We start from the raw sequence: 144,179 nt of genomic DNA, 5'->3' as shown, positions 1-144,179 counted from the left end.
AAGATATTAGTTATTCCTTGGTATTTAACAAAAAAATACGCAAAATTATTTTATTTCTCGAAAACAGCTAGAGATAAGTATAAGCATTAAAAAATATTTAAAACTCTTGAGTTTATGACAATAAAAATGTATTTTCACATTATAAATTTATTTTAATGTGAGGTTTCTAGTATCCATACTATTAGATTTTTCAAAATCCACAAGTTCGAGTAAATACTTCATAAAAAATTAATTTTATATTGGTTTACGGTTAATTGATTTTTTATTTTGTCGCAAAATACTTCATTTTTTAAAATTATTTATTTTTTACACCGAACGGTGCCCAAACCCAAAACAGCAATCCGCTCTATGCGGTAAAAGCATTCGTGGTTTTGATTAATTTCTTCATTTTCTTTCCTTCTTTAGGAGTGACGTTTCTGACACTAAATGGACATTTCATTCCCACTTTTTCTCCAATAAGGCACCTGATGTCAAATATGGAAAGCTTTAATTAATATACAGACTACAAGGTGATTTTACCGATAATTTTTTACAGCAAGCTTCTTGGTATCTCCATTACTCCTAGTTCTAAATTTTGTGCAACTTATTTTAAAATTAGATGCAGTAAAGCGCTTCCGGCGTTCTAGAAACCATAAATCCGAGTTATGTTGTTGCCTGGTATATTTTTCTAATATTTTAATTTCTGCTCAATTTTAAGTCCCTTTAAAAATTTTTCACTTTCTCTTTTAAGCTCACCCGGTGACAAATCAGGGTTTTGACATTGATCGCCACAGCTTGAGTCAAGTGCTATATTTTCTTTTCCGTTATGAAGTTCTATAGATCTTTTTCACCTACTTTTGTCTGACTACGCATTTCCTCTGACATCATTTATAATTGACAACATGATGCAACAGTAGTAGACAATACTCCTTAAGAGTTCCTTAAGCTCTGTGAAGTCATCTTATACTCAAAAAAATACACAAATCATGCCACCTTCGTATCAACGTTCAATATAAATCTAAAACCGAAATGAAGATAATATCCGACATTAATCTAAAATGCCTTGTGAAATAATTGGACCCCCGCCTAAACCTCGGTGAGCCCATACGGATCCCATCAATGTTAGAAATCACAAGGGGCATTTTTTTATAGAAGTTTTTTTATTCATGCAACATGAGGAAATGACTTGACTGTATATGATAAGTTGGGTGCACCGCGGTGTAATTGTTAAGGAAAATAATCGAAACTGTATAGAAGAACATTTTTGAATACAAGCAATAATTGTTGTCGAAGAAAAACTTGACGTTGCCAACTTGCTAACAATTGCTAAGTAGTCCAAGAATTTGTTCTAGTGGAACACAAGGGAGCGCTGTTTCTTGTGTGATTATAATTTCATATTTATTCATCAAACAAAGAAACTAAAATGTTTTTTTCGTTTTTTGGCCTTTTGCTTGGAACATTTAGCCACTTGTTTCAATATAGGAACTCATTCATAACAGAACAGGTTGCTAATATATTATTTAAACATATATAGTATATTTGACATAACATATATAACATAAAATAGTATTTTTGACATGAGAATCAGAAAATGAACCGTAATTATTGTGATTCAACCAAAGTTTTTGTTTTTCGAGGAAGTAGTTGAATACGGTCCTCATTTTTATGTCATCGGCGTTTGACAGACCGATATTGACAGATAAGCAAAGAATAAAACGTCAGTGGGACCCTTGACAAGTGGCATTAGAATCAGGACAGTACTCAGGATTCAATAATTAAATTAAATAAAATTTTGAAATGCCTGGAATATTTTTTAAATATATTCCAGAAATTGTAAGTTCATATTTATTTATATTTTTTTGGTAGTCGCAATATAATTTTCCATGCAAGCAATTTTATTCCTAAATCACTATACATTTTCTAATAAAGATGGCGGAGTTTTTGAATGCTTGGGATGTTCTCTGAAACCTGGTCCAGATAGTTGAAAGTTCTTTCATCACGATGACGTAATTTGTGTTTGCCTGAAAATATGGATATTCAAACGCCTGGAAGATTTTTTTAATTCCAGGCAGTTGACGTATTGATAATATTCCATCAATACAAAATATCAAATTGGTCTTGAAATATTTTTCAAATTTATGCCAGGCAATTGGAATATCATTTTTCCATGCCTGCAAGCGGTTTTATTCCAAAAAATACAAGTTTCCTATTAAAAATTCAATCTTTAAAAGTTTATTCCAGATCATAGTTGAAAGTATTTCCAGGATTTGATACGACGTCATAATCGTTTTCCTTTGAGAACTTAAAATATATTTCTGCCTTTAGTACCAGCTTTTGCCAGAAAATAGAAGATTCCTGGAAAAAATATTAAGTACTTCCAGGCTTTTGATGACGTCCTTATTCACACTATGTTCTAAATATCAAAAAAAAATCGCACCTGAAATTCCTGTAAGGATAATTTTATTTCTTTATTCCAGGCGGTTGAAACATCAATTTTTTAACGTTCTTGGTTGGTTAAAACCACAGTCAAGTGTTTTAGAAGTATCACATCCCTGGTTAAAATTATTTTTACATTCAAACAAAATATGGTTCAAATCATCAGTTGACTCGTTGTCACAATAACATATATATGAGTCATTTATTCCTAATTTATGTAAATATTTATTAAAATTACCATGACTCACTAGAAATCTGAAGAAAGATGTTGTCAAATATCTTGGAAACCATACTATAACTGCTAGGGGACGTTTTTATCAAGGTGCATGTATTTGCTAAATATTTAAGATATTTTCCTTTTTGGATAATTGGAATTATATTACTAAATGTCTTAATTACTTCCTTGGCCTCTTTATCTGCCAATTCATTTCCTAACAATCCTGTGTGTCTCTCTTTAACTAAATGAATGCTACCTTAGTATTATGTTTATCAAGATGTAATCGTTTTTAAGTGATTGGAAAATTGATTGTGAATCAGAAAGTATTAAAAAGTTTGAAATTAAATTAGCGTCACTAATAAATTCCAGGGCTTCCATTATTGCTAATGCCTCTGCACTAAAAATAGACGCATAGTCCTCACACTTGTATGTACTTTCTTTTAATATTAATTTTTGGAATAATAAAGGCACAACTAAGTAATTTTGAAATTTATTTAAATTATCCTTAAGAATAGCAGTTAGTAAATTATTGTGAGATCAAAAATTCACCCCAAAAGGTAATTCGTGCAACCACAGTATATTTGTTTCATTAATGAATCGATGAAGATTTTTTGTTTCAGTATAAGCTTCAGTCAATGGAGGACTGTTTTTACTCAATCAATATTTATTAGTTTATGAATTTGATCTATTAATGGGCATAGATCCGATATAGCACATTTTTAATTAAAAGTTTCTCTGTTAAAGTTTTTCGTCGTATCTCTAATTATGGCTCATTAAACCAAAATTTAAAAAAACAATCCAACCTAGTTTCCAGCATTAGTTTCGGTGGACGATCATCGTCGTCGTCTTCGTCAGCATTCCGAGGCAATTAGGTTAAAGCGAATTTACCGCTGACAAATTTATTATAATAATACGAAATCCGCGCCGCAGACAATCGAATTTTCCAGTTATAATAAAAATATTTATAATAAACAAATTGTCTGTGTTTTTTTTCGTCGATATATACGCATTTTTTTCTGACATAACTGATTGTAGTCGAAGACGTCAATGGGAAGTAGGTCGATTCGTAAAAATAGGCAAATTGCATTAGATTCGCCATCATGGCCAATTAATTTATACCGAAAGGTGTTAATTCAAATGAATTTTTCGCATTTTTTATTCTTATTCAGGCCATTTCGCCTAAAATTTTCTGACCCTACCTTTTACGATCGAATTCTTGTAAGATAACAGTATTTTTAATATTCCCGTAATATTACAGAATCATAACGAATCATCTTCTGCTAACGCTTTAATAGTTCCATCATGCTGATATTCGATAAGATGATGATATTCAGGTCGTCAAAGTAAAGTCGCTTCTCATCCTAATTTCCGTGGCCGAGCCGCTACGAATTGTCAATTTAAATAATAAACTTAATTTACGTGTTGTCGTTGTTTTTTTTTTCGGGGTAATCGTCATAAAGAAAGCAACGGATATAATCGACTAATAATCCTTCTTCTACATTTTCTAATGCTGTTACCGATTTAGTAGAGTACAAATGGCTTTCGGTGATGTTTACGGTTTACTGTTACATATACTTTACTGAATAACACCGCATTAAAGCTAATTGTTATCGATTTTAAGGCATATTTACCATTTACAGTAAGGAATGGTACCTGTTCATAATTTTTAGTTTCATCGGTATAAGAAGAGTGAAGGCGAGTGGGTGAAAATAAGCGTAATTGCAGGGATGGGTTTGGTATATTTTTGCTTTAAGAAGCTTTGGTTTTTTGGCATTTCATTTAAGAAGTGAATGACCCAGGGTTAAAAAGAAAAATAATTAGTTAGAAAAAATCTAATTTCACCATTAGATTAGACAAGCAAAAGTAGCTGAAAAAGAGTGATGGTGATTTCGATGGGTGTATTTTGATTTTTAACGAAAATTCGTAATTTTGAGACAACTATTTTAGATAGGATTTAATCGGAAAACTGTACTTGAAAAGTATTTTGATTTTTACTAAAAATCTGTGATTTTGAGAAACTTATTAATAGTACTCTCCACTATTGAGAGGGTCAACACCTATAATCACCGTTCTGTCTTTATCCCATATTTTTGTTAAGTTAAAGTGCATTTTAATCGGTCATAATAAATAATAAATTTGGTCAAAATGTGTACAATTCATTATAATTTAATTTTCATAGGTACTTAATGAAATACAGTTAATTTCTTTTTTAAATAAAATCTCTTAGACACAATATACACGAAAATCCGATCGTTAAGAATAATTTTAATGAAAATGTTCGAAGAAATTGGTGCAACATTCTTTTTAGTGATGAGACGAAGATCAACTTATTCGGATCAGATGGAAGATTATTCGTTAGAAGGAGGAAGAACGAAGAATAAGATCCTAGGAACACAATAGGCACAGTTAAGCACGAAGGTTGAAATATCAAACTATGGGGCTGTTTTTCCTACAATGGAGTAGGTCCTTTATTTTGGATTAAAGAGACCATGACAAAACAAATTTATTTGGATATCTTGCATGATAACATATGCCGAAGAAAACGTGCCTATAAGGTGGCTGTATCAATAACAAAACGGTCCTGAACATACGGCATGGATTGTTAAATGTTGGTTGGTTGGTTTACACAAAATAGGGTTTCGGTTCTGGAATGGCCATCACAATCGCCTGACCTTAACCCTATTGAAAACCTTTGGAAGGAGCTGAAAAATCGAGTAGCTTGTAAAAAAACAACAAATAAGCAAAATTCATGGAAGGAAGTTCAGGAAGCTTGGTATTCCATCTCAGTTAAAACATGCCAAAAGTTGATCGATTAGATGCCACGAAGATGCGCAGCCGCCCGCAAGAATAAAGTTATTCTACCAAGTACTGACTCGCTTATTTAATGCTGTCGTTTGTTTTGCGGTATGATAGCACATGTACAAATATAAAATCGTTATTGTTTTTTTTCTCTATGTAGCACAATATATTATTAGGAATATTCAAATAAAACCAGGCACTTATTTTTTTGGCCACCACTGTATATGTATATCGTAGAAGTGATATGTTAGTATAGAAAAAAGTTATTGTCTATTATGTCAAAGTCAAAAGTCAAAAAAAGTTTATTACCAAAAAAAAATAGTTATAAATATAATTACATGAGAAAATAAAATTTGACAATTTTTGGTAAAAGGAACTGCTTCGCGATTATATAAAACCGATAGCGCAATTGCGTGAAACAGGCCTTAACAAGAAAATTACTTTACAAACCATCATATTGAAACTGAAAAGATTATAAATAAACACAAAAAAAAATTCCTAATTAACCTAAAAAAGAACAAAACTAAAACTAAAATGGCAAAGCAATTTAGCTGGCATGCGACGGAAGGCAACAAGAATAGACAAAAGAGAACTACAAAAGAAAGATTAAACAGGCCAGCTTATCTTTAGTCTTAGTTGATTTTGCAGTTTATGTTAAACAAACTACTAGGCATCTCGTTGGGAGTCGAGAAGAATTTGCTTAACCTTGGTGTAAAATTTATTAAGTGGCAAATCTTTAATATTATTTGGCAAGTTATTCCACATTGTAACTCCGACAATCGAAAATGATTTGTGGAAGTTACTTGTTCTATGTTGAGGTATCCTAAGATTTCCAGCATTACTTATTTAAATAAGGGGGTTGACCCGACTTTATTATTTTATATATAAAGGCATATATGTATAATTTCCTTCTCCTTTCCATATTTAAAATAGAATTTATGTTTAAATAAGGTGTGATATGCTCCCGATAGGCAGCGCCATAAGAAAATCTTACACAGCTATTTTGCAATTTTTGTATGGATCTAGAAAGCTCAGATGTTATAGAATTAGAATATACGATATCACCGTAGTCGAGTAAGGAAAGAATAAGGCTATTGCAGAAATAATATTTGGTTTTACTCTTTAAAACGTTATTAAATCTGTACAGATTTCTGAGACGCATATAGCCTATGTTTAATTTGTTCTTTATGTGTGTCTCAAAACAAAGGTTAGAATCTAAAGTCAATCCTAATATTTTTACTTCATTGACAACTGGAATTTTTTCTCCATTAATCTCAATATTTATACTTTCATATAAGGGTCTCAGAATTTCTGAATTACAGCCATATAAAATGATGTTAGATTTAGCAGGGTTAATTTTTAAGTTATGCTCATTAGAATAATTAACTATGTTTAGTATATCGGATTTAATTTTTTGCTCAGAAATATTAAAATTTAAAAAATACATATACGATAATTCTCAGATATACGCACGTATATCTGAGAATCATCAGCATATTGTTGTAATTTACAATTTTCAATACAAATTTTCAATACAGTTATGCATATCCGCAACATAAATCGAAAATAAAAGAGGTCCCAATATGGAGCCCTGAGGAATACCAATTTCCAAGTCAAGATACTTTGAGTGCTCCAAACTTCCATTGTTGGTTTTTAACAACACCGAATGTGATCTATTTTTAAGATATGAATTAAAAAAAGAAACCGTGGATTCGAAACAAAAAATAAATCCTAACTTTGCAAGGAGCATTGAGTGATTTATTGTATCTAACGCTTTGCTAAAATCAAGCACCGCCATGCAAGTACTTTGTTTATGTTCTGACGTTAAGTCTTATATTATCTAACATTCCCACCAGACTAGTAGTTGTACTATAATTCCTCCTAAATCCCGATTGCATATCTGGAAGTATACCAAATGAGTTAACAAAATTATAAAGTTGTTTGTAAATATGCTTTTCTAGTAGAATTAGAAACTACTGATAAAATACTTATAGGCCTTATGTCTTTTAGTTCTTTTGGATTAGAGATTTTTGAAATTGGTCTTATAAGTGCTTTTTTCCAGATATCGGGATATACATTTGTAAGAATGCAAGTATTTAAAATGTTTAGAAGTGGTTTTTAACAAAAAGGCAGGCAAAGCTTGATATCATTTATATAAGTCCGTCCGCTCCTATAGCATTTGATTCTAAGGTTTTAATTCGGGTGTCAACAATTTTTGACAGCTATTTTGGCAAATAAAATAATTAAATGTACATCATCGTAAAGGTACATTTAAACTATTTTTGTTTTAAAAACAGTTTAACCAAATATAACGTGTGATACGTCAAACTTCTTTAATTTTTGCGTAGAACCTAAAAATCTAATAATATACAGGGTGTTCTATTAAAAAAAACTTTGCACTTTGAAACACCCTGTATATCAAGAAACTAATTTTAAAAGATTGTCCTGGAACTGCCTCTTATATTGCTATTTTTTTTTACCCTGTAGTGTAGCCTTAATATTCCGTGTCGTATGTCGTGAATAACCCTGGATATGTATATGTCTTAATTCACCCTGTATTAAATTTAATTATATGCAATAATAATATTTTATTAAATCTTTAAGGTTACACTTCAATCAAAAATTCCTCTCCCTTTTTTTTTGAAAAATTAATTAAAAAAAAAAGGGGGAGGGGTGGTTAGAGGGTGACTTTTTTATATACAGAGGTCGGCATAAGTCAGTTAACCAATTTGCATACCAAACAAAAAGAAAAAAAAAACGATACAGAAAAATAGTTTATTGCTTTGATTCTTTCTATACAAAAGTAATTATGATTTAAAAATTACATTTTGTATTCAAATTGCAGACCGCCTTCCTCAATGCAGATATGACACCGCTTATTTACGCTTTTGCAGGTTTTATCAAAGAATTCTGGGTTGTTGCGAAGTGCATCAAATTCCTCTTGAATTCTCATTTTCAATGTGTTCAATGTCACGTAATGGGGTGGCGAACACTTTGTTTTTGAGTACTTCCCACAGAGAAAAATCACATGGCGTTAGGTCGGGTGACCGTGCTGGCCACTCAATTCTTCCTCTTCTTCCTATCCACATACCAATCTCGGCATTCAGGTATTCGCGAACTTAAGTCCGAAGTGCGGCGGAGCGCCGTCTTGTTGAAAATAGCGAAATACGGTGACCCACAATCGTAAACTAAGTAGTGACAAGTACCACACTCCCCACCTCTAATCGCACAAATTCGGTAAGGCAAGCACCGTTGCCGCGTTTGCGCTATTTTTGAATAGCGCAGGACAGCGTTAACTGACTTATGCCGACCCCTGTATGTAAGGCATAAATTCTTCAAAATATAGTCACTTTTATTATTTTCATTGGATTGGGTGAAAAGTAGGCCAAGCTTTTTTTGCTAGCTACCATAATAATAAACCAAAAAAAATTACCAAAAAAATAACACCATTTATTTAAATAAATCTATTTGCAATTAATAAAGTTTTTGGAAAAATACAAAAAAAAAACCGCAAATTTCCACAAAATGCGATATATACCTTTCGATTGTAAACATTTTAAAGAGTTTATAAGAAAAAAATTACAAAACAGATTTTCACAGTTTTTTTTGTCCTTAGATAAAAAGAATTTAAAAAAAATTCCAGTTTTTATAATTTTTTTTCCATACTGCCGCTAATTAATTTTTTATTTATATTTTAAAATGTTGTTTATAGTTCCACTAATAACTAAGAAAAAAATCAGACTTAAAAGAACAATTACTTGTAATTAAAAAAATAATTCAAAACTAAAAGCCTTAATATAAAAAAAATATTTTTCTTTTCTTTTTGCATTCTTTTCTTGTGGAATATTTAAATAAAAAAAAATAAAAATACTTTTATCGCCCTTTATAGGTATTTCCCTAAACCTAACACTATAAAACTTAAAAAAAATCTGTACTGTAAATTTTGAATTTTGTCCATTGTACAAAACACTGTGCGTCAGCACCTTTTCAAAAAAGGAAGTTTTTAATTTCTTGGTCCTAAACCTGCAAACTCCATCTACAACAAAAATAAATCAGTTCGAGATCATCCAAAATAAAGCAATGAGAGTTATCCTTAAATGTAATCATTATAATACTCCTGTTGTATCCATATTAAGTGTTTTATGTATGTTATCTGTAAACCAATTAGTTAAATTTAATGTGTATGTGTTTGTTTTTAAATTAAAAAAGAGTTTGTGGCCAGCCTATATCTGTGATAAAATAAGAGTGTTTGGAGAAGTCCCCAATTATAGAACTAGAAATCGAACAGATTTTAGACTTAATAGATGTAACACTAGTCAAATGCTGAACCTAATAGTTTACAGGAGATTATTAAATAATATTAAAATCTGTGATAATCTGAACCCTTAGAACATTGAAAGGCTGATATTCTAAGTCTGAACCAGTTTAGGAGGCTCTTAAGAATTTTTACTTTATTCAGTCAGTTCTTAGCCCATTTTATGATTATATACTATTATATGACAGACTTAACGTAAAATTTGACACGCAATTAAAGAACTTAGTTCCAGAAGTCTATAGTTAGAACTATAATAGTAAAAATTGGCATTAAAATACAAAAGACCGACATGCATATTTATCATCTTTTGCTATTTACACGCTTATTTAATTTCTGCTTATCCAACTTATAAAGAAACTTATAAATACGTGTGTGAATAATGTGACCTGAAACCATGTTGTAATAAGATTTTTAGGGTCTGATTACTCTCTTAGGGCCTTTTTGGCAATTAAGCCATTGATAAACTCAGATTTTTTCCATCATAACCCCATAAACATAAAACTTTTAGCAACAAGATGGCAATACAATTTTCTTTATATTTTACTGCTCTTCCAAGAGAAGAAGAGACAAAATTATATGATTCTAATGAGAAAACATACGATACAAATTTTATTTCTTACATGCCCGCACCAAGGCAAAAAAAAACATAACATGCGATGAATTATTTCGGTTTTGTCTGATGAAACGGCGGATACCGCCTAAAGATCGCCAGATAAAGCCGCAGAAGACCCAGAAAAGTATGTTAAGGTTCGCAAGGTGGCGAAAGAGGAAGTATTATTACTTCCACTTTTAAGCGTGTTTACCACCGGCCACCGTGAAATCTTTTCGCGTTTTGAAATCTTACACTTGTTTAATTAAGAAAATTACTCATTATTTTCGTCTTGAAATTTCAACGAACGCACACTCATTTGGTCAAGGGTACGAGGGGGTATTTAAACTGGTTTTTTTTAAATAACGCGCAAGGGTCAATCGATTCATTAATTAAATAACAAAAAAACTTGATAATGATGAAATTAATGAATAAAAATGAAGAGAAATAAGTTCAACAAACGCATCTTTAGATCATTTTCCTTTTTTAGATTTGGTAAGGTTTGGTTGAGTTGGTAAGGTTAATTATGGAGCAGAGATTTTCATGATGAAATTCTTGATCGTTATATATCATCGTTATATCTCTTCCAATTAATTTGAGTCCATAAAAGAAAAATTTTGAGTAAATTCATTTTACGTCTTTGAGTTGATAAAATCCTTAAAAAAATAATTAGGAGTTAACTCCAAGTACTAGGAAATATTAAATTTTCATAGGCATTTAAATGTATAAAACAACATTTATTTCAGGTTTTTAAGTTAATAGTACGCACTTGATTTTTTTCATTAAGTTCATTAAAGTCACTTCGTTATTATTAAAAAACTCATTATAGGCACTAAAATGAATTAGAGGTTTGGTCCAGGCTTTTGGATTAGTCATTAATTAATTAACTAAGTGCCTATAAGTAAGCCAAAATGTAGGAATAAACTTTTAATTAATTCAAGAGCCTGGAATAAATGTCTTAACTCAAATGCCTTAAGTAGACAATTATTAAATCGCCTGAAGAAATTTTCTGATTAATTTAGCTGTCTAGTATTTAATTTTCCCTATAATTTGTGCCTATAAATAACTCAAAATCCTGAAAAAATCATGTCTCTAATTTTTATCGAATTTATGCGGAACTTTAGGCGGTTACTGTATATATTTCAATGAACGCAAAATTTAGTTAGTCCAAATGTTTTTTTTTCTGTGTGAAAAATGAAAAATCATAATTAAAAACAAAAAAACGTACAATTAAAATAGGAATTAATTCAATAAGTCCTAATTAAAACAAACATAAAAACTGATAATAGAAGGGCTCGGGTGTAATAACCCCGTACATTCATTCTTTGCCGTAACACTTCCCAGGGCTGTGATCGAATATTTTATTGTACAATTGCTTAAGGATACATTTGGCGCCATTTTTAAATATTTATATAATTTAAAGCCGTGCTAATAACGGTTATGCCGGTTTCTTAAATTTCCGTCAAAACAGTGCATATCGTTTTTTTTCATCATCAGGTCGTCTCATCACCGCACAAAGACAAGGAAGAAAACACTTTCGGGTCGATTTATTCTTCGAAACGGTCTCTGGCAGTTCAATATAATGGATTATTTTCGATGGATTAGAGAATTAATAGGCTGCAAACGATCGGGTCTATAAGCGTGAGAAAACCTGAGAATAAATTAGTTACTTGAAATGATAATAACGAGACAGCAGCAACAGCAGCAACAAAGAGAAAAATATCAAAAGAAGATCTAACCGATAAATTTACCTCAGATGGGAGTTCTTAACAATTAACGACTTAAGTGACGGATAACTCATTAACTATTAAGTTGATCCGGTCCTGACCTTGACGCCTTTAATGACTGACACCGGTAAAATCGGACGTTGCTGTTCTTCCGGCTGTTGTTGCTCATTGTTCTCCTCCATTTAGACACGAACTTCATGATGCACCGGCCTTAATCAAATCGCATCTATTTTCTCCCGTTTTTTTGCCTGTTTAAGTCGGTTGCATGCGATCATCGTATAGTATAGTAGGTGGTACCCCCTGCGATAACGGTGAAGTCATTCCACAACAAATGAAGCAAAGCACCACGGATGTTGTTCACGAAATGGTCATCTTTGTCCAATTTCCCGGTACCAGTAGGATGGGCGATTTAATTGCCGCATAAGGCTAAGCGCGCACTGGCGATTTATTGTCGTGCGACTTCTAGTCGCAATCGCAAATATTTTCGAGTACAAAAAATTTGGGCGCGCACAGCGAGTAATAAATCGCAATATTAGTGTATTTTCGAAATGGATTTTGTTGAAACAACTTGTGTAGTAGTTCTGCTATTGCGTAATAACGCAAGAAAACAACGTAAAAAAAGTACTGGGTGCATCCTATTGTTAGTCAAAGGTTAATTAAAGGACAATTTTACAAAATACATTCCAGTTTGGTAGAGCATCCCAAAAATGTTTTTCAATATTATCGGCTAAGTGTGAACAGTTTTAGTACACTGCTTCAATTAATAGGGCCAAATATAACGTATAAAAATACTATATGGAGGCAGGCAATACCACCTGAAGAGCGACTAGCAGTAACATTAAGGTAAATAAGAACAATCGCAATGTAATTTATTCCTTTTAGTTTATTAATACATTATGATTACAAGTCATATAATTCGCTATCATAATCTCTTGATGACTCAAAATTATTCGAAAATTCCGAATAGTAGGTCTGGAGGGAAGAGTTTTTATCAGACTGATTGGAAAACTGAGGCGAACTAGCTGGCAAACTTACAGATGTTATATTGGAAAATTGAGGCGAAGCTGCTGGCAAACGTACAGAGGTTTGATGCTGCATATTATGTGGGCCTGGATGGAAATACTGATGGAAGTTAGTTTGTGCTGATGGCCCAGGCTGTGTATAGAATTTTGCATTTCTCATCACATTTAGTATTTCAATTTTGGCAAAATGTTGTTGCTCGTCGTTTAGTTTGGCCAACATAGGAATTAACATAAGAGCAAAGTTTTTATCCTCTGAAACTTCCTACGTTTGTTTGTATTTTATAATCTCTAATAACGAACCATATGTGAATATTTGATGAGAAGATTTGCTGGAAAGACTGCGTGGTGCCTATGTGCAGGTTTTGCAGAGGGTAAAGAACGTGGAGTCTCCTCGTTGTTGCTCTCCATCATCGTTTCTGGTTCCTTTATTATGGTCTAACAGTTCTTCCTTATCGCTTGGAGGCCCTACATTGCCACTTGTTGTCCTGGGTTGTTGGTGAGGAAGTAAAAATAGCAATGCGTCGAAGACGTTTTTTTTGCAGGCTCACCAGATTTGACTTTTTTTTGAGCAGCAAGCTCTCTCGCGAAACAGTCTTTCAGATTTTTCCACTTTTTTTGAATTTCTTTCCCTGTAACAAAAAAAAAATGTAACTAATTATATACGTTTTATTTTAGGTATCTGGCAACCGGAAATAGCTTTAACTCTTTGCATTTCGAATTCCTGTTAGGAGCTACAACAGTTCGAGAAATTGTTAAAGATACCTTTCATCAATTATGGGAAGTTTTGCAACCTTTTTACATGTCCGAAAAATCTGAAGAGGACTGGATAGCTATTTACAAGGAGTTTTATTACCGTACTAATTTTCCGAAGTGTATCGGGGCCGTTGACGGTAAACATATAAGAATGAAGCAACCAGAGACAACAGGCTCAGAATTTTACAATTATAAGAATTTTTTCTCAACAGTACTTCTTGTCGTGGTTGATGCCGATTATTGTTTCATTTCAATAGATGTCGGATCCTATGGTGGACACAGTGATTCCAATATATTTAAAAATTCGAATTTTGGCCGAAGACTAACAAGTAACCAATTAAACATTCCTAACCCACAAACATTACCTCACGATGAAAAAGGAAAGTGTATGCCTTTTGTCATTGTGGGGGATGAGGCATTCGCTTTAACACAACAGATTTCCAAACCATATCCTCGAAGAAACCTCACACCAAAACAACGAGTTTATAACTATCGATTAACCCGTGCTCGGCGGATGGTAGAATGTACATTTGGAATTATGAGCAATAAGTGGCGAATTTTCCATCGTCCCTTAGATGTCGGAATAGAATTTTCTGACGAAATCATTAAGGCGTGCTGCGTTTTACATAATTTTGTAAGAAAACACGATGGTATAAAATTTCACAAGGAATCCTACGAATGCCTTTTACAGTCCATTCGACCTGCTGGAACAAGAGCTAATACATTGGGCATGCAAGTACGAGACTATTTTGCAAATTATTTTACCTCTCCGCAAGGTTCAGTTGCTTGGCAATATGACAAAATTTAATGCACATTTTCTAAAATTTGTATTATTTAAAGTAATAAAAATATAATCTACCTACCTCTGTCTTTTCTTTCTGCACCTGATAGTTCATGCCATTTTGGTATTACATTTGCGCATACTTCTGTCCATAATTTCTCTTTCGCATTTCTATCGCTGTATTCTTTCAGTTCTTTATTATACAGCTCTGGTCTTTTTTCCACTTCCACAATAATTCTCTCAGTATCAAGAACGATGTGGGTCGTTTCTTCACTGTCACTCACTGTTCACAGAAAACACTGTACACTTCACTGTTCACTGAAAACAGGGAAAACGTTGGACGGTTCCAATCCAACGAAAATCGTACTGCTAAATAATCGCAATGCGTGCACGTCCCTACGAGTTGGTATGCTTCATTCAAAACAGCGATAGTCGCGTCGCTGCTAAAATAGGACTGGTTCTATTATTTAGTCGCAGCGATTATTTTGTCGCAGAATGCGTGCATGTTCATTAAACTGTTAATGCTTCATTTTAGCGACTAAAAGTCGCACGATAATAAATCGCTAGTGCGCGCTTAGCCTTATAGGAGAATGCGATTTTCATTGACCACTCGTGACAATTTAAATTAGCTGCGGTAATTTAAAAGTAATTGATAAACAAAATGGCGGCAATTTTGGCTATTTTGTGTTTCGGTTCGAGTAAGGGCGGAGGTTCACGATTACACTCGACTATTAACAAGGGCGTCCCCAGAGAGGGGCAGGGGGGAGGCAGCTGCCCCCCTGTAGCTAACGCTAGAGGTCTAGCGTTAACCTCTAGACCTCTAGCGTTAACCTCGTTAGAGGCCTAAAGGTTAACACTAAACCAGTCACCCGGCTAATTGAAACTTTACTTTTGAAAACGTACATTTCGTAACTTATCACTTATTAATTTCTAATTTCACTTAATAATTAGGCTATTAGGTAACTTCAATCTAAGTTAAGGCTTTACTATACCTATACATATTTACATTTCGGGGGCTCGAAGCGCTCGCAAGTGAAAAGCGAATTGAAACGATTACGCTCACTTTGAGCCAAGAACCTACGGATACTACGGAAGACTTTGCCAAAGACATCCAGTATCTGAAAAGAAAATTCAATCATTCCTGGTTGGAAATGTACTCACCATGGTTAGGATACTCCCGCCAACAAAAAGGAGCCTTCTGTAAATTCTGTACACTATTTCCACCCAATCTGAGCTCCGTTAGAGGTGTTTTAGGTCCGTTCATTATAAGGCCGTTTTGTAAGTTCAAAGATGTTCATGAATACTGCAGAAAACACGCAGATACTCACTTTCATAAGACGGCATTGGAAGCAGCTAAATCTTTTCTTGATAATGTGCCAGTAGATGTGCAAATTAACAAATACTCTCAGGAAAGTCTCGAAAAAAACAAGAAAATTATAAGATCGATTATTCCCTGCATTGCGTTTTGCGGATCCCACGACCTATAGCATTAAGGGGGCAAGCTATGGTGATGGAATTCTGGAAGGGCTGTAAAAGATGCGAATTGACGCGGGAGACACTATTTTAAAAAACCATCTTGAGCATGGAAAGAAAAATGCTTAAGTTATCGATCCGGAATGAGATTATCAGTATTTGTGGAGATGTTATTAAGGCCGATTGCATCAAAAATGTGAAGATATCGCAAACATATAGCATTTTAGCAGACGAAACAGCGGATATCTCTGGAAAGGAACAGCTCTCAGTTGGCATAAGATATTTTGATGAGGAAACCAGCAACATTGAAGAAGTATTCCTCGGATTTGCTGAGCTTACAGCCTTGGACGCTAAATCGATTGCCACGGCAATAAACGAATTCCTGACGAAAGAGGATCTCGATCCAGATAAATGCGTTGGTTTGGGATTTGATGGTTATTCCACGATGTCTGGAAAAGAAAGTGGCTTTCAGGCTATTTTGCGTAAAAAATACAAGAAAGCACTATTTTTTCATTGCTCGTCACATAAACTCAACCTGGTAATCAATGATCTGAATACTCTGCTGGAGATCCGAAATACAGTTGGGGCCATCAAAGATATAATTACATTTTTTCGTGAATCGGTTCTAAGAAGAAAATTAATACCCAATATTCCCAAGCTGTGCGAAACAAGGTGGAGCGAGAAATACAAGAGCATCAGAGTTTTTAAAGAGAACTTTTGTGATATAATGGGGAGGCACTAGAAACCCTGTCTCGAGATGGCAATATTGCGACAAGGAAACATGCATATCAGCTCTATGCTGCAGCTTCCAAAGTTTCGTTTATTTTTAGCCTTGGATTGATAGCCAAATATTCCGCTCTTTCAGAACCAACAGTAAACGTGCTCCAATCAGTCTCCTTGGATGCAGTTCAGGCATCACAGCATATTGGTCGTATTTTAAAACTGATCAAAAACCACCGTGAGAATCCCGAAAAAATAACAGAAGAAATTTTCAAAGATGCTTCTGTTATATTGCGGAAAAAATTGGATTGGATATGAAATCAATACCGCGTACTGCTGAAAGACAACAACACCGTAGCAACCACCCATCAAAAAGCCCCTCAGAATTTTGGCGCAGGTCCATAACAATTCCTTATTTGGACTCAATTATAAATTCCCTAGAAATAATCTAATCTGTCTAATCTATATTGTCAAAACTACATCCTGCGCAAATGAAAAACATTTCTTTGGAAGAACTTGAAGAGGCTTGCGAGGAATTTAAAAATTTTTACGGTGTTACAAATATCCAAAATGAGATAGAGCTTTGGAAAAAATATGGGAGGAAAAACCAGAATCGGTCAAAATGAGTGTTGTGGACATCCTCAAGGAAACTGATGATTTCTTTCCTGAAATTAAGAAGGCTTTACAGATCCTTGTTGCATTACCTTGTACGACTTGTACAGTTGAAAGGTCATTTAGTAGCCTTAGGAGAATCAAAACCTGGTTGAGGAGCACTATGTCTGAAACTCGCTATGATGAGTGTACACAGGCAACACATTTTTAAAAACTTGGACGATTTTGTTAACAAAGTGACTAACGAATTCGCAAAGAACCCTAGAAGATTATGTTTTAATTGATTTTCATGTAAATATTTTGTTCGTATTTTATTTTTTTTAATTAAAATTTTTGTTTTTTGTCTTTAGTTCTTTCATGCTGCCCCTCCCTAGCTTACCGGCTGGCGACGCCCTTGACTATTAAGGTTAATTTAAATATTAATCATTCGTGGCTTTCTGTCTCGTTACTCTTAAGTCCGGCCCGAATTTCCTATTTAACCATAATGCTCGTGAACGATTTTATTAGTTAATTTCTTCGGTTATCAGGCAAACAATCATTTTTCGTTAAAATTTAATTAATTTTCCCACGTTAAGTCGTGTAACAGCTACTGTGACTTCTTCGAATTAACTTCTAACCAATTTATTTGGGTACATATAACGGACTATTCCATTAAGACATAAGGAAGGTAAAAAGAGGTAAACCTACCAATAAAAAGTTAAATTTATTCACTTTTTGTACACTTAACACAGTTTTTACATCATCATCGTATGTGACTGTCAATAGTGACAAATGACAACTGTCAATAAGAACCCAGTGTGCAACATGCCCTACAAAACTGTCCAGTATTGCAACATATAATAATTGTATACATCCATGACTTAATTTTGACACATTATCGTACGTTATACCGCTTATAGATGATTCGATGAAACGCTAATATCCCCTCGGAGCATTTTTTTCCTGTTCGCTCCAAGTACCGCGGCCGTTTTCCACTTTAATAACGTACGTCTTAGAGCAATAATTAAGGTGTGAAATTTACGTTCGTTAGAGCGCAAAATACAACTATGCCCTCTAATGTAAAGTGCTTAGGTGCCATTTATTATTGCCCATACTTTATGGGAATTGTTATCGGCGTATTATTATTATGAAGTGCTGCTTTTAACCTCTTTATATTGCCATTTCTATCTTGTAGATCGTTTCAATAAAAAATTCGTTGAGAATGCGCTAAAATTATGGACATTAAGGGGTGATGTAAAGTTAGGTTAGGAGGAATTTAAAAGGATGTCAAGAGGGTGTATATGGCAATGGCAATTAAAAAAGCAATGTTGCCAATAAGCAACCACGCTTTAACGGATATACAGTGGTAAATTCAATTATTCGCCAAAACTTATCGAAAACATTCGGCAAGGCCGCGGTATCATCCGCTTGATAGAATTCCTAATTCTACTTACGACGTAATATTAATTAATTAAGTGGGATTTAAAAAATAATGAATAGGGACTATATTAATTATAATAAATTGGAAATATTTATGAGAATAGGTTTAATTAAAATTCTTTTGATAAGCATTAAATTTGGCAAGGTTGGAACACAACATTCGAGACTAATGACAGATAAAAGAATTATGGACTAGTTACCAGTTTGTTTTAATGTCATTTTAGCGAGTTTTAAACCGATTCCAAGGGGTCTATCGGTAATTACCGTTCCTAAATGGTATTAACCAAACACGTCCAAGCGGTTATAATTATAACCGCTTGAGATACGTGACGTCACCAATTAGCCCTTTATACGTCATCAATTTGGAACAGTAATTACCCACGTCCGGAGCTGTTTTCTAAACGTCAAATGTCAAAGATATTGAAATAAGTGCGGGAAAAAATAAAAATAAACAACAAATTATTTCCCTTTTTAAAAATGACACAAAATTTATTATGGCTAATAAGTTTTCTTTTCTGATATTTATGTTTAAGAACTAATTACATATAATATTACTGGCGTCTGGGGTATTATTTAAAAACAAACAAAATTATGACAGTGACAGCTGACAAATTACGAAGTTACTTCAACCAAACACGTCCAAGCGGACACGATTGGTTATGTTATAAAGGGACTGTTTAAGGTGAACCAAGGGCTTAACCGCGGTTAAAACCGATAGATCGCTTGGAATCGGTTTTAATGTTTTTTCCTGTTAAAGTTGTCCTTAACTAAACTTATTTTAACTTAGGAAGGTACAGCAGGCATACGACACTTATCAGTATGTTTTAGGAACGTTTGATATGCAATAATACTACGGGAACATACCTGGAATGCTTCCAATAATTTTCTATATTTTTTTCTGGTAAATTCTCCTCGATATTTACCTATTACATAGGTACACGCACTGCACCTGTAAACATTAATAAAACAAAATGGCATTCTGACGCCTCTCCACTGCGACAACCGTAATAAACCCTTCGTGCAATTTATTGTTATGATATTTATTTTATTATTATTAACCAACACAAAACAAATTAAAAGGTACAATTTTTTTACCGAAGACAAAAGTTGAGTTATATTCCTAGTAGGGATGCACTAAGGATGGGCATAAAACTAGCTTATATAAAAATAATAACTACTTATATATAGCTTGTATCATAAATATAATATGATAATAACAAATCATTAAATAGTCTTTTGGTGTCTAATAAATAAATGGGACGACTGGTGACGTCACTACGGTGTCGAATTGTCATTGGTCCTCCTAGCGCGGACGTACCATCTTGGCGGACAATTTAAACTCATTTTTTTAAAGTCCTCGTATACAATTGGCTTTTTGAGTCCTTGTAGAATGACATATATAAAAACGAAGTATTTTTATACCATTTATCAATGACACAGTTATAGTTAACAACAATTTATTAAATAATCTGTTACTTTCTAATGTCATTTAAAACGTCATTTCTGCGTCGAATTGTCATTGGCACCTGCGACGTCATCGGTGCATTTGACGGGTAATTAAAATTTAAAAAAATCCTTGTATATAATTGCCTTTTTGATTACTTGTGGAGTGACTCATGTAAGGTTAAGAACGAAATATTTTTATACCGTTGATCAGTAACAAACCTGAGAGAAATTTATTATGGGAATTTGTGACATCGTTCTACACGAACTGTGCGAATTTATGGTAGAAAAGGTGGCATAGGGCAAGTTCGAGGCACTTGTCTTACTGAACTTAACGACATTTTACATAACGGCCGCGCGCCATTATTATTATTATTGTTGTTGTCTTAACCCGAATTAAATTTATAGTTTCGGTGAGTTACTGAATTGTCCACTTTTGACCTTTTATAACGGATTGATGACACAATAATTCGAATTGCGTCCTTGGTGTAGAAAAAGGCATCGTCCGCCACCTACGGAGGGCTCTATTTGTTCAACCGGGTGTCTGATTTACCACCAGAGCTCATCATAGCAAATCTGTAACGGTCCACCAGGTTTCGGTTGATCCTGCCTGCATCGTTTAGTGGTACCTCGAAGGTACTATACGCTCTCCGACACGTGATTTACCATTCTCACGCGTTCGCCTCCTCGGGCGCCGGTTCGTGGGAAGAAATTAATGTTTTTTTTTCCTTTATTATCGGTCTATCGGGTATCTCGCTCCTAATGCCTTTAATCAATATTGTAATATAGGATCGCTTTTTTTATGTTAAGCATTAATTTGTGTATGCCTTTCAATTCTAGATTTCAGCAAGCCAAGTATGTGACAGCGACAAAATTGCCCTACAGTTTATCTTTATTTTCGATGCGGTTTTGATAAGCAATATAGTTTATAGTATTTATTCTTAAAATGTCTACAAAAGTGTGCTTGTTTTAATACAACATAGATTTTGTATAATTGCAAAAAAAACCGTAGCCTAAGCAATGTATAATCTTAAACCTTGTAAGTTTAAGACTGTTTATAGGATCTGGTTGTCCAATTTTCGACATCACTCATAAGTATAAATTTAGGCTTTGCGCCACAAAACAATACACCTACTATATGTATATTTGTTGCATGTTATAAAGGTGCCTTAATAGAGACTATACATGATATTAAACTTAGTGAGCAATAATTAGATTCATTCAACTGCTTGGAAGTAGGTAATTAAAATATTCGTCCAGGCAGTCGAGTCAAGTACTTGCTATAAGATGGTTGAATTTATTCAACTGCCTGGAATTAATGAAAATATTCGTCCAGGCAGTCGAGTCAAGTACTTGCTATAAGATGGTTGCATTCATTCAACTGTCTGGAAGTAATCAAAATATTCGTCCAGCTCAGTCAGTTACTGGTTGTGAGATGATTGAATTCAGTCAACTGCCTAGAAGTAATCAAAATATTTGTCCAGGAAGTCGATTCAGTTACTCCCTATGAGATGATTGAATTTATTCAACTGCCTGGAAGTAATCAAAATATTCTTCCAGGCAGTCCAGTCAGTTACTCCCTATGAGATGAATGAATTCATTTAACTGCCTGCAAGTAATCAAAATATTTGTCCAGGCAGTCGAGTCAGTTACTCGCTGTGAGATGATTTAATTTATTCCACTGCCTGGAAGTAATCAAAATATTCTTCCAGGCAGTCCAGTCAGTTACTCCCTATGAGATGAATGAATTCATTTAACTGCCTGCAAGTAATCAAAATATTTGTCCAGGCAGTCGAGTCAGTTACTCGCTGTGAGATGATTTAATTTATTCCACTGCCTGGAAGTAATCAAAATATTCATCCAGGCAGTCGAGTCAAGTACTCGCTATGAGATGATTGAATATATTCAACTGCCTGGAAGTAATCAAAATATTCGTCCAGGCAGTCAAGTATTCGCTATGATATGATTTAATTTATTCAACTGCCTGGAAGTAATCAAAATATTTGTCCAGGCAGTTAAGTCAATTACTCGCTGTGAGATGATTGAATTGATTCAACTGCCTGGAAGTAATCAAAATATTCCTCCAGGCAGTCGACTCAATTAGAAACGTATTATCCATTTTTCACTAAGAGACCAAACGAAAACAAAACAAAGGTAAAAACACAAAATCACGGTCTCATCAAATCCATATAATTTTTTAAAGCTACACGTGTTTCGCTCCTATCGGAGCAACAACAAATCAGTTGTAATGTGATCTGTGTAGGTCTAGGCCTGATGATGCTCCGGTAGGAGCGAAACACGTGTAGTTTTAAAACATTATATGGATTTGATGAGACCGTGACTTTGTGTTTTTACCTTTGTTTTGTAGTTGACTCAATTACTTCCTATGAGATGATTGAATTCTTTTAACTGCCTGAAAGTAATCAAAATATTCGTCCAGGCAGTCGACTCAATTACTTCCTATGAGATGATTGAATTCTTTTAACTGCCTGAAAGTAATCAAAATATTCGTCCAGGCAGTCGACTCAATTACTTCCTATGAGATGATTGAATTCTTTTAACTGCCTGAAAGTAATCAAAATATTCGTCCAGGCAGTCGACTCAATTACTTCCTATGAGATGATTGAATTCTTTTAACTGCCTGAAAGTAATCAAAATATTCGTCCAGGCAATCGACTCAGTTACTCCCTATGAGATTATTGAATTCTTTTAACTGCCTGAAAGTAATCAAAATATTCGTCCAGGCAGTCGACTCAATTACTTCCTATGAGATGATTGAATTCTTTTAACTGCCTGAAAGTAATCAAAATATTCGTCCAGGCAGTCGACTCAATTACTTCCTATGAGATGATTGAATTCTTTTAACTGCCTGAAAGTAATTAAAATATTCGTCCAGGCAGTCGACTCAATTACTTCCTATGAGATGATTGAATTCTTTTAACTGCCTGAAAGTAATTAAAATATTCGTCCAGGCAGTCGACTCAATTACTTCCTATGAGATGATTGAATTCTTTTAACTGCCTAAAAGTAATCAAAATATTCATCCAGGCAGTCAAGTCATTTATTCGCTGTGAGATGATTGAATTTATTCAACTGCCTGGAACTAATCAAAATATTCTTTTTTTGAAAAGGGGTTTAAAAAAAATAGATATTCATTTTTTGACCATTTTCAGAAGCATAAAATAAGGTATAATTTTTACCTACGGATTGAATTATTTCGAATATTTTTTCAAATAAACAATTTTATTGAAAATTTTTCAAAAGTCACTTGAAATAAAGAGACATTAAGTAAAATGTCGAAAAAATCATCTGTGATAGATAGTGATTTTTTGGGTCATTTTACACGTAAATTGCCAAGTTCGCACCTACCAGTTATAATAATCGTGATAACCGTAATACAGATATACCCGTGATAAAGATAACCTTGTTGAATATAGTACTGGAACCAAAATTTTTTAAATTTAACGGACGATTCTTCAGACAGTTGCTGGATTGGCTATGGGGTTTCTTCTATCTTTAGGACATTCTACTATCATACATGAAAATGTCAAAGTATTGCATGAATGTCCTGAAGGTGGTATAGGCGAAACATGTGTAATTTTTTGACCTTATATTTCAATATATTGGAGACCTGTAACTTGAGTTTAATTTATTACTATTTAACAAATTTTAAATGCTAATCTAAGTGTTTATTGAAGAGTTTTACACGGTTAAAGAAATGGCATTGACATTTTTTATTATTTCGTCAAACATAATACAAAATTCATTGAACCTATTTAAAGTTTAAAAAGTACAGCTAAAAGTTTGATTTAACGCTTTTTTGTCTCAGTGAACAGATGTTAAATAAAATAATTAGCTTGTTATGCTTTGTCCACAAAATTCATAGTACTTTTTTAAACTAAATTAAAATTAGGTGATGAACATGTTTTTTTTTATGTGTGCAAGCCGCCCCTGGACCGCCCCATTATAAAACGACGAATGTCTTCGATATAACTTCTTCTCGGTGATTTTTTCACGCCGCCCCTTTTCATTATCGCGAGCGGCAGACTATATACGAGCCCCAAGTTTACGATCGAAAAATGGAAATAAGCCATTTTCAATAATATTCCCTACTCTAATGGGAACATTGTTGGAGCGGTCGCGGTTATCAGAAAATCTAATCGTAATTACCCTCCTCGCGCAACATCCAGGGATTTAATGGCAAAAGTCCATTTCCTAGGATGATTTATTACGGGTGATTTAATTATTATGCAAAGCCCGTGAAAAAAAAATAGAGAAAAAAATCATCATGACAGGGATTAAATAATTATTTATCGGAGCGTTAAAATTCTCAGTTGTACTTTACCGGTGGGTTCATCTTAAACCAAAAAGGAAGGATGCGGCGGTGGTGGTGCTTATCGACCGAAAATAAACAGGTGTCCTTAGTAAGTACCCATAAAGTTCTGTAAAAATGTCGTTTTTTTTTCTTTTGTTTTTTTTATGGGAAAATTGCGGATTTAGTACAATCACCCTTTTGGCCTTGTGCGTCATTGAAGGCGGCCATGCAACATAAATCGCCTTGGAGTTTGAAAAAAGTTTTAGGGAGAAAATGCTTGTATCTGTAAAACTAATCGAGTTAGAGGTTTGAAAGTTGAAACATAGTTTCTTCTGATAAAATTATTGGATACCTATTTTAGCGTTACTTCGAAAATAGTAATAGTATATTGTATACCTAGTAGGAAAAGCTTAACATTCCCGGGCGATCGTAAAAATTGCAATACGGAGTCCGGGAATGTGGCTTTTCCTACGAGGTCTACATACTATTTTTCCGAAAATCGGGAATCATTAAAATTACGGTAAATTATTACTAATCAAAAATTTCGAATCAACATTATTATTTTTCCCTTAAATAAAAGAAGCCATGAAACATTGTTTCGTAACTACGGAAACGAACAAAGTACATAATTTTAAATTGTCAAACTTGACAAGTGAAAAGTTTATTTGTGGCGTCTTTCCAAAGTGTTGATTTTTTAACGTTTTAAAAAGCCAAAGTAACGTGTAAAATGATGAGTGATGATGACTGTTCCATTTCTGGAACCCCCCTAGAACTCACGGAGGCAGTGAATGCTGCATCATTGGAACTGTTAACAGTAAAATCTAGAAATAAGTATAACTATGCATACAACCGCTTCATGGACTACCGTACGAATAAAAATGTAACTTCTTTCTCGGAAAATGTTGTAATGGCATACTTCTTGGAGCTTGGTTCCAAGATGAAATCTTCAACTTTATGGGCCAATTACTCCATGCGGAAGGCAACCCTTGCAATTAGACATGATGTGGATATATCTAAATATTCAAAACTTCGGGCATTCCTGAAACGGCAAGCACATGCCTATAAGCCAAAAAAATCCAAGATTTTAACTAAAGAAGAAATAAACAAATTTATTCAGGAAGCTCCAGATAAGGAATATTTAATGATTAAGGTAACTTACAAAACTTCAAATTATATTTGAATTCTTTACATGCTTATTTATTGTTGTAGGTAGCTGTAATATTTGGAACTTCGATAATAATTTGTTCTTACGCAACCTAATACAAAAATGTGTTTATTTCGAAAACGGTCTACTTTTTGGAGATCAAAGAAGTATACCTTTTTTGACTAGAAATAAATGCTGTTTTATTATTTTCACTCGCAAATGTACGTACAGGGAGGTCAAAAAAGTTATGACCTTTTTAATCACTCAATGTTGTTGAATGTGGCGCCATCTAGTGGCAATGGCAAAATAGATATCATATTCGTGTTCCTCATCCCAAATAATAAGAGTACGCCAAATTTTAGGTTAATCTGTTTAGTGGATTCCAAAATATTTCAATAAATGTTTGGTAAAAAATTAGTTTTAACACCCTGTGGAACGAAAACCAATAACGTTTTGCTAAGCGATATTGAGCTCAAACGGTTTATTTTCTTGTCAGGTATCCTACATTAACCTATGTCCAATTAATTACGGGACACCCTGTATACTACTACATGTTATTGAATAATCTCTTAATAGATATTAAAAATATGTTGAAACAGAATTAAACAAAATATATAAAAGAGCTCTTGCTTGAATGACAATAAAACGCAAAAGTTTGCGCAAACGCAAACCTTTTGCGAACCATATACGTGATTTTTCATTTTGTTTTTTTCTAATTACAATTTTTTTCTCAAATATTTTTTAAGCTTCTAAGTGTATTAAACGTTAAGTATTAGTAGTAGTAGTAGTAGGGTTGTATCACTCATGACATACTTAATGACGGTTTTAAAAATCGCGATACCATCCTTCTTGTCTAAGAAAATTAGGCAATTCTTCTTGCAATTAGTTTTAAGTTAGAATTGTTTTTTTATAGCCAAATAAAGTATTTTGAATTTGAATATAATGTTGAGTGTGCTACTTACCATATGGTTCGATATATTTTCCTGCAACGCTTAACAACCTAAGTGCCAGGTTTTACAGTTGTAGTTTCTCCAATCTTTGGCAAAAATATCACCCTCCAGTGAAGCTTTTTTCGAAGGAGTCTCGCTAACTGGTTTTAACTTATCTTGCTCAGATATTCCTCGTCTTTCTAAGCCACCAAGCTAAAAAAACAAAATTTTCAACATTAAGTTAAAGTGTAAGGTATTCAATTTTGGACTCACCACTCTCTCTTTTTCCTGAAGATAGGAAGTAATTAAGTCATGCAAAAATAAGAAGGATTCTGCGTCCACTGTTACGAATATGTGATCCTCAAACTCGGTTATAAAACTGCATTCGACTATAGGTTTATCATCTTAAAAATACATTTCGATAAAATAAAATAAAAACATTAAGGGATTTTTTTACCGTTCAAATCAGGAACTGATGCATTTTGCAAATGTTCAGTTTTCAAGTGAATTTGCAACCCTGGTAAAGCAAAAATTACTTCTCTAGTATGGTTAAGATCAGCTAGCCTGGCAGTATTTCTATTCGCTCTTTCTATAGAGCTAGAGCCTTCAGATTTTTTCCGTTCCAAAGAAGGAAACTTATCGACTTCTACAATAAAAACAATGCATCACTTAAACAAAATATTTTATTATTGCAATAATAACTTACCGTCAATTTGGCTATTGGCAAACGCATAGTGAAACCATTCTTGCAAAGATTTGAATTGTGGTGGGAAAATTACAGTACCCGTAACTTTACAGACAGTAGCCATAGACAGATGTCTCAAGGAATGAAGTCCCAAACTACATATAAGAGTTTGAACTACGTGAACATCTTGTGCAGGCGATGGGTCTAAAATATTCATATTTAATCATAACCTTTATAAAACTGGTAAATTTAACTACTCACCGCTAGTAGATGGTATTTCTTGGCTCTCTGTATTAAAGTTAATGCAAGGTTCCCTTAAGCTAAACAGTGCCCATGATTTGCTTTTAAAGTTATTACCGTGGAGCTGGTTAAAATGACTGTACAAGATATACAAGACCTACTATCTAAACTTTTAGTTACCATACCGGATTCAAAAACCAATACATCAAGATCATTTATAGTAAACGAAATGGACTTAAATCTATACCGCAAGTATGTCTCTTTAAGACCAAGAGACATGAATACCACTCGTTTTTTTTTTAAGTACCAAATTGAAAAAGGTTGTAGGCAAGTAGTAAGAATTCACCAATTTAGAAACATGCCTAAAATAGTGGCCAGTTATTTGAATTTGCCAAACTGGAAAGAATATACCGACCACTGTTTTCGTCGGTCTTCTGCCACAATGCTTGTTGATTCTGGTGCAGATATTACTAGTTTAAAGAGACTGGGTGGATGGAAATCCACAAACGTCGCTGAAGGATATATAGAACAGTCTCTTACTAATAAGGAAGAAGTGGCAAATAAAATTTTCACAGCAGAAAAAAATCAAGAAAGTATATCTAATATTTCTAATACTGCAGTAACGCCCAGTATTAGTTATTGTCATACAAATAAAATTATTAGTTTAAAAAATATTCAACAAAATAATGCTATTAGTTCCCAAGTTCTTCCAGTTTTCAATACTTGTACTAATTGTCAAATAACAGTAAATATAACAAATAATAAGTAATAATTTTAAAATATAATGTTAACCTTGTTTGTGCTGAAAGTTTTAAAAATAAAATTGTTTAGGAAAAAACCTGTTCACATTTATGTTCTAAAGTTACTGTATGGAAATAACATTTCCTTACAGTACAGAAATGAATATTTCCTTACTGTTATTTTCGGTTGCCAGCAACAATCAAGTTGGAGGAAATATTGACTTTTTCTTTCAAATATGTTGTCCAAAAAGGTTATTATTTCTTATCGATTCTCGGAAAATATAATTAAAATGAAAAAATTAGTCATAGAGACAAAATGCTCATATCTCTGAAACCAAAAAAGTTAGAGATGATAATTTAAATAGAACACAGCTACTAATAAAATCATTGAACACCTATTGCACCTATTTCAAATAAATATTCAAATTGAAAAATTAGCCATGGAAGTTGGAAAAATAAATTAAATCATATTTCTGAAACCAAGAAAGTTAGAAATGTGAAATTTGGAACACAGCTTGTTTTAATAAAATTATTGGTAACATATTTAAGAATGTTTTTCGTTAAAAAAAATTATAATGGAAAAATTAGTCATAGAACTTAAAAAAAATTATCATATCTACAGACAAAATGTCCACATCTCTGAAACCAAGACAGGATGTAAAATTTGGAACACTGCTTCTTCTAATAAAATTATTGAATACCTATTTCAGCGTTTTTTCGAAAAAATGAACTTAAAATGGAAAAATTAGTCATTGAAAAAATAAATGAAAAATAATTACCACTATAGAGACAAAATGCTCTTTTAATAAAATTATTTAGACACCTATTTAAGCGATTTATTGTTAAAAAAAGTGTAAAAATTTGTCATGGAACTTGGAGAAAAAATCATTAAAAAAAATTATCATATCTATAGACAAAATGCTCGCATCTCTAAAACCAAGACAATGAGGGATGTAAAATTTGGAGCACAGCTTCTTCTAATAAAATTATTGAATACCTATTTCAGCGTTTTTTCAAAAAAATGAATTAAAATGGAAAAATTAGTCATCGAAGTTAAAAAAATACATGAAAAATAATGACCACTATAGAGACAAAATGCTCATATCTCTGAAACCAAGACAGTTAGAGATGTGGAATTTGGAACAGAGCCTTTCTTAATAAAATTATTAGACACCTATTTAGGCGATTTTTTGTTAAAAAAAAATGGAAAAATTAATCATTGGAGAAAAATAATTAAAAAAAAATTATCATATCTATAGACAAAATGCTCACATCTCTGAAAACAAGACAGTTAGGGATGTAAAATCTGAAACACAGCTTCTTTTAATAAAATTATTCGATACTTATTTCAGATTTTTTTTTAAAAAAGAAATTAAAATAAAAAAATTAGTCATCGAAATTGGAAAAAAAATCTTAAAAAAAAAATACCGTTTGTATAGACAAAATGCTAATATCTCTGAAGCCAAGACGGTTAAATATGTGAAATTTGGAACACAGCTTCTTCTAACAAAATCAAAGCATATCTATTTCAGCGTTTACTCGAAAAAAAAATTAAAGTGAAAAAAATTAGTCACGAAAGTTGGAAAAAAAAATCTTTAAAAAAAATTACGACTTCGAGACAAAATGCTCATAACGTGATATGAAATTTGGGACACAGCGTTTTTTAATAAAACCATTCTCAACATGTTTCGACATTTTTTTCAAATGAAGAAAAGCCCTTAAAAATTTAAAAAAAATCCTGGTCGAAACCTGTTAAGTCATCAACATTTTAAACTAACAAACAGAAAATAATAATAATCTTTCTTTATTTAGCAAAGAGTGCTACATACAAAAAAAAATAAAAATATACAAAGATGTTTGATTAATAATTAATAACTAAAAAAATCAATCTACGTACTTACAATTGTCGAATCGAAAAGGAGGCCTAGCTAACGTGGACACAGATCAAAATTAAAATAAATGTTATACGATAAAGGTGCATTGTATAAACAGTACATAAACCTTAGACCTAAACTTAAATAAATAAAAGATTGTAAAAATAAAACCTAAAAAATTAAATAAAATACCCTTAACATTAAACATAGAAATAAGATAAAAATTTAATTCTAAAATAAAATTTTAATAAAAATCAGAAAAAAATAGTCATATCAATAAATAAAATGTAAAAAATAACAATAACAATCACTATGATAAAAAATATAAAACCTAAAACTAAAAAATAAAGCTAAATTCATGAATGCCCTAAAGGTAAGAAGCTTGACCTTCTTAAGAAAATGGAAATTACAAAAGCTAAAAAGAGTCCTATTCTCGTGTGTGTGAATGACGTGTTTACTTTTGAACCTAATTTAATTTTTAACAATTTAATTTAGCTAAGTATCGTTTTCCTTGTAGTCACTTTCTTCAATTTACATTGCCCTAAAGGTAAGAAGCTTGACCTTCTTAAGAAAATGGAAATTACAAAAGCTAAAAAGAGTCCTGTTCTCGTGTGTGTGAATGACGTGTTTACTTTTGAACCTAATTTAATTTTTAACAATTTAATTTAGCTAAGTATCGTTTTCCTTGTAGTCACTTTCTTCAATTTACATTGCCCTAAAGGTAAGAAGCTTGACCTTCTTAAGAAAATGGAAATTACAAAAGCTAAAAAGAGTCCTGTTCTCGTGTGTGTGAATGACGTGTTTACTTTTGAACCTAATTTAATTTTTAACAATTTAATTTAGCTAAGTATCGTTTTCCTTGTAGTCACTTTCTTTAATTTACATTGGCTAACGTGTTAAGTTGTTTTAGCATTAGGTCCGTATAGCCGATAGGTTTTACACTTATACTTATAACCTTGTTGTACCGGGTTCGATTCTCGTTGAGTCTATGTTAAGTCTACTTTTTAATTTTTTATTTTTTGCTTGGTACAATTATAACCTTAAAATTATTGTTTATTTATGTACTGTGAAAGTGTGTGGATGGCTTCTAAAGGTTTTTATTGTTTCATGTAAGTTTTTAGTTTTATTTAAGTAGTATTTTTATTTTAGGCCTGATGATGCTCTAACTAGAGCGAAACACGTGTAGCCCGTTTAATTACATGTTGTGACTTTGTGTTTTTCTTCGTTTTTCGTCAATTCTAAAAAATAAAGCTAAAAAAGAAATACAAACAGTTAACAGTTATTTTAAACATTTTTCCTTAAGAGCCGTTTGAACTGGTTTAAGTTATCACGGTTTTTAATATTTACTGGTAACTTGTTAAATTCAATAATACCCTTACGAAAATCTTGAATAATAAAAATCTGAAACTAAGACAGTTAGAGATGTGAATTTGGAACACTTCTATTAATAAAATCAGCATTTTTTCCAAAAAAAAAATTGAGAAATTACGCTAAAAATTAAAAAAAATTATATATTCGTGGACGAAATCAAGGTACTATACAAGCTATATACAAAAACTGGTATTAAAGAAGATTATAAAATACACAAATTATAAAATATATAATGCATTAGTAAGACCACACTTAAAAGAAAAAAATTAAAAAAAAAAATATTTAAGAATCGATATTTAGAATAAAACTTCCTTTAATAAAACCATTGAACATCTATTTAAACATTTTTTTAATAAAGAAATTGCCTTTCAAAATTATAAAAAAATACTGGACGAAACCTTTTAAGTCATCAATTATTTTATTTTTTAATCTAATATATTTAATCTAACCTATATAATATTTTTAATCTAATCTTTTTTTCTATTTTAATCTAACATATATAATATCCTAAATATTAAAAATCTGAAACCAAGACAGTTAGAGATGTGAATTTGAAACGCAGCTTCTTCTAATAAAATCAATAAACACGTATTTTAGCTCTCTCTTCTAATTTTTTTTTAAATGAAGAAATACCTTTTAAAATAAAAAATAAATTATTCCCGGACAAAACCTTTCATCAAAGTGATCAAAGTTTCAATCGAATATTAAAAATCATACACGCCTCTCTTGAAGGACGTATGGTAAAAAGAAGGCCGCGTCCTTGTCGCACTCGCACACCATCCCACCCAAAAACTCCCTGAAACTAGATGAGATAACAGAAAAATCAAAGATCAAGCTCAAAAGTGGTGGGGCGTCCATATCTACTCTCCCATTGCAATTTTGATGTACATTATTACATCCGAAGCCCCCCTGCAAGAAACACGCTCCTGCTCCTCATCATCAACATCATCATCACCACCACAACAACAACAACAATCATCATCATCATCATCATCGTCGTCGTAGTTCTTCGCGCTCCCTGCTTCACTTAATTCTTCCGTTTGGTCTTTGGCGCGGCGAAACCACCGTTCTTTCAAACGAATTATTTTCCGATCCGAGGTGGAAACTGTGACAAAACAATAGAAGAAGAACGTTCTTCGGGTTTCTTTTTTTCGAAAAAAAAAACCTAATATTTCGTGCAATTATTGCCTTTTTTTTTAAGCGGGATTTAAAAAAATGATTGCGCGTTTCTTTTATCGATGATTGCGTTTTGTGTGTAGTGCAGCGTGAATATTAGGACTATTTTGTAACTTTTTGCATGTGGGTTTTGTGAGTTTCTACGAATATGGGGCCAAGTGGTGTTTTAAGGTAATTATTAGAAAATGTTTTTTTTTTGTAAATGTAACCTAAATTTCCATTTATTGCATTATGTGGTGGACTGAGGGTGCATTGTTATAGTTCGAAACATTTGGAATATAAAGTTTTTCCGACCATAATTGCCATTTTGGCCATCAGTCAATATTTATTTATGAAATGTCGAGATTCGCCTTGGAAGGTTCGCTATAAAAAAAATGGAAATTTCTAGGGTTAAAATGCTTATATTTTTAAAACTAAGCGAGAGTTTAAAATTAGACCTGAAGTTCTTCTAATAAAATCATTGAATACTTATTTCAGCATTTTTTCCATACTATTTTTAAAATAAACAAATTAGCCTTGGCAGTTGAAAACAATTTGCTTTAAAAAAAATTAAATTTCTGGGGTCAAAATGGTCATATCTCTAAAACTAAGTAAGATAGAGACTTGAAAAGTGGACCTTAGATTCTCCTAATAATATTATTGGATACCTATTTCAGCATTTTTTCCATACTATCTTTAAAATAAATAAATTAGCCTTGGAAGTTGGAAATAATTTGCTTTAAAAAAAACTTACATTTCTGGGGACAAAATGCTCATATCTCTTAAACCAAGAAAGATAGAAAGTTAAATATTCGACCTTAGATTCTCCTAATGAAATCATTAGACATCTATTTTAGATTTTTTTCCAAAAACAAAATCAAAATTCAGAAATTACCCTTGGAAGCTGGGAAAAAATGTGCCTTAAAAAACTGAAATTTCTAGGGAGAAAATGGTCATATCTCTAGAAATAAGAGAGATAGAGGGTTGAAAATTGCAGTTACCACAGTTTACAGTTTTTATCCATTTTTCGAGTTCTGAAGATGAATTACTGAAATTCGAAACTTTCCCTTGAAGAAAAATTCTTTGTGACCATAATCTCTATAATCCATTTTAGAAATTAAATCTCGTGTCTCGTGTCTTACTCCTTATACACGTCACTAATAAAATGTTATATATATTTTTCGATTTCTGTGTTCAGTAACATTTATCAAAGATACTGAGGATGCTCTGACAGAGATCGAAACGTTATTATAATGCATACACCGAAGTAGATCTTTTATCCATTTGAATCCAAGTTTAATGCACTAAATTATTTTCATTCAAATTTTTTAATATTTCGCAGTTAAAAAGGGCGGTAATCATTCCGCGGTAATCATAACTGTCACCTTCAAGACATCAAGCGGCGCTTTTTGTAGTCGAATTCTCGGTTCAAAAAAAACTTTTTTTTTCCGAACTCAATAAATCTCTCCCGGAACCCACATAAATCCTGGAATGTTATTTTTTGAAAAATAGATTTTTAATTAAATTATTTTGGTATATTAGCCTTTTCCTTCTCATTTTTTTTTATATTATTGAGTTTAAAAGCGCACATCGCGGTAGTCATAACGTCATAACTGTCACTCGTCACCTTAAAGACATCAAGCGGCGCTTTTTGTCGTCGATTGCTTGGTTCTAAAAAAAAAACCTTTTTCTTTTAAATCCAATAAACGTTACTGATATAATCCCTATTTCAAAAAAAATTAAAATTTAATATGCTGCATTTAATTTTTTAATATGTAAGAGTTTAAAAGCGCTGGCAAGCTGTCAACGTCACAATTGTCAATTTAATGACACCACAAACGGTGTTTTTTGTCGTCGAATGCTCGGTTCTGAAAAACTTTTTTTGTATGCTTAAATTGGATGCACGTCACTAACAAAATCCCTGTCATGTTATTTTTTTAAATAAATTGATGATATTTTGATATAATGAGAGTCTTTTTCTTGTCCTTTTTGTTATTTTAAGGTTTAAAAGCGCTGGCGGGCTAACAACGTCACATCTGTCAGTTGTCAACTTAATTATAAAAAAGGGCCCTTTTGATTTCGAATACTCGATTCTAAAACCCCTTTTTTAAGCAAATTGCATTTTTTCCTTTATCAATTGCGAAAACCCTATATATTTTCTTAGTTGTAAAATCCCATTATCATTCATCAAAAAACCTGAAGATGCTTTGATACATCGAAACGTGCATATGATATATACACTGAATTAATAACTGTTTTTATTTAAATGATTGCGACAAATGTTACTGATATTGTATTCCCGGAATAATTTACTTAATTGTTTTCATATAATAATAACTAAGCATTTTTTAGAAGTTTAAAAGCACACATGACGTGACAACTGTCAGTTGTCACTTTAATAAGACCAAACGGCATATGTGTTATCAAATACTGGATTCTAAAAACCCTTATTTTTAAGAATTGATATTTTTTCCTCTTCTAGTAGGTTGAGTGAGTGAGTGATTTATTTTCACACAATGGAATCTTCTCATTTTTTAATATTTTCGATATAAAAAGCGCAAACAAGTAAAACTGTCATTTGTCACCATAGTGACATAAATGCCGCTTTTTGTTGTGTACTACTGGATTATAAAAAAACATTTTTTCTTATTTCAATTAGTAAATAATATAATGATATTTTTTTTCCTAAAGAACGTTCCGGTAATAAGCAAAATTGCCGGGTACATACTCACCAAAAAAAAAATTAAGAGACAGCAAACAGTTAACTCTCGTTACGTAATTATCAAAATATCAATGCGTTCACCGTAACCAAGTTCACTACGGACAATGTGCAAACTAATGACAGGTCGTTACATCACTATAGAAAAAAAGTTAACTGTACGTCGAGTCATTATATGGCACGACCTATTAATTATTTGATTAAAAAGGGTGACAACTGTGTTTGATTTTGGTGGTATGTATTAATGTTGGAAAATATGGCAGTGACGTAAACGTGCAGAACCGCAAACATGTACATCCTTTTCTTGTAAAAAGGTCCAAGACGGAGATGGAGCTGCCCTTTTGGAAATTTGATGATGATATTCAACGGGTCAGTGGCGTCTCACTTAGCAAGACTTTCCAGTATAGGGTGCGCTTAAAATTGTGAGCGCCTTTTTCTCAAACGTTCCTTTATAGTCCATTTCTTAATCCGTAGGAGCACACGAAAGGGTCGATAGATGTTTTTGAAGATTATTTTTCCGAAATGATCAAGTCAATTCCCGAAAATTCAATTATTGTTATGGACAATGCCAGCTACCATTCAAGATTAATAGAAAAATTACCATCATCCTGCTGGCGAAAAGGGGAAATAAAAAACTGGCTTACCGAAAAAGTAATACCTTTTGGAGATGACGCGGTAAAATCAGAGCTTCTGACAATAGTTACAGAAAATAAATCAAAATATAAAAGACACGTTGTTGACCAAATGGCAAAACAACACAATATAACTGTACTTCGTTTGCCACCTTACCATTGTGAATTAAATCCTATAGAGTTAATTTGGGCTCAAGTAAAAGGATTTGTGGCTAGAAATAATAAAACCTTTAATATGAAAGATGTGAGAGAACTTCTGAAAGCAGCAGTGGATAACGTTACCCAAGAAAACTGGAGCAATGCTGTGAGTCATGCTATAAAAGAAGAAGAAAAGATGTGGACCCTCGATAATCTTCTAGAAGAAACTGTCGAACCCTTAGTTATAACAGTGAGAATGTCTGATTCGGATGAAAGCGATGAGAGTAATGAAATGTGTGATTTATAAATTGATTTTTTTTGTATATTTCGTAAATATTTTTATTGTAATATATGTAAATATGGTTAATAAATTAAAAGATCCTTATATTTATGTACCTTTCTTATAAATGACAAGATATGTTTGGCGAGTTGCATTTTTTATTGGTTGATATTAAAAAAATGAAATTTTACAACAATATTTTAAACATTTAAAAAACAATCAAATTGCGGTATTAATCAAATTTTTATATTTCATTTTATTTGCCATAGTTTTATAATGAGGCTTTTCCGCTTTTAAGACCAACCATACTTTTTCTAAAAATCTTTATCTAATAGATAATAGTTAAAATCCAACATTATCAACTGGTAGCTGTAACTGATAACTGTATCGACACTGGCAACCCGTTTGTCATAAAAATGAACTCGAAACCATTGTTCCGAATTTTACGACCTATGGCATTTGAGACCATACAGGACTTGTCCACTTAAAATTGGTAAAAACAGCCTGGTTTATCATTTTGTTACATGTAGAAAAATGGAAGACTCACCCTATATTTATGCTACTTCTGCATAAATAATGAGGCACTGTGCTCTCACCAAAAAGGAAATAGAGTATAGTATCTAAAGCAATTTAAATTAAATTTAATAGTTGTAGTTACATACCTATGATATATAAAGCAAAGAAAAAATAATAAATTCACTTAATACAATTTAAGTCTAACACTGGTCATGGCGTCAGATAACCAGCTGATTAATATACGCGCCACTGGCATTGGGAGAGTAGTGCCGCAGATGGCCGACTTTATATTAAAATTCTTGAGGATAACGTAACCTTACCTCACTACTTAGCCTCAACTGATGTTTTTGGCATGTAATTGTCCAAAAATGGGCCAAACAAATAAAATTTCCAGAGGAACTATACCGTGATACGAGGAATGATGATATAGAAGTAACAACGAACAGTTCCAATATCAACTGTATGAACAAAGGGTGTGTCAGTCTTAAGCAAGAGTGGAAGTATGGGTCAGATCTTAAGCAAGAAATCTGATCTCACTCTAACTACCTTTGTATGGTTCCTAAGAGGTATGGGTAAGAGTGACGAAAAGTTAAACTGTCTTCATTATACAGGGTTATTCTAATGATTAATCACGTCCCATAGTTGAGTGATTTAGTGCGTGATAACACCCTTGTCATGATAAAATTTGGCTTTCTGCCTCCCTCAGAGAAGGATTATTAATATCCAAATCTACCCATTGTGCAAAAAGTCCCATCATTTTTCGTTAGTTTAGACAAAAACCGCTAAACTGCAGAATTACCAAATTTATAGTATCTCAGCTTATTGAGGAGAATAGCATGAGTGGCACAGTCATGTTTGCCTAAATCACAAAACAAGAGTAATAAATAGGAACTTTGGTAATCCGAATCCAAGAAAGAGGAAATGAGATGACGTGTTCTGTGTATAATTGTGCAAACTATTCCACAAGAATATGATTTCCAGAAGAGAATTTAGGAATGTAATGATGATATAGACAGGGAGAAAAGATCAGTTTTCATGCTTATCACACCATCACAGTCTGAGGTAACAAAGAACGATTATATCAATGTGTTTATTACTATTTAGTTTCAAATCAAGATATATCCTTAAAACCCTGACTTACTCAATACTGTTTAATTCATGAAAAATACAATATTTGTTCACATATGTCAATCATATCCTGGTTTGGCTGTGAGCTGTGATCTAAAAATGATGCACTACAGATAGTTCTAATTATTATTCTTAGGATAATTTTGGATGACAAATTTCCTTTGCATTGTTTCTGCAAGGAAGCCATAGAATATTACACCATAAGCTATGCAGGAATGGACATAAGCAAACGAAAACCTTACAGTGCTTCTTATGTTGTAGATGGCATAGTTTATCAGTGATATTTTCTTGCAAACCTCATTTTCATGAGTTGTTGAAAGAAGTGGAGATAACTGAGATTCTTGGGGAGTTCTGCATTTCCTGGCCAAATAAAGCAGTTTCTATACATCTACTATTAAGGAAACCATGCTGTGTGTCACTAAAGAAAGAACTCTGATTCATGTACCTTAACAGCCTGTCATAGAATGCTAGTGCTAATTTTATTAAAAAGGTAGATGATTCCTTTTTTTTATGTAGGAGCATTGTCCTGGATTTTTTAAGTATTGAGAAAAGCATATTTCATGAGAACCTCATTAATTCCTGCAGGCTGTTTAGTGTAGGTTTCTTAAATAATACCCAATAACTTTACATACAGGGTGTTCATTTGAAAATTTTCCTGAAGGGCATACCCAGTACCCTCAAAAAATTAATGTATGGGCATGCATTTTAGGAGATAAAGTGATTGGGTCATTATTTATTAACGGAAATTTAAATGGGGACATTTATTTGAATATGTTGGAAAATACCATTAATCCGCTTATCACTGAATCCATTGAAAACCAAATCGATGATGATGGAAACCCTATACTTGATGAGGCTGAAATATATTTCCAGCAAGACGGCGCTCCTCCTCACTATGTTCTTCCCGTTCGGCAATGGCTAGACGACCAGTTTCCAGATAAATGGATAAGGCGAAGGGGGCCTATAGAATGGCCTGCTAGATCTCCTGATATAAGCCGTTAGACTTTTTTCTATGGGGTCATTTGAAATCTATTGTGTTTACTCCCCAACCTGAAAGTTTGGATGAACTTCGTCAACGCATCATCGACAGCTGCCATGATATCCCACAACATGTTTTTAAAAATGTCCGTCAGGAATTTGAACATCGCCTATATCATTATTTGGCCAAAAACGGGCAACATTTTGAACACTTATCGAAATAAAAACTGATATTTTCATGTTTTTGTTTTCCATCTGAACAAATTAAGATAAACAAAAATGTTTCTAATTTTCTCGAAAACGAATCGACCGATTTAAAATAATCAAACGTCAAAATAAAAGACTTCGAAAGACCTTTTAAACAAGCTATTACTCGATACCCCTTACCATTTAAAATTTTTAAGGGGATGACCCTGGGGGGCAGAGGGTGAAAGGGGGTGAAGTAATTTTAGGTTAGAAAGTTGTCCCCCTTGACAAACCTTTTGACGTATTTCGGCGTTTTTTTTTTAAACAGTGGTTTTCGATAAATCTGTGGGGGGAAGTTTTCAAATGAACACTCTGTATAGCAGCTGACTTGAGTATAAATAATCGTCTCTTAGCAAGCTCAGGATTACACTGTATATAGGTATTTTAGTTTCTGTGAACATCATGAAGTTCATAGAAGCGAATTATATCATTTATATAGTTTAAGAAGAATATAGGACCAAGCACTTTGGGACTTGTATAATGCTCTCTCTGCAGAAGACTTTCTTGATATTCTCACAACAGTTTGACTTTTAAAATTGCCGGAAATTAAAGAATATTTCTTGCAGAAAGTCAAAGCGATTTTTACCTTCTTTCCGGATACTTCTGATCGTTCTTTGCAAACCCCGTATATATATATATATATATATATCTAAACGAGCCATCTCACGTCAAATCCGTATTACCGAACGTCTCATTATTATAGAAATTCGCGTTAACGAATCCCGATTGATCGCCTTGAAAGGTTCGGAAGTCAATCGAAAAAGGTGCGCAAAAAATTGCGCCGATTGAGTTTCGTTCGCAATTACCGCGGTCAGAGGTCGAAGAAGATCCAGGAAGACATTGAATTACGAACAAATTATGCGGCGTAACCTGTACATAACGGCACGGAATTGGCCACGTTAGCTTGTCGACAATAGCCCCAATTTGTTTGGGAAAAATCTAAATTATTTTTGTATTTTGTATAAATCCGGATATTTTAAACATTTTTTTAGAAGAGATTCATGTTTTATAGTTTAATATGATGTGGAAAATAATTAGAAATGACATTGAATGTGATGATTCTTAAGAGTTTTAACCAAAATTGCCGTTAAACAAATTGTCATTATTTCCTGTAAATTTCATTCATTCTAAGAATATCTCCTTAAGGTCTGAAATATTAAAACATTAATGGTACATTACCTGAACGAATGTACATGACATGAAATATGATGATTCCTAAGAGTTTTATCCAAAGCTGCCTTTAAACCGATTGCCCATTATTTCCAATAAATTTCATTCATTCTAAGAACATCTCCTTAAGGTTTGAAATATTAAAGCCTTGATGAAACATATGAACGAATATATTTTTTATAAACGTGAATACACACACACGGATCCGGTGATTATCTTGGTGTCTCGATCAGTTACGTTATAACGTGCGTATGGTGTTGAAAACGGATGCTGGCCGCCACTGTACGTATATCCACCATTCGTCGTTTTGTAATTCCGCTACTGTATAATTTTGACTTTTTTTTTTGTTTGTTGTTCTGATGCCCGAATGTAGTTCACTAGGTGAACCCGATTTTACTAGTTTTCGTCGTGTTTTCTTCATTTTTCCCTCCGTTCGAATAAGACGAGCGCATATGTATAATAACACCGACAACCTGTCATTTCGGATTAGTTACGGACGATCGAAATCCATTATTACGACTCTAATTAGATTTTGATTGTATATTATGTTTTTCAACTTACGTGTAGTAGTATCTGCTTTAGTTTTTTTCCTACTTATCCGTTTTGCGGGCTATAGAGAGGCTTGTTACATGCTCGAGTGACACATTTTGCTTTTATTCTGCGATAGTTAATGTTACATTAGAAAAGCGATTTGTCTGCTTAAGACGGTTGGGTTTTTTTTTTACAAAAATGTGGTATATACATGCGAATAACTATTTAAGATTCTTTTTATTCGTAATAAACATTTTTTTGTGGTGCTCGATTCCCCTTAGAGGACACCATCCGGATATTCTGGAAATTGTGTTTTACTACATTAATACCGCACAGAAAGAGAGAAGATTTGAGTTAACTAAATTTTACGTTCACTGAAATAGTTATCTTCTTGATATTCCCAAACATGTATTTAAATGACTCTTATAAAGGTATTGGTAAAAAAGGCTACTTTCCTTGGGTGAAAATTGATAATTCATCATTGCTATATAATTAAATCATTAATATATTCATTTAATAGTGATATATAAAAAGTATAACCTACTTAAGTATTATATTAAAGATAAATTATTAAGACTAAGATATAATCTATAACCTTAATTTTTCTGTAAACAAAATGTTTGATGAGGGATAAATAACGAGACAATAATAACAAAACCTAAAAATATATAATTTAAAAAACGTAAATAAAAATATAAGAAAAAAATAAAAAATGCCATTAAATTTATATTTATAGGTATATTAAAAGTGAAATCTTATATGAAAATTAACATTAATTAAATTACCTGATATCAGACTTTACTAGTAGTACCACAATTTTTCCATTACACCTACACTATGATGTATAGTGTACATTATAAGGATACGAATTCTAATCTAACTAAATTCCGAGAATTGTAACAAAAAAAGGTGTTGATTGTTTTGACAAATACTAATTTCACAACGACATGTATGACTTAAATATCTAATAACGCTATATCTATATTTTGTCAACAACAAGGGACAGATTTAATTATTGGACAGAACAAAAAGCTTACCACAGTATTTTCAAACCGTTCCAACAAAATTTTAATTTCACTAACTTCGGTTAATGATTGATGCAACCTCACTTGATCTCCTACTTTACCCACTTATAGAATATAATCATTAACAGCTTTGAAATATCCAAGACTACCTGATGTTATTGTTAATATTTAGATGTTTTGTTACATATTTGTCTATATAAGTTTAATTTAACTCCGACCAAAACCAATATCAAAATTATTAAATTAAATAACACCCTCTTTCTTATTTTTTTTTGAAGCAATTTTAAATAAATTAAATTATTTTTTTAAGGATTTTATCAACTCAGGGACGTAAAATCATTTTTTTCTTACTACATTGATATTTCCCTATTACAGGCACTTGCATAAATAATACACTTCTTCCAAGGTTATTCTAGGATTTCGGGTTATTTATAGGCACTTAAAATGAAATTCTATTAGGCACTTAAATTAATCAGGAAATTTCTGCAGAGACTTAATGATTGTCTTTTATCGAGGTATTTAAGTTAAGACGCTTATTCCAGGCTCTTGAATTAATTAAAAGTGTATTCCTGGATCTTGAGAAACTTATAGGCATCTAATTAATTAATTAATGGAATAAGCTCCTAATAAACTCAAGTGCCCGCAATAAGTTTTTAATAAAAATTGAATGGACTTTTTAAAAACTCAGGTACGAGTGACTCTAAATCTTGAAATAAATATTTTATTTATTTAGATGCCTATAAAAATTTAATATTTTCTGGTACTTAATTATTAATTATTTTTTTAAGGATTTTATCAACTCAGGGACGTAAAATCATTTTTTTTCTTACTACATTGATATTTCCCTATTACAGGCATTTAAGTAAATAATACACTTATTCCAAGGTTATTCCAGGATTTCGGGTTATTTATAGGCACTTAAAATTAAATTCTATTAGGCACTTAAATTAATCAGGAAATTTCTGCAGAGACTTAATGATTGTCTTTTATCGAGGTATTTAAGTTAAGACGCTTATTCCAGGCTCTTGAATTAATTAAAAGTTTATTCCTGGATTTTGAGAAACTTATAGGCATCTAATTAATTAATGGACTAAGCTCCTAATAAATTGAAAGGCCTGGAATAAGTTTTTAATAAAAATCAAGCAAATTGGCTTTAATGGACTTTTTAAAAAATCAAATGCCGACCAGTAACTCAAAAACCTAATGCCAATAAAAATTTAATATTATCTGCTACTTAGAGTTAATTCTTAATTATTTATTCCAGGACTTTATCAACTCAAAGACTTAAAACCAATTTTTTCAAAATTTTACTTCTAGGGATTTAAATTAGTTACTCTTGAATTAATTAAAAGGTTATTTTAGAATTAGTTATAAATACTAAATTAATTAACTCTTGATTAATTCGAGAGCCTAGACTAAGCTTTTAGTAAATTTAAGTGCATGTAATATGTTCTCTAATAAATCAAGTGCCAAATTTAACATTTTATGGAGCGAGTACAAAGGGGTTGGTTGATATCTATGAAAGTTTTTATTTAACTATTTTGGACTTTAAGGAAACTTTGTAGAGCAGAGTTTTCTCAATCCGTCACTATTTACTTTATTAATTTATATTAAGTAGTCTTTGAGAAATAAAACGTTTTATGTAGCCATGAGCTCTGAGATGAAACTCTCTTCCTGGACAAGTGAGTTCAAAAGTATTGACATCTATGAAAGTTTTCCTTTAATCCTTCAGTGTTTATTTTATGGATTTATATTATAAAATAAATGAAGTAAGAAAGGACTTCGTCATCCTGAAAAGACTGTAGAAAATGAACTCAACTGCCTGGAAGTAGCCATCTCTTCATTTCACTCGATCTTAAACATGCTTTAATCTAATAAAGCAAACAAATCGCTTATTAATAATTAACTAGAAAAGCAATTTAACAAATAATTACCACCGAACCCGTTATGGACGAAGACCTATGCATATACGCCTCATACGTCCACTTTCGTTTATTTAAATATTCAATTAAAATGGATATGAGTTTAACTGCTTGAACAAATTGTTGTACGGAAAGCGAAAAAGTTAATCATATTTTCATAAGAGGAATTTAAAAATGAATATGTGACAGGTTATGTGGATGACACCGACCTATTAACAGGAGAGAACTATTGTTTCCTATCCTACTCTAGTAATATTTTGGTCAGAAATGAATGTTATGCTAATGACCCGTGCTTTTTGTTTCAGATGGCAGAACGTCTTCTTCCTTATAGCATCTATAGCACTGCAAACCGTAAGTTATTCTATTAAACTCGTATACAATTTACTTAATAATTAAATGATATTTTTCCAGGTTTTATGTGAAAATATAACCCAAAAAACCTCGATAGAGTACAGTGTGAGTAGCAGCAGCAGGGAAGGCCTCCACAACTCCAATTTGACCGAAGTTTTGAGTAGCGAGTTGGAAACTTCGAATCATACCAGAGAGGCGCTGAGTCACGACGCGAGCGAACCAGAATCGGTGAGTCAACTCGTTCATTCATTGACTGATTCATTAATTCATTCAATGTAAAAGTTTTAAAGCCGATTCTTTGGCTTTGAAATTTAATTCAACATTTTAGGCACTCAGATTGTTCATTTTGAAGCTGGATATCTTAAGAAGTTGTGTCTGGATTATTTTAAATGCTTAATAAAACGTGTAAAGCATATTTTCCTTAATCTAACGCAATTCTTTTCAAATTTCTATCTCTAGTAGTTGTCGAGTTATTTGAGTTTTAGTAGAAGCAACTCTGTAGGAGCCATACGTCCCTCAGACTGTCAACTCACTTTGAGGCTGTATATCTTAAGAAGTTGTGTCTGAATTATTTTGCATGCTTAATAAAACGTGTAAAGCAGACTTTCCTTAATACAACGCAATTTGTTTCAAGTTTATATCTCTAGTAGTTTTCTAGTTATTTGAGTTTGAGTAGAAGCAACTCTGTAAGAACCATTCTTCCCGCAGACTATTGACGCGTTTTGAGGATGTATATCTTAAGAAGTTGTGTGTGGATTATTTTGAATGCTTAATAAAACTTATAATATATCCTTTTCTTAATCCAAGGCAATTCTTTTCAAATTTCTATCTCTTGTAGTTGTCGAGTTATTTGAGTTTTAGTAGAAGCAACTATGTAGGAGCCATACGTCACTTAAACTGTCAACTCACTTTGAGGCTGTATATTTTGAAAAGTTGTGTCTGGATTGTTTTGCACCTTAACTAATATTTGTAAAACATACTTTCCTTAATGCAACGCAATTTGTTTCAAGTTTCTATCTCTAGTACTTTTCGGGTTATTTGATTTTTAGTAGAGGCAACTCTCATACGTCACTCAGACTGGGATTTTTTTAAAAATATCATTGAAATTTATTTGAGAAAAATTACACAAAATATTTTCGAATATATCCTTCTTTGTCTTACAAATGGTAATTGCCATAAGTCTGTCTTTTTCTAACACATCATTTTCTAAAATTTCACAAAATATAATTTATTTAATTTTTCGGGAGCTTTTAGCAGAATAACATTAAAATTTATTGGGAGAAAATGATAAAAAAACCTTTTCGGATATATATCTCTCTTTGTCCTACCCATGGTTATTCCTATAAGTCTGCCTTCTTCCAACACATTATTCTATAATATTTCAATAAATATATTTATTTAATTTTTCTCGTATAAAATTTAAATACGACGTTTCGGCTTTGGAGAACCATTATCAAGTTTTGAAATATTGTGCGACTAATTAGGAGAATACCATTGAAATTTGTTTGGAAAAATTGACAGAAAAAGGTTTTCGGATATATCCTTCTTTGTCTTACACATGGTTATTGCCATAAGTCTGTCTTCTTTTAACACATTATATGACATTTTGCAAAATATATTTATTTATTTAATTTTTTTTCATAAATTTATAATTCGACGTTTCGCCTTTAGATCCATCATCAATCTTTGAAATGTTTGTTTTACTTTTATGATAATAACAATAAAATTGAATATTTGGAAAAAATAACTCAAAAACATTTTCGGATACATCCTTTTTGCCTTACACATGCTTATTCTCATAAGTCTGTCTTTCTCTAACAGAATATTTTATGAAATCACCCAAAATTTATTTATTTAGTTTTTCTTGCATGAATGTAAAAATCGACGGATTTGGACAACCATCATCAATTTTTTAAATTTTTTCCAGACTTTTATGACAATAACATTTATTTGGAAAAAATAACTCAAAAACATTTTTGTATATATCCGTTTTTATCTTATACATGGTTATTCCCATAAGTCTATCTTCCTCTAACACATTATTTTATAAAATTTCCCAAAATATATTTATTTAATTTTTCTTACTGAAAATTTAAAATTCGACGTTTCGGCTTTAAGTGAACATCGTCAATTTTTAAAATGTTTTGTTACGTTTAGAAGAATAACATTGAAATTTAATTGAATAAAAAATGACGCAAAAGATTTTCGGATATATTTTCCTCTGTCTCCCTGTAATTTTTATTGCATTTTCAGAACCCTTAAGGCAACTGTATGTGCTTCTTTGTCTTACACATGATATTCTTCCTTATACATATATATACTTCTTTGTCTTATTGACATAACGAATTCCACGTTTCAACTTTGGGTGACCATCATTATTTTAACTCACTTCAAACCCAAAAAATCTCAACACCTAATAAGAATATTCTCATGACACTAAAGGCTTAATATTCAGAAGAATATGCTTGACAAACATTGTTTCAGCACTCAATAAAATTACCAAGTGATCTCTATAAAATTCTTGCATGATCTTCAGCAGACACCCAAATTACCCTTCGATGTAAAACAAACAATCACATTTTAAGGACCTAATAACGCCTATCATCCTTCTGCTTATTATCCTTGAAATGTACGAAAGACCACCGCAAAGATAATTGACCTCGATCGGTATATATATCCATCCTAATTACACTAATATCTGCGGTCTGCATTTATACACGTAATATGGAGTTTAGTATTGAATCAAAATTCAATTTTTCAGTAAATGTTAAAGAAAAGAGAAAGGACTTTAACAAAAGAAGACGTGACATCTTAATGGCACAAAAACCTAATTTACATGACAGAAATTTGGTGGTCAGTCATGCCGATAATGTTAAACAAGAAAAAAAAACAACGATCTCGAGATTTGGTGCATAAATTGCGGTTTTCCGCAGCTCTAATTTCGTTTTCAGTTTTAGAAGAAATCGGTGTTATTCTCTTCTACTATCCCATCAATAGGACCACTGTCTGCTAGATTATTATAATAAGAAGAAACAGTATTTTGTCTCTCTCTCTTTTTTTGTTATAGTTTTTGTCAAGAGGGACAAAGACGGCTTTGTTAGGGCATGGTGTTTTATAAATATGAACTGGGTGGGAGGGAGGACATGGTTTGCTGTAGTGCGACGTCATATATTTTTGGCAAAAAAAATTAAAAATGCATGTCGGATATGGCTTTCTTTGTCTTACGCATTGCAATTCTTATGGATAATGCGCGAGAATAGTCACTGTTTACGAGCTCCGTATCTCAAAAGTTTAGTTATATCAACGAATTTTTATTCATCTTAGTGGGCAAAAGTCAAATCATTATCCATTGAGTAAAATTAAGAATATGGAATCAATTAGGTACTTTAGGGTTAGTTACTTGGAGAAACTTATCACAAAAGTTTGCCCTATTATTATTGGTAAGAGTTAAAGAAGAAATGTTGTGAGAAAATGAGTCAATTTTGTAAAGTACATCATGATATAAAAACTTCAGTTAAAGCCAATACAAAATCTATCGACAACATTTTATATTAAGACGAACCATCAATAGAAGCAAGCGAAGGTAAATTCCATCTGTATTTGTAGACTAACCGACACAAATGACCAAAAACTTGCTGAAGAAATAGCTAAATTTATTAGAGAAAACTTTTTAACATACTTAACATTTGACCTCTGCAAGATATCAACTTCTACACAGAACAAAATACTCTACTATTTAATTAATTATGTTTAAGACAATTAAGGAGAAATAATTGATGCTATTACAAGTATTATATTCAGACCATATCAAATAGTATTAAATGAAAATATCTTGTTATTATGTAAATGATTCTATATATTTAAAACTAAGGGAAATCTGTTGTACTTCTTTGAAAATAAGAGAAATTATTGTATTAAAAGTTAGGTGAAATATCATTGCTGTGAAAATGTTCTGTGAGTTTATTGCCACTACAATAACAAATTAATTGGGTAATTGTACCAAGTCGAGATTGGTTAATTTCCCAGTGGCCATAAACATGCTAAAAAAGATCCTATGCACATTTTTAATAAAAATAATAGTTTTTAAATAAATTTGGTCCAACTCGAGGTTGACAAATTTTCCTAAACAATACCCATAAATGTGCCAATTTTTGGATCGATTTCGATGAGATTTGGTTTAAGTTAAAGGGCTTTTAATGGAGAATAAAAAAGGTCTCTATGAAAACGTTGATAAAACTAACGGGTTTTGAATGAAATTATCAATAAAATTAATGGTTTTTAAATGGATTTGTTCCAAGTCAAGGTTGGCCAATATACCAAAAAAGTGGCCACAATTAATCTAATTTTGATCCGATTTTTATAATTTTTTTTAATTAGAGGATTTTTAATAGGGAACAAAAAAAGGTCCTTATAAAAATTTTGATAAAATAAATAGTTTTTAAATTATTGATGTTTGTCAAAAAATTCGATGAAATTTATTTTAAATTAAGCTGTTTTAATTGGAAAAAAGTTCTCTATGAAAATCTTGATAAAATGAATAGTGTGTGAATGAATTTATGTCAAGTCAACGTTTTCTTGACTGGTATAAATTCATTCAACAATTCACAATTTTCCTTAAAAAAATGGCCATAAAAATGCGAATTTTGACTCGAATTTTATGTTTTTTTTTTTAATTAAATTAAAGATTTTTTAATAGGAAACAAAAAAGGTCCTTATAAAAATTTTGATAAAATCAGTACTTTTTAAATTATTAATTATTAAAATTATTAATTGTTTATACCAAGACAATTTCCATGAAATATGATTTTTTATATTTTTAGTGCCTTTCAAGAAGTTTAAGAAATTTGAGATTTTGCATAATTTTTATGACTCTTGAAAATTCCTTCACTTTTTCCTTTGAAAGTAATTTTTCATGTCTTTTACGCATTTTAACTTTCTTTCTATTCTATCATTCTTATTTTAATTTTATTATATTTTTCAAGCTTTTTAACAATTTTCTAAATTTCAATACCACCTCTTTTTTCTCATATTTTTTAGTTCAATTATGTATTTTGAATCTCTTTTTCAGTCATAATTTTTTAATTCAATGAGTTTTTTTGCAAGCTAAGCAACAACGCCGAGAAACTCTGATCTAATTCTGATCCCTGATGGTGACATAAAGATATATTTGTAATTATATTTGAGTTAAAAATTAGCAACATCGCATAATTAAAAAAATGCGAGACTATTTAATTGATTTTTTTTAATTTTATTTGTATGTTCCGAAAATTAATAATAATACTTGTTCACATTCTTGGCCGTCATTTTTTTTTTGACATCTCTAAATGCGATATTATCAATAATAAGTAAAATTAAATATGTAAATATTAACTACATATATTATGATCTCGTTCAGTTTAAATTTTTTCTTGTGTAATTTTTTACATTGCAAAAACATAATGGTGTATAGCGGTTTCAACTAACCCAAAGATTCCCTAAGACTTTTTCCATTTAACCGTTTTTCTTATTGTGACTTTGCAATATATGCATTGCCAATTTCGAGCACACCGTATATAAAAAGAGCAGCAGCATTCTGTGATTTATCTAAAGAAGTTCTTAATTGTGTGGATGATGGAATATTCCTATACGTAAACTTTAATTATATGGTTCAGTCGTTGCTCAGATTAAGCCATTTACGACCCTACCAACGATTCTTTTTTATACATTTTCCAATAAAACTTTTTTAAGTAATTTTTCAGTTTATTCCAGGTATTTAAAATATCTTTCAATCCTTTCATTCAATTTCAAACAATTATTCATACTTTCCAGGCTTTCGAAGTAGTTTTTTACCTTTTTAAGGTCTTTGAAGTAATTCTTTACTTTGTTCCAGACATTTCGATGGTTTTTTTTATTTCTCTCAAAAATTCCAAATAACTCGTTAGAATTTTCAAGAAAATTAACTTATATGCAACTTGCCATATTTTTTTTGTTACTGATTCCAATATAGTTGTTTCCAAACCAAATAATCCCGCCTGTAAAAATCTTTTACATTTTCCAAAAAAAATATTATATATATTTTTTTTGGATATTATATACTTTGTTTAATTTTGCGTTTAGAGAAGTGTCCCAAGTCTGTGCCAGGACGAAGGCACCAATTCCATCGATAACCCCTAATATTAGATTTATGATGTTTATCAGATGTTACTAGTAACAACTGATAAAAAAAGGTCCTACTTAAATATAAAAAAAACAAAAACAAATGTGGCATTTGGAAAATATAAGCAGCATCGAAATTTCATTACTTCAATGGTTTATCATGAAAAGAGAAAATTTCTTCACGATAACTTTAGAGTAGACCCCAAGTCCCTCTATCCCAGAACCGTATAGCATCAGCAGATACTTGTCTAGAGAGGTTTGTTTCCCAAATTTTCCTTATGTTGTTGACAGCTCTTTGAAGTGGGAATTACAGATCGTTGTTTTATCTAAAAAATTAAGTTCAGCTTGTTTTGCCATAAGATCAGTTTCCAGGAAATTAAATCTTTCGTCATCAAGAACAGTGTATTATGCCCTTTTTGAGACCCATCTTCGTTACGCCCTCCCATTCTGGGGCACATGCTGTGCGACTCAGTTTGAGCGCATTTTTAAACTACAAATGAGAGCGGTTCGCTATTTACTAGGACTTGATAGTCGAGCTCACTGCCAAGAAATGTTTAAAAGATTTAAAATATTAACTCTTCTATCTTTATTCATTCTTGAATCTATTTGCTTGGTTCTCAAGCATATATCAGAAATTCCTAATAGACCATCTCGCAATTATCCACTTCGAAACGCAGAGCATGATCTTTATGTGCCAATTCCAAGGGCAGAATTTATAAAAAGCTCTATTATTTACGGAGCTAAAAAAATGCACAATCATCTGCCTTTGGAAATTAAATCATTGACATCTTTTCATCGATTTCGCAATGCTTTGAAATCATATTTACTGGAGAGAGCTTTATATGCAGTAGATGATTTTTTTTTTAATATTCATTTTTGAGTATCATGCACGCACTGGCTAATTATTAAATTTTTTTACGATGTAGAATATTGCTAAATTTCTATAAAATATTTTATGACTTTTTAAACATTGTATTAATGTTTTTAAGTGTTTTTGTTACTTTTTTTTATTTTACTTTCTTGTTACTATTTTTATTTACTTTCCTATTTTCTTACTTTTTACATTTAGTATTAGAAATTTTACCAGCTACATTTATGTTTTTTGTACCCAGTTTTGTATATATTTATTTAGTACTTGTATTTTGATTTGTATACTATATTTGTGTGTTTTGCTTTTTATGTATAGCTTTGTCTACAAAATTTTTTAAATTTTTTGACAATAAAGCATATTTGATTTGATAGTTTCTCCATAGCAGAGTGACCTCAGCTTCATTTGGGATATTCACTTCCTTCATAAAGCACTTTAGTCTGCGCATTTCTACACAGTTGTAAGACCTCCGATAGTGAGTCAGCGGTGATAGAGTAGTGTCACCAGCAAAGAATGTATAGATTGCTTCAGCTTCAGGTTGTGCTACATCATTTATATAAATGAGAAACAAAATTGGTCCCAGGATAGACCCCTGAAACAACACTCCTTGCCGATCTAACCCCATTAAGCTCCACATATTATTGTCTGTTTTGAAGGTAAGATTGCAAGTAATGGAGGAGCTTCTGTAAAAGGATGTTATGGTTGACACAATCAAACGCTTTACTCAAATCAATCTTAATAAAAGAAAACCGAGGTAAGCGCATGTTGTGATATGAGTCAACAATATTAGAAGCCAGATTCAGTATTGCATGACTAGTATTTCTCCCTTTTCTAAAACCAAATTGGTTGTAAATGAATAGGTTGTTCGTTTCAAAAAAGTTTATGATCTGCCATACTTTAATAGAATAGGAAGAAGTGTAAAGGAATTTAAAACAAGATCTACTACAAGTACAGCTTTACTTCATGTCATTGATGACATATTTAAAGCTCTTCATTAGGATAAATCAACAGTATTAGTATTGCCAGGTTTTAGTAGGGCATTTAATTTATATTCATACAACTTCCATAAATACCTTCGAACTTGTCATTGACATCAGTATGCCGTCGTACTGATCTTAGATTCGTCATTTATATATCGAATTTATTATAGACTTGTTTTTATCAATTAAAAATTTTATACATGAATAAGGCATCTCTTACGACCTTCTTGCGATTCTTTAATATTATCGACTGTAAACTATCCAAATACACTAATTTGGCCAGCATTGTATCAAAGAGAAAAAATAGCTTTCAAAAAATTCAAAATGCCTTCTTAAAATTTATTTTGATATGGGTTGCAGTTGGCAGTACTTCTATATGGAGAACTGATTTATTTATGAAATAAACTGGTTTCAAGTGTGAGTATCCATGGTAAAAATACACGCAATTGTAACCTAAAATCTGCCATCTTCAGCCCTGATTATAAGACTCTTTCTTGCCATTGCTACAATATTATTATTTCTGATGTCCTTGACCCTAAAACAACGCCAGGAAATGACTGATATACTCTAAGGATATTCCCAGGATATGTCGACACAAACTTTTATTACCATTATGCTAATTGGCTGTTTTAATATTTGTCTATTATCTGGGCAATTAATCATACAAAAAGGAAATTAATAGGAAATGAAATTCTTGAATAAATCATCTTTAGTTATCTCTAAGGACACGTTCTTGAATAATTTTTTTTTAAATTAAAAATTTATTTTCAGGTGGTTTTTATCGGAGAAAACCCGAACTACGTACCCCTGCCGTCCCTTAGGACCCGAACTGCCGCCCCTATAGAAGACGACAGCGATTGGCAAAACCCTTTGGATACGTGGGATCGGGAGTATAGGAGGATCAGGTTTAATAATACGAAAGTGCAACGTAAGTATAATTTCGTTTTCTAATAAGAATTTCTTTGATAAATTAAATATTTGTATCCTATATTCCTGGCCTAAATATTCCTAGAGTATCCTCAACGACCTTCTAATTGTAATTGCAACAAATACTAGTAACAACAATGCATTCTATTAACATCTAATGAGAACACAATATTTATAAATGATCATTTCACTTATTCGCATACATTCATGTTAATGAGGCGCCGTTATGTTCGCGATTTCAACATTTTTCCCCCCATTGCACTGATCCGAGTATAATACTGATCTGATTGCCGCAAATCATAAAATAATGCGAAATTATGCAGGACAAGGCATTTACCGCAACAATGACAATGGCGTATCCTAAGAGGATTTTTACTGTTTATCAAATTGAAAACCGCAAAAATTGGACTGATGAGAAGTCGATTTAATGACTTTCCTTGGGAACCCGATAATTAACTGAGAGTTTATTTATTGGACGCATTTTATGGTGGGAGAGTAGTAAAAGTAAGTCGTTAATCTGACTCGTGGTTTTATTGGGGAGAACATTTTCGCACCCGAGGGTATGAGTTCTTTGTTCGATGACATTCGTAAATGTGCAATTTTAGGAAAGTTTTCTTTTTTGCTTAGATTTCATATTGACCCACAAATTGCCATTGGCGATCTGCTATAACGATTTCTGTGATTTGATTCAAAATTCTAGCTTTTTATGAATTTTCTCTATACTCTTGTTTTTTTTTAAATTAAGTTTTCTTAGTATTTGGTCTATATTTTTAATATATAGCTATCTTTTTCCAATTTATAGTAGTTGAATAGTTTTTTATGTTTGTAGAATTTACAGAGGTGTACAATTTCAAATAGAGCTTCAAATGCCTCAATTCTTTCAAACATTTATCCTAAAAATAATTTTAATAATTTTTTCCCAGTTTTTCCAAACAGAACTATATATTTTTTACAGGAGTCAGACTTGATCTTTCTTTGTTGATTGTTTTTGGCTCCATCATTTGCAAACTTTACGTTCAGATAAAATTGATGTTGATCAGACAAGGCAGCAATTAAATTTCGCACTCTTTAATTCAATAACCTGGTTGCTGCACATGGGGTGCTCTGGTACCTCGAGGGAAATTTCGAATTGAATAATTGGGACTTAAGTGAGATAAGACAATTGAACTAAAGAACAATTTTTAAGGCTCTACTGTTTGGAATTTAATAATAAATTCACATATTTACAGGCTGGAATAAAACAGTTTAACCGAACATAGAAAGCAACATTTTGGCGCCCAACAAATATTGCCGCATTTCCATAACTTTTGCACTACTTCAACATTTTAGGGCAAACATGTATTTCCGACGTATCCTGACTTAATAAACATCTCCTGAGAGGTGAAATTACTGCTCAAACAGGTAAATTATCGTATATCATTACTGATTTAAGTCCAATAATGTCTCAGGGGGAGAAATCTTGAGGGAGCTTGTTTGAGAATCTGAAAGTTAAGCTAGAGATCCTGAACTATTATTTAATTTAATATGATTGGTTAAAAATCGCTCGGTAAGGTGGCCTTGGCACGTTTCGATCGGTCTTGTCCAGTTTTAATTCGAAAATCAATAGTTTACCATTAATTATTGATGGCCTTAGACAAAAAGGCCTCATTGTACGTTAACTTGGCACTTTTTTCGTGCTACATAATGGTTTTTTAGAATTTTTATACGACGTTTCGTCTTTTGCTCACCACCATCAACTTTCTTTTTTTTATAGGCATAATATTCGGCTTTTGCATTTTTAAAATCTTTGCAAAAATTACTTTTTAATGATGTATCTATCACAAGTAATATTTTTCAATTTTAAAAATATGAATTTTTGAAAAAAGCCAAATTTGCCGCAGTAGTGCAGCTACATTACTTCAAAGTTACACCCTTATTATTTAAATTCATTTTCCATTTTATGTTACCAAATTATGTTAAATGCCTGGAAGACAAAATATTACGCAAAATTCCTGGAAAATATTTTAAAAAAATTATTTAAATCCCTGGAAGGTGTAAAAATTTCCTTAAAATATCTGAAATCCAGTTTTCTAAAAAACCCATAGAATTTCGTTAAGAATGTGGAAATCATAAAAAATTAGTCCAAACATCTGGAAAATAGAAAAGCTAATTTTAAAAGCCTGGAATAAAACAATATTTTATTGTGATAGCCTGAAATAATTTAAAAAATTGCTCCATTAACCTCCATTTTCCAAATTAAAAAAAATCTCAAAAACGCAATATTGTTAAATTAAATAAAACCTCTGATAATGAAATAAAAATATTATATTGCAATATTATACATCTATTGCAAGACATGGAAAAATTACCTCAAAACCTTGAAATAAAACAGAATTTGATTTCAAATGCCTGGAATAATATAAAAATACCAAAAAACTGTGGAAAATTTTAAAAATTTAAAACATTCTGAAATTAGAAATAAAAAAAAACTTATTCAAATAAAGACGTGATAATTGACCCAAGGTCCGGGAATAAAACAAGATTTAATCCAAATGCTGCAAATATTATAAAACTACTTAAAAAATCTGGAGAATGTTAAAACTTCAAAAAATTATGAAATTAAAAATTGGAAATGAAAAATTACTTTAGAACATTAAAATTAACAAGTAAGTTATTTAAAATACTTGGAAGATGTGGAAAATGACCCTAAGATCTGAGAGTAAAATTATATTTCATTAAGTGTACACCTATTTCAGCACTTCTTCCAGTTTTTTTTTAAATGTAGAAAATACGTTTGAAAATTTGAAAAAAAAAAATTAAGGAAAAATAATTAAAAAAAGAACTAGCGAGAGCATTAGATATTGCCCTACAGAATTCGTCGAGCTTAAAAGGGCCTAGAGAATTACGCAGTTTCTTACTGTGACTCTCTGTTAGCTCTAAAGAACCTCCAGGCTCAAATAACTCGTTCCAAACTTGTAGGAGATTGCAAGGAAGTGATGTGCGAGTTGGTATGTAGGCTAATTCTAAGAAAATCATGGAAGATCACAAAATGAACGAGTGAGGGCAATAGATAATGCGCTACAGGATTCGTCGAGCTTAAAAGAGCCCAGAGAATTACGCAGTTGCTTACTGTGACTCTTTATTAGCTCTAAAGATCCTCCAGACTCGACTAACTCGCTCCAAACTCGTACTAGATTGCAAGGAACTTTTTACTGCATTTAATTGCCTTGTAATAGGATTTTTTTGCCTAGGGTAAATTTATTGAGAATTGCGTAAAATGTCGAATTTTGGACATTTTTTGTCAACGGCCTGGAATTATTAAATTAATACTTTTCTTCCAGGCAGTTAAACATAAATTGTACCTTCAACTGCCTGGAATTAATAAATTAATTAATGCCTTTCTTCCAGGTAGTCGTACATTAATTTGATCCTCAACTACCTGGAAATATTAAATCAATATTTTTCTTCCGGACAGTTGAAGAAGAATTTTGCAGGGAAGGATGTCAGGCATCACTTTGGGTTGAACCAAAGGATAATTCCAGGAAGTCTTAGTTAGATCACTTTATTTTAAGCTAAATTATTATTCTAGGCTCTCCAGAACGATTGAAAACGCCTACTGAGGTCCTAGAGTTGTCTACAGTAGCACCTCGCTTCCAATTCTAGTAATAGTTATTATAGTTATATATAAATTTAAAATAAATACATCAGATCCTATTTAGATAATTAATATTTTGTCTAAATTTAAACGCGTCTTAGAGCCGTAGTGACATATTTCCGGACATGGGTTCCTATACTCAAATGGATTCTACTGTTGCACTGAACAACCCCTAGAAGTTTGATCCCATAGTTCTGAAACACCCTGTGTACATTACTACAGAAAATTGCCTTTTTTCGGTCAGAGGTATTCCGACATATTCTCCCACCGCATTCAATTTCACCCTTTCAATTTCCACGTAATAAAATGATTTTTATTCCTTGATTTTCTTTCCTTCAAGTGATCTCAAATGGAAATACAAACACTTGCAAAAAAAAGATATAAAGAACACTACGGTAAAAAAGTACTAAAGCTTAAAAAAAACAAAAAAGGCACTAAATCTCCCTTGGGGTTGTTCCTTTGTTAAATAAAATGCAGAAAAACGCAGTTTCCGTCACGATTAATTCCCCCTTTTGTTTCAGATCGGTCGATTAGCCATCGAAACAACCCATAAACCCACTTAATGCTGTCACAATTGCCGCTTTTATTCCGTATTCCGGATTATCTGTAACATTCAATCTGTATAGTTATGAAAGGCCTTCAAGTGACGTCTTATTATTATTATGACGTGCCCGCTGGGGGCAATCACCGATCACTTCACAAAAGGCCTTTTTGTTTATGTTCCTAAGTATAAACTATGCCAATAAATTACCATTTAAGCAACGATAACATAGTGAGAATATTCAGTTCTGTCCCCTTAAAGGGTCGGATGTTTCGTCATCTATCACAGCTGATTCAGCCCTATCCAAACGCAAGGAATGACATTTTTGGTATTTATTTCCAAACTGGATTGCACATGTAAAGATCCTATAAAATTCAGGCAATAAAGATATATCATCGGGCACTTACGTCGGTAAATGTGGGTCAGTATGAAACGTTATCAACCCACTAGATCATTTCTTTGATGGCATTCAGCCTGATGGAACTAACTACCTTATTTACGTTACATAAGCAGCATATATCGGTTCTTAATTGTTTAAATGCGTCTTACTGAAAAAGGTTCTTCTCAGTCATTAGATTGTATAGATCTGTCAAAATTAGAGTGAGTAATCAAAAATGTGGTTAAAACCGCAAAGTGAATAACTGATGATTTCAAAGTAAAGATTTATTTTGTTTTCAGATATCGAGGCAGAATGCCAGGACGACTACATGAAAATCCGTGTGGTCTTTAATGGAACGTTTACCGGGTTGGTCTATTCAGCAGGTAAGTTTTTAATTCTAACCCTAATTTTTTGCCAATTTGCCTTATACAGGGTGTTCTAGTGTCTGCTTTTATTAAATAAAAACTGTATGGACTACCATTTTTCTTTCAAAAACATTATTTTTAATACATATTTTTGTGCAATAAATGCTGCTGTCAATGTAGTACTTCCAGCAGTTCCGTAATTTAACACTGAGTAAACCGAATTTAAGTATACCATTTTAAAAGGACTGTATTACGTTTCTTAGTTCAGAAAATTTATAGATAATTCTTCTTATTTTTTTGCAAATTTTCAACGTGTTTTTTCAAATTAAGATTTTCATTCAAGAACACACCCGAGTATTTATCATAACTTACCTTTTTAATTTTGTTTTCCCATTGACAGTTGACGATTTTTACTACAGTTTCCTGTATTAATTATAATTGTACTCAATGTTTCCACGTCAACCGTCTGATTTCCACAGTAACTTTAAAGGAAAAATAACTTCGACTGCCTGGACGAGTTAATTCTTTATTCCAGGCAACTGGACAGGTACAATTTTTAATTTCTCTAGAAACTTTAAATAAAAAATAGCTTCAAATGCCTGGAAAAATTCTCTTTATTCCAAGCAGTTGGATACGTCAATCGTCTGTTTTCTACAGTAACTTTAAAGGAAAAATAACTTCGCCTATCTGGACAAGTTAAGTTTTTATTCCAGGCAACTAAACAAATGCAATTTTTAATTACCTTGGAAACTTTAAATAAAAATAGCTTCAAATGCCTGGAACAATCTTCTCCCTATTTTAGGCAGTTGGACACGTTAATCGTCTGATTTCCTCAGTAATTTTAATAGGAAAATAACTTTGACTGCCTGGACGAGTTAAGTCTTTATTCCAGGCAACTGGATAGGTGCAATTTTTTATTACCCTGAAAACTTTAAATAAAAAATAGCTTCAAGTGCTTGGACGAATCTTCTCTTTATTCCAGACAGTTGGACACGTTAATCGTCTGATTTCCACTGTAACTTTAAGGGAAAAATAACTTTGACTGTCTGGACGAGTTAAGCCTTTGTTCCAGGCAACTGGACAGGTGCAATTTTTAATTACCCTAAAAACTTTAAATACAAAAATAGCTTCAAATGCCTGGACGAATTTTCTCTTTATTCCAGGCTGTTGGACACGTTAATCGTGTGATTCCCATAGTAACTTTAAAGCAAAAATAACTTCGACTGCCTGGACGAGTTAAGTCTTTATTCCAGGCAACTGGACATATGCAATTTTTTAATTACCCTGGAAACTTTAAATAAAAAATAGCTTCAAGTGTCTGGACGAATCTTCTCTTTATTCCAGGCAGTTGGACACGTTAATCGTATGATTCCCTCAGTAACTTTAAAGGAAAAATAACTTCGACTGCCTGGACGAGTCAAGTCTTTATTCCAGGCAACTGGACAGGTGCAATTTTTTATTACCCTGGAAACTTTAAATAAAAAATAGCTTCAAATGCCTGGAAGAATTTTCTCTTTATTCCAGGCAGTTGGACACTTTAATCGTGTGATTCCCTCAGTAACTTTAAAGGAAAAATAACTTTGACTGCCTGGACGAGATAAGTCTTTATTCCAGGCAACTGAACAGGTGCAATTTTTAATTATCCTGGAAACTCTAAATAAAAAGAGCTTCAATGCCTGGAAGAATTTTTTCTTTATTCCAGGAAGTTGGATACGTTAATCGTATTATTTCCACAGTAACTTTGTCTAAACGACATTTTTTAGTATTTTTAAATTTTTTTAGTAGCTTTAGGTTTGTTATAAGTTCCCAAGGTCGTAATTGTCAAATAGTTGAAATTATGGTTACGTTGCTCATCTTGATTTTTATAATTAACGCGAATTGTTATCTTAATCTTTAAATAGTTTTTAATTTTTGTGAATAAAGGAGTATTGAATTCTACAACCAGTAGTCTTCACTGTTCAACCTACTACGGCCAAGCCACCTTGTCTTAAACCTATAGCGAGGCTGCTATAGAGTAGTAGGGAAAAAAAAAGTTTAGGGAAAAGCACTAGATCTTTTCATGACTGTCCTTCGAGTCGGATATGAACCAGCGAACTATGGATAAAATACAAAATTAGATAAAATAAAGGAAAAATAACTTCGCCTGCCTGGACGAGTTGAGCCTTTATTCCAAGCAACTGGACAGGTGCAATTTTTTAATTACCCTGGAATCCTTAAATAAAAAATGGCTTCAAATGCCTGGAAGAATTTTCTCTTTATTCCAGGCTGTTGAACATATCAATCGCCACGGCATAGATCAGCTAATTATCAAAAATCATTTGAGTACATTGCAACCAGGTTTTGGAATAACTTGCCAAGAGAGGTCAAGACAAACTATGTTGCTTAATGAGCAATTAGTTGAAGGTATGAATTGAGCCTGTGAAATATGTCTAAGTGTGCCTGGTGGCTACAAGTAATAATTTCATTAAATTTAAAACATTTAACTTATTATCTTAATTATTATCTTAGGGCTTATTTATCAACCGATTTAAAAAATAATTAGATCAAATTATTGAGAAAAAGAGACCGCATTTGAAAAGTGGTTGTTCCCAATAATGTAATATTTAAAAAAAATTAAGTAAATGCCAAAATTAATGGTTCGGACATTTTAAATAGGCGTGTAAAGGATTTAAGCCATAAAATGCAATGAAAACTATTTTTCCGTGATGTTTCCATCGTCAATCGTCTGATTTCCTTAGAAACTTTAAAGGAAAAATATTTTTGACTGCCTGGACAAGTCAAGTCTTTATTCCAGGTAACTGGACAAGTGCAATTTTTAATTACCCTGGAAACTTTAAATAAAAAATAGTTTCAAATGCCTGGACAAATCTTCTTTTTATTCCAGGCAGTTAGATACGTTAATCGTATTATTTTCACAGTAACTTTGTCTAAACGACATTTTTTAGTATTTTTACATTTTTTTAGTAGCTTTAAGTATCCATGCATAAATATATAAAATTATTTATGTTAGTCGAACAAGGTGTTTGTGATGGATTTTAAACTCACGTTGGTTATAAGTTCGCAAGGTCGTAATTGGCAAATAGTTGAAATTATGGTTACGTTGCTCATCTTGATTTTTATAATTACCACGAATTGTTATCTTAATATTTAAATAGTTGTTAATTTTTGTGAATAAAGGAGTATTGAGTTCTACAATCAGTAGTCTTCACTGCTCAACCTACTACGGCCAAGCCACCTTGTCTTAAACCTATAGCGAGGCTGCTATAGAGTAGTAGGGAAAAAAATGTTTAAGAAAAAGCACTAGATCTTTTCATGGTCCTTCGAGTCGGATATGAACCAGCGAACTATGGATAAAATACAAAATTAGATAAAATAAAGGAAAAATAACTTCGCCTGCCTGGATGAGTTGAGCCTTTATTCCAAGCAACTGGACAGGTGCAATTTTTCAATTACCCTGGAATCCTTAAATAAAAAATGGCTTCAAATGCCTAGAAGAATTTTCTCTTTATTCCAGGCTGTTGAACATATCAATCGCCACGGCATAGATCAGCTAATTATCAAAAATCATTTGAGTACATTGCAACCAGGTTTTGGAATAACTTGCCAAGAGAGGTCAAGACAAACTATGTTGCTTAATGAGCAATTAGTTGAAGGTATCAATTGAGCCTGTGAAATATGTCTAAGTGTGCCTGGTGGCTACAAGTAATAATTTCATTAAATTTAAAACATTTAACTTATTATCTTAATTATTATCTTAGGGCTTATTTATCAACCGATTTAAAAAATAATTAGATCAAATTATTGAGAAAAAGAGACCGCATTTGAAAAGTGGTTGTTCCCAATAATGTACTATTTAAAAAAATTAACTAAATGCCAAAATTAATGGTTCGGACATTTTAAATAGGGGTGTAAAAGACTTAAGCCATAAAATGCAATGAAAACTATTTTTCCGTGATTGTTTGATTAAAAATTAAAACTTTCAATGCATTTATGGCACCCGATTTTAAAATGTAAAAAAACGATTTTTTTTATGAGTATAAAACAAAAGATAGCAAATATAGTATTATTGTTTAAACTGGACAGGTGCAATTTTTTAATTACCCTAGAAACTTTAAATAAAAAATCGCTTTAAATGCCTGGACGAATCTTTTCTTTATTCCAGGCAGTTGGACACGTTAATCGTCTAATTTCCTCAGTAACTTTAAAGGAAAAATAACTTCGCCTGCCTGGACGAGTTGAGCTTTTATTCCAAGCAACTGGATAGGTGCAATTTTTGAATTACCCTGGAATCTTTAAATAAAAAAATAGCTTAAAATGTCTGGACGAATTTTATACTTATTCCAGGCAGTTGGACACGTCAACCTTCTATTTTCCACAGTAACATTAACTAAAAAATAATTTCGACTGCCTGGAAAAGTTAAGTATAAATTCCAGGCAACAGGATAGGTGCATTTTTAAATTACCCTGGAAACTTTAAATAAAAAAATAGGTTTAAGTGCCTGGACAAATTTTCTCTTTATTCCAGGCAGTTGGACACGTTAATCGTCTGATTTTCTCAGAAACTTTAAAGGAAAAATAACTTTGACTGCCTGGACGAGTTAATTCTTTATTCCAGGCAACTGGACAGGTGCAATTTTTAATTTCTCTGGAAACTTTAAATAGAAAATAGCTTTAAATACCTGGAAAAAGATTCTCTTTATTCCAAGCAGTTGGATACGTCAATCGTCTGATTTTCTCAGAAACTTTAAAGGAAAAATAACTTTGACTGCCTGGACGAGTTAAGCCTTTATTCCAGGCCACTGGATAGGTGCAATTTTTAATTACCCTTGAAACTTTAAATAAAAAATAGTTTCAAATGCCTGGACGAATTTTCTGTTGATTCCAGGCAGTTGATACTTATCAATCGTCTGATTTCTGAACAGTTTTCGACAGGCCATTCTGTATAGATAAAAAACCGTTGATTTGAACATCAAAATATCCCAAGCAAAATTTAAGGAATCATATACCGGTCGGGTCAACTCAGGTCTTGCGTGCGACTTATACCCTCACTGAAGGTCGTTTTTTTTTCGTCATGGTTGGTAGTTAGGAGAGATCACACTCAAAAAACATCCTGAGACGAGTACGAGGAATATTTATCATCAAATTGTTTGACGACCATTTTTGTCAATTATATATTAGCTAAACATTTTTCGATAGGCCCCTCTGTATAGAACAAAAACCCTTGATTTAAACAACAGTTCACTATAAGAAAAATTTAAAGAAACATATTTGGGTCGGGTCAATTCAGGTCTTGGGTGCGACTTGCTTATTGACTGTACAGGTTGGACTGTTTGGCGAACTTTGATTGATTTCTTGTCATGATCATATTAATTGAAGAGTACAGGTACTCCCCAGATACTTTTCATAAGGTGTGAGCTTCTCAAGAGTGTTTCAGAAATTTTGTTCATAATGGTGTGTGAAGGGAAGAAAACCTTTTTCTATAAGGAGCTCAAAGAAAATTTTATTTAAAAGGTACATTGGCGTCAAGTGGACAAACATTTCCATGCTACACTGAATTTTTGTGAGGAGTTTGGGTAATTTTTATTTTTTTAAACGAAAACCCGGCCTCGGCTAAAGAAAAAATAGGAGGGCGAAATTGCTTAGAAATGAACGAGGATTTTTATCGTGATTTTCATTTTAAGAAATAGTATTGGCCTAAGAGGTAATTCTTGAGAAATATTCAATGCCAAGCCCTTACGGACGTAGATACTGTAACGATATTGTAAATAGCGAGGAACCAGCTGATCCTGCGTCTTAAAGATTCTCGATAATCTTCTGGAACAGCCTTTTGCCGAGTATATATAAGCCGTATTTTCGATGGAAGTCAATTGTCACTTCAGTGAAGTAAAGTTCGGAATGTACGCGCGAGATTTAAATAAATACAGTAAAAATAAATATCTTTAGTAGTCGTGAGTGAACATGTTTTTGTAGTAAAGCATGTAAATAAAGTAGTTGCTCATTTTCGATTGTTTTAATTCACACTTAACGAACGGAAAAAACGTTACAATACTTAATAAATTATCTGATATATGTAATATTCTCACTAATCGTGTTAGAACCGTGCACATTTTTTAATATTAAATAGATTTCTGAGTGTATTTGTAAACAGACATAGTTAGACGTTTTAAATATTGTTCGATCAAATTCTATGAATCATCTAACGTCCCATGTCCTTTTCGTTTAAAATGTAAGCATAAAATAATGATCTGCTATTAGAATGAAATAATCAACATTAATTTCCTTATTTAATAAATTTATTTACTCGTAATATCCAAAGCAAACGCCTAATCATAAAGGTTAATTTTTGATTAGGTGTGCATGATACGTGTGAATGGACTGATCGTTAAATAAACACTACTTTAAAAATGAATGTAGGTTATATTTGCTGGTTTTAACAAATTTCGTATAAAATTCGTTTACACAATACGGATAAATGCGTTAACTTCGCTTGCCGAAAACAGTGTTGATCAGGATAAAATAATTCAACTTTATTTCACATACATATCGAAATGAGTTAATGTATTCCAATAATCAGTTAACAATAGTGTATACAACATATCACCAATTTCAAAATGGAAATAAAACAATGTTTTTCTTTAAAACATTTATTATTTAATTTTCCTGAAAAATAATTACTTAAAAATATATAATAAAAAAAATTCATTATAACAAATATTATATAAATTAGAACTAATCTAAAAATGTTTAAAAGTATTTTGTTAGCGCTGAATTATGCCAACCCAAACAGATTAGAAATTATTGTGAAGATTTTCTTGTCATACATTAACATTAGGTTAATAATATCCCTAATTTACTAACACAGACTTCTTTACATTTCTTAATTTTTTTTTATGTTTCTGTGCAACATATATATTAGGGTGCTTATGTTATCGGTTTGTTTTATAATCGTTGCGCAGGTCGTTTTCACCATATTGTTCATTTTCATTTATTTCTTAATTGGTGAATTAAGTATTTTTGAATTTGAAAATGCGCCATACAATAAACTAATCTATAACGTCAAATATCATAAAATATATTGAGAGTTTACATATTAATAAACGAAACGCATTTCGAAATTCTCCATAGTCTTTCCGCTTCCGCATCCTCTTAAAATTATTGATGCAGTTACAGACAAAGTAAGCGTGACTGTTGGTACTTTCCAGTGCATTAAGGAAATGATTGAGTTGCAGCAGAAGTAATTAATATTTTAATTATCGGTAAACAAAGATTAATGCCCCATCATGATGCCCGTAAACAAACGACGTGCCATCGTGATCCGTCCAATCACTACTTTTTATTGCCTTGTTAAATGATTAAAATTCTAATTTATTTCGCGAAGTGAATATTTCTATCGATTGAATCGAACCCGGGCAACAATAAATAAAACCATAAAAGACCGTTTTATTTATTTTTTTTTAAATTTTATCCGTGGGATATTCAAAATAGTTTTGTATTAAGATGTGGAGCATATCGTACAAAGGAAACGGTGAGAACAGGTGAATTATATCAATAGGGACCATCTCGGATGACGGTGTGTTAAGTAATCGTCAGGTTGGTTACACAATAGTTTCCTGAAGAGAGAGAGAGAAAAAAAACTCGTTTACGCGGCACAAAGGGCGCACTATTAAATTTTGCGGTTTTCTCTGCTAATTATGGGAAAAATCTCGGAACAATCGAGATGCAATTTTAATTGGATCGGTATATGGAATATACGGCACAGTTATACAGTGCGAACGTAAAGGTTGGAATAAATTCATTTAAAATTCAGAGGTATGTTCAAAAAAAAAACGCTCGGACATGTCGATTTTTATTTTTAACTGCGGGTTTTCTTACTATAATTTTATGTCTACAGGGTAGCCCAAAAATAAATTACGGTCATCAACGTAATTTTTTTAAACGTAAACACCTATTTTTTATTTTAGATTTAGGTTCTACATCAAATTCTAAGTACATTTCATGTACCATGTCCTATACCTAAACTCGACCGTTGACGATTGAACACAATAAAAGGCTATTTTTGGAAGAGTTATTTATATCAAGCAAGAATACATAAAAATATTTTAATTAATTTATTAAGTGTTGAAAATGGCTGCCACGAACCTCTTGGCAATATCCCAGTCGATGCTGAAATTCTTGTAAAACGTTATCGATAACAGAAGGTTCTATCAATCTTATTTCTTCCGTTATTCTAATTTTTAAGTCTTCAATGTTGTTTGGCCGATTAACATAAACTTTGGACTTAAGATACCCCCACAAAAAAAAATCTAAAGGAGTCAGATCCGGCGAACTGGCCGGCCATTCAATTGCACCCCTCCGACCAATCCAACGTCCAGGGAAAACGGTATCCAGGTACTGGCGCACGGGACGAGTGTAATGGGCTGGAGCTCCATCTTGCTGATACCATAAGGAATTATCTAATATATCCGGGTCTTCTGGATCGGGGTATAAAGTGGCAAGGCATGGAATCAAGTCATTTTCTAAAAACTCTAAATACCTCTCACCATTCAAGTATCCTTCAAAGAAAAAGGGCCCTATAACCCTGTTTTCAATCACCCCCGCCCAAACATTTACTTTTTGAGGGACTTGGCTGTGGCACTCCATCATCCAGTGCGGATTTTCAGTAGCCCAATATCGGCAGTTTTGCCGGTTTACACTACCATGAAGACAAAACGTTGCCTCATCAGAAAATACAATTTTTTTTGAAAATTGTGGATTAGCATGGCACAAGTCCATAAGTCTCTCACAAAATTCTAAACGCCTATCTGGGTCATCTTCATTTAGTTCATGAACCAATTGAACTTTGTAAGGGTGCCATTTATTTATACCTAAATACTTAACGACGGATGTCTGGGATATCTGATTTTCTAACGCAATATTGCGAGTCGTTTTATGGCAATCTTCTTCAACTGCCAGCAAAACATTTAGTTGCTTCTCTTCTGATATACTTGACCGACCTTTCGTATAATTATCCCTGACATGACCCAAATCCCGATATTTCTGTTCTATTTTACTGACAGTACTTTGAGATATACGTGGCCTATCAGGATACTTGGCATGATAAATTTCACAGACTTCCATCTGAGTGCGCATCCTGTTTCCATAACCAATCATCATCAAAATCTTTATTCGCTCTCGCTCACTAAGACGTACCATTTTTTGAAATTTTAATTTTATCTTTTGATAAACTTAACACAAGCAAAACTTTGCTTAGGCATCTAAATCAAACTAAATTCACTCAAAATTATTTGATGTCAACAAATTGTGACAAGTTAACAATCAAAAACACCAACCACAAATGTAAATAACCAAACAATAACTGATAGGTTGCTTGATATAAATAACTGTTCCAAAAATAGCCTTTCATTGTGTTCAATCGTCAACGGTCGAGTTTAGGTATAGGACATGGTACATGAAATGTACTTAGAATTTGATGTAGAACCTAAATCTAAAATAAAAAATAGGTGTTTACATTTAAAAAAATTACGTTGATCACCGTAACTTATTTTTGGGCCACCCTGTATACATAAAATTATAGTAAGAAAACCCGCAGTTAAAAATAAAAATCGACATGTCCGAGCGTTTTTTTTTGAACATACCCCTGAATTTTAAATGAATTTATTCCAACCTTTACGTTCGCACTGTATATATGTATAGATGTTTCTGTGCATGTTTTTTCCTTAATTAAGCTGAATAGATTTTAGGTCATAATTGGAGAATTCAGTGCGTATAGGAGCTAAAAAAAGTCAAGTTTTGAGTCGTTTCCAATCCAATCCAATGAATCCATTTTAGGTCTACGACTATCAACGAGCACCACGAATACAGGTTGTTTTAGAAATATTGTGATACATTTTAAAATAAGCTAAAATTTTTAATTACACTGTCCTTCTTGCTTTTTTAAAAAAATTCTCAATAGTTTATGGCCGTGTATAATTTAAAATCTCCTATGTATTTGACAAGAAAATTTTATTACCTTGCGCGGTACAGTGTCTAAAACTATACATATAGTTCTGTGATTTATCGCTTTTTTTCTGTAAATTCACTGGTAGGGAGTATTTTAGACAGTCCTAGGTCAAACAACAGCTTATGATGGGATCTGAAAATACTTTCCAGAGTCCAAAATGCCAGATTTCGTAAACTAGAAGAAGTACGACTATCTGGATAGCAGCATTGGAATCAAAACAACGAAAATATCCTAGAAACATTAGAATTATGAAGAAAGAACGCAGAGTTTTCCCACAATCGTCTTTCGAGCTTGAGTTTATCATTTTCCCGGGCATGGAAATTTAAAAAAAAAATATGTTTTTTTTTTATTTTTGGATTTTACCTCAATGACATCAAAATTATCAGATTATGATGAGATTCTAGTGCAACTTTAAAAATACCATACTTTGAAATTTTTACGTTGTTTTTTGCCCCTAAATTCGCTTCAACATCCTCAGCCTACAAGAGGCATAGTTATTTGAATGATCTAATATAAGACGTCTACATCAAAATAAATAATATAAACATCTACTCCAACATGAAAGCAAGATGACTCATTTTTAAGTTATTTGGCTCTTGATAACTCTTAGTGAGGTTCCAGAAATCCATCAGGATCCTTAAGGAAACTTCTGGACATAATTCATTCATTAATCAGTCGTTTCTTGACAGCGAACTATAGTTTTCTAGATTGCCTCTCAGAATGCCATCCATGTCAACGAGTGTGAGCTCCACTTTCTACATTCGATTCAGATAAGGATGAGAAAAACTCGATCTCTTTACATCTAATGCAAGACGTGAAACCAACATGACTGATTAGCATTTCCAAGTTCTTTGGCCTGTCTGAGTGAAGCTCTAGAAATCCCTTAGGATCTTTATATCCATAAATTCCTGAGTGCTTCTTTTAAAAAATTTAAGAATTTACAAGGCCTTCAGAACATTATCCAATTAAAGAATACGCTAGAGGTTTTTATCCAGTGCAATACTAAAGTACTTGGTAACAGAGACTCTATCGAGACCGTATTAATTAATCTTCTAATTGACTTCCTTACAAAATCTAGTGCAGAAAAAGCTAATCGAAGAATTCAGCGTCATAGCATTTCTCAAACACAAAATTGTAATTTTTTCATAGTCCTGAAATGATTTGATAAGATACCTTAGCTTCAGATCATCTGCAAAAAAGAGGTAATTGCAGCATTAATATCAATTATGACAGACATTGAAAAGAATTAAAGGGTGTGTGCCAGATGGGACCCGAATTGCTTTAGATAGAAAACCACCAATTCGAACAATAAGCATTCAATAAGATAAGCAGCACCTGAACCAAGAAAACAAAGTTCCATTGATCCCCACTCAAGCTAATGAAGCAACAAATTGTGTGGTACTCAATCAAATGCCTTGGTGAAGTCGATGTATATTGTGTCTACTCCACAAGGCATCCAATGTGAATTAATTTATTTTAAAACTTTCAAAAAAAATTAACTTTAGTACTGAAACTATTATACGACATATTAACCATAAACTGTCTTTGTCTGTCATAAGGCGAACAAAACTTGAGCATCCTTCGTCAATAGGAGGCTTAAAGTCATTACACTCATTAAGTAACTTATATCCCTGGAAGTAACCCGAGAACCTGGACGAAGTTATGAGCAATTAAAGTGTCTAGAACTTCCTTCTAAGGGCCTATAAGTAACCCAAAAGTCTGGAATAACCTTCCAATTAATCTAAAAGTCTATTATTGTATTTATATGTTATTCTTCGTCTCGTCTTTTTTATTTAAATGCCTGTAAATATAATTACTTTAAATAACTTAGTTGATGCGAGCACCTCCACTATAAGTTTATGGCCAATTGAAGTACCTAGGACTTGACTTTAATTTAAGTAATCTACCCAAAAATGCTTGGTAGACAAAATTGCCTAGTAAGTCAAAAATGTTTTGAGGTACATACAAATGAGATAAAATAAAAAGAATAATGGTTACAGATGTCTCAGAAAGTGACTCTTTGGTAAACATCTGTTGGGCGCCAAAATAATGCACTACGTAGATGCCCCTAGTTTTATTTTTTTTTATTAAAACCAATTAATTTAATTTTAGTAGTATTAATTATATACAAGTCTTATATATTAAATAGAAACATATTATCCATTTTCTATAAAAGATCAAACAAACAACAAAACAATAATAAAAACACAAAGTCACGGTCTCATTAAATTTATGTAATTTTTATAAGCTATCTACAATTTAAGCAAAGAGGAATCCACATGTATAGAAAGCTTAATTCGTCCAAGTATGTAAAAATTTAAGTTAACCAATACCAGATACTTCAAATTTAATAACTCAATAATTTCATAATTATAGGGAAGGAAATACAATCAAATTATGGCTAAAACAATTTACACACATGAAATACCGTGTATATTTATTCAATTTTTTTTTGAAATGTTTATTTATTTATTAACAGCCAGCACCAATTACAAAATATGCTTAGCAATATTTTGTATTAACAATCGAATATGTTAAAAAAATGAATAAAATATCATAACAGTGTCATATTAATTAACTAAATCTTAATGAAATAAACCAAACTCATCGATTTCAAGAAGTCAATTTCAGAATGTTGATGACCGAGTCTAGTGATTCTAGAGTTAAATTTATTCAGGTCGACTTGATGGAACATGCAAATAAATTTTCGAAATTAATATTCTACTCTGAAGAATTTTATATAAAGTCCATAGGTCTCTTCTTTGTGCTATTATAAGGGCCATATTTAAGAACTTAAATGCTTGGGAATCTTCATAATATTTAACTTATATGCTAAAAATTTTAGGAACTTGTGCTTAAGTATTTCCATAAGTAACTCAATAGTCCAGAGACCAGATACAAGATCTTTATATCTATAAATTCCTGGGAGCTTCTTCTAATAAATCCAAAAGGCCTTAGCAAGAGCAGGCCTAAACAATACGCTGAAGGTTTCTATCCAAACTAAATTGTTTATTCTTGTCATCAAGAGGGATTCTGTAACCTATCAACACCAGTCAAATAAGTTATCCAGATTAAAATTTTTCACAGTCGTGGAATGATTTGATAATACATCTTAGCTTCAGATCATCTGCAGAAAGCAGGTAATTAAATACATTCATCACTAATATAATTGAGGAATAATTTCTAGTACACCTGAATTTCCATTATCACAAAGAAATTTCAAAAATCGTTGAGTTACTCGAATTGCAGAAAAATCTCGACCTAAGCACACAAGCTTATGGATTGCTCTCTTACAACTATCATAGTGTTTGAGTTTTTTTACCAACTTTCATGGTTATTTAAATTAGAAAAACCCAACAGGCACAAAAACTGACAAAAATTAGAAACTCCTACTTATTTTACAAGGAACTCCTAGTTATTTTCGTTTATGTGCATCTGAGGGTTAAGTTTTATGAATGATAGTGATGAAATACTGTTTCTTGCGTCTAGTGAGTCCAATTATATCAAAAAAGCAGCATTTCAAGGCGATTCAGGTCAAAAGTGAGAAATAAAATGCGGAGAGAGACAAAATAAGGGACTTCAGGGTCATTTTTCAGTAAGAAAACTCATCTGAGGCCCAAGATTCATGAACGATCTCTCTCAATTATTTGGGGCTTGATGGTAAATTTTCCTTTTAAGTCTGGCCCCACTTAATAACTGTTTTATTAAGCACCCTAAATACCTAATTCTTATATTAATAAGCCATAATATTTTTTTCACTTTATATTTTGTATTTTAACGTCACGCTTAGTAACCGATTTCAGGTATTAAAACGTATTTCTTTCTTGTTCATTCGTTTTATTATATTTCTTTTCTTTCTCTGCTATTTGCTTCACATGTCGTTTGTTTTTGCCTAATTGCATCTGCTTAACTACAGGTAAATCGTCTTCTCTCCTTCTAAACAAATTGGCAAAATTGTCTCTAAAAAATAATACTTATATATTGACTAATGGAAGAGAGGCAATCTGTACGCTTTTTATTGTCTGATGATGATCAAATCTAAACCGAAACGTTGTCTTTTTTTTAGGTTACGCCTACGATCCGGACTGCATGTACATCAACGGTTCCGGCCGCGACAACTACGAATTCTTCATCCAACTGAACAGATGCGGAACTCTCGGCAAGAATACGCATAACGAGGATAATAGAAAATCGCCAACTGTAAGTGGCACCCAGTAAAAGTCTTTTTTTTCCTCTTCTTCTTCTTTTTCGTTTTCTTAATAACCGTCGGTAATAAACCAAATAATTACCGTTGTGATAACAAGCGACAGATAAATGACCAACTACTCTTATTACCATATACCGGGTGGCACAGCAACTGGAAATATTATACTGGCCATGACCCATGACATTTTTCTGTTGACTAGTGATAAGCAAAGCAACATCCACGTAAGACATGTGTTTTAGGCTGTCATAGTCACAAGTTGACGTTTACTTGACAAGTGATTTTTTTTGATGATCACTTTTTTAATCTCACTGGCGTTTGTTTGCCAAGGATGAATGATAAAAAGGTTCAATTTGCAACACAAAAAATCTATAGCCTGTTTCAACTGCTGAACTCAACACATTTCCAATTATTTTCTGTAAAGCACGTTTCGCAATCATACACTGCGTATGTTTATATACGAGAGTGTTGTAATAAGTAGTAACGCGTGTGCTCATCATATTAACCAATTAAAACATGATGCACACTTTTAATTTTAAATGCTATAAAAATGACTTTCCGAATTTGCTTTTCCGTTTTTCATTCTAGCTGTTTGAATCGTATATGTGGAACAACCAAGTTAGAAGAACATAGAATTTATTGTTCCGAGTCTTGTCGCAACGGAATGCTTGAAGCCGAGAAAAAGGAAGAATTTTTAAGAGGCCAAATTACTAATATTGAAAAAGAACTAGAAAATAGGAAATTTGACATAGTCAGTCAAGTGTTTGAAGAGGAAGTCTCTCTTGCAGAGGAAAAATTTCAATCAATTCACCGGTTAAATGCATAGATTCTTCTAAAGCTGATATTGAAGAAGTAAATAAGAACCACGAGAAGCTACATAAAGAATTAGATTCTCTTAATGAATTAAAAAGTAGGCAACTAAATGATCTAGATGAGCTTACTCGTCTAAACAAAAGCATGATTGTAACAATTGCAACTTTGGAAAGAGGTAACGAAGTTTCTAAAAAGGAAGTTAAATCATTAAAATCATTAATCTATTACTGACTGGAAACTGAAGCAAAGGATGTCTGGTAAAGAGATGAGCGGTCAAAAGCCAAAGCAAGCAAAAAATGCATCCTTAACCATAGATCCCGAGATGTACTACTAAACCTTCGACATACGTGCCACCATCTGATTCGACAACATCTTCTGTTGTTTGGTCACAAGTATTCAGGCAGGAGACGTCTCTTAATTATCGGAAACTAAGTGCGTGGTTACCTATCACTTTTTAAAAGATTCACTCATGGTAATTTCGATATTAACTGTCAAAAGGTTGGTGCCACATTTTTGGTAGATCTTTTCGATAAAGGGCATGTGTCCTGCCCTAATTTTGATAAAAAAAGATTTTGTCTTTCTTTTGGCTGAAAAGTCTTTTTGAGTACTGCACCAACATAATTGTTATTAAACCCTTCTTTGGTCCGACCAGACCGATGGTAAATAGGGCAACAGCTTATCAGAACTTTGAGTTAACCAAATACATTGATAAATCAAATTATGCGCAATTCTTTCCACTTATGTATTGTTTAGGCTTTGCCAAGGATTACATTGTGGAATGTTTATTTGGTCAATGGCTACATTTTCCTTGACAAATGTCAATCTCTTTCTTTGATCATCGAGAGATCCGTCATCACTCTTTTGAGCTTTAAGTCTATTATACGCGAACTAAAACTAATTAAATTTGCTTGTCTGTTTATTCCTGTGACTACGACATTATTATTTTAACGAAGACCTGGTGACGAGGATTTTTTTGTCATCGGAGATCTGAGCGCTGATTCTATTTCATTCCGATGTCGAATTTCAAATCGACGGTGTCATGACAATGGCATTTTTTAGCGATTCTCAATAATTTCGATTTTAGTTATATCCAGGGATATTCAGTCAATAAACTTGGTATAGCATATACAGTGACCGCCTAAAGTTCCGCATAAATTCGATAAAAATTAGAGACAAGATTTTTGAGAAAACGCTCGGACCCGTCATATTATTATTTCACATAAATTTTTGTATACAGGGTGGAACAAAAAAGATATGACGTCATTGGTCATTTTTTTAAATGGAATGCTATATTTTTTATTGCATTTATGAAATACAGGCGAAATTCCAAGCAAGTTTTGTATAACACACCTTATCTCAAAACTCAACTGTTTCAGAAATATTTACATTTAACCAACAAGAAAGCAAGTAAGTACGTCTATTTACAAATTAAGATAAAATGGAGGATAAAATGTTATAAACTGTGAAAACTCTTATTAATGTATCAAGTTTTCAAACTGATCCCCATTTACTTCTTGGCAGAAAGCAAGACGTTTTAGAAACTCATGTAAAACACTATTAATTATTTCGGATAATATACGTCTAATTTCATATCTAGTTCCATTTTTCAAATCTCCTACGTTGTTTGGCTTCTCAATATAAACTTTACTTTTCAGGTACCCCCATAAAAAATAGTCGCAGGGATTTAGGTCTGGTGACCTGGCCGGCCACTCTATTGGCCCTCTTCGTCCTATCCATCTTCCTGGGAACACTGTCTGGTCTTGTTCGTCTGGGTATAGGGCAGCCAAAGCAGGGATAAGATATTCTTGAAAAAAATTCAAATAGCGTTGTCCTGTTAAGTTTTCTTCGAAAAAGTATGGCCCTATTACATTATTTTCCACGATACGAGCCCAACCATTAATAGATTTACGGTACTGTGTATGAGCCTTAGTTGCCCAGTGTGGATTTGACACTGACCATTACCGACAATTTTGCCGATTTACGACACTGTTTAAACAAAAAGTTGCTTCATCCGAAAACAAAACTCGTAACACAAAATGACGGTTATTATTGCAAATGTTCATCATTTGCTCGCAAAATTGGTTTCTTCGATCAGGATCGTTCTCGTGTATTAGTTTAGATTTAATTCGTGTATTAGTCTAATTTTACAAAGGTGGTATTCATTTGCTTTTAAGATGCGTCTTACTAACGTTCCGGCTATATTATTATCAACTGAAATTTGTGAAGTTGCATTCTTTGGATTTTCTTCGACGGAGAGCAGAACGTTTAATTTTGTTTCTTCAGAAATTTTTGGACGACCTGATCTTGGAAAATCCCTAACATGACCTGAAGTTATGAATTTGTGCTCTATTCTACTAACTGTTGACTGAGAAATAGGATGGTTTGGGTATTTGGCATTAAACAGTTCAGTTACTTCTTTTTGCGTGCGCACTAGATCCATGTACCTTAGCATCATCAAAATTTCAATTCGTTGAGTTTCCGTTAAATTAGCCATAATTTATTCTGATAAAAACTATTAATTTTTGAACTGACAGTGACATTCGAAAATGAAGATTCTGTGCAACTATGGAAATAGAAACAATTGGCAGTGTTTATAACATTATTTTTATCTTCAATTTTACCTTAATTTGTAAATAGACGTACTTATTTGTTTTCTTGTTATTTAAATGTAAATATTTCTGAAACTGCTGAGTTTTGAGATAAGGTGTGTTATACAAAACTTGCTTGGAATTTCGCTTATATTTCATAAATGCAATAAAAAATATAGCATTCCATTTAAAAAAATGACCGATGACGTCATATCTTTTTTTTTGTTCCATCCTGTACACAAAAGTTTATGTGGAATAAACTAAATGTAATTAAAGCAGAAACTATAGATATGGATATGGTCATCGGTTTATTGATAGATCGACTACCTTTAGGGCCTTTAAAAACTTTAACAGAGAGTTATTTGATCTGAAAATGCATCATACCGATTTTGTTGAAAGGGGATATTAACAATATACTGAACTATTTCAATAAATCGTTGAGGTCCAAAAGAACTAGAAACAATAGATTTAAAAAAAAAATTTCTTTTGCTATTAAGAGTGAAAAGAAAGCCTGCATGAACTCAAAATTAACTAAAACAAATAGGAACTATAAAATGGGCTTTTATTAATAACTGTAATATACATTAAAGAACCTGTGAAATTCCTAGCCACTTAAAAGATGTACAACAAACCAGCAATCACTTCTCTACTGTAAGTCTGCTACCTGTAAAAACAGATAATAATTATACAGACCAAATAGGTTCCATGACTCCGAATTTTAGACTTAGGAACGTTACCGAATATTACATATATATCGTAGAATTAAGTCGCATTATGCTGGTATCGATACTATAGGGTATAGTATGTTGCTGTATAGCATAGGTCATCTTGTGAGGTCACGGGCTAGACTGTTTGACATGTCGTTGCTAGAAGGCGTCTTTCTTAATGTGTAGAAGCCTTCTATTCTCAAGCCTTTACCTCAAGGGTCGCGACTCTTGAGACTAATTTGTCTCTTACTAATACTTGCAAAGATGCTTGAGTATGATCTTGGTATGCGATATGATTATAGAGTTCTTCGCTAAAGGAATCATCTTATCCTCTGTGCAGTCTGTATTTAGAAGAGGCCAACAACGCTCTGCAACGTTTAAAATAAATTATTCACTCATATAGTGATTTTTGATTTTCTTTGACTATAGCAAAGCGTTTGACTACAGCTATCTATTTCAAAGAACACAGGTTATTGAGATGAACTGTGTCAGGTCTATGCCGGTCATTGTGATTCTGGGTGTGGTCGTAATTGGGACCCGTGTTATTTTTAATATAAGCGACTAAATTTCCAACACAAGTAAAGTACATATGGCTCTGTCCATCTCTATGCTGATTTGTGTTTCCACCGAAGGAATCCAGTGAATGGATGCAGAGAATTAACGATGATTTATCAGTCCAATTTTTCTATTAAAATAACCATTAAATCATTAAATTATTTAAGGAATGGAAACACTCGAGCAAATGAGATGGATGATGTTGTTGGGGAGACTACTGTATTTTACGCAGATAATATCACTATCATATTTGGTCACGAAAACTTGAAGATATTCAGAGAAAGAGTTGAGTCATTATTTGAGTCTGTTGGTGCATACCTTCAGGCTAACAACCTGCTTTTAAATGTATCCAAATCTCAGTGCGTACCCCTTTTGTGGCGTAACGCTTTGTTCGGCCGTACATTTTTAGAGTCACTTGTTTCACGCGGCTTCTTTCGATGAGAAACTAAATTAAGTTTATTTTAAACCCGCAGTAGTGCCCTACTTTGATCAAGTTTTTGGTAAAGCTATGATAATTTAACAATTTAGTAGAGTAAAAGTGCAGAAAATGATCATTTTTAGGTCTTTTTCTGTAAATCAGACTCATGTATCTTAACTCACCTCATCAGGACGTAACTAATAACCCTCCGAAAAAAATATATTCATCATTTAATCAAGTTTTAGACACGATTATCACCATAAAGTATCCTCTTAACGTAAAGCCTCAGAGCATTTCCGTGTCTCCATCTAATAGAGACAACACTCTTTCCCTTTTAAAATTTTCAGGGATTTCGCCTAAATGCCGGCTCAATTCGAAATCCTATATTATTTATTCCCCCTTATTCAGAGGAAACCTTCAGACATTTTTATGCCCAAACGAGTTCCTACTTTTAAAAACGAAGTTAAATCAGCAGATTCTCGTGTGGAGTTCGCACATTACCCGGGTAACCAACAGACCAATTTGGGTCTAAATTACATTACTGTTTATCGGTCAGTTTAATCGAAATTACAAGTGTTTTGGGCGCAATTGGGATTTCATGCATAACTAAGCTAATGTGGCTCGGTTTTAATTCACCGTCCACCATCTTTTAATATAGATAATTTTGTTGACTGGTTGGAGGAAATGTTTGGTTTAAATGCGCTTTTCTGTGACCAGGTGAAGTTTATGGGTTATTGCAGTATTGATTTTTTAAAGTAAAATACAGATAAAATTAAACCTGATACAACAAAAGTGATGAAATGACCTCAACTGCCTGAAAATAATTATTAATTTAATTTGTCCAGGCAGTTGTAACGGAAAATGAAATTTTCACGAAGCATTAGCAAGGTTTTCCGGTTTATCACTTTAGTTTTTTTTGTTTTAATTTTTGGGTTCAATAGGATATTAACTGGGTTTAGGTAAAATACGAGAAAAAGCGGATGAAATTTTATTTGCCTCCAAACGTGCCAAACTACAAATTCCTGCTAAAAAAAACACAAAATAGACTTAAAAAAATATATTTTCAGACGTTTGCAAAAATTCATAGTCTCAATGTTTGAATTTTCAGTCTTTTTAATTTTCAATACAGTTTAGTCTTTGAAAGAAAAATTGCAACAGAATAATGCAACTGCCTGGAAGAATTTTTTATTTTTTGGGTTATGCTCTTTGGAAATTTGAAAATCGAAGGAGTGATAATTTCAGTTTCAGTTATAATAACACAATTTCATCTATTGAAAAGGTTAAATATTTAGGTATTAATGTAAATAGCTAAATCGATATTAATGTAATATTGAGTCATTGAGGAATAAGAGATGTGGGAACTCGAAGTGAATGTTGTAAAAACGAAAGGCCTAAGTTTGGGAGCAAAATCTAATTTTAAAAATGGCCAAAGAATAAAAAACTTATTGAAAAGTTAGTAGGGGATTTCTTTTCTCCACAAATAAAATGCTAATCCTCTAATTTCAGGAGTGATGCATTTCGGCAAGTGTTCTTGCCATCATCAGACTTGAGTTACTTAACACAAATACTAAACAACAACAAGAACACTTGCCGAAATGCATCACTCCTGAAATTAGAGGATTAGCATTTTATTTGTGGAAAAAAGACTTTCCCTACTAACTTTTCTTTATATTGGCTCCACTTCAGAATAGACTTCTTCCTTAGAATAAAAAACTGCCAAAAGTACAAATATCTAAGCGTAAATATTACCAACGATGGAACTTTGACGATGACATTAAAGATAGGAATATCCAGGGAGAGAGCTGTGTTGATGCTAAACAATATTGTTTGGAACCAAAAGAATCACAAAAAATAACAAACATCGTATATACAAATGTCAGAAGAATCGTTATATACGGCATCGAGATATGGGCATTCAAAGAATAAAGAGCAAAGAAAACATGGAAGCGATGGAAATGGATTTTTGAAGGCATTAGTATGTCTAGTATCTATATTTGACCTAATAACCATCTTCTTAATGGCAAGAAGAGTAACTTTATGTTTGTTGGTTCCGAGATGACGATTAATAAAGTTTGCTTGAATAAGTTTACAATATTACACATAAACGATGTATTGGTTCCCTCTGTGGATCAGGCTCGTAATCTTAGAGTACTAAAACTGTCAAAAGTATACTTTAAACTAAAAAGTTGTTATTCCTTCAAGCCTTAGATTGCCTGCAAGTACTAAATTTAGGTTAATTGAATGCCCCATTTTATCACAGCTGAACGATTGCAATATAGTTTATTATAAATTACGTGACTTACAACATAAGGTACAGATAGCACAAAATAATGTTTTAAAATATGATCAGCGCTTGATTCTCTATTTTCCAGTATTTGTGAGTAGGGTATGCAAGCACGAATGTGCTCGCTATCTCTTTACAGCTAGACAAGACCTACATAATCTAAACCTCAAAATATTATAAGATTTGAAATTTCTCTGCACCGAACTACTAGATTTAGAAGTTGTTTTTCTTTTTTTGACTATGAAATTATTAAATACTGATCTGTTTCATTTAATAAACAATAACTCTGTTTCAATCTTTAGAACTAAATACAAATCTTTACTACTTGCCAGCGATCAGTAATTTTGTACTACATTTAAGTATAATTAATGTATTTTATAGAACAGACTTTTTAACATTATGATGTTTTAGGTAGTATGGAAGGACGCTCTGCGAATACTGTACCTGTTATGTACATATTTGTTGAATATTATATAATAAAAGTTATTATTACACGCATAGCACCAAGCAAGATCCGTGTCGAATGCCATGACGTGTGTTTTAGACTGTGATGGTCACAAGTTGACATTTTCTTAACAAGTGACACAGAAGTGTCATGTTTGTCATTGTCATGGCTATCTAAACAATAATGATTAAAATGACGTTTGCTTGTCACTATTGTCAAGTTGTAAATCATCTAGTTGACCTTCTCACGGCATTAAAATAACTTTTATGCTTGTTAGTTCTTAAATTGCAAATATACCGGGGTGGCACTCTGTATACTGTTGTTCATCTTTTTTTTTTTTTTTTTAAAGACGTCAGTTGTGATTATAAATCGTACATACGCTCGGCTCGTTAGTCAGATATTCACTTCGCGTGCAGTTTTTCTTTTTATTGGCTGAAAAGCGATTAGTTTTAGGCCTGATTTACATAATGAATAGAGTTCTTTATGTTACGTTTACTAGGTCGCGGACGGGGAGAAATTACGCGCGATGATGCCGGAAGAAGAAATGATTTAATCACTGTGGAGATTGCGAATTGATTAATTTTTAATTTTCTTTTTTTTAGAAAAATTTCATGTGGAATACGGTGACCGTCCAGTACAACCCGTTGATCGAGGAGGAGTTCGATGAGCATTTCAAGGTCACTTGCGAGTATGGATACGATTTTTGGAAGACTGTCACTTTTCCCTTCTTGGATGTTGAGTAAGTGTGCTATGAAAATTAATAAGAAATACAGACTCTTATAAATGAATAAAGTCACAAAGTCAAACTTCCAGTAAAAGAGTTATTTCCGCTTCAACCGGTGTCAAAACTGTCAACATATTTTAATTTTGTTTTTCTCTCCTGTAAAGCAGATTCCAGAGATCCACCCTGTATACCTATAAAATATATACCTAAAAACTTTAAAGTAAAAATTAACTGGTTTTATAACAAAATCAAATAGCTGTCTTTGATTTATTTCCTATAACTGATTGACAATACTTTTGGCAACATATGGCAACACGACGAATCCTAAGCGGTGTTGCCTTATGTTGTTAAAATTGTCCTTTTTAAGTGTCAACAGTTTGTGTTAGATACTCGATATCCTAATCAATCTGAGACAGTTAATAAATTATATATTACAAGTTGATGTAGGTAATGACAAAAAATGGATTTTTGTCATAAATCAACTTTACACTTTTACCTTTCATCAAATTGGCAACGTCGACAATAAGAGCCTGTGATTCGTCAAAAAATGAATGCAACGTTGCCATGTACCCAGAACTTCTAAGATATTATAACTATTGCTATTTTCGTTGTTTTATTTTATTTTTGAAAATAAACCAACATTTAAATCTGATTAAAAATAAAATTCTGGCTTAGTTACTTTGGCAACGTCGAGCATATGATCGCTGTTAAACTTTGACAGAAGTCATTTACCGCCGTTACAAATCAAGTGGGCTATGAAAAAATCTGCATAAAAGCATAATGCAACGTTGCCAACGTGTTTATGGTTGAATAAAAAACTCATTGGACAGAAATTATGTGGGCTACAACTGAAATTGCGTGAAACAAATAAGGCGATGTTGTCAACTTACCTACAATTTGTGGGTTAGGAATTTTCTCCTGAATAATAACTGTTTATAAATAAAAGAGAAAATATTCAAAAAAAAAAGGCATAAAGGCAAATTTCTTATTCTGTCAACGTCAAACTTATTACAGAAAACCATTTATGTACACTCGTCGCAAGCGCAAATCAAGCACTCCGCGACAAAATATGCGACGTTGCCAACATGCCTAAAATGTTTAGAAAATTTCATTTAATTTTAAGCACACTTTATGTAGTCTCTTTTACTTTTCATTAAATTGGCAACGTCGCTAATAAGATCCATTGATTCTTCAAAACTTAAACTGTGAAGCTTTGACCGAAAAGAATGAATGCAACGTTGCCGATGTACCCAGAATTTCTAAAATATTTAACTTTTGTTATTTAGATTATTTTATTTTATTTTTGGAAATGAAGCCAAAAAAATTATAATGAATTATATTGATTGAAATAAAAAAATATATATATTTATATTTATTGAAAATTAAATTCTCGTTAAGTCACTTTGGCAACGTCGATCAACGTGGAATTCGAAAAAATGCGCGTAATAGCCTAATCCATTGTTGCCACAAGTTTATGGTTTCTCTGAAGTTACAAAAATGTTTATATATATTGTCATAATTCAAATTCCGAAAAAATGCAAATAAAACCCAAATTTCTTATTTCGTCAACTCGGCAACGTCGATCATTTTTGGATAAGTAACTCATTAGAGGCAAATCACGTGGGCTGCAACAGAGATTGTGTAAGAAAATAATGCGACGCTGCCAACTTACCTACAATTTGTGGCTAATCATAATTTTTTATCAATAAAATAGAACATCTCCGAAAAATACAACTAAAAAGCAAATTTCTTATTCTGTCAAGCTTATGACTGAAATAAGTTCGTGTATAGTCGTGGCACGTACAAATCAAGCACTTCGCGACAAAATATGCGACGTTGCCAATGTGCCTAAAATGCTTAGAAAATTTCATTACACTTTCATTTAACTTTATGTACTCTCTTGTACTTTTCATCAAATTGGCAACGTAGATAATAAGCACCAGTGATCCGTCAAAAATTTGAATGTCAAGCTTTGATAGAAAAGGATGAATGAAACGTTGCCGATGTATCCAAAATTTCTGAGATATTCCAACTATTGTCATTTGGATTATTTTCAAAAATGGAGCCAAAACAATATATAATGATTTATGTTGATTTCTATTGATTTATATTAATTAAAACAAAAAAAAATATTTATATTGATTGAAAATCAAATGATCGCTGTCACACTTTGAGAAATTTCATTCAAGGGAGTCACAAATCAAGTGGACAACTCGGCAACGTCGATCACTGTCAAATTTTTGGATAAGAAACTCATTGTACGCAAATCACGTGAGCTGCAACTAAAATTGCGTAAAAAAAAATGCGACGTTGTCAACTTACCTACAATTTGTGGGTTAAAAATTTTTTCCCTAATATTAATTGTTTATAAATCAAATAAAAGGAAAATATCTCATTCTGTCAAACTTATGACTGGAATTTGTGCCTAAAATGTCTAGAAAATTCCATTTTCCTTTAAGCATAATACTTCATATAATCTTTTTTACTTTTCATTCAATTGGCAATAGCGATAATAAGATTCAGCGATTTGTTAAAACTTCAACTGTCAAGCTTTGATAGAAAAAATAGATGCAACGTTGCCGACATACCCAGAATTTCTGAGATATTCCAACTATTATTCATAAAAATCATAAAACTCTGATTGACTGAAAATGAAATTCTCGTTGAGACACTTTGGCAACGTCGATCAAATGATCCCTATCTGACTTTGACGGAAATCATTTAACGCAGTCACAAATTAAGTATAATGCAACGTTGCCAACGTGCTTACAATTTCTATGAAGTTACAAAAATTTTTATATTATTATCATCCTAATTTTTTTATTTTTGCGTTTACACTAGGGCGAATCAAGTGTCAATAAATCAAAAACCCAAATTTAAATCATATTGCGACATTGCCAACTTACCTACAATTTCCAAAAAGCTCAAAAAGAAAAATGAAACTGAAAAGCGAATTTCTCATTTTGTCAAACTTTTGACAGAATCTCGTTCATGTCAAAGTCAAGCATTCTGCGATATAATATGCGAGGTTGCCGATGTGCCTAAAATCCTTAGACAATTTCAAATACTAAGCACAAAACATGTAATCTTATTCACTTTTTTGTATAGGGTGGCAACCGGAAATCCAGTAGTTTTCACCCTAACCCCACCGGAATGCTACATGGAAATCCGTTACGGATATGGTACAGGCGGCAACAGGGTAACTGGACCGGTAAGGGTCGGTGATCCCCTGACCCTTATTATTTACATGAGAAGCAAATACGGTAAGTCACTTTTACCACATTAAAGAACAGTTAAACGTAAATGCCCTCCCATTATTCCCTTGCTCGATGATTGGTAGCAATTTATAATAATTACATTAATTTCGAGTATAAAAACGAGAAACTATAACGCGTTTCTCCATTCATTTCTCTCTCTCTCTTTCTCTCTCGATTAATATTATTCATTATGATCGCGGCATGAATTGCGCCCCCTTAAGGCGATTTGCACATTAGGCACAAATTGGCGCACGAACATAATGCAAATGTTTAAAACGGAGTTTTACATAATTACATATCGCTCTCGATTCGCGAATTAACCGGGTATTATGAAATTGGGGCATTAGATATCAGCTTCGCGAGGCTAAGATGTATTATGATCGGAGCCTTATTGACTTTTGACTCGGTGATTACCAGGGGTTTTTTTGACCTTTTCGCTGTTTCCCATACTATTACCGCATCTATGTAGGACATTATTAAAATTTACTCTCAAAAGTAGACTACACTAGATGCATCGATTGAACTCACGAATTCTTAATCTTTATCTAGAGTGAACAATTCTTGTATATTTTTTTTTGTTTTATTAGTAGAAGTAGAGGTCATATAATATCTTTAATATCAGACATTCTGTTTGTTTGTATACACATCTGGTCAACTGAGAGCTCGAGTGCGGAAGTCACAAATCATGAGTACTGTGAAAACAGTTGACGTATGTCAGTGTGGCGCTGCCAATCAAACCTAAGAGCGACATGACAAGCACTATTAACAATTGTTTCTTGTCAGTCTGTCACTTGTCAAAAAGCCAACGGCAACAGTGCTTCCTTACTATATAATACCTTGTAGCAAGCTTTTGCAAAGCAAATCGAAATGCGAATTAAGCTGAGACATGATTTAATAGTCCTCTTTCTTACGATGATTAGACGAAGCCAAGTATAAAAACTTAAATAATTTGTTTTGCAGATGGTTTCGATATTGTCGTAAACGATTGCTATGCACATAACGGAGCCACGAAGAAAATTCAACTCATCGACGAATATGGGTAAGTACAAATTCATATTTTTGACGGTTAAAAAAACTTGGTGGGAAGAAGAAGAGGCTGAAGCGTCCATCCTCCATTTTGAATTTAACAAGCACGATCATAGATAAAGACATAAATAGCAGCACTTTTTTGAGGCACCTAGATACATCTATCGATAGGTCTAGAATAAAGTAATCGCTTACATCGTTTATTACTAAATGGTGCCTTATGCAAGAACATGCTATTTTAGGCGGGATTTTCAAATTGAAAGAACTCGTCCATTATCTCAAAGAGACTTACGTAACTAGAGAAAAAATGAAAACTCCAAGTCTCAGTCTCAAAATGTCTTTTTAATTATTCAGGTGACATGTTTCCTGAATAATTAAAAAGACATTTTGAGACTGAGACTTGAAGTTTTCATTTTTTTTTTTTTTTTTCTCTGGGATTTTCAAATATGTTTGCTAACCTCGCCGTAATACCGTTGATTTATTATTTAAAAACTGACATAATTCCCGAAAAAATATTTCATGAATTAAACAAAATGTATTAAAGTTACAAATGGAGAGTAATACTCGTCCATTTTTTAAATAATAATGGTTTGACTTTTGAAAATAATTGGGCCTATTGTAACTCCAGAATTTGTTCTATAAAGGTTTATAAATAGCAGTCAATAAAATAATATTCAGCTGTGTCTGTATTCTTTGCGATCGTTACAATTATAATCATATTTATCCTTCCTACTTTTTTATTCTACCAAACAAATTCTTCAAGGGGGTCTTAAAAGTCCTGGTATCAAATATGTAAAGTCTGATTTTGTAGGACTATCTACAGGTCTTGAAAATTTTAAAATATAATTCTTGAATTCTTGAGACATGAAGGAGTTTTTCCACAATATACCTATATACAAATTCCTTTTAACAGCACCTTTTCCAGAATCAGTATTGATGAGTGAACTACCATTTAGGGTATCAAGAAGTTTATCCAAGAACTCTATAAGATCTGCTGTATCTGTCCCTGATTTTTCCTTTCTCTATTTGTACAGTTGTCTCTAATTATAAGATTGAATTATTTTAATATTTCTATCAATAAATATACCTCAAAACCCAAATATCTACATTTATTGCAGCAGCAATTGCACAGAGTACAATTTTGTGAATTGTACAACATACATCTGTAATTTTCGGGATTAGTTTTAAGCTTTTTAAGTAAGGATCAAGCTGATAGGCTTTATATATACATATAATCTCATGTAGCTACTTTCTGGATGCTATTTTAATTAAAACTTACTTGTGATGTTGAGTCAGTTTTTTTCGTAGTATTACTTGACAAAATATAGTGAACAGGTTGTGTCCATTTATGCCTGATTCCTCGCAGCAACTGTAAAACCCAGGCAATCTTACCTGAGCATGATTTGCTACTTCTTGAGTCTGTCTAAACCCCTTTTTCTTTCGTGACAATTTGATTGTAGATATGGTTGAAAATTCATTTCAATCAATGAAAAAACTTGATCATGTTTGTACATGGACAGATTTGAATTCGATTAAGAGGCTTTAGAACTGTTTTTCTTGAGGGGTATATGTCTAAAGTTTTGACAAAAAATGGTACCCACAGCGAGTTTGCTTATACAAACTTCATGCTAGTATCTGATCTTCTAGTCTAGTGTGTACCGTTTACCCTTTGGTTTTCTGTAAGAATTTTCAATTTTACGTTCGAAAAATTTTGCCGGAATACGATCCATACTTAAAACAGATTTTCAGAGGATGTAAACTTTTCTGAAGCAGAGAGTCTTTGTTTGAACGGTAACCTACTTTTGTAATTTGTTTGACAAAGTAGGTTGCTTTTTTAAATTCTACTGCTCTTTTATAAAGGAACCTGGCTTTTGGAATTAGATGTTTTACTTGTGAAACGTGCACTTCAGAGAGTAATGTCTGTCGCCCTAATTTAAATTCAATATTTTCATTTTTCATTGTAATAATATGTTTAAAAAAGAATCTTAGTATGGAAACTCAAATGACATTAACACAGAAAATCAAAAAGATAGCTTGCGCAGAATAGTCATATATTAATATTTTAGGAAAATATTAATAAATTCTTCTTGATCCAACAATGAATGTATTTTCAGGTTTGCAAATTATCTTAAGTAGTTTCGAGGGACCTACATACAAAATTTTAATAAATGGTAAAATATAAATATACATCATAATATTTAAGAACCACCACAATTAGCAATTTTTCGACGCGACAACATAACAAATTGCAACGTAACGTTGCATTGTTACGTTGTCTCTATCAACCACGTTTTACTCCAATTTAAAAGAGATTTTTTTGGTTGTCTCAACGTTACGCAGTGACTGCTCGTTAACTTTTTAAACGTTTTTGCAACATCTACAAGCACTTTATTTATAAACGGAAGGCAGTTTACTGTACCACAAAATAAATAAGAAACATACATAAATATAAACCTCTGCATTGCTTTCTCCCGCCATTTCCATTAATTCTACATATTCCATATCAACTTCAGGTAAGTTGGTTGTAGGCATTTTTGCTTCCATTGCAACCTTTTTTTGCGTCTGTAGTAAGTTGCAGAATATTTATATTAAGTCTTAAACGAAAATAATAAATCTCAATAATTCCAAACAAATAATGAATTATAAAAATAAAAATGTAGATTAAGTAGGTTGTGTTGAATTGAAGATTTTTTCCTTCTTATTCTCTCTACCTTTGTTTTTCATCTTCTTTCTAAAATTCTTAACGTATCAAAAAGCCTCTGCAGCGAAAAATGCTCAATACAGACAATCAGGCAATGTAATACCCATTCGCTAACGATGAAGTAACGTTGTTCTTACTGGATTTTTGATTCGAAAAATTGTGCACGTCTGCACGTCGTTGTTTTAAGTGTAAATTACTACTTCTACCATCTATACTCTACAGTAAGAAAATACGTTGTAAAAACAGCAGGGGCAGTACATCGAAGCTTGGTCGAAAATAAACGTCGTTGTTGCACTGAAAACAACCTTGCAACAAGTGAGAATAAGAGTAATAACAACTTAGGTGACTACAAATTGTTACTTGGGACACACCTTTGGTTTCCTAAAGTTGCTTACCTGGTAAATTGAGTGAAGGCAAAACACTTTTTTAAGTATTTGATTGGGGTCAAAGTCTTGGAGCAGCAAATATAAGGAACAAAATCTCACATTTTTTGTAAATTTTCTCTGGTGTCATTTTTAATACCAATCGTTGGTTCCATGACAATGACAAACATGCACCAAAACAATGGCCATCTAGATGAGTTTTATTTGCCAAGCCACAGGGTCTCTGTCTAAAACGTCTTATCGTTTAAAGTATATGTTCTGCGAATCTGAACATTCCTTAACTGACTGAGCGTTTATATGTTATATTTTCTTAGGTGTCCCGTGGACGACAAACTCATATCGAGATTCCGCGGATCCTGGTCGGAAACGGGAGTTTTCGAGACCCAAGTGTTCGCTTACATGAAAACTTTCCGATTTACAGGCTCGCCCGCCCTGTATATCGAATGCGACGTCCGGATGTGTCATGGCAGATGCCCGGTAAGAAATATATTCCAGATATCTTCACTTAAAATACACGACTGGGCATTTTCTATCTTGGGTGTTTTCCGCACTCAAGACCCGAGGTGACCAGACGTGTGTATATATATTTCTCCAAGAAATGAATGCACCACTTTGAAATGTTAAAATATTTTATTAGCGTTAATAAATATTTCCATTATAATGTTATATTTTGCAAGCCCCTGGTATATGCTTTTCATAAACTCGGTATTTGTTGAGTGTGTTTATTGCTATAGTTTTTTTTTGCAACAAAACAGAAATATGCAAGTATTATTACTCGAATACTGTTTATTTATTGATAACTTTTATTTGTGTTTATTATGGAGTGTCAATCGCGTAATTTAACCTGCGATGAATGTGCCCAAGCAGGGATACTGACGAAAAAGGTTGGAGTTACCGAAGAATTGGCCGTAGATTTAATGTGTCATCTCACGGATGTTAGAAAGATTCCTCGAAACAAGGAATCAAACTCGCAGACCAGGACAAGGACGAAACTGGGTAACTACCCCTAATTAAGATCACTTTTTAAGAATTCCTGCTCTTCGACAACGTTTTGTAACACATCGAAGTCTACAAATTCACCTTCGAGACGTACATGCTATACAAATTAGTACTGAAACTGTTCGCCAGCGACTTAGGGAATACAATTTAACACCTAGAAACGCCGCCCTGCAGAGCATCGGCTACGTTTTTCCAGAGAACACGTTAATTCGAAAATCAAATCAACACTTTTATTATCCAAAAAAATAGACATAAAGTGTATGGATTTCGTCACAGTTTTACATGTTATAATCTAGACCTAAAAAAAAATAATGCTAACTACCTAGATAACAAAAAATTTGAAAATATCCACTTATACTATATATTACAAAAAAAGTTAAAATAGTCAAAAGTAAAGTGACATTACACATCCAAAAAAAGGTGAAAAAAAAAAGAAAGCATTTACATCGTTAAAAAAGTTATAATACTTAACTGCCTAATCGACTAGATAGCTATCTATCTTTTTAGAAATAAGTAGCCTGCTATGAGGCATGGACAAGTCATTTCTAGAACGAGTTGGGTAATTATGAAAATTACAATTAATAGTAAAGGAGTTAAAATTAAAAAAAATATAAGCAAACTTCAAATATATACACACACGAGACCGTCAAAATTCTTTATTCCCTAAAAAGAGGTCTACAAGAAGTCATCGGTGATACTCCGGCAATACACCTAAGAATCTGTTTTTGGCTAATTAAAACTCGACGAGCATGCGACATACAGCTCCAGAGCTGAATACCGTAAAAAAAAACGTGAGTGTATAATAGCGTGGTATAGACAAATTAGTTGATTAATTTCCATTACCACCCTAAGGTTCCTAATGGCATAACATAAACTATCGAGCTTCATCGACAACTCAGCATAATGAGATTCCCAAGAAAGTGAATCATCCAATGTGAAGCCAAGAAACTGAACTGATTTTTGGCGTTCCAAACAATCGTTATCGTTGGTTACACATAAATTATTTATTTGACTATGACTTGCATGAAAAACCATGTAATTAGCATATTCTTTTTATTGTTCAAGTAAAGTTGATTTAAAATAAACCAATTGCTATAAGTTCCTCTAAGGCTTTTTCAGCAGATACATCAATTGTTTCCATGTTATGTCTTTGGACCAGCGCAGATGTATCAGCATACATGCTGATGACACTATGTGTTATTGCCAGAGGCAAGGGATTAATAAATAAAAGAAACAACACCGGGCCCAATACGCAACCCTGTAGAATCCCAATGTCCACTTTAAGGTTTTCAGACCGCTTGGTTGGTTAGAAGCTGACTGGGAACGAGTGGTATTTACTGATGAATCCCGATTTTATTTGTCCAATAATGACAGACGTATTCGTGTGTTGCGACGACCCAACGAGCGATGTGCTCAGTGTAACTTCTCACACAACACATTATTTGGTGGGGGATCCGTTATGGTGTGGGATGGTATTTCTTTAACCGCACGTACGGACCTAGTGATCATACAAAATGGAACTGTTACAGCTGAAAGGTACATATTGGAGTTCCTGGAGCAACTTGTGGCGATTAATAGCGACACCGATTTAACCAATCAACTTACAGGAAGTGGGAGAGAGGCTGATCCAGATTTGGAGAGAATTAGACCAAAATGAAATACGGCAATTAATTTTAAGTATAAACCGACCATGTAAGGCTGTTATACGTGGTACAGGTGGAAATAACTCGCTAGTAAATTTTTGCATATTTTTCTTAACATTACTTTTCTTAGAATTTTCAGTTTTATTTATTTCTTTTGTTGGACTTGAACCTGGATGATGGTTGACACATGGCTGTAATTACTAATAAAATGTAGAATAAATCTAGGGAAATTTCATCTTTTATTCTTTGCCTGTTTACAAAAAAAAATGATTTATTGAAGTGGTGCGTTCATTTCTCGGAGAAGTGTAAAATACAGGATGAGTCAAGGTTCAATTAAGGTCATTTTGACAAAAATCTACTTTTTCTACATTTCCAGAGTCAGGCTTGCCATTGGAGAAACATAAAAAACGTAAGAAAAAGACGCGCCATCGAGTCGGGCAACAGCAGTACGGCCGCCCCGATTCCTCTCTCGGAAAACGTGAATTTATTCAAATCCCTTACGGTTCTGCAAGAGGGAGAGACCGACCAAGAAACAAATGTCACTTATACAGGTAAACCCGTTCTATCAAACCATCGTTTAAATATATATAATTTCTTTACAATTTTTTTGTTTGGTTCAGATTTTAGGACAAATGACCCGAATAACATCTGCCTTAGATCGGGATGGTTCGCGGCCCTATTGGCTTTCGGATGCGGCGTGATGTGTCTCCTAAGCGGAGCCCTGTTGGCCACTTGTACGAAAATGCGGAAAATCAGCATCGATAAGGTCTTATCCGCCACCCAGTTTAACGGTTACATGAACCACCGCTCCAGTTTTAAATGATCGCCCGAGAACTTTGAAATATTTTTGCTGTGAACGAAGTACATGAGAGTTTTTGTATACCTGACTGATCTGTTAGTAGTTTAAGGGCTTTTTCATGTTTTTTTTGCATTATACTTTATATAGTTTTTAGATACGAGCACAGGTCTTACATACATGGAGAACATAAGCTTTATTATTAATTAAAAAACCTTCTCCTGTATGTTTGACATATATTGGTCCTAAATTTTTTTATTAAAAAAGAGCTTATATACAGGATGTCACGATTACCAAGATGAAACATGGGACGCTCTGTATATGTATGCACGAAATTTATGACCAATGTGAGGGATTTTTTTCGTAAAAATTGCTCTAATTTGTACATAAATAGTTTTCACGTTTGATAGACAATTAGTTGTTTGCTTAGCTATAGGAGTTTTTGCAACAATGGTACTGTAGTTTAATTTAATTAATAAAAGATATTTGTAAAAGAAAATTTAAGTTTTTTATTTTTTCAAGTCGTATGATTATTTTTATTTATTTATTACACATTACAAACACACAGAAGAATATAACAAATAAATACAAAATAATCCGGATGATAAGATTGTTTTCAGAAATATTTTTCAAGTTTATATGAAGAACCTACAAAGGATTAGAAGAGAGAGAATATCGCTCACACTGATATTAACGTAGCACTATTTCGTTTGCTTACAATAAAAAAATAAAATTGCGAGGCATTTGACATTATCTCAATTTTCTTCCAGGCTTTTAGAGACATATTCGAATTTATCGCAAGCTTTCGGATTCGTTCTTTTATTTTCCAGACATTTGAGATACCTTGACCTCTAGAAGTGAAGTTATGACTGAAGCGGTTTTTCCTCTGGACTTGACTCTTGGACACGATTTTCAAAAACACGGATAAAACAGCTTCTAATACATCGAGTTTAATGATTTTTTCAACGAAAGCTAGAAAACATTCCCAAGGAAACTTATAAGACAAAAATCAAGTCGATCTGAGTACTAGAAGTGAAGTTATTACTTAAGTAGTCTTTCCTCTGGCACTTCTGTAGAAAATTATAGAGGAATATGCATTCAAAGTGGAATTCCCAAACTATTTGAGTATCTCTTTATTCCAAAATGAAACAGTTATTGTTTTGGTATATTCAATGGAAAACAGCATGGGTTTATTAAAACCAGATCTACTAGTATTAATCTTTTATTATGCACAAGTTTCATTTTCAAGGAGATATTGACTCATGTGACAGAGGAGCGTCCGGATATTCTTCATTGCCCTCGTTCGGGTGAGGGCAATTGGATCATGGGAGTGTGATTGAAAAAAACTGCTGGTGCAAATTTCTCTTTCTCTACAATTTGGCATGTGGCATGTGCGTCCAGTGACAGAGATCAGGATAACGGGAAAATTGGCATTCAGATCAATTAATCAGTTATTTCCAATAGAAATGCACCACAAGGCAGTGGCAGTATAATATTTAATAAAATAGGCAAAATACGCTTTATTAAAAAAATTGCTAAGGAATTTTATATATAAGTTTTTCTCCCTTTTAATTAGACCTAATGGATCCTTATTTTTTATATTTCAATTTTATTAGAATACCGTATATAGTAGGTTTATAATGCTAGGCTCTCCCCTTATTGAATCATAAATTCAAATCTCCTTTCAAGAGAGGAATGGGTCAATATGGCATCCAAGAGTACATTTACATACATTAAAAAACTATTCCAATTTTATAAATTCCTCCATAGGACTAAAGCACAAAAACTAAAGGGCTTCGCTGTGCATCAGATAACAAAATGCTATTTTAAAAGAAAAATCAATATTTCAATACTTGAATAAAATATACAAAACCTAAACTCGATTAGTCATGAACCAACTCACTTATATAAATAGTCAAATAAAAGACACATCACCGGCAACTAACAATAAACAAAAGCAAAGCCGGTCCTAAAACATTACTTTTTCGTCTTTCTCACTCTATAACTGCGTTATTAATTTCGCACGTTTTTGTTTGCTACCCTGTTATCCAATACATATTCCCTGACTTATTTGTTTTTAACTTCCAAATTGAGAGATTGATAAATTCTAAATAGATGGAGTTATATTGGAGTTAGGATCTCGAAATGTATACTACTATTAGATCTAGTTAGAAAATTGTGATTTCTAATTTGATGATTCGTTCTTCCCTGATGATTAAATAATACGACAGATAAAATGTATAGCGTTTCAAAATCTACTATTGATGTTAATGTAAAAAGGCTCAGAAGGCAGGAACATTCCTGACTTATCATAGATAATCTTAATAAACAACTTGCAAACTTTTCATTTTATCATAATTTTATCATAATATTGTCACAACCACCTCCCCAGACACAGAGACTATAATGTAAAACCGATTCCACTAATGCTTGATATATTCGTTTGAGTGTTTTGATACTAAAAAAGCCTTTTAGCTGTTTAAATTTGTAAATATTACGCCTTAATGTCTTCGAAGTCCATGTCCCATCTGCGATGTTGGTCTATACATATATGTAGTCCAAGGACGATGTCATTAACTTTTGGTATTTTTAGGTTGCAATTACAGTTAATTTTATTATTACAAGAATGAACAGCAATACTGTTACAGAGAAAAAAAAACATAAATTTTGTTCTTACATATTCAAACTAAGCAAGTTAGAATTATATTTCCAGCAGCAATCTAGGGTTTGGTAAGATCAGAGGTATGTTTAGGAAAAAACGGTTAAACTCATCACGAGTTATACATATATTTAACACCTTTTCTGATCCCCTATGCTGCTCAAATTTGCTGTGCTACTTCTTAAATTTACCTTATAAAATTATGAGAGTAAATTGGTGCACCCTGCTGTTTACCTAGTTCTTGAAAATAGTGTATAAATTATCCCACATAAAGCTTTAACCAAATAACTGCAGTATTTGTGTTTTAGTAAAGGAAGTTAAACATGTCACAGAAATAAATTGAGTGTACTTATCATTGGCATTGTTACACAAAGAAGACCAAGTTTAGCCCTCTTACAACGATTGGTGTACAAACAACTTTCTCGGGCTTACAAAGACCTCAATATGTATCACCAGTGCTGTACAATCAACAGTTTTAACATCCCTGCAGCTAACTTATAGCATCGTAATTTAATTTTATTGATATTTTAAACTTCACTCAGTTCAATACAATACTCAATTCAAATGGTAGGTTAATAACCTTATTATATCTAATGGACCATGTTCTGTTGCTCAAGATGATTTTTCATTATTAAAAGTTGATAAATATCAACTGCAATGCAATGCAATTTTTCACACTATAATCAATTTGAACTCAATGAAAATGGACCTAAGACATTTAATTTTCGAAAGGCTAATTTTCCAATGCTATATAACGCAATGCTTTTAATTATGATGCACTCAGATCAGTTAATCAAACTTGCGATATCCCTTACGATATTTTAAACAGTATTTTTTTGAGCACAGTTCCATTGAAGATCGACAGGAAAAAAACGGTATCCTGAATGGTATACATCGGATATTATTGCATTAATTAGAAAAAAGGACGCAGCTTTTAAAAGATATAAAAAGTATGATTACAATCATTTTAAAGTCTTTAGAACAATATTTAAGAATCAAATAAATTTTGCGTATTAAGAATTTAATAAAAAAATCGATAATGACAGCTCACAGCTTTGGTCAGTTATCCAGATGAAAAAGGGAAAATCCGGAATACCTGGTACTTTAAAAGATGGGGATAGAGAGAATTTTGATCGTCTAAAGCTATTGTTAAGGAATTTTTAACATATTTTTAAAGTGTTTGTGCAGAACCGAGTAACTCTAAAAAAAATTAAAAACAAATTAACTGTAGATGTTAACTCCATTCCAAGCTTTGTTGTAAAAAATTGCATACATGTTTTTCCGAGCCACTTCTTTTCATATTCAACAAATCTATTGAAACTGGTATTTTTCCAAGTTGTTGGAAAACCGATAGAGTCATACCTGTTTTTCAAAAAGGCAATCCAACGGAGCTGCGTAATTAAAGGCCTATTTCGATTTTGTGCAACTTTTCTAAGCTTTTTGAATCGTGCATTTTCCATCAAATCTTAAATCAAACACACTCCCAAAATAAAAGCTTTATATCATCAGATCAGCATGGATTTATGCAGAGAAAGTCTTGTGATACAAACTTGACTTGTTTTTCTCAGAGTATCTACACTGGATCAGTTTGGCCAAGTTGATGTAGCCTATATAAACTTTCAGAAGGCATTTGATCAATTAGAGCATATAACTTTTCTTTGTAAAATTAATCACTTGGGATTTTCGGATAAGTTGGTTGCTCTTGTACAATCTTATTTAACTAGCCGCCATTAATTCGTAAAAATTGAAGGTTTCCGTTCTCGCAGTTACGAGCTTTCCTCAGGTGTCCCACAGGGATTTAGGTCCCCTTTTTTTCTGATATTTATTGATGACCTTGCTAAACTCATTAAATACCCGAGACTCAATTTAAAACATTTTATAAATATTGTTACTATCCATGATTGTATTGATTTGCAAGATTAAATAAATAAAACTGATATATGGTGTAAAGCAAACAAGTTGTACTTAAATAAGTCTAAATGCTTTTTAACCTATTCTCGAAAACAGAATCCAATAATATTCCATTACGCAATTTAAAATAATATTTTAACAAGATGCAGTGAGATTAGGAACTTAGGGATTACTTTTGATCGTAAATTTGACTTTAAGACTCATCAGAATAATGTCATTTCAGCTGCCTCTAAATTCAACTCAAACATTTTCATAACCCTTACACATTAAAAATTCCGTACTTTAGTCTTGTTAGATCAAAATTGGAACATGGTTGTCACATTTAGCATCCAATTTACCGGGTTGATAGTTATTATAAAGCTTGAGTCTGCAACGCACATTTTTTAAATATTAAGCTACCAAAGAAAGTGGTCTTTATCCTGCTAGAGGACTAGACAATGATTTTTTATTAGATAGGTTTGGAATGGTATGCTTGCAAACCAGAAGGCATAGATTATAATTATCTTTTAATTCATCTTAAATAATAAAATTGATTGTACCGAGTTACTAAATTAAGTTAGGTACATAATTCCCAGGTTAAATGCAAGATGTTCCTTACCTTTTTATTGTCAACGTCCTAGAAGTAATATGCTAACTAGAGCGCTAATAAATGATATCTGTTATTTGTTTAATACTTATTGTGCACATTGTAATATTTTCTATAAATCTTTGAAAGCAATAATTAGTAAAGTTAATTGATCTATTACTGTCTTTCTATTGTTTACTTACTTTATAGTTTAGGTTAAGGTTTTTCAAGATTTATTTTTGCATTTCCTGTAATTGGGTGACTTACCTGTTAGAAAATATATGACTATTTATTTATTGCGTGGCAAAACTTTGAACCTAACTAAAATCAAATTAGGAAAAAAAAAACCCTCGTCGGTATAACACGAGTATATTACAAATAAAAATCACGATTGTTTTACATCACTTCTATGGACTATCACTTCCGTTAAGGGAACTTGGTGCTCCTCCCCCGTTTCCTTGCAATTATTCCCTTCGTCATCCAACATCTCGAAGATCCTCGACAGGTCGGTTTTCGGTAATTTTTCCTCGATGGAGCGTTTCTTTGCGCTCGACTGTACTTTGACCATCAGTTTTTTGAAATACGGCGACTCTTCCGGTTGACTGGACTCGACCACGTCGTCGCTACACGGCGACAACGATTCCACTGCGTTTTCTTCCAGGTCCATAGGAATTTCCGCCGGTTCTTTCTTGTTGTTATTAACCTGCAATGTATATTACTTAATCATGTTAATAACTACAATGGTAGTCTACATACGTCAGAGCAAATATAAAATGAGTAAAGGCATTAAAAAATAGTCACTATAATATAATATTAAAATAATAAGATAACGGTTGTTATATCTTGGTGATTGTGTAATTCACTACTAGAGGCAAATTTATATAAGTTGTTTCTGATATACAGCAAGCACTTCAGGATGATATAGAGGAGCCTGAGAGGTTCCTAAACTTCGAAATGCAATTTTTAAATCCCTGAACTCAAATGACATTTGTGCATGAACAGTGGCAAAATAGGCATTTCTTAAGACTATTGGGGTTATAATGTCTACCAGATGATGAAAAAAATAAAGATTTTTTTTTTGAGGAATCAACAGAGGATATTTTAAACCATATACAGGGTGATTCAAAATTGAGTGCAAAGATTTCAAGGGTGTGTATTTAGCAGCCAAAAATAAGAACTTTTTTTCATATAAAGGTATGTCCTAAGTTGCTTCGTTTTCTAGATACAAAGTGTAAGTTTTTTAATAAATTTTTTTATGTTATGAAAATCTGTATGTATCTGTTACTTATGAGAAAAGAGTTACTAAATAGAAATGAATCTCAATAATCAATGCGAATTTATTATTTGTTTTAATAGGACCAGACACATAATTTTTGTCCTAGAAACAAAGCTAGATACGAATAAGGCTCAAGAGGCAAGAAAGTTACATTATTAACCGCTTAATCTAAAAAAAAAATTGAATTGTCAAAAAAGCGGTGGCGTATCATAATTTTACCGAACTATCAAGTAGGTATCCCCCTGAAACGCCACCGGAATTAGTACATTTATTTTATTCCCACCAAAGGAGGGCCTTTATGACGACAAATAAGCCTATCAAATTTTATTTAAATCGGCTGAAAGGATTTTGAATAATTGATAAAAAAACAGATTTTAGTAAAAAACTTTTACACTCTGTATCTAGAAAACGAAGCAAGTTAGGACATATTTTTGGCTGGTAAATACGCCCTTGCAATCTTTGCACTCAATTTTGAATCACCCTGTATAAGGAAATTGTTATTATCTTCCTCCTCATCACCTGTGAGAAGATTCACTGCAGTCTTTACTATTAAGAAGACCAATATAGAAGTCTTCCTCGAATCTTCCTCGTTCCTTGACCAAAAGAATAATCATGTATGTTGATGTTGACACAAGTCTTCCTCCCTTTCGAGGCAATGGGGAGAGGTAACAGTTAAAGGTGCTCAATTGCCTGGAATAAGTAAAATTATGTTTTCCGGTCAGTCGAAGAAACAAACATGGATCAAAGATCAATAATGACAGCGAACGAACACGCGGTCTAAATCGCGACAAGGAAATAAGAAGTTCCAGAAGGAGATGCAGAAATAGACGTTTCCAGAGCTGTAATGTTTAAAAGAGCTTCTTATTAAAACCGTGCTCATAAGAAAGAGAGAAAGTGCTTACTGGCGCCCAACTGCCTGGAATAAATGAAATGATAATGTTAGGTTTTAAGGTCAGTCCTCCAGTCTTACTTCTGGTCAACATGAGCTTATTAGAACTTATTAAATCATTTTACTGCCACTTCCTGCCCTTGCAGGAAATCCAATAGATAAGCCTCAAGTGTTTTGCCAGAGTGTGTAGTGCGATCGACAAAAACAGTGTAATTTATATTGGTGTTCTAGTTCCTGACCTGTCGATCCTACAGCTTTGCTCAAATTTTAAAAAATTACCTAGTTAAAATACCGAAGCTTCTCTAAAATGATCCGGTGGTCAACGCAGTCGAATGCCTTTCTGAGATCACATCATAAGACCATATAATAGCACCGCTCATTAAAAGCTTCCATGACATCAGCCATCATATTTAGCATACCCAGTGTTATGCTTTTATTTTTCCTAAATCCTCTAAAGTTATCTTCCTCAGTAAACCTTAACTAACCGTTGGTTACTTTAATTACAACTCGATTAATTCAGTTGATAAATATTGTATTACAGAACGAGCTTTTGCAAGTATTCTTAAAATGTCTAGACTTGTCATACATAATAAGAAAGCCTCAACTGACTATCCCAAATAATTATTGACTAATATCTATAGTACCCATATAGCAATAATATATAAACTAGAAAAAATGCTTCAATCTAATACATCAAATTTCATTGAAAACAAGCAACTATTAAACAAGTCAACAGCTGCCATAAATGAGCTAATAAAAATCATTAATGTGGGATACAATAGAGGGTAATTTTAATATTCAATTTTGAATTAGCTGGAGAGGATTTAAAAAGTTATAATACATCCTTCCCCATACCAGTATCCCATATATAAAAATTGAATCCACCAAAATTTGGTACAATGCGATTAACGTATTTCTGTTTAAAATGTTCCTAAGCGTGTAAAACTTATATGCAAGAATTTTTTTTGTTAAATGTGCAATATGCGAATTCAATTTTATATTAATATCGATTATAATTGGCTGATTTCCAATTTTTTTTATTAGAAAATAGTGGCCGATTAGTTCCATTCTTTGAAAATGCAATATAGTTAGTTTTCTGCACATTTAAGGTCAATTTAGGTGAATCAAGCCATTTTTTTATTATGTTAATTCCAATTTGTGTTCGTGGTATTGCCTCCTTCTGTGTTATCTGCATATGAAATGATCTTTCCATTTACTTCTAAATTTCTTATTGAATTTATATACAAATTGAACGACAAAGGGCCAAGAACCGTTCTCTGGAGACTTGCAATTTGTATAGAAGAGGGATCACTCAAGGTGCCATTCATTTATTTATTTTATAAAAAAGTTTAAAATTTCTTGATATCAAAATGGATTGATTATCACATAAACGCTCTATCTAGGAAACTGTCTTCGATCAAAGTTCAGTTAGAATGGCGAATTTTGCCCTAATTGAGTAATTTAATTTTAATTTAATTTGAGTAATTTAAAATATGGTCTTCCCTTTTGGGGTAGCTGCAGTGGTTATCTCTTTAAGTCTTTGTCTATATTATTACAAAAGAGGGCAGTTCGAATTATGTATAATGTTGGATTAAGGGAATCATGTAGGCCTGTCTTTTTAAATAACAAACTTATGACCTTGCCGTGTCTGTTTAGGTCATAGAAAATATAGGCATCTTATTACACAAGGGCAATATAATACTCGTCAAGAGCAACATGTACCTTTACACATACCAACAAATGCCCTTGTAAAGAAATCATTTATCTATGATGCAAAAAAATGCATAACCATTTGCCCTCACAGCTTAGAAACTTAAATAACTTTAATAAGTTCCAATGTCAGTGTAAAAAACTTTTGATTCGTAAGGCTTATTACACCTTAGATGAGTTTTTTAATGATCGACTCGTATGAGTAATGTTAAGATTTATGTACCCACCTTATTTTATTTTATTTATATTTTTATTATATTTATATAATTTATATCTATATTATTTTATAATTTAATTTTAGCTTTGTCAATGAGATGTTAATCTTTCGACAATAAAGCATGTTTTGACTTTGACTTGACTATCTAAATATTTTTATTCGATTTGTAAACAAACTATGTATATTAATTTAGACAAAACGTAGATATATAAATTTTTTCCTCATTAATGTATTTGATAGGTTTGACTTGTTTTGCTTGCTTAGAATCGCTTTATAATTGATCACTTTTAACCTATGTAAAAGCCCTTAGTATTTAATTTAGCATGAATAAAATTGTCTTTAACCCCTGCTCTGATAGACATTTCTCTAAAACTTTGAATATAATAGGAAGAAAAGAAGTGGGTCTATATATAATCCCTAACATCAGCCAATCTGAGCAACATTTATCTTTAATAGAAGCGTCTATTATTGCTGCTTTTATTTTTAAGTTGGTTTATGACATTTCTAACTGTATTAAAGCTAAGTTCCTTAAACCTGAAATTTTCTGAAATATTTAGAGTGCTAGGGATCTTAATTTTTGACTCGGCATGTTTTGGACAATAGTATTTGCATCCTTCGAAAAATATTGATTTGAATTAAGGGTATGTGATTCACTACCATTCTTTTTATATTTTTCAATAATTTATGGGCGAAACATGCAACAGTAACTTTAATTAATTAATTTTGGAAGCAGACTTACCGGTTTCTCTTGGGAAGCCTTGGAAGGTGAGGAGGAATTCCTACTCCTAGGAGAGTCCAAAGTCTTTTTAGTGAAAAACTTCGTTATAGTCTGGATGGATTTGTTCGGTTGGTTTTTGCTCTCGAAATGCGCCTGCTGAATGAACGAGAACAGTTTGTCTTCCGATAAATTCTTACTGGCGAACTGCCCCAACAAACGCCAAAGTTGAGCTAAAACAAACAGAAGTTCAACAGTTTCAATGATATAAAACTTAAGTATCTTCACCAACGTTTCGTACAAAAAAGGGCCTTTTAGGTTTTTTTCCAGGTACTGTCATGCATTTATGATATACAGGGTGGTCCAGTTTAGACGTTAATAATTTTAATACGCGATAGAGAATTTAAAAAGAAATAGACTTTTATTATAAAATTTTTCTCAGAAATATTTAATAACAAAGATACAGGGTGTTAGAGTTAAGAATAATTAATTGTTTATCATAACTTTTAAACTACCAGCTCAAGTTTCATTAAATTTCGCATGCAGGTTATTGTAGTAAATTATGAATTACTGATGAAATCAATTTTTTTAAAAATTGCCAGTGTCGTAACATACGGAGGGAGTTGGTCCTTTTTTGTCTCAAATATGCGAGGTGATAAAAAATTTTTATATACGAAGCCAACTGTTCTCCATTTAATTTGGAAAAAAAATTACTCTTGCAGAATTATGATGTAAGGCACTGTTTTTAAAATATTTTAGTTTAATTGTGCAGAAACGCCAGTTATAATGCTACAAAATCTATAGGCTTGTTAATTTAGCACCGAACTAATGACTTAAGCAAAATATTATATAAGACTAGTCTAGGCTAAACTTCGCTCATGTTTATATGTTCAGTTTCTTTATATCAAGTTTACTGGTAACTCACCGATGGTAATCTGGTTATTCCCAAAAAACAAATGAACATAATAAAACTCCTCGACCAATTGCGTATCCCCAAAAGAGTAATAAACCATATCGCGTCCGGCGGCGGCGCACGCGATCAACTGGATCAGACTTTTCAACTGTTTACTGCCCCTGAAGGCGCCGCAGCCCCAATTTCCGGTGGCGACAGGGGCTATGGGCGGAGGGTCTCTACTATGGAACCCCACGTAGGCCTTAAATAAACAAAAAACTCCCATTAACCAACACTTAATATTAATATTGAGCGGTGCTCTCAAAATCTATCTATTTCAACTAATTGCCATTTTATTCATAATATATTTTTCATTTTAAATATGTGCATTTCAATGGTGCTATCGTATAGGAAAAAAAAACAAAACGCTTCTAGACCAAGGTCACTTTAACATTAAGTTTTCATTTTTGACTCAAAGGAATCTTGTATTTTTTGCTAAAAAGAAGCTAAAGGGCACCAGAATGGTAATTGCTGGGAAATGCTTTCAAGTTCTAAAAATGACTACCAGGGGACGTAACTGTCATCTTAAAGACCCCTGGCGCAGAAGCATTCAAGTAAATTAACTATATTTTAGTAGATTATTATTGCCTAAGGAATGCTCTTTTCAACTATACCAAATTTGTTGAGGTGGTGGAGTTGGTATGTATGTCAAAGATTTGCTCAATTTTAAAATTATAAATTCTTTCCAAACGGGATATTTAACAGGCAAAGATTAAAATTAAATTTAAAAATCTTTCATTTATTATTGGGTCTATTTATAGACAACCAAGAGGCCATTTTTTTATTTTTTAAGTATTTTCGAGGACTGTTTATTGACATGTTTAATGGATTGCAACAAGGTTATTTTTGGTGGTGATTTTAATTTAAATTTATTGGATTTAGAAAATAAAAATGTTCAAGACTTTCTTTTTTGCCTAGAAACATTCAACTTAAATTAAGTAGTTAATACTCCAACTAGAGTTACTAATAAAAACAGTACTACTATTATAGACTTCATTGTACTACCTAAAGAAGAAAATTATACTTTTTTGACAAAAAACGTTCCCCAAATATCTGATCACTTATACGAGACTCTTTAGATACACAAATAATTAATATTAATGAAAAATATGTTGTTATGCGAAATTTAAAGCGCGTTGATAAAGACCTATTACTGGAATTTTTAAACGCTACAACCGTGGAAGATATAGCGTACATTCCAGATATTAACCAAAAGGTATCATGTTTTAAAACGTATTTTTGATATTCTGACTCATATTATTTCTGATTCATTATAGAAACCATAATAAAACTTAGGGATAAAGCGTTTAAAAAAATACAAAAGTATAAAATATAATAGTAATAATAAGGGTCTTTGGAAAACAATAATAAATTAACATATGATATTCAAGACTAAAAATAGATCTCCTACTAAGAATTTGAATAAACCTATAGATATAAATAACCATTTTTTCCAATTTTTTCGAAATAAAAAACAACCTGATCCTTTATTATTAGAGTAATAATTTAAAACGAAGGATATAACAATCATTTTGCATCGGGTGCAGATTTAATAAATATAGAAATATTGTTATTGTGCTGCCCCAGAATTCTACCATTTCTTACTAATACAGTAGATTCATGCCTCTTAGAGGGAGTATTTTCAGATGAATGGCAAATTGCACGTGTTAGATCTACTAAAAATAAAAAAGTTAGAAGTTTTAATGAATTAAGAAAGTGATTATTATTTTGCCTTATTTCTCAAAACGCTTGGAAAAAATTATAAATAAGCAAATACGAAGTTTCTTAGAAGCAAATGCTATTTTACCTACTAATCAGTCAGGATATCGAAGTGGATTTAGTTGTGTAATATTTTTAAATATTACTGAAGTCATTAACAAGGCAATAGATTCCGGTCATTCGACTGTTCTGATGCTTTTAGATTATTCGAAGGCATTCGACACGATTTGCCACGAACTATTATTTGCTATCTTACAATTTATGGGTTTCCGATGATGCTATAATCTTTATTAAAAAGGATCGAATGCAATATGTTGAAACTAGTGTAAATCAGTCAACTACAGGAAATATTCATAATATATACTTGCACCTTTGTATGAACAATGTGACGGCACATTTTTATGCTGACGACAAGCAAGTTCAATGTTCATAGAACTGGGGGATACGGTATTACAATTTACGAATTGCGCAAAAAATCTTGGTTTAAAAATTGATACAGAACAGCTTTAGGGAGCAAATAGATCATTATATACAAAGGGCATATATTTCCTTAAAGACGCTTTATCCGCGTTGCCATTTATTAACGGTCAACCAAAAAATAAAACTGGCAAATTCTTTAGTGTTAAGTCAGTTCAACTATTGCGAGATTTTATATGGACCATGTATAACAAAGGTAGATACAAATAAAGTTGAGAAAGTACAAAAAAGTTGTTTACGATTTATTTACGTTATAAGAAAATACGATCCTGTGTCACATAAGCTATACGATACCACCACATAAAACGTCTCTATTTCAAAGAAGTTTTTCTTATAATCTTATAATATTTGTAAACTATATAACTCTGTTCCTCATTCATTGAAAGTACTAAAACCTTCAATATTTAAAAACATGTTAAGAGGGCAAATGTTTCGTGACTTTAACTAATAAATGCAAAGTGTATTTTCTTTTTTCAACTAGTTTTTCCTGTGCATCATATTTAAAATTATAAGTATAGGTGTTTTAATATAGATTTAATTTTATTTTTCTCTTCACTTTTGAAATGTATTAATCACCCGATTTAATATTATTAGTATAATTTTATGTTTCATTGTATAGAGGTTAGACTTTAAACAATTTGTAATTGCTTTCATTGCTTCTCCTTTTTTTTTGCAATTTATACATTTACTTACTTAGACTATTGTATTGATTATGTTGCAAAAAAATAAACGGTATTATTATTTTTATTATTATAGATATACGCATTACGCTTTTAGTCTGGATTCACCTTATTTAATTCGCGGATCATCTGCGATCCGGAAAACTGTTCTTTCGGTCTGTGGTACATGGTGGCGTCGATGACGCAAACACTAGTGCGAAGTCTACCGTAGATGTCCCGGGGAGTGACGTCACGATAGTCTCCGGACCATTCGAACGTGTCGCCGTAGCCGGTGTAACTGTTGAATCTTTCGGTACCTATTAAGAAAAAAGTGATGATAGCACATGACGTTCTAGGAATATTTCTTAAATATTCTTGGAATGCTTCTTTATGAATGTTTGGTGTTAATATTCTATTAACAGGAATGGTAGTTTAATACGTAGTCGTCGTGGCACGCAACAAAAGGCACCGAAGACATAAAAAGTTGATTTCCCTTTTCCATACTTAAAAACCTTTCAGATTGAAATCCCTCGTAGAAAAATAAGGTTATAAAAAAAGAGGCATTTATTTCCAACAGGTTTGTTACCCAATTACAGGAAAGAATTTAAAAAAAAAAACAAAATATGTCTAAAAATGAAAAATCAAAGTGCCTAACGTTCTATATGTACTTAAACATACTATCTATATACATACTAGAAAGACTCTGCATCACCTATTTACTTTATACTTTCTATAATGGACCTTAAACTGTCAACAAAAATATCGAACCGTTCATGTCAATTATTATTAATATAATTCTGACACATTATATTCCTAGGGGATTTAAACAAAATATTAGTCCTAGCGGGATTTACATAAAATAATCTAAAATGCCTAGAGTTTATTCTTGGTACCCGAAAATTGAAACCAGCCAAAAGGGTGGGATAGTCAATCTTGTTATGAATAAGGTTATATAAGAATTTTATGGAAAGAATTTCTCTTCTTTTTGCTAAGGGTATAATTTTAAATTTATTAAAGTATAATTGATTATCCAAACCTCTGGCTGGAAAGACACCTTCCTCTCTAAACCAGAGATACTTCATAAACTTGCCAATTAATTGGGTACCAAATTAGAGATCCGTATTCTATTTTTAAGCGTATGTAAGAGAAGAAAAGTAGTTTTAAAGTATTAATATTTTCAAAGTGCCGACAGTTTCGATAAATAAAACCCAACAATTTGGCAGAGTCAGAAACTATTTTTGCTACATGCTTGGCGAAACTTAACTTCGCATCATAAGTGATTCCCAGATCAATCGCCTCATCCACTCTGGCTAACACAACATTATTTGCTTTATAGTCAAAATTGATTGGCAACAGTTTTCTGTAAAATGAGAGACATTTAAATATAGTCTATTGACATTGCACGAATTCTGTACTTTATTAAGATTTACCAGAACGAATTCGCAATCGTCTTTAGTATCTAGTTTTGTGAACAATTTTATACCATCCGAAACAGTAAACTCTGACAAGACAGTAATTTGGCAAGATCGTTTATAAATAATAAAAAGAGAAGCGGGCCCAAATTAGATCCTTGCGGAACTCCCGGGCACGCTTTATATATAGGAGGCTTAAAGTCTTCATATTTAACAAACTGTTTACGACCTCGTAAGTAAGATTTTATTAAAGCAACTAAACCCTTAGAAAAACCAAAAAATGTTAGCTTAGCGTGGTCAATTTGGTCAAAAGCTCTGCAGAAATCAAGGTATATTACATCAACCTGATCTCTATTATCCAAATGCTGACACAAATACTTATTTAGGCAAGCCAGGTTTACTGTACAGGAGCGATTTTTGACGAAACCAAATTGATTAGGCGCTAGGTCTAATTTGACATGGGCATATATTTTATTATAAAGAACTATTTCAAAAAGTTTGGAGAAATTACATAAGATCGATATAACTCTGTAATTTTGAATGTCGTTCTTCGGTCCCTTTTTGAGTATCGGGGAAATACTGTTGAAGTGTGTGTGTGTGAGCAATAAGCCCTGACAAAACGCGAATACAATCTTTAACGACAAGACTTGGTACTCCATCGGTACCGGAGGTCAACTTACTTTTTAATTTATTAGAGGCGGTGACAATTTCCAAATCAATACCAACATTAATACTAGATGGGTCCGACTCAATATATACGCTTTGAAAGAAAGTTCCAAATGCATCAACAATTTGCTGTGGATCTTTTATTGTATGATCCTGAAACAGCATTACTCCGGAAATACGTGAAATTCCTTTCTTATTCTGCACATAGAGTCTACATTAATTCGATTTTCGGCTGTTTGAGAAAATTCTAAAAAAGCAATCCTAATTTGTTCTTTAACATTGCTTCGAACTATTTTAAACTGATTTTCATAATAATGAGTTCTGTATTTCTTGAGATAACAAAGAATCAACATTTTTACATTTTCCAGTTTTAAATAAAAAAGTTCGAGTTTTAAAGTTGTCTGACGAGGATGGGATTTAAACCCACGCCGGCAGAGCCCATTGGATTAACAGTTCAACCCCTAAACCACTTGGCCATGGTCAACGTTTGCTTTGCCGCACAAGCTCAACAGATTCAATGAGTCGTATTTTTCTTATTACAGAAAGTTGGGCATAATTTTCTTATTCCAGGCAATTGAACATGCATCTTATTTTACTTTCAACAAGTTAAACATTTATTCCTAATTTTCTTACTACAGTCATATAAACATTATATTTGTATTCCAGAAAGTTGAGTATGATGCCTGATTTTATTATTTAAAAAATTGAGCCTGATTTTCCTATTCCACGAATTTAATGATAATTTTACTATTCCTGGCAATTAAGTAAACAAACACTAGCTACGTTTACAACGCGTATACCAAACATTTAATACTTGGATCAAATGACGTCACAAGGACTATTTTTTCGGTGTGTGTAAGACCTAGGACCTATTTTGAAGTACCAGAATGATAAGTTTGACATTTTATTGGATGCTAGCTTACGAGGTTTTTATTTTTGTACACAAAAATAAAGAAGAAGATAAAGAGGACAAGCTTAAGTCTTGAAAAAAAATTATTAGTTTATTTTTATTATTTTTAAACAACAAGAACACTTTTAAAGATTTAGAGGTTATATCCTATAATTCTTCGTCTAAACTGATAAACTCCCTTCAAATGACATTTTGATCCTAGCGATAATCTTGCACTAATTAAATCCTTACACTCAATCCTTGTAAACAGGGCTGTACTAAATAAAAATACTCCGCACATTGTAAACGTAGCTATTATATGCCTATTTGAGCATGATTCGTTATTTTATTATTCCAGGAAGTTGATCAAGATTTTCTTATTCCAGGAAATTGAGCATCCTAATTTTCTTAGCCTGTTAGTAAATATTATTTATTTTTAGGAAAGTTTATATTTTCGTGCATAACTTACGAGCTACTTGAGATATATTAATAATATTTTTATGTTAGTATAAAAGAGTTCCTGGGTATGGTTTGAAGGTAAAAACATCACTCTGTGCCAAGGATTTAAGTAGTTAACACACTTTTAGTTGGGACCTTTTATGACAAATTTTCCTAAAGCACTTTTTTACTTTTCTTAAAAACATTTTTAAGAAATAATAGAAATAATCTTAAGAGCGTTTTAGCCTAAGACCGAGCATTTCTTAAACAAAAATTTAATATGAGAGCGATTCTTGTACTTCAAATAGTTTCAGAGTTAGAGGCAGTTTTATCAACCAGGGTCCAAGAGCCATCAAATTTGAAGACATCAAAATTTTAATTCATTAGTAGACATTTTTGGACATAACTTAGGAAGCACTTAGAACATTTTCATGTTTTTTTTTTGTACGACAAAATAGAAGGATTTCTGAGGTTAGATTCGAGGGTAAAAACCTTTTTGTGGGTAAAATAATTAGATAGTTGACGCTGTTTTGATTGAGCTAATTTATTTTGCTAAATTTGTTATCAAATTCTCTCTTTGCTTAGGAATATTTTACGAAATAATATAGTAGCAATTTTGTCAACTAAGATCTAAGTTTTCTTAAGATCTTTATTGATTAGCAAACACTTTGGAGCATAACCCCATGTTTTGGTTTTCATAAAGTCAAAATGTCATTGTGCGTAAAATAATTATGTACGCAGTTCTGTTGTGGTTAAGGGAATTTTTCTTACTAGAATACCGAGCAAATTTTCACTTTTATTAGGAATATATTATGAAATAATAGAAATATTCTTAAAAGGCTTTTAGTACAAGAACGAGCTTTTCTTACCAAATAAATTTATACGAGAACGATTCTTGTAGGGCAATTTTGTCAATCAGGGTCCAAAAGCAATCAAATTTGAAGTTTTGAAAATTGTAACATTAAAATGTTCATTCATTAGCAAACATCTTTGGGCATAATTTAAGAACCATTTAGAATATTGTCACAACTTTTTTACAACAAAACAGGAAAATTTCTAAGGATAGATTTGAGAGCAAAATCGTCATAGTAAGTAAAATACTTCGGTAGTTGATGCGCTTTTGGTTAGGGCATTTTTTTTGCACAATTTCTTGGCAAATTATCATTTTTCTTAAGAATATTTCATAAAATAATAGGAATATTCTTAAAAGGCTTTTAGTCATAACTGTGGCATAACTTTCGAAGTACTTAAAATACTTTCAAAATGTTTGTACAGCAACACAGGGGGGATTTTTGAGGATCGATTTGAGGATAACAACGTTACGATCAAGCATTTATAATACTTTACCTTTAAAACAATTTATACCCCCATTTATGAACTTTTAGACCTCTGCGAATTGGTTTTTACCTATAATAATCACCGCCTCTCCGTTTCCCAATTGTTCCACGAATAATCTGGCGGCAATCAATTCGGGACAAATGGCGAAACGTATTTCCTCCTGAACGCAGCCGTATGCTAATACGCCCCCGCCAATATTTCTAAAAATACTCAGCATAAAAAAATCATTTTTTTTTTTAAATATACGCACTTGTTAGCGAAATCGACCTGTAGAAACCCCCGGCCGTTCTCCTCGATGGTACCCTCGCTATCCAAATGGATTCTCGTGTTTCCCAAGTTATTCTTCAGGGTGTCCCATCGGGGCATGTTGCTTCTCGGGATGAATTTTCGTTCGAAGGTGATTGTACCCAATGGAACTATAAAGGAAATCATTTTTGATTATTATATAAGATTTTTTTGGCGAAAGAACCGTCCAAATATATGCATTATTAAGAGAGTTATGAGGGTTTAAACGTTATTTTGCCTCACACTTTTGCCATTCTTTGTCAGTTCTTTCACTAGATTGTCGCGTTTTATAGTAGCAGGGTTGTACTTAAAAAAAAAAGAAGTTGTTGCAACAAAATGGTTTCTGAACGATGAAACGTGGGATTTTAAATTTAATAATACCAACTTGGAGGGAATGAAAAGTAGTCCAAATGTCAATAAAGCGTCATTTATGTTTACGTATTTTTTCAAATAAAGCCAGAAAAAAATTTAAAAGATTTTCATACTATTTCGATAATATTTGGATTTGTTTTAAACGTGAAAGACAGCGTACGTTAGTGAAAGAATTTTTTTACGGGCGGTATGTGGTACCAACAGGATGGTGCGACATGTCACACTACACGTGAAGCAATTCAATTGTTGCCAAGAAAGTTTCCCGGTCGTATCATTTCACGGAATGGAGACCAGAACTGGCCTGCAAGATCATGCGATTTAACGCCTTGTGACTTTTTTCTTTGGGGTTTTTTAAAATCCCTCGTACACGCTAATAACGCAACAACAATTCCACAGTTGAAAAACGAAATTAGACGTATTATTAGCGAAATTGGGCCGCAATTATGTGAAAATGTAATTGAAAATTTCTCAAAACGAATAAGAGTCGAGGCGGCCATTTGCCAGATATTATTTTTCACGTTTAATTGCAGTGTATTAGCTTTACATTAAAATATAAATAACACTCAGTTTAAAATAAATTATGACTTTTATTGACCAATTAAAACGTGCGCTCTTATTGGGACACCCTTTATTTATTAAGTTATGTTTATTTAATTAAGTTATAACCCTTTGCAAAATTTTCCTTTAAAATCACACACATTTTAGTTTTTACCCAAAGGAAGCAATCATATAAAAAAAACATATACCTATCTCTGTTTCGCGCATGATTTTTAACATAAGTTTATCTCTGTCTAACTCATTATATTAGAAAAATGAGAGCCACAAATCAGGTTTTATTAATGCTTAATATATAGTCGAAAAATTCAAATTGAATTGCCAATTTATCGCATTTTTTTACAACCACAATGAGTCTAACAGAGATAAACTTATGGCCAAACCATGTGTCAAACAAAGGTGAGCGTATAATTAATTTAGTTTATTTTCATAGGAACGTCATTTCCTTAGTAAATATCTTAGGTTATATTCAGTACAGTATTTAGTCCATGATGGTGATGATGGTTCCTGAAGAACGAAACGTGGGATTTTAAATTTGACACCAACTTGTAAAGCAAGGTGTGACAATCAAAAGTTTATCACAAAATGGCGAAGGTGCCGGTCAAATTCACTTGTAACACCCCTTACAATTCCCTGTAATAATGCGTGTATTTGAATGCTTACTGTGTTTGGTAGATGATACGTTCTAGAATATAAAAGTACAGTGAAACATTTGTCTAGATTAATATGAGTATTTACAGTTAGACCCCTTTGCGAGTTGCAACCTCCTTTAAAACTAAACACATTTCACTTTAAAAGAAAAACCCTTAATTCCTAGACAAACGTACCTAAATTTAAAACCCTATTAAGCCTCTTTTTAGCCCTGTCTCCACCTGTGCAGACACAAATTATCACACGTACCCCAATAAAACAACGTCTACATTAATAATCATCTACCTGACCCCCAGGTAGCGAATTGACCCATAAACCGAAATATGGTCAGTTTCGTTTCAGTACCGACCGAAGACAGTCAGTCATTCTCATCGTTGCAAATATGCGAACATTTCTGAAAAATTCCTCGCGATGACGCCCAATCGACGTGTTTACCGAGTGTTTTTGTTAATGTTTATAACGCGTTTAATGACAGTCCACGGGGCGATTTTAAATTTGGATCTCGGCGATTACGGCTACGATACCTTGGGAGGACCGGAGGAGGAGCCCTACGAGGTAAAAGATTCGGAAAATCGGAAAAGTTGTATGTGCGTCCCGTTTTGGCAGTGCAAAGAGGAGTTTAACGGCGGCGGTGATTTGGACGTGAGGAAGAGGAGTAAAGTAGGAGCGAGGAGTGAGGGAGGCGAGTCAGTGACGTGCACCGGATACTTTGACGTGTGTTGTAAGGTTGAGTGCGGAGTGAGGCAGTTGGATGTGGACAAGAGGATTTTGGGCACTGATCAGAACACCGCTAGTTTCGGGGAGTTTCCTTGGATGTTAGGTAAGAAAAAAAACTTATTATATTCTAGCGCGTTTAATAGTCGAAGCTCATAAAAAGTTTTTATGTCAGGATCTTTCCAAATTGTGCAAATCCCTGGAAATTTCATATTTATTTATAGGCAAGATATTTAACCAATGCGGTCTTTTTTGGAAAATTTCTATTAAAAAAATTAGGGTCTTTATCGTGTTTAATAGTCAAAGCTCGTAGATGTAATGCCGAATTGAATTAATTTTCTTGAAATCCTATTTTATTTATTTTTAGCAATACAGCCCAACAGTATAAACCATTTACAGAGTCAAAAGTTACAATAATTTTTAAGATATAATAAAAACATACATAAAGCATTTCGTATGTTACGCCCATGGCAATTTTTTTAAAAATTGGCTTTATCAGTAATTGACAATTCACTACAATAACCTGCATGTGAAATTTAATTAAAATTAAGCTGGTCCTTTAAAAGTTATTATAAATAAACAAGTAATTATTCTTAATTTTAACACCCCCTATCTTTGTTATTAAATATTTTTGAGAAAAATTTTATAATGAAAGTCTATATTTTTTTAAATTCCCTATCACGTATTAAAATTAATGACGTTTAAACTGAACCACCCTGTATAGCAATAATCATAAGCTTCCTATATAAAAATAAGCACAAATTATTAACCCTAAAAAAATATATATCAAAGAGAGCAAAAAAACACAAACAATAAAAACAGCAAAGTTAATCGGATCCCAAAAATTCTCTTACAACTTCAGCACCAGAGCATACAAATAAATTACAAGATTGTGAGATTCTATTAGGGTTATTATACACATTACATACAGAGGTAAATACAAGAGTATATTCGTATTTGCCTTTATACAGTAAAATGTTTTAGTATTTAATTAGAATTTAATCGAGGTACACAAAAATTTAATTTTTCTAGCAATTCAGAACCATTAATGTCCCCACGCAGAATTCTATGCAACAACAAAACTGAAGCTTTGTTTCTCCTGAATTTAAGAGTTGCACTTGAAGGGTATATAATACAATTTTGGGGCCTCCGTTTACTTCTTTTAAGTCTCTGTTTATTCCTGAAGGAATATTCACTTTGACTTCACTTTCCATCTTAATGACTGCAAATCTGGTTAACAAAAAATACAAACGATCACTAAATAGTACAACAATGCTATTGATGATACCAAGACTCTGAAACAATCCTTTGGGATTACCCATTCTAAAAACTTTTATTCCCTTGAGGAATTTTATCATGAAGCATTGTAAATTGCCAGTATGGTTAACCCTCTTGTAAACTTATAATTGTTATTCTTGTTTTTTTGCTATTTTGTTATACATAAAAAATACTAATTTTTTATCTAATATGTTTTCTCTTTTAATACAGTTTTGTAAATAGGAGTGTTCACTTCAGATACAATAAAGCAGAGTTGATTGATTAAAAATGGAATCAGTCTGAAAAATTAATATCTCAATGAAATAATGCTTTTTTTTGCATGTATGTGTATTTTATCAATCTTGTTATTCCTGATGCTTATTTTCAAGTAGATCCGTAAATTAATACAAACATACATATTTACTATTGAAAATATTATAAGTACTTTTAAATATATGGCACATACAGGTGCTTAGTAAGAATCAGGTTATTTTCATAGAATAATTATTAAACTTCTTGTTAATTTTGATATATGAATAAATCTTAGAACATTGAAAGGCTAGAACAATTTTGTGTGAGTTCAACATGTGCACAGGGGCAAGGAGGTGTTTTGTTTACAAACATATTCGTCGATTCTCTGTTGTCAGGTTTACGCGCATTTTCAAAAGAGTACATTTTTAGCTATATATCAACACATATCATAATATTAATTTAAGTTACTGATGTTGTGCCGTTTGTGTCCCACCATAGAAAAAAAGCGTTCTTTTTACAAGTAAATACCGATATTGTCATAACATCATATCAAGGGAGAACCGTCGTCATAAACGTAAAATAATAAAAACTTATTAAGAAATCTATAATAATTACAAAATATTTAATTTCCATGAAAATGTTTTTTATTAGATAAGTTCCTTTACTCTAATGAAGTACGTTAAAAAAACGCATAAAGAGTTCATAAACGGTAATATTTTTTATAATTTAAAGTATAATATATTAATAATAAATGTTTATCATATAATTTTTTTTTGACTTCGTCACTGGTAAAGATTACTCGTGTCAACAATGCAATGGAGCAGCGTTGAGATGTTGTTGCCTTCTTCTCTAATATACGTTATATACATTCATTCAATTTTGAATGTTGACTTCTTTATAGAGTATTATCTTATCATATTTTATTAAAAAGGAATAGTATTATTTTGCGCCTGTCAAAATAAGTGACAATTTTTATATTATTAAGTGTTTTTTTTTTGCAATTTCTACATAAGCATTTGGCATCATTGCATCAGAGATATTGCAAGCAAACAAACTGCCCTTATTTCCACGGCAATGCTAATTAGTAATTCTAGCCTTTCAATGTTCTAAGGAATAAATATACAAATGAAACACACATACACCCTATGAAAAAATGTATTTTTTTATGTTTGTATTTATATATTTGGGTCACAATAAGAACTGGGCTGAGGCAAACATGAATCTAACCACGAACAAGGAGAAACTTAATGTTGTAACTGAATAGAAGAATTTAGGTATGCTCATGAACACAAATCTTCGTTTTCGAAACCACGTAGCAAACATAGTGAAGAAAAGTTATATATCACTTAGAAATCTATACAAAAATAAATATATTTTAAATCAAAATTTGAAAAAGCAACTTTGTGAATCTCTGGTACTTTCAGTGAGTAATTATTGTGACTATGTGTTCATGCCTTTCTTGGATATCACATGTCAGTATAAGCTGCAAAAAGTGCCAAACATGCATGCGATTTATTTACAATTTAAGGAGAACGTATCATGTTAGCCATAAGCTTTCTGAGTTGAAGTGGTTAAATATGTTAAACAGGACTAAATTACATTTTTCTTGTTTTCTCTTTAAAGCGTTACACTCTGCTCTATCTCCCGAGTATATTAGAAGTAAACTGGTTCGACGTACCGATGTACATGTCCGTGATACTCGCTATCGGTTAAACTTTGAAACATATAATCATAAAACCGCCCTTTTTCAGCGATCTTTCTCATGCTTGGCTCCAAAACTTTTAAATTCGGAATTGCTTGGCAGATGGGATAGTGTTAGTTGACTTTATGACCTCTAAGACTAATTTTAAGGAATATTGGTTAAATGGTAATTAAATAAACTACCTTCCTAGATTGTGTTACAGCCGTTTTTTAATGTTCTTACTCTGCTTCTATAAAATCGTTTTATTTATTTTTTACCTTCTCTTTCTAAAATAGATTAATTTTATGCATTTTGAGATACTTTTTTTTACATTTTAATTGTATTATTGTGTCGACCATCGTTTTCTAATATTTTAATTTTTCTTTTTTTAAGTATTGGTGTATTTTGCATATTTAAATTTATGTTTTCTTCTTTTGCTTTGTTATTAAATTATAGTTGAATAGAAGTCCATATTTTGTAGGAGAACGTTCATATAAAGATTACAAAATGGGGAAGTCTTTATCTCCAAGAAAAATGCATGTAGGTCACTTAGTCATAAATAATAAAAACAACAATAAATAAAAGAATTTAAAAAAAATTTAATGCTTTTATTTATTGTTGTTTTTATTCCCAATCACGGGTAGTTTTTTTGAAATTTATTTGTTGAACGTATATGTTTTTTTTAATGTTCTGTATCTGATGATGGCTGTTTACACAGCCGAAATATATAATGCATTTGACTAAGTGACCTAGATGCTTTTTTCTTGGAGATAAAGACTTCCCTATTTTGTAATCTTTATTAAATTATGTCTATTGATATTATGTAACTCTCGATTGTAATATGTATGCTCGGTTAACGAAACAGCTCTGCTAAAATTCGCCGAGTTAAAAATAAAGGCCTTTGATTATTATTATTATTATTATTATTATTTTTTTTAGGTATACTGAAGGGCGAAAAGTACAAATGCGGCGCGTCCCTAATCCACCCGAAAATCGCCCTGACGGCAGCCCACTGCGTCGCCGCCTCACCAGGCCAATACAAAGTGAGGGCGGGCGAGTGGCACTGGGAAAACACCGACGAACCAGCGGAGCACCAGGACCGCAAAGTCGAACGGGTGCTCCTTCATCCCCATTTCCACGGCGGCTCTTTAAAGAACGACATCGCCCTACTCGTACTGAACAGCCCCTTTCAACTATCCAGTAACGTTGGCGTCGTGTGCTTACCACCGAAAAACCATAAATTGGACGTGAAACGGTGCACCGCCTCCGGTTGGGGTAGAAACTCCATGAGAAAGGGCAGCTATCAGTCGGTATTGAAAAAAGTCTCTTTGCCCATAGTGTCGAACGATCGGTGCGCGGCAGTGTTGAGACAATCCACGCCCGCATTGGGGCCATTTTTTACGTTGCACGGGAGTTTTATTTGTGCGGGGGGAGAACCGAATAAAGACACTTGCAAGGGTGACGGGGGTAGTCCGCTGGTTTGTCCAGTGGTCGGTCGGGAGGACAGATACGAACAGGTGGGGATTGTGTCCTGGGGGCTCAGTTGTGGCATGACGGAGGCGCCCGGGGTTTATGTTAATGTTGTGATGTTTGCCGAATGGATCGATGGGGAAATGGAGAAGTTGGGATTGGATACTGATATTTATAAGTACTATTAAGTTTATTATTTTTGCAGATGTTTATACTTTTGTGATTGCTAGGTTAGGGTTTTTTTTTGTACATTTTGTAATATATATAATGTCTGTTTATAGAATGCATTTTCTTCTTTTTTAATTAAATTTTTATACTGTATCAGCAAAGTGTAATTTAATAAAATGCGTAAAGAGATTTCTGTAATGTGTATATATTTTCCATCAGGTAATAGCAAAGTGGCAAAGTGGTGCTACCTAAAAGGTGTAAAAGTGGTGTAAAAAGTTAAACTGTGGTGAATGCGAAAAATCGTATGTTGGGAGAACTTATAGATCATTAAATATTAGGACTGATGAACACCTAAAAAATGCTAATATGTCCCCATTTAGAAACCATACAAAATTCTCTAAACACAAATTTGATCCAGTCAAAAAGTAAAAATTGTATGCGTTTGGATTTCTTGGAAGACAGAAATCAATAAGGAGATGTCTTCTAATGACAAGTGCTTAAATACAAAAGCTGAACTAAGCTGTTTTGTCCCTCTGCACAGGAAAGTAAATAGACTTCATTCACTTCAATCATGAAGTTTGCACACCCACATTGGCTCATCATAGATTACTTTGTTTACCATCCATTTCTCTATAGAAATCTATATTAATAAAAACAACAATTCCAAACAATGAATACCATTGATCAGATTATCGTTAAAGATACATACACGACTCACTTTTATTACATTTATCACATAATTTCATTAACCTGTTCTGTCTCTGTATATATAGTCTTTTAACTGATGGTTATTGTTTTCTATTTTTCAACTCTGAAATTATACAAGTTTTGCTAATTTTAAATTGTGACGTACGTTTGTTTAAATAGTGTCATCATATTTTACTCTTTAACCCCTTTCGGAAGACGGTTTTCTGTTAATTTTTGACCCGTAAGTTTGATAATTTTAGTGAAGTTCTTAAGTTATATCCTATACAAATTATAGGATATATACTACAATTATAGGATATATAGTTATACAAATCTCTTCTCGCGTTTTATTAGATCTATGTACGTGTACACAGTAACTCTTGTAAGTTAAAAGTGTAATTTGTAATAAAAATTGAATAAACTTACCGTTTTGAGTGACTCTCCTGAAATAGTTACAGATGCACTTCAACTTCTCGCATACGCAATCTTTCCGTTTTTCTCTTTGGAATGCCGAAAACAAGCTAAAAAATTTAAAATTTTACTATTTTATGGTTTAATCCAACAGTAAGTCCTAATTGGAATTCAGGAATTAAGAAAATGTTTAATTTTTTTTAAGTTCCACCTTGAATTCCATGCAAATCACAAAACAGTTTTACCACAACTCTTTTATTTTGTTCTAAAACTAAACTAATACTACTTACAAGTGGCTTTATATGCTGAAGATGTAACTAATAGAGCAAAAAATCCAGTAAAGTATGACTGAACAAAGTTTAAACACTAACTAAACTACAATTGACATAAGAGATTAGCCCTTTATCCCTATTAATTTCGAATGATTTTTGGAATATGGATAAGCTTTCGTATGTATCTAATTTTCAGTCATTATTAATTGGTTTTACTAATTTAAAATTATCCTATTCCTCCAAAATATGTATTGTATTTATGTATTTAAAACATATTAAAACAAAAACACTATTTAGAAAATGAAATGATGATATAGAAAATAGGTGGAAAATTGATTTCTCATTTATATATCCTTATCTCAGTCTAAAAATTAGAAGAGGATGGAAATAAATGATGTTTTTCGGGTATAATTAACCACATGACGGAAGAAAAACACTATTTAGAAAATGAAACGATGATAAAGAAAAAGGTGGAAAAATCCATACCAAAAACTTTGAAATGTTGTAAGTTGAAGGTCTCAATTTTATTGCCAGGTTTATGGATTTTTAGGTAAACAATATAATTTTAGGATTGTTGGGTTCTAAAGTTGTAATTTGAATTTATCTGTAAAGAAAACAAGATTTTTGCAATCATTTAACACTGTCTTAACCTGCGAGATCATTTTTGATAAAGGGTTCTTAGAAATCTTTTTATAGGGGCCATTTTCAATAAGATCATCAACTTGTTTTAAACATTCTGCTTTAAGTCCTAATTAGAATTCAGGAGATTGATTGAAATAACAACCTTGTTTTCTTTGCCAGCTTTTAAATAAAAACAATCTTTTTCTCTCAGTCTCTTAATAATATGAGATTTGATTGTTAATCATGTTTCTTTTAAATTTAAATTGTTGCATTGATGCTTCATCACTTACTATAATCTCCTTCAGGTTGTTTTTGCAGTTTGAAAGTGGTGTAAAGTAAAGACCCTTATTAAGAACATCTTTGAAAATGTCAATGGTTATATAATGATAAAGGTCCAACCCCTTATAGTAAATTGAATAGTTTATATAATAGAGAGTTTTGGTTAGTGATAAAACTGTTTCATGAATTGAATGTTACACCAAAGGCTCCAACCTTAGGACTATTACTGAATTCCATTGCATAAAATAAATGTCAAAAGCTGTTATTTTAGGTTGTAGGCCATACATAAGGGATTACTATTGATGTAGGCATTTATAAAATATATACTTTTGTCCCCCTATATATGTTTATGTAAATGTTAATTGATAAACCAACTAGAAGCAACTTACCTTACAAAATTAACCCCAGGATAACTTGCAGCCACATTCTGCTTCCATGGAAAAGTACAAAGAAAAGCATTGGCTAAAATACAAGAAACCTGCTGCTGGGACATGCTCAAAGACCTATTGTGGTTCTGCTTGAGCAATGGTATCCCGCTGGGTAACAATTCCGGAAGCCTTAAGGCCAAACTGATAATGTTTGGCAAAAGGTTTTTGAAAAACTGCTCTGACTCTTCTTCACCTAACTCCTCATGCAAAAAATAATGGAGAGCACCAAAATTCGGTAAAGTTCTATTGTACTTTTTCAGAGCACTTTCAAGCTCTTTACTATTGGTGATGGGTTGTTTCAATGCATCCTGAATTAGTTTCCATCTTTCTTTTATGTTAATTTCGTCCTAGTAAAATATGTAGCAAATATATGGTTGGAATATAATTTTAAAAAAACTTACCACTGAGAACAAGTTCTTTGTAGAGAAAGGCATCCGAACGTGATCTTCATGCCACAAATGGGGTTCCTTCGACACCCTCGGTATCGGAGGGCCATCTAAAGTGGCAGGAAGTTCATACAAGACCGAATGGTACTTTGAGGGACTCAAGGGGGTCACCGTGAAAGACCATGGGCCCTTGCCGCCACAAATATCTTTTATACTTGTGCCTCTCCATGTTTTTGGTTGAGTTATGGTACTTTCTGACATGTTAATTCCTTCAGTGAGAACAGCTGAGAACTTACTGCACTTTGTTTAACATGTTGCAATATTTATACCACTTTGACTAATTATAGGGACGGTAACCCATACAATTTGCCTTTCAATTTAAAAATCAACATATTTAGTAATAAAACCTCAAAACAATAACAAAACATTGACCAGTTGACCACATCCAGAGGAAAAATTCAAAGTTCAAACTGCTGCAAAATAGGCGCGACGTTGTCACTTCCCTATTTTAGTGCCTATTTTTAAATGAAACGTTATAATTAAAGTGGGAATTTTGGCAACCTCGGTTTCAAGTTGAAGCGAAACAGATGATTTTGACGTTTTTGTTGACAGCTGTCAGTTTGTATCTGTCAATGTCACTGAGCACCACATGCTAGCTGCTCAATGTTTTTTTCGAAAATTTTTGAATAAAATTAAATCGTTAATATCTTTATAGTCATTTTATAAAACATGTCAGAGGTAAATCCAAGCACAGAAACGTTTACCTGTGTATCCTGTAGGGTGGCTTTTAAAGAAGCTGAAATCCAAAGGCTCCACTATAAATCTGACTGGCACAGGTAGGTTTTTAATGTTTTCAAAATATATTTCTTAACTTTTTAATCCTTTAGATACAATTTGAAACGGAAAGTAGCAGATCTGCCGCCGGTTACTAGCGAGGAATTCCAGAGGCGAGTCTACAATCAGAGAAATGCGGATGAAAGTTCCAAACAGGACCAAACTGTTTATTGTGATGTGTGCAGGAAGAGTTTCAGTAACAGTAATGCTTACCAAAATCACTTGAATTCCAAAAAACATAAGGATAACGAGAAGAATTATGAGCCAACTGTTAGGATTCCGAAATCCCAAAATTCTGTAGAAGATGATGCAATGTCAGTGGAAGAAGTTGATTCTGACGAATGGGAAAACACTGATAATCCGATTGATAATAATGATTGTCTGTTTTGCATGGAGCACAGCAGAAACTTCCTAAAGAATCTGGAACATATGACTCTAAAGCATTCATTTTTTATCCCGGATATTGAGTATTGTACAGATGTTGAAGGGCTATTGCATTATTTAGGTGAGAAGATTTCAGCAGGCTTTATGTGTCTTTGGTGTAATGAGAATGGTAGGACTTTCCATAGTGCGGAAGCTGCTAGGGCCCATATGGTCGACAAGGGACATTGCAAAATGATCCATGAAGGAATTGCTTTGGCTGAATATTCTGATTTTTATGATTATTCCACTTCTTATCCGGATGCAGAAGATGAAGATGTCAGTTCTGAACAAGAGGTAACTGTATTGTATTTTAGTGTGAGTTGGGTGCAATTTGCTTTCAATAACATGAATTTGAATAAATAAATAGATTTAAATTAGGTAAATGTGACGGAATTGGATGGTTCAGACTATCAGCTAGTGTTACCATCTGGGGTAACTGTAGGCCACAGAAGCCTTATGCGTTATTATAGACAGAGTGCAAATCCTAACAAGGCTCTAGTGACGTCGACAAAAGGGGACAGAAAACTGCATAAAGTGTTGGCCAGTTATAGGGCTCTTGGATGGACGGATACTGATCAAAAGGCCGTTGCAAAGTAATTATGTTAAAAGACGATTTCTTGGTTGGGTTTTATTGTGAAATTTTTTATTATAGGAAAGCCAGAGACATCCATTATATGAAACGGATGCAGTCCAAATATATGACCAAGTTGGGAGTGAAAAATAATTTGATGCAGCCCCATTTTAGGAGACAGGTTAACTTTTAGGAATATGAAGATACAAACTGTTTTAATTAAGTTTAATAAATGCTTTAAGTCAGTCTGTTTTTTGTTTTACCTTCTGGATCATATATTCATCTCGAAAAAGCCTTATGTCACTGGGGATTGGCAGCTTAAAAATTCAATTTTCTATAAGTGACATGAGAAACGGAAAATGAATCCTAATTATTGTGATTTAACCAAAACAGTTTTTGTTTTTCGAGGAACTATTTGAAATCACCTGAATACGGTCCTCATTCTTACGTCATCGGCGTTTGACAGATAAGCAAAGAATAAAACGTCAACTGACAGTTGGAACCTTGACAAGTGACATTAGAATCAGGACCGTACTCAGGATTCAATAATTAAATTATGAATGAATATTTTCTAAATACATTTCGACAATTGCAAGTTCATAATTACTTATATTTTTTAGGCCGTAAGAATAGCATTTTTCATGCAAGCAGTTTTATATCCAAATTAAAATAAATTTCCTAATAAAGATGGCGGAGTTTTAGAATGCCTGAGATGTTCTCCGAAATTTGTTCCAGATAGTTGAAAGTTCTTTCATCACGATGACGTAATTTGTGTTTGTCTGAAAATATGGAAATTCAAACGCCTGGAAGATTTTTTCTTTTTAATTCCAGGCAGTTGACTTATTGATAAATATTCTATCAATACAAGATGTCAAATGGGTCTTGAAATATTTTTCAAATTTATTCCAGGCAATTGGAATATCATTTTTCCATGCAAGCGGTTTTATCCCAAAAAATACAAGTTTTCCACTTACAAGAAGTTTATTCCAGATCATGTTGAAAGTACTTCCAGGATTTGATGACGTCGTCATAACGAGATGTTAAGTTATGTCTTAACATCTCGAAATGCTGTGTGATCTCCTTTCACCGAACCAAGGATCCTGTTCTGTTTAATTACAATATAGACAATCAAATCCTCTATAGAAGTACTTCTATTAAAGATCTAGGGGTTGTATTCGACGATAGGCTCACATTTGTGCCATATATTGAACAGACAGTGACCTCGTTGAAACTTCTGGGTTTTGTCATTCGAAATAGCCGACTCTTTAACAACTCAAACTCAATAAAACTATTGTACTTTTCCTTTGTTAGATCAAGACTGGAATACGGTTCCTTGGTGTGGTGTCCTTTCTATGAATGCCATATTGGCTACATCGAGAGCGTTCAGAGAAGGGTTTTAAAGTTTCTTATATTTCGTGAGGATGGAATATATCCTGTTAGGGGACATGATCATGATCTGATGTTAGGTAGATTTAATCTGCAATCTCTGGCCATAAGGAGAACAATTCATTTTGTAACATTCTTATGGAAGTTGGTCAATAATCAAATAAATTCTCCTCCTCTCTTGAACGATATCCTATTTCATGTACCGCGATTTGCTTCTAGAGCAAATATCACTTTTGCTTTAGATCGCGCCAGAACTAACATTAGGTTTCAGGATCCCGTATATCAAATGTGCAGAATTTTTAATTCATTATCATCAAGCTGTGACATATTTGTATGCTCCATAAAGGATCTAGTTTTGTCTCTGACAAACCAACAGTTACCATAATTCCTTTTCTCTTCCTTTTTTCCCTTGTCCCATGAATCCCTTTCTTTGTTCATTCTAATGTTAATTTACATCTCCTTTAATTTTGATATATATGTCGTAGTCCTATTGTGAAATCCGCTTTTTCGCGAAGATCCTAGGATCTTCATGAAGTGCCGGCTGATAGTGAAAAATGATCATTTTACACAATCAGCCGGGCCTTTTCCCCCATATAGTGTAATTTCGACCAGACTAACTTAAATAGTCGCCACTTCACGAAGAGCCGGCTGATTGTGAAAAATAATCATATTTCACGAAAAGCCGGCTGATTATGAAAAATGAGATATATTATTACAATTAGCCCAAGTATTAATGTAATGAGATGATCCGTCTGGAATTAAACTTTATTTAATCTGATACAGATACGTGCGTGTATTTATAACAAAAATATAAACAAAAATATTTATTTAAAAAAAAAAAAAAACAAAATAATACTAAAATATAGTAAAACATGAAGTTTAAACAAAATTTACTTATTTATTCGCACATGGACCACTTTTGTGACACCGTGAATTACATTGCATATTTGCTTTAAAGCACTGACATCTTTTGCTTTTACATTGAGTTTTAGATGGTTGGCATGAATATTTAACGTAACCTTGTCCTTTAAAAAGAGATTCTCCCTTACTGATATAAACTTATTTTTATTTATTTGATCCAAAGTAATAAACCCAGCTGTTGCTTTTTTATATCTGGTCTATTAAACCACGATTTAATAATACCTCCGACAGTGCCAACCTGATACACTCCATTTTTAATGTCCGTTACGATAGTAATAAGGTTTTGAGGATCCCCTGGACTGCGATCAACTTTATCAATGTTAATAAGGACGCATTCACCCACATCAACATTAGGTAACATTTTTTTTGTCGCAGCTACCATTTGATCAGCCTGGCGCTTTTGACCTGCAAATGCTGATAACTGTTGCGCCTCGATTGTTTTCGAATTATTACATATATTACACATCGTTTTATTTATCGCGCATGAAAAATGTACAGTAAAATTACACATTTCACATACAATTGCTGGCGCATTATAAATTAGCTCTTGACATTCTACACAAAAATCAGAACTCTGCAATTCACCAATTTCGCTTCTCATTGGAATATCCGGGTCTTCGGGTATTAGGATATCATCACAAACTGTGTGTTCCTGACTGGTAATATTAAGAGTATCATTATTTTCTTTTTCTGATAAAATATCATTCATATTTTCCCATTATTTCGATCATATAAAGCAGTATTATTTTAAGTTTTTTCTAAACCATCATCTGAATCTGCTTTATACCTTTATGGGGTTCTACCTATCACTCGGTGTAAAGAATTATTTTTCTGCCACTGTACGAAGTAGCAACCTGCTGACCAAGCTGTAGTATTATTATCCCTCATCCAAGCTCTAATCATATTTTCTACATCTTGATTAGCTCTTTCGCTGCCTTGACTCTGAGGATGTCGGGGTCTACCATGTATTATATGTAACTGCGGCCAAAGCAATTTCAACTCTTCTATTATTTTGCAAGCAAACTCTCGGCCATTATCGCTTTGCAAAATTGAAGGGGCACCAAATTGTAAAAAAATCTTTATTAGTTCTTGAGCAACTTCAGTGGCATGTTTTGATCGTAGAGGTCTTAGGCATATATACTTATTGGCGTGATCTTGAAAATTCAAAATCCACTTGAACTCTCCATCGGCAATAGATTGTAAATCGATTAAATCTACTTGTCCTCGAGTCATAAAAGAATGAGTTAGAATTGGCTTCACCACAACTTTAGCTACAGTTTTATTTTTTTTTAGCTGGCAAGTTTCACAGGCTTTTAAAAACATTTCAATGCATGGCTTTGGGATGGAACAATTTTGTTGTATCAAATTAATTATTTTGTCTCTAGAACCGTGGCCACAATTAACGTGAATATCTTTTATAAATGTCTTCTTCCGAAATAATATAAATAACCGGATCACCCTGATTCGATACCTTTTTGATCACACATGTCTCTCCATTCATTGTTACTATATCATATTTATTTAGAAGATAATACTCTCTTCTTATTTTGGGGAGTGATGATTTCTTCTAATATTTCTAATATAAACATTTTCTGTAAAGAGGCCCATAGACACTCAATATTATTGTGCAATGTGAGTTTTATAGATGGTATACCTAATTATAATGGCAAATTGCAAAAAAAAAACGTATTTACCATCTAAAAAATGTTTTTCTTTAAGTTACGTTAAGTGTGCCATCCAAAATGTTGACAGATTTTTTAAAAGAAGTGTGCAAAATATGCTTTAAACTTATTTAGATGAAATATTTTAAAATTATTTTCATCCACTTTAAATCTTCCTAATATTATGCATCTGACAACCCTGCAAACTAATTTTGAAACATAACCTTTAAACAAAACCAATTTCGATATTTTATTATTTACCTTTTTTAATTGCTCCCCACTATACGGCTTTTTCCTAGGAAATTTTTTGTAAAACTCCTCGTAGTGTTTTGAGAATAATAATTCATTATTTGGTTCCATTTTGGCACCTACACTGAGACTCGGACACACTAAGTAAACAAACCAAAACAAATTAAACACGGAAACCGCTTCACTATAAGCCGGCACTTGAAGATCCTAGGATCTTCGTAAAAAGGCGGATTTCACAATAGGACTACGACATATACATGATGTTACTATAGTAATTTAAGTTTTCCTTATTTTTCTTTCTTTTTGTTATTTAATTTATAGTAATTTAATACTTGTTTACACTTTCAAAACATTAATTGTAGATTTTGCTGTAACTGGGCTTTGCCTGTTGGAAATAAACTGCTAAATAAATAAATAACCGTTTTCCTTTGAGAAATTGAAATATATTTCTGCATAAGTACCAGCTTTTGCCAGAAAATAGGAGATTCCTGGACAAAAAATATTAAGTAGTTCCAGGCTATTGATGACGTCACTATTCACACTATGTTCTAAGTATCAAAAAAAAAATCGCACCTGAAATTCCTGGAAGGACGATTTTGTTTCTTTATTCCAGGCCGTTGAAACATGAATTTTTGAACTTTCTTGGTTGGTTAAAACCACATTTAAGTGTCTTAAAAGTATCACAGATTGATCATCAACAGATAAACAAAAAAACGTTGGACTCTGACAAGTGACATTAGAATCAGAAAAAAACAAACCGAAAAGGTTGTTCTTCTACTGGGGAGGGACAAACAAACGCCATCTATATTTAAAAATGTTTATTTCACTATACACAATACAAATAGAAGTAGAAATTCAGTTCAAAATTAGATTTTTTATTTCAGTTATAAAAATATTATTTAGTCGTATCACAATAGTGCCAATCTGACTTCGAATTAATAAAATCAACTTTTAGTTGTAAATTATTTACCACTTTTAGGGAGTTTAACTTCTCGCGGCGCGTTAAATTAGTCTATACTACAAAAGTGAGATTCGTTTGGTTTTCGTTTTACTTTTATTATTATTATGTAAGAGTGGTGAATGGCACAAGTATTAACTAAGAAAAAAAAACAAAAGATTTTTTTAACGTTAATTAAATTCCCAGTCTTAGCTGTAAAATTTATGACTTGAGGCGTAAAAATAAAACGGTACTTTAAGTACGTTACGTTATTATCGTTCTTGCCAAGTAAACTGTAACAACGTATGCAAGAAATATACAAAAATTATACCATACTATACCTAAGTATTGTCTTTTTATTTTAGATTACACGGTACGAAAATATTTATTTCCGCACTCTTTAAGCTCTACAATAATAAAAAAATATTTACAAAAACATTTTTGTTTTTAAGGAAAATATATGGATGACTTGCTTAAAGCAAAATTCTATTTTGATTACACACCATCTAACTAAGACGTCAACAAAAAAAAAACATAATAAATATAAAACTGATATGTTTCCTTACTTATATACAATACTTTTATATACATTTACATAAAGTAACCCGTCGTAGCTTTCGTTTGACTATACGTTTCAATGTAAAAAAAAACAATATCCGTTTGACAGTCTCTTAATATACATCAACAACTAATTTGGTTACTTATATTTGCCGTTTCTTATTCTACGTGTTTGTGAATATTGCAAGGGTGCGCTAAATTATAACTTACTGTCCAAAAGGCACTTTTTTCTTATACAGGATGCTTCGAAAGGTTCAGGGGCATATCTGGAAAACAAATATACATTTTAATAAAATATAGTAGGACTATTACAGTAAGCGGCAATAATTTTGGTTCTTAGAAAATATAGAGAATTAGAGACAAATTTATATGATACTGCCTAATGCCGGGTCCAGGCCAAGTAGACAAAACAAAAACATTCATGTTTAGCGACAAAGACGCGACAAATCGAAAATATTTGTGAGACATATACGGCGAATTTCATCATTTGTATGAAAAATTAATGTCTTGCCCAAGAGGTCCAGCTCTATTTCGCGGTTATAACAGAGTGTTACCTGAAACATTTGACTACATTGTGAAAGCAATCACCTCCGAATTGAAACATTCTAAAACCAATTTTCAACGCCCTATTTCAACAAAAAATCAAGTTTGTTAAAAAAACAAACTTGATGAAGACCGCTCGAATACGAAACGTCGGTTTGAAAATCTGACTACACCATTTTGTAAAATAGAGAAAGTAGCAATGAGAATGGGTAATTTATTTTGTTATATCTATTCAAATAAAGTCGTAAAAAATAATAATTCGGTTTTTTCCAAATATCTTCGGAAGTATTCGGCATTTTTGAATTTTCAAAAGGGCGTTTTAATGAGCACCAAATTGCGCAAATTTGCCTTAATTTAACCGACCGTGTGAGATAACATGCTTGTTTTTGTTCCCCCTTCGTTTTATAGAAACAGTTTTTAGCGTTTATTCAGTTTTTCATTCTTAATATATGGAGATTTCCAGTTTTTAAATTGTTACCCTGTATGTACAGGGTGTCCCATTTTGGGTACTTTTGCGGGATATCTCCGTTATTTTTAGAGATAGAGAGTTGCGGTTTTCGCGACACTGTACTACTTTTTCGTAAAACTAAAGATGCTGTTAACAAAATTTTCATAGCCCTTTTATTTTTCAAGATACAGGGCATTTTTCAAATTTTTGCATTTTGGGATCTCCGTCGTACCTCCGTTATCTTTAAAGTTTTTGTAAAAGTAAAAATTCATTCTTATAGATTTTTTCCGTAGAATCCAGTGGTGTAGATATATATATTTTTTGATCAATAGTTTCTGAGTTATAACCCAAACTTATGTATAGGAAAAATTTAGTATCATTTCAAAACTTGTCTTATCCATCGCCTGTATCGTTCCAAAAGTCGTCTTATCCAAGCGACCAATCAGAGCGCAGAATTTTGATTTCATGCTGGTGGTCGCGTGATTTATTATTTTTGCCTCATTTTAATGAGTAAATCCTAAGCGTTTGGTTTACGTTTTTAAACAGCTGTTTAACAAAAATTTTAATAATTAAAACATGAATGGATAGTGATAATGATTCATTTTGTTTACCCGTGGCACAAGGAAAAGGCAGGCGACGTCCCAGTGATCCGACAAAATGGAAAAAAAGTGTTGCAAAATTAAAAAGGTACCTACATTGTTTTCGTTTATAACGTTTAAATAATATGATTTAGATATTTTTTTTTTGTAGGCGTGCGCCGTTGCAACTACCAGTTTTTCCAAAATGTCACCATTTATCGGGTAAAACCTACCGCTGTTCGACTCTTACAATGCAAGATATTAAAGAGTTTCATGCCCTATTTTATTCTTTAAAAACAAAGATTGAACAAGACAATTTTATTTTAAACATCCAGATCAAGAGCGAGAAAACCTGATTTATCTGTTTTATTAAAATACGAGAAACAAAAAATTTCAAAATACAGGTATGTCAAAATACATTTAAAGGTATTCTGCAAGTTTCTAAGGATCGCATTCAAAGAATTGGACGAGTTTTTCTACAAATGGCTTACCACCTAAAGAAAATCGTGGTGGCTCAAAATAAAAACCTATGTATGCCCAAAAAAAAGCTGTTAAAATATTTATTAAGAAACTACAATGTTCTGATGTACATTATTGTAGAGAACAAAGCAACAGACAGTATTTGGCTTCTGATTTAACTATACACAAATTGTTAAATATGTATAATAACCAAGTGCCTGAAAGTAAATTAAAAGTAAAAAAAACTTTTTTAGGAATATATTCTGCCTTGAATATAATATTAGTTTTGGATCACCAGCATCCGACATTTGCTCTCGTCGCAGTTCTTTAACAGAAAAAATTAAACAAGAAAAGGATAATGACAAACGTAGTCACCTTCAAATTGAAAAAAGAGTTCATATCTTAAAAGGCCAAGTCTTTTTTTCCAAGTTGAGGGAAACAAAGGAAAACATGCTCGTCGTATCTTTTGACTATCAAAAGTCTCCCAAACGTCCAAGATCAGATCGCCTATTATAGCCGCCAGCTCTACACTTATAACTTTACCATTGTTAAGGGTTCCTCAAAAACTAAATTACAAATTAATAACGTGTTCTTATACACCTGGATGGAACACGAGTTCCATAAGGGCTCGAACGAAATTGCCTCAGCTGTTTTCCATTGCCTATCAGATCTCATAAATTTGTCGGGTTACAGCAAAATAAGATTGTGTGCAGATGGCTGCGGAGGGCAAAACAGAAACTCCACAATGGTTGCAATGTGCATTTACTTCTTGGGGAATATCGCACCGCCCCATATTGGTGAAATCGAGCTGGTTTTTCCCATTAGAGGTCATTCATTCGGACCGTGTATTTGGAATCATCGAAAAAAAATTAAGAAAACTTGTGTGTGAAATCACAAACCCCAACACGTATATCGATATCTTTAAGGAAAGAGGAACCGTCATTAATTTAACAGATTCTGGTGTCAAATCTTGGAAGGAAGTTGCAAAGGAGTATCTGAAAGGTGTGTAGTTTTGGCACTTTAAATTTTCTAAAGCGAAAAGGATTGTTATTGAGAAAAATGGTGATAAAATAACAGTTAGAGGCGAAGAAAACTACAACAATGATGGAGAATCCAAGACAATTTTTAAAGGTGGGAAACGATTGAATCAAATAGAAGTGGGTAACATTGATAAAGGAGTGGCGGTTAATGAAAAAAAAGTTCAAGATGTCAAAAAGTTACTAGTTGCTCATTATGGGGAAGATTGGATGGGGAGAAATAAATGATTTAGAATTTTATACAAATTTCTTCGAGGAATAGGAGAAAAACATTGGGAGAATGGACGAAGAAACTGAAAATAATGAATTTTGCGAAGGAGGCGTGGAAAAAGATATTTCGCTAAGAATTTAAGAAATTACGATTTTTTAAATAATGTTATCTTTTTTTAATAAAAAAAAATAAGATCAGTCAATTGCTGTACTTTTTCGTGCCAAAACTTGTCTTGTCCATATTGTTTTAATAAATTTTATGAAAATTAAATAAACAGGATTTAAATGAATGCTAAAATTAGCACACAAATGATTATAGTAAATCCATACATATTAAATTTGTATAAATTTGTATTTGAAAATCTTCTAAAACGTTTTTTGCCAATTGTGAAATTTTACCCAATATGGAGAAGGCAAGTTTTGGAATGGAACCCCTCATTTAATTAAAGGGTTACAAAAACATGCCAATTTTGTATCAGAGAAGATGGTGGTCATTTTGAAAATCTCTTGTAAAAATGTTGTTTTCTTAAAGTGTTTATTAAATGTATATATTTGTTTTTTATGTTCCTATATTACAAAAAAAATAAGATTGATTCAATTCCCCATTTAAAGAAGTGGGGAGTGTTCAATTTAAAAAAACATAAGTTTGGGTTATAACTCAAAAACTATTAATCAAAAAAATATATATATCTAAACCACTGGATTCTATGGAAAAAAATCTATAAGAATGAGTTTTTACTTTTACAAAAACTTTAAAAATAACGGAGATACGACGGGGGTCCCAAAATGCAAATATTTCAAAAATGCTCTGTATCTTAAAAAATAAAAGGGCTATGCAATCTTTAGTTTTACGAAAAAGTCGTAGTCCCGAAAACCGCAACTCTCTATCTCTAAAAACAACGGAGATATTCCGCTAATCTACTACTACTGCTAATCTAATAAACTACTACTAATCTAATAATAAAAATCTACTGTTCCAATAAACACAAATCTACTGTTTTTTTTTTTTTTTTTGATCAGCTCTACTGTCAAGTTACATTAACATCTATAGCAAACACTGCAAACAAACGGTTTCCTTACCGGCTCCGTTCTCATCCCGCGCCGCCTCCACCTTAACGTCCCTGCCGTGACCTCGATCGGTGGGCGGGTGCCCCGACGCCCACGCCGCCTTCGGTGGCGTCGGGTCTCTCCTAAGAGGGGGCGGCGCCACCGCTTGGGGCGCCACCAGATGATGATGATGGTGCTGCGGATGATGGTGGGGGTAAATCGGTTGCGGCACCAGATATTGCGGCGCCCTATTGCCGCCGTAAATGCCGGCGTGAGGCGCGTAGTACGGGGGCGGCACGTTGGGGAACGGATACAGGTACGGGCTCGGACTGGCCGCCAAGTAGTGTTGGAGTGGGGGGGCGTAGGGTGGCGGATAACCGCATTTTTCCACTTGCTGTTGAAAATACGTTTTTTTTTTCAATTAATTAATTTATTTAATGAGAAAATATTATCGTTCAGAGTTTATACGCAACTTTTTAATTAAATATAGGTCTATAGGTGTACCGAAAAGTTGTCAAAACAGTAAAGACGACATTCTATTATAAGAAAATTCGTAATTCAAAAAGTAAATCAAAAGAAATTTGGCAAATAGTTAACCATTTAAGGGGAAGCTATAATAAGAAGAATGTTTATCAAACTGACCAGGAAAGGTGCTAAAATATAATACAGAGAGATGGCAAAGTTAATAAAAAATACAAAGTTTGTATTTTTTAAATGTACATTTTACCTTGTATATTTGTGTATTAAATGAAAAATCTTTTTTTTCTAATTACAAAAATATATGATAGTTAAGGTTTGGTTTAGCTGTTCTCCAAATATTTACATTTTAGAAAAAAATAATAAAAAATATTGTTTTAACTGAATCCCCGTTACTATGACGTTAATCGTTAATAATTAAGTAAAAAAAAATAATTTGTCCAACTTTGATCTTTTGAATATGGATTATATGAAAGAAGAAAAGGTATCGCCACATTTATATCGAAATAAGAATCCCTACCAGGGGCACCTTTTATTACATTCAAAGAAGTACGAGAAACCGCAAAAATCTACAGAGAAAAAAACGCACGTTTATCACCCTGTATCTTGGTTGCATTTTATTTTCGGACTAGGAAAATTTAACCTTACCTCATTATTTTTATGAGAGGAATCTACTGTTAAAATATTTACCATTATTTACGGGACACCCTGTATAATTAACCGTTCTCAAGATAACTTTCATTTTAAATTAATATAAATTATAAAATCTATTCTACTTAAAAAGTCTTTTAATAAATGCTTAAAATATAATCCATTTACTATTTAGTATTATCGTAAACGTATTTAAAAATCGTTTTGAACATTTTTAACGATTTATGTAGAAATTAATAGAAAGGGTGTCCCAAAATTGGAATACATATTATAATGTTATTGATGATTTTTTTTAAAATCACTTTTATTGCTTATTTCTAAGGAGCATATCGACGGTTCAGAAGTGAAACCCCGTATCTACATTTTTGCCGAAATATAGTTACGAAACTAAAACGTTAGAAAAAAAAAGTTATTTGGTTCTGCCGTTGGAAATAAATAAATAAATTACATTAAAAAATAACCTCAATTAAGGATTACGGATTCCTCAAGGTTCGACTTTAAATACGGGCAATAGTAAGCATAAAATGGTATTCATATTCCACACTGGAATATGAATACCATTTTATGTATTCATATTCCAGTAATGTGTACGTATTCCAGTAATGCGAAGGGTGCGATTTTTATACATTATTTTCTAGGGCTTTCGTGCGAATGTGTTACCGATTCCTTTTATGAAAACCTTGCGTTAAATAATCGTATTTAACGTAATTTAAATGACTTCTAAGAGCGAAAATGAAATACTTGCTCCCCTCCAGATAGTCCTAGATAAAGTACAGTATAATATTTGACTCGCGTACAATGTCCTATTATTAAACTCGCCTTCGGCTCGTGGAATATAGCCTACATTATACGATCGTTAAATAATAATAATATACTATTTCTTACAGATCAAGAAAATGGAACACAAAAAATATTCATCTCGTATTGAGAAAATATTTGCCAACCTTCCAAAAACTGTTATACCAGAAGACAATACAGCACAAGGTAGTTCTGACGATTACCCCAATGAACCAGTGAGGAGAAGTCTAGATTCACCTATTAATTTGGAAAATTGTATATTTTACGATGAATTAGGAAACGAAATAACAGTTTCTATTACCCAAACAAACGAAGAAAATGAGAAAGAAAATCATGTCACCATCATTGAAGATGTTTCGCTTGGAAACATTTCTTTAGGCGTTTTGCAAGATTCTTGTCTCTTGCAAGATTCTTGTCTCTTGCATGATTCTTTCTTGGATAAACATCTAGGAAATGAGTGTGATGACCTCAGTAGTTGTTTATTAAACCTTGGAGAAGAATCGCATAGGGAAGCTGATTCACAAAAGCAGAATGTGGAAGTTGATGAAACGAATGAGTACGAAGAAATCCACCAAGGAAATAACGACCTCCTCCCAACCGACGATATGGCCTCCAAGGACGAAAGTGAGTCATCCGATTCCGAAGAAAAAGGAACAAAAATACCTATAGAAGATCTTGAAACTGACACCGAGGACTCTGAAGATAATAAAGTGTATAGAGCTAAAGAAAAAAAGATGTAAAAAAATGGACAGATTTTAAAAATAAGAAGTTAAGGGAGCAAGGAAAAGCTTATAAAGGTTGGAGCAGACCTAAAGGGGCACCTGCCAAAAGGGGTACTGCAAGAGATGAAAGGAAAATGGGTCCTTGATGTACTTCAAATGTATGTTTAAAATCCAAATTAAGGAACTGTCAGGAAATTTTTGAAGAAGACAGTTTTTTATCAAATTTTGGTTCCAAATGAGTTGGGATCAAAGAAAAATCTATGTTTCTTCACTTGTTACGAAATCTGAGACTGCGCGCTTAACAAAGGGTCCGGGTAATGTTTCAAGAAGAAGCTCAACATTAAAATACACCCTTAATATTAACGGTAGAGTATTGAAAGTATGTAAGAAATTTTTTCTTTCGACATTAGGGCTTCAAGAATGGAGTGTTTTAACATGGGTCCAAACGTGTGAGTCTGGTATTCATCCTTCAAAAGAGGCAGCGAACTCCACTGGGCGGAAAAGTAAGGGACCTAGAAGTGACAGTTCCATTGCAAAAGAAATTGTTGTAGAGTTTCTGGATTCTTTAGCAAAGCTCCCATCGCATTATTGCAGAAAATCTACCAATAAATTATATTTGGAGCCAATATATGGACATTCCATGTCTGCTGTTTATCGAGAGTACCAGAACTATAGCCTGGAAAAAATCCCAATGCAAAGCCCTTATGTAGACCTACTTTTGACTGCATTGTAAAAGAAAAAAATATTGCTTTTCAACCTCCCAAAAAAGATAAATGCGATACCTGCTGTTCCTATGAAGCCAAAAACTTAGATGATCAAACCTACCAAGACCATGTTGAAAGGAAAACATTAGCAAGGGAAGAAAAACAAAAAGACAAGCTTTTAGGAGCAGAAGGTAAAGCTATTATTTTAGCCCAGGATGTGCAGGCTGTAAAAGTGTGCCCATCACTCAATGCATCGGTTTATATTACAAAACAAAATTACTTTGTCATAATTTTACAATATTTAATATCAATAGCCACCATTGTATTTGCTATTGGTTTACTGAAACCGAAGCCGAACTTACGGCTAGTACTTTTGCTACTTGCATTGTTGATTACATTTTGCAAATTAAAGACTTAACTAAACCCGTTATAATATGGAGTGACGGGTGCACTTACCAAAACCGAAATTCTGTATTGTCAAATGCGCTGTTAAGCTTAAGCGTGCATAAGAACATTACCATTTACCAAAAATACCTTGAACGTGGACATACACAAATGGAAGTGGACTCGGTCCACGCTACTATCGAGAGAAATCTTAAGAATAAGTCGATATACTTACCTAGTCATTATTTAAAAATTACAACGGATGCAAGAAAAAAGAACCCTTATTTAGTTAAAAATATTAATTTCGACTTTATAAAAGACTACTCTGTGTCACCTAAATACGACTCTATAAGACCAGGTCGGAGGGTAAATGACCCTACGGTTAATGATATTAAAGTTATCAGATATACCCCCGATGGCATTATTCAAATTAAGTTAGGTTTTAAAGAAGAATTTCAAAATCTTCCAGAACGACGAGTAGAAAAGACTGTACCTGATTTATTATCATTTGTGCAATTGCGAAAAGCACCTATAAAGATAAAAAAAACAAAAATGGGAACATTTGCAACAGTTAAAATCTGTTATTCCAAAAGACTGTCATCTTTTCTATGATCACTTACCAAAGTCAGAATAAAAGTGTATCACACATATTCAGTTCCCATTTTTGATTTTTTATTAAAGAACAATTTAGTTCAGTTTATATTTGTTAATATCCAATGTTAAAGAGTTTTTATTTTAATGTTATTTTAAGAGTTTCGTTTTATTTTGCGGTTCGAGCGGTTTGGTTTAAAGAATTGATCTCATAAAATAAGCTTAGGTTCCAAAATTAACCTATCCGTTTTTTGTTATTTAAGAACTGTTTGAACATTCATTTTGTTAATTTGAAGTTTTCGTTTTCTTTACCTACTTACTTTTGTAAATAATAAAAATTTTGAAAAACACTAAATGGGGATTTAATTTTCTTAGTATAAATTAAAATAAAAGTTCCTTCCGCCCTGCACCGTCTATCTTTCACATTTCATAAGATTTTTTTATGTGAAACCACGTAAGTGCTCTAAATCTTAAAAATATTAAATTTTAAAATAGTTTGTACCAAAATACTATAAGAAAACCTTTGTTTCGTTAAAAAAAAAAGCAGAAGAGTCAATTTAATTAAAATGTTAAGTTTAATGAAGTTTTTTTGCTCTCCTGTAAAATATAGTTTTTGAAGATACGTGGTTTCACGAATTTCAGAAAACGGTAGATACATGGTTTCACTTCTCAATCGTCGATATTGACTTATAGAAAAGTGCAAAATTTCAGCTCTTTCTGTCTGACGATTTCCAAGATAATTGAAACATCTCGTTTTCAAGAAAAACAAAAATGTATTCAACAATTTTTTCTAGTATAAGTGTTCCTTTTTAATATTTTCCTTTTTACAAATGTAGCCCATTTACTATTTGGCAATGCCCTAAACGTGCTCGAAATTAGTTTTGAACGTCTCTTATAACTTCTGGAGAAATTAAGAGCAATCATCAGCACGTGACTTTGCCCAAAATGGATCAGGAAGGTGAACATTTGGCAACAACGCATCTCTAAAGCAAAGCAGACGGGTCAATGTCACCAGAGATTCGTCGGGAGGAAGCGAGTCATGCACTTTTTAGTTTACAAGCGGTTGAACTTTTTTACGTTTCCTTATATACAAGTCGCACGCATATTTTGGTGTTTACACATTTTAATCAAAAAATTGTTATTTATAACTGAAGTTCTAGACGGGTTTCGAATTTCCATGCCTAGGATCTATGATTTCAGGCAGTAGACTTTTAAAATAAAAAATCTTTAATCTTTCTATCATTTTTTCTTTCCAAAATGAATCATTTATTTTCATTTATATATAAGTAGTAGCAATGTGGCATTCTTACTCTACATTTGCAGCCATTCTAGGCCTAAACTGATCCTTCTTTGGCTTACTACTTTTTCGTTTAGAATAATAAACTTTTGACTTTCCGTCTTTTCTTTTTATATTTTTTAAAAATAAACCTAAATAACTTAACAGTATAAAGAACAAAATTGGAACACCTTCGCAATAAAATACTTCTAAGTGAACTTCCAATCAATTACTCTAAATATAAACATTCAACATTTGAATTTTACATAATATTGAATTTCTGTTGAGCAGTAGCCGATACCGCCGTTTGCGCACATCGGGACGTTTACCAGCGTCGCGCGTTTTTTTATTTGATTTACGCTAGCCCGGCCGTGCTTTGTTGCCAAATGATACTAAACTTATCGGCGGTTCAAGAAATTGTAAGAAAAATGCCTGAATTTTGTATTTCCATTCTCAAAGGTGTATTATTAATTTTTTTTAAATGGTTTTTTAGAAATTAAAAAAACTAGCACCTATCCACTCTTGAAAAAAATATGTACATTTCATTAGTGAAAACCGCATTAAAAAATATTGTAAAATAACAAAGTTATCCAAAGAAATAGGAATTTATGGGTGAATAATCCCCTTAATCTACACTCAAGCCTTATTCTAATTTTCATTTCCTCGCAAAATCATCATAGACCAAATCATTTCTATTATTTTTTTTAAGTTGTGATGAAAACAACAATTATTATTAGCGTTACTAAGGAGAAGATTCTACTCTTAAATTAATCAGCGATATAATTAATCAAAGAAGTACATTTATGAGGGGATAATATGAATGGGATAACATACCGATAATTCAATGGACCGCAATTTATCGACGCTTTCCGAATAAAGGCGATCCTCGACCGCCAAATGGGAACAATAACGGGAACCGGGAGAGGCCGCCATCGTGGGTATATGCGACACCACCGGGGAAAATCGACTGGGCGAATTGCTCGGGGAACTTCTCAAGTTATTCTTGTGATGATCTTCGGCCAATAGCGAGGTTATACTAAACAAAAAAAAAACACCGAAATACACAATAATGACCTAATTATAAAACATTCTTACCTATAACTACAATTTCTGGACGCCTTGGGCGAATTAACTGGGGTTTCTTCGATTACTCCGTTACTTCTTACGGGGGTACCGGTCGTGACGGGTTGCTGCTGCTGCTGCTGCGCTAAACTTTCACCGGGTTCGGTTTTTATTAGGGCGCAAGGGGGCGTTCGCGAGGCGGGACGTCCGGTAGGTATTTGGGAACGCACCCGACTTCTAGAAACCCCAATTTAAAGTCAATTGACCGGAATATTTAAATAACTCGGCCATTTCAAGCATGTGGACGGGATAAATCACAAAATAGGATATGCGAAAAAAAATTTTGCCAATTTGTTAGGTAATATTTCTTCACCAAAATTAGCAAATATATTCTTTATTAATTAGACAATATTTTAAAAAATATAAATGCAAGCAACATGTTTTTATAGTATAGAGATAATAGCAATAAACGACGGTTGTGGACGGGACCGGAAAATTCCGTATCATTTATGTTACATAAAAAAACAACCAAAATTTCTGAAATGGTTGTTTTAAGAAAAAAGATATCGTTTTTAATTTTCAACAAAATACTAGTAAATCACATTAAATGATTAAGAAAGAATTTTTCTTTAAGAATTCGTAACTAAAAAATGATATTTATTGGTTGTGGACGGGACGGTTGTGGACCGGACAAAAAACCTTAATAACTTTAGAATATTTTTTTATAATTTATTTTAGTATAAATAACAATATACTATGTAATACAACTAAATTAAAGGAAATGATAACGACGAATTAGTTCAACAATAAATAATTAATGATTATAATGTTTGTTACAGATAGCTTTCTTATATTGTTTTGATGGGTCTGACCAATTTCCAATATTTTTTTCGGACAGAGGCCTAAAAAAGTGGCATGATTGGAGCCCTGCAATGGGCAGGACACTTTCCCATCGAGCGGTTAACATGTTTTTGTTATCCTGCATCTTTTGGCTTGAAACATAGATAAGATTTATATTGGTTTTACCATTAAGTGCATTAAAAATGTCTGGAATTATTATTAAGTAGTTTTCTACTTTTCACCATTTCCCAGGCTACTCTTTTAAGCTTCCCTCCTACTCCGTCTACAGCCCCCTTCCCGTGAGAAGTGGCAAAGAAATTCCAAAAGCCAGATATATCGAAATCCTCATGAAAATGACATATATATAATAATGACATATAATACTTGGGGTTTATGAAGATTGACTTGCCACCTTTTCTATTTTATTTCGGTCTCCAAATCAGTATTTAAAGGCACCAAAGCAAATTCAATATCGGTATCATAGTTTGGGCATAAATTATTCATACAGTCGAAATTATCTGTATCGCAACATATGGCTGAAAGTAATTCCTTGGAAGATTTTGGAAATTCATGTACATTTTTGCAATTAGCCTCAACCAAAAAATTAAAGTTCGCATGGTACTTGCAAACGCAAACGTCGTGAGGCATTTGGGAACTTAGCAAGACATGTTTGGGTCGATATTCGTAAAATTTTGTTAGTTTAACATCTAATTCGGGAATTTCATGTATAAACAACTGATAAGCTTCCTTTACAGTAACAGTCATGTGCCGCTTTTGCTTTTTTTCTTTGATTCCTGATTCATTTTTTAAAGCGATAACGTCTCTTTTCCCTGGTGCCTGTCTACTTATCATATCCCTGGTGTAAAACCGTTTAACACTTTCCTTAAGTTGGCTTTCCAATTTGTTCCAAGGTGTTACTTTTTCTGCACAGACTAAACTTGTTTCTTTTGAAAATACGGCATAAAAAAATTTCTTTAAAACCTCCTTTTTTTGCTCAGCACACTACAGACTTAATTTTCTTATCACCTTTTCCATCGATTGTGGCGTTTTAAATGAGCTGATATTATCTGATGATTGGATTTTCTCAACTTGCAACTCTTCCCTTTTTCTCTGACGATACAACCGTTTTCTTAATGTTTCCTGTCTTTTCTTTGCATTTATCATATCTTTCGTAAAAAAACCTTCCTGAATCAATCTCTTCTGCTGTCTCTTTTTCTTTTGGCATCCTTCTCTTTAAAACGCACATGCTTCTCAACATTCTCTTCGAGCTTTCTTCTAAAATCTATAGTTTTTTCTTTATTTGTCTTAGGTGCCATATTTTCTGTAAAAAAATATGGACTCATAAGTTTGGATAAGATTGACCGAGAAAAATTATCTTAAAATTAAATAATAATAAATTTCATTTAAAAAAAATGGTTTTTTTTTGGCTTCGTGGAGTATCAGCCCTCAGCGAATCGGTTGCGATATACATATAGATCGCCAAAAATTAAAAAAACTTACTTAAAATAAGTACTTTACGGCCCGTTTTGCATTAAAAATTAAATATTTTCGATATATATATTAATCGGATCTTATTTTTATATATTTTTTAATGTATGGGTTGCGGACGGGACAATTTATTTATAAAATTTTCTTGCAAAATAGTAACATGATGCAAAAAAAATCTTTTACTATAATATGCCCTAAATGCAAGTCAAGAAAAAATAAACTTGAGTTCAAACTTTTTATTATTTAGTGGGATATGCCTACTTTTCTAAGAATATGGTTGTGGACAGGACAAGAAACCCTTAATATTACACTAAATGAAAAAATATATCTACTTACTTTGATTACGAAATTAATATTCACCACAAAAAACTTGAAACCACTGACATTTACCCTGCCATGACAGCGTCTCAATGTATCACTTGTTTTAATCCATGTCGAACTATACAAAGTTAACTATTTTTTCCTAAAACAGCCTGTTAATACAAACCTGAAAGTAATGAGTGTCCCATTTTTTTCGGATGTTATTTTTTATATATTTTTATAAGTTTCTATGACAATTAAATGACATTCAATAAATATATGGTTTAAAAATAGACTTTAATGCATTTTGGTATTTTATAAAAAAAATCCAAATCGCTTGAAATGGCCGAACTATAAGATGTACAGTAGTGAAAAAATGTATAGAAACTCTTAATAATACTTTCGAAAGTATTCAATCTTAGTTCTTCAGCGCAAATATTTGTGTAAAATATTAATTTATCATGTTAAAACACCGCAATTTTTCATGTGATGTCAGACAAAAAAATTGTGGATTCATAATATTTCTAAAAGTGCTGTAACGAAAATAATACAAAAATTCGATAGCCGTGGTAATGTAAGAAATGCGCCAAAGTCAGGAAGACGTCGTAAAACTACTCCTCGAATGGATAAAACTATTTCAAGGATCTCAAAACTTGATCCTAGAAAAACCTTCACACAAATTAGAAACGAAATCTCGGAGCGATTCGGTGTTAATGTGACAAGTAGAACCTTAAGAACTGTTTACTTGATGGAGGCTTTTTTTGGGAGAATTGCTGTTAAAAAGCCACTTATCAAAAAAAAAAAAAAAAAAAAAATAGAAAGGCCCGAAAGCAGCAGATTTTCCCTATTTGGATCTGATGGCTGGAAATATGTAAGGAAACCGGTGGGTACAAGATTCAAAGCAAAGTACCAAATTCAAACTGTGAAGCATGGACCAAATATTTAAGTGAAGAGTAAAATGGACCGATTACAATATAAAGAGATATTCGAAAATACCATTTGCAGAAGAAGATATGCCGTAATAATTAAAATTACTTATAATAATTAAAATAAATCAGTGTTTCTGGTTAAATTTAAAAAATCTTCCTGCAAACTACAGTAATGGCCAAAAGTAGATAGACAAATTTAAAAAATAACCAATACGCTGTTTTTTTTTCGAAGTATTTTTTTTTAATTACAAACTAAACCATCTACAATATTAGTATTTTGAAAAATACCCATTATTGTCTATTACAGCCTGACATCTATGTGGCATTGATTCAATAAGATTGCCTATGAGTTTAAAACCAATATTTTCCCATTTCTGTTGCAACCGTTCGAATAATTCACCTTTATTTGAATAGTTTGTATCCCTAATATCACGATCTACAATTTCCCATAAATTTTCGATGGGATTAAGATCGGGTGACTGGAATAGCTATTTTAAAACTGGTATTTTTTCTTCTTCGAAAAATTGCTTCATAATTTTGGAGGAATGCTTCGGGTCATTATCTTGCTGGAATTGGAATCTCAATGGTAAATTGTCTTCGACATAGGGCAACATAACGTCTCTGAAAATATCCCTGTACATAAACCTGTCCATTATGCCCTCTATGCGATGTAACGGGCCCATTCCATAACCTGAGAAGCAACCCCAAACCATCACCGATCCACCTCCATGCTTAACAGTGGATTTTGTGTACTTGGGATTCAAACGCTGGCCAGAAGGACGTCTAACATATTGAATTCCATCGGAAATTAAACAAATTAAACTTCGATTCGTCGCTCCAGCAAACACGTTTTCATTCATGCTTTGTCCAGTGCATAATTATGTTGACGGGCAAATTCCAATCGAGCTAAGCGATTCTTTTTTGAAAGCAATGGTTTTTTTGCTCGCCTACGTGCAAATAGATTCTCTTCTACCAACCTTCGTCTTACAGTCCTTGAAGACACATTACAAATCCCTAGCCTAGAGCCTGTAATTCTATCTGAATTTGACGAGAAGTCATGAAAGGGTTATTCTGGCAAAATTGTTTTAATTTGTGTACAGCTCTAATGTCAATTTTTTTTGGTCGACCAGATTTATTTTTTGGCTCTAATGATCCTGTCCTTTCATATCTTTTGATAATTGCCCAAACAGCTTTTCTTATAACATTAAATCTACGAGCAATATCAATTTGACGATCACCCGCGCGATATGCATTAATAATGCGTTGTCTTAAATCAAGAGAGAATCTAATTCCGCGTGGCATGTTGCACCTTGAGTTAAAGAGAAGCAATACTATACTAATTTTATTTTATAAATATCTAGACAAAAA

At 32.5% G+C, this 144,179-nt stretch overlaps 6 protein-coding genes across 8 annotated transcripts in view; 3 read left to right on the top strand and 3 right to left on the bottom strand.

Annotated features, from left to right (window-relative positions):
• Positions 1 to 26,718: 26,718 nt before the first annotated feature.
• On the bottom strand, positions 26,719 to 27,740 carry LOC126734851 (transmembrane protein KIAA1109 homolog). The gene is made up of 5 exons (XM_050438631.1): positions 27,620 to 27,740; positions 27,380 to 27,562; positions 27,131 to 27,319; positions 26,947 to 27,077; positions 26,719 to 26,886 (listed from the first exon to the last, which is right to left on the bottom strand). The coding sequence occupies exons 2-5, from the start codon at positions 27,480 to 27,482 to the stop codon at positions 26,737 to 26,739; spliced, it is 573 nt and encodes a 190-aa protein (XP_050294588.1). The 5' UTR covers positions 27,483 to 27,562; positions 27,620 to 27,740; the 3' UTR covers positions 26,719 to 26,736.
• Positions 27,741 to 31,239: 3,499 nt separating this feature from the next.
• LOC126734841 (uncharacterized) lies at positions 31,240 to 92,245 on the top strand. 2 transcript variants are annotated; one of them, XM_050438617.1, is made up of 12 exons: positions 31,240 to 31,321; positions 44,329 to 44,374; positions 44,435 to 44,602; positions 53,129 to 53,285; positions 58,138 to 58,221; positions 72,270 to 72,403; positions 80,820 to 80,956; positions 84,050 to 84,204; positions 85,159 to 85,237; positions 88,623 to 88,785; positions 91,327 to 91,501; positions 91,571 to 92,245. In XM_050438617.1, the coding sequence occupies exons 1-12, from the start codon at positions 31,272 to 31,274 to the stop codon at positions 91,771 to 91,773; spliced, it is 1,551 nt and encodes a 516-aa protein (XP_050294574.1). In that variant the 5' UTR covers positions 31,240 to 31,271; the 3' UTR covers positions 91,774 to 92,245. The 2 variants fall into 2 exon arrangements, with proteins under 2 accessions (XP_050294574.1, XP_050294575.1); XM_050438618.1 differs by lacking the exon at positions 31,240 to 31,321 and adding an exon at positions 32,480 to 32,930.
• A 4,989-nt stretch (positions 92,246 to 97,234) lies between these two features.
• LOC126734835 (poly(ADP-ribose) glycohydrolase) lies at positions 97,235 to 121,206 on the bottom strand. Its single transcript, XM_050438605.1, has 9 exons — positions 120,743 to 121,206; positions 120,303 to 120,688; positions 118,757 to 118,851; positions 110,489 to 110,654; positions 110,308 to 110,438; positions 105,625 to 105,812; positions 102,614 to 102,842; positions 101,713 to 101,921; positions 97,235 to 97,584 (listed from the first exon to the last, which is right to left on the bottom strand). Exons 1-9 carry the CDS (start codon positions 120,986 to 120,988, stop codon positions 97,267 to 97,269), a joined length of 1,968 nt encoding a protein of 655 aa, XP_050294562.1. The 5' UTR covers positions 120,989 to 121,206; the 3' UTR covers positions 97,235 to 97,266.
• Positions 112,459 to 117,758, top strand: LOC126734844 (phenoloxidase-activating factor 2-like). The gene is made up of 2 exons (XM_050438623.1): positions 112,459 to 112,921; positions 116,945 to 117,758. The coding sequence occupies exons 1-2, from the start codon at positions 112,513 to 112,515 to the stop codon at positions 117,661 to 117,663; spliced, it is 1,128 nt and encodes a 375-aa protein (XP_050294580.1). The 5' UTR covers positions 112,459 to 112,512; the 3' UTR covers positions 117,664 to 117,758.
• Positions 121,207 to 121,342: 136 nt separating the features above from the next.
• LOC126734845 (cytoplasmic 60S subunit biogenesis factor ZNF622) lies at positions 121,343 to 122,801 on the top strand. Its single transcript, XM_050438624.1, has 4 exons — positions 121,343 to 121,563; positions 121,615 to 122,278; positions 122,363 to 122,577; positions 122,637 to 122,801. Exons 1-4 carry the CDS (start codon positions 121,457 to 121,459, stop codon positions 122,746 to 122,748), a joined length of 1,098 nt encoding a protein of 365 aa, XP_050294581.1. The 5' UTR covers positions 121,343 to 121,456; the 3' UTR covers positions 122,749 to 122,801.
• Positions 122,802 to 127,575: 4,774 nt separating this feature from the next.
• The window catches only part of LOC126734840 (uncharacterized), a 30,744-nt gene continuing 14,140 nt past the window's right edge, over positions 127,576 to 144,179 (bottom strand). For both annotated transcript variants that reach the window (XM_050438615.1, XM_050438616.1), the window contains exons 5-8: positions 139,288 to 139,491; positions 139,027 to 139,228; positions 132,623 to 132,983; positions 127,576 to 128,533 (exon numbers count right to left, since the gene is read on the bottom strand). In XM_050438615.1, coding sequence (XP_050294572.1) covers positions 128,499 to 128,533; positions 132,623 to 132,983; positions 139,027 to 139,228; positions 139,288 to 139,491 — 802 coding nt within the window. In that variant the 3' untranslated portion in view covers positions 127,576 to 128,498. The remainder of the gene's footprint in view (positions 128,534 to 132,622; positions 132,984 to 139,026; positions 139,229 to 139,287; positions 139,492 to 144,179) is intronic.

This window comes from Anthonomus grandis, chromosome 4 (genome assembly GCF_022605725.1).
Source record: "Anthonomus grandis grandis chromosome 4, icAntGran1.3, whole genome shotgun sequence".
In the NCBI taxonomy this organism is placed as follows: Eukaryota; Metazoa; Arthropoda; class Insecta; order Coleoptera; family Curculionidae; genus Anthonomus; species Anthonomus grandis.
This window is presented reverse-complemented; position numbering and strand designations above follow the sequence as displayed.

Coding starts and splice junctions, on each gene's coding strand:
- LOC126734851 (XM_050438631.1), bottom strand. CDS start 27,482: ATGGCTACTGTCTGTAAAGTTACGGGTACTGTAATTTTCCCACCACAA. Junction 27,320..27,379: donor TGCCAATAGCCAAATTGACG/GTAAGTTATTAT, acceptor TTTTTATTGTAG/AAGTCGATAAGTTTCCTTCT. Junction 26,887..26,946: donor TTCAGGAAAAAGAGAGAGTG/GTGAGTCCAAAA, acceptor TTGTTTTTTTAG/CTTGGTGGCTTAGAAAGACG.
- LOC126734844 (XM_050438623.1), top strand. CDS start 112,513: ATGACGCCCAATCGACGTGTTTACCGAGTGTTTTTGTTAATGTTTATA. Junction 112,922..116,944: donor GGAGTTTCCTTGGATGTTAG/GTAAGAAAAAAA, acceptor TATTTTTTTTAG/GTATACTGAAGGGCGAAAAG.
- LOC126734835 (XM_050438605.1), bottom strand. CDS start 120,988: ATGTCAGAAAGTACCATAACTCAACCAAAAACATGGAGAGGCACAAGT. Junction 105,813..110,307: donor AGAGGCGGTGATTATTATAG/GTAAAAACCAAT, acceptor TTTTCTTAATAG/GTACCGAAAGATTCAACAGT. Junction 102,843..105,624: donor TGATCCGCGAATTAAATAAG/GTGAATCCAGAC, acceptor TGTTTATTTAAG/GCCTACGTGGGGTTCCATAG.
- LOC126734841 (XM_050438617.1), top strand. CDS start 31,272: ATGTACTGTGAAAGTGTGTGGATGGCTTCTAAAGGTTTTTATTGTTTC. Junction 31,322..44,328: donor AAAGGTTTTTATTGTTTCAT/GTAAGTTTTTAG, acceptor TTTTTGTTTCAG/ATGGCAGAACGTCTTCTTCC. Junction 58,222..72,269: donor CGGGTTGGTCTATTCAGCAG/GTAAGTTTTTAA, acceptor TCTTTTTTTTAG/GTTACGCCTACGATCCGGAC.
- LOC126734845 (XM_050438624.1), top strand. CDS start 121,457: ATGTCAGAGGTAAATCCAAGCACAGAAACGTTTACCTGTGTATCCTGT. Junction 122,279..122,362: donor ATGTCAGTTCTGAACAAGAG/GTAACTGTATTG, acceptor GATTTAAATTAG/GTAAATGTGACGGAATTGGA. Junction 122,578..122,636: donor GATCAAAAGGCCGTTGCAAA/GTAATTATGTTA, acceptor TTTTTATTATAG/GAAAGCCAGAGACATCCATT.